This window comes from Miniopterus natalensis, chromosome 9 (genome assembly GCF_054644295.1).
Source record: "Miniopterus natalensis isolate mMinNat1 chromosome 9, mMinNat1.hap1, whole genome shotgun sequence".
Classification (NCBI taxonomy): Eukaryota; Metazoa; Chordata; class Mammalia; order Chiroptera; family Miniopteridae; genus Miniopterus; species Miniopterus natalensis.
This window is the reverse complement of record NC_142089.1, coordinates 2,844,204-2,975,748: the sequence shown is the minus strand read 5'-3', so window position 1 is coordinate 2,975,748 and position 131,545 is coordinate 2,844,204. Positions and strand designations below refer to the sequence as shown.

Here is a 131,545-nt window from a genome sequence, read left to right as displayed (position 1 = left end):
GTGACAGTTTTCACCTGTAGGCAGGTAATTCACAGCCCAAATTCCCGTCGCCCGTTTGCTAACCCCCGCCTGGATGCTTGGGCGGCTCTCGGCGACTCTCCGCCTCCCCGCCTGGGATCCTGCTCTCTGCCCTGCCCCCTCCTCGGGTAAGTCCCCATGGATTCCTGCAGCCAAGCGCCCCACTCCTTTGCTCCCCGGCTGCTCTGGTTCAGGCCGCCCCGCCTCCAGCTTTCTAACCCGGTCTCGCCGCTGCTTCTATCACACCTGCTGTCTGCCAGTCCCACTCCTGAAGCCAGCCCCCCTCTCGGCGTGTTCCCGCTGTGCATCGCCTACCTCTCCCTCCCACGCTGTTCCCCCTCCACGGCCCCACTCTCCTGCCCCTGACCCTGCTCGGGCCCGTCCTCTGCCTGCAGGGCTCCCTCCCCAGCTCCCAGCTCCACACTCGCAGCTTCCGCGGCAGCCCACGCTTAGACCACTCCGAAACTCTCCTCAAACCTTAACAATTTTCTACCTGGGATACGTACGGGACCTGGAATCAGAAAAAAAGTTAAATCAGCCTATCTGGGTGGTTGATGGCAGAAGAGAGTCGTCACATCCATTCCCGAGGGTCTGGGAGGGAGGGGGAGGGGTGCTTAGCTCAGAGCCGCCCTCCAGTAAGCCCAGCGTTTCTTCCGAGTGTCATGTGTGATCTTGCAAATTTGTGCAAGGTTTTCATTTGATTTCATAACACGTATCTATTTTAGCAAAAAAAAAAAAAAAAAAATTCACATAATTTGCTAAATTGTCCCCCAAAACTTTCAAGTAAAGCCATCACTCCAATAACTTATCAACTCCGCCCACCAATGGGTGCGTTTCTGAGGCACCCAGGCAGGGAGACATCGCCTTAGCCAGTCAAGCTGAGCAACTTGCCTTTTTGAACCTACATCCCATCCTGTAAAATGGGCTGACAGTCCTTACTGGTTGTTCTTATGAAGAGTAAATGGGGGCCACCGTGAGAGCGCTGCGAACCGCACCTGCTGCGGGATCGGCAGCACCGTCGCCGGATGTTTTATTTCCACGGGCGCTGCAGAGTGTCCCGGCCGTTGGTCTTAGCACTCCGGCGTGTTGCGGTTGGGTTACGGGAGGGGGGGCCACACCATGAAGATCCCGTGGCCCCTGGGCCACCAGCTACGCCGGTCACTTCTGGGACATGGCAGAAGAGGCCGATCCCAGCAGAGCAGAGTCAGACAGCCGCCCTGCGCCCCCCCCCCCCGTGGGCCGCAGGATCCGCATTGTGTGCTGTTCCCCGTGTGTCCCCCACCTGGACACTCGCCTCAGGGGCCAGCTGAGCGGGGTCCCAGGGGCCCAAGGTGCAGGGGCAAGGGGCCAGGAGACCGGTTGGGGGTCTGGCCAGAGCAGCCCCAGGTGGCTGACCCAAATCTAGCACAGTTCCACCCATTCCGGGCTGGTGTCCGAGCTACCTTCGGGGCGACTGCTCCCACAAGGCTCCCGGGCAGGGTGACGGTAAAAGTATTTAACGTCTAAGGTGGCGCAGACGCTGACCGACTGGAACGGACGCCGGCGGGCGGTAAACTGGGAACAGCGGGAAACCAAGGGGATGGCCAAGGCGAGGGGACGCGCTTTAAAGCAGGGCTCTGACCCTATTCCAAACGGCCCCACAGGCGCTTGACTGGATTCAAGACCCATTAACGTTACTGCAAGAAATTTCAATTGTACAATTGTTCATGGAAGAAAAATAAGATGTTTCTTTAACTGTTTTAACTTTTGTCAGTTTTTTAACGTTACAGTTTTTTACTTTTAGTACCTAGTTGAGTTTCTGATCTTTCGAGAAGCCCTGGCTGTCAAGAACTTGAAGAGGCCCTCCCTACAAAGCCCTGGCCGTTACTGCTTATGGCCATTTCAAGCATAAAACCTGATACTAAAAAGTTATAGTCACAGAAGAAAGCTAAGATTTTGAAAATATCTTATTTGGGAATTTTGGATAAGCTCAATATGTAATACTGTCTCTAATACTTTCACTTTATGTTTCAAATCATAATTATACAATATATAGAAAACATAATTAATTATTGTTTTTAACCAAAACACATACGAATGTCCCTAAACCTGCCCCCCACCCCCAGTTTACCCAAGTGGGACATACCAACTGTGTCATTTTCTCTGTGGACCAGGACAGAAGACAGGTTCCAGGGCACCTTTCCAGTCACCCGTAAGTCCCAGTGCCGGCTGCCTCCTCTAAGCCAGCCTCCAGCGCAGAGCCTTGTAAAAGGCAAGAAAGAGAAGCAGTGTGGGGGCAGGTGGGTGAGTGAGCAGACCTGCCGGAGGCCCTGAGAGCAGCGGGGAGGTGACTGCTCCAGCCGGAGCACCCGCCAGCCGCAGGGTGTGAGGAAAACACCGCGTGCGCCCCCGCCGCCTGAGCCGCGCCCTCCGGCCTGGTGCCTGATGCGAGGGTCCCACAGGGCTCACCGCTCGGAACTTGGAGCTCGCACAGGCCTGGGAAAGATCTTGTCCCAACTCCAGCCTCCCCGAGACACCAGCCATCTACCTTTCCCTTCCTTGTTCCCTGGCCCTTAGGAAAAATATAGATATTGTTGAGCGTGTTCAGACACTTTTATCAAAGTTCGTCTGAATCTCCACTCTTCTGCTCCTTTTACCTGTAAACTCCCACACTCAGCAATGCCTCAGGGGTATACTTTACACACACGAGTGGAATTATCCCCAAGAATAGCCTCGCTTTTTTAATATAGGAAATAAGAACACGTACTATTTGTAAAGTTAATTTATTGATGGATTGATTTGAGAGAGAAACATCGATTTGCTGTTCCACCTACTTATGCATTGTTGGCAGATTCTTTTTTTTTTTTAATGTTCTTATTATTTCAGAGAAAGGAAGAGAGAGGGAGAGAGAGAGAGAGAAACATCAATGATGAGAGTCATTGATCGGCTGCCTCCTGCACGCCCCCTGCTGGGGATCGAGCCCACAACCCGGGCATGTGCCCTGACCGGGAATCGAACCTCAACCTCCTGGATCCTAGTCGATGCTCAACCACTGAGCCACCCGGCCGGGGCAGACCATGTACTACTTGAACATGAGACTGGTTGTTTAGTCTATTCGCCTCACCGAGTGGACACCTGGAGCCTGATTAATCTGACCACTTTTATCCCAACATCAAAGTAATCGGCCCTCTTGGTCTCTCTCTCCTCCAAAATGAGAAAGGGAGGGCGGAGCGTGAATTTCAGGAGAGACCCACCCGGTGAAGTTTCCAAACATCACATTTTGCAGTTTCAAAGTCGAGCCAGGAGGGGGCACAGAGGCCTTCTGCTTGTCAGCTGACGGAAGGGGAGAGTTTGGGAAGCGGAGGGCGGGCTCCTCCCTCCGCCCATCGGCTGACACACAGGTCACGTTGTGAGTCTGATTTCATCCTGGGACCGCAGCAGTTTTGTCATAAAGTTAGCTATCTTTATTTATTTTTATTTTTTTAATATATCTTTATTGATTTCAGAGAGAGGAAAGGAGAGGGAGAGAGAGAGATAGAAACATCAATGATGAGAGAGTCACTGATCGGCTGCAGCCCGCAACCTGGGCATGTGCCCTGACCGGGAATCGAACCCTGATCGCCTGGATCCTAGGTCGACGCTCAACCGCTGAGCCACGGCCGGCCGGGCTAAAGTTGGCTATCTTAACGAAATCCCCTTTGCCGCCCAAGGAGGTCAGCCGCGTCCGAGCATCTCCTCTCCCTGGGCAAAGCGGAGCCTGTGACAGCGAAGTGTCCCCAGTGCCCGGTGATGGCCGCAGCTGAAAGGACACCCTCAACCGGGCCCTCAGGGAGGGAGGCGGTGGACAAACGCAGGGACTGGCTGTTCACTGTAAACCGTGTGCTCTGGGTAAGTATATCTGCCTCGAGTCACTAGAAGAACTGGAGACTCAATAATTGATGACTAAAGGGACCGACTGTGGCTTAAAACTGAGGTTCTAAGGTGACACAGAGCCCTGGGACACACGGGAAAATGCTGTTCAGACAAGTCCATGTAGGAGCCCTCATGCCGGGCCGCTCAGTGTCACTATACTATCATTGCACGTGTCTGAAAGGTGAGAGTGAGCCCTCGAAGTAGCCAGAGGTCTCACACAGTAAAGCTTGAGTGAGACGACGCAGTGTAGTAAATCAGGGGTATGGTAAAGTACTCGTCGTTCCAGTATGGCCTGCTTTTACACCCCAGTTTCCTTCTGAGTTCAGCACCATATATATTACATCTCATTTGTCTTCCCCATAGCCCTGGAAAATAAGTAATATGTATTGTTTATATCTGATAAGGAGACCGCGGTGCCAAAGCAACTTCCTCTCCGGGGCCCAGGATTAGAGATGGTCTTACCCTGCCAGAGGTTTCGGCCAGCCTGGCTGGGATGGGGGCAGGGTCATTCCCTGGGTAGCCAAGGGGGTCCTGACATCACTCCCATCGCTGCTATCAAATCTCTTTCAGCGCTACTCTGGCGGGGAGGCTCAGTTGGTTGGAGTGTTGTCCCGAACCCCAAAAGGTTGCAGGTTCGATTCCCGGCGGGGCGCCTACCTGGATCGCAGGCTCCATCCTGACCCGGGCGTGTATGCGAGGCACCCAGTTGATCTCTCTCCCTCTGAGACTCTCTCCCTTCCTCTCTCTAAACATATCCTCGGGCGAAAATTAAAAAAAAAAAAATTGTTTCAGAACTTCACTTAAGTTTCAGATCCAGGCTCCAAATGTTCATTCTGTTACTTAGAAATGGTTTCTGGAGCCATGGCCAGCAGCTAAATCCTTTGTCTCAGCTCAGACAGCAGAAATGGAATTCAGGCTTTCTGTTGTCTAATCTAACACCCTGTCCACCACCTTGCGGATGGGTCAGATAGACCCTTTACTTTCTCTCTCTTTTAATTTAAAGGTTTTAATTTCCTGTTTAAGATATTTTTCCCCCCTGCGGTAGCCTCTTCAAAAGGAATTTAGAGGCGGGTAGCTATCGCTCTTAGATATAAAAGCTGCTTCTGGGGATCGAGCCCACGACCCAGGCACATGCCTTGACCAGGAATCGAACCGTGACCTCCTGGCTTATAGATCAATGCTCAACCACTGAGCCACACCCGCTGGGCTGCTTTGTTGTTTTCTTTTTTATTACACATAACTTACTTCTGCAAAGCTTTTATTAAAAAATATTTTTTTTTTTTCTGATTACAAAAGCAATACATGTGCGTTGGACAAAGCCAAAGTCCACCATAGTCCACACCTACCAAATCGAGGTTATATTTCAATGCATATGAGGTGTTTGAAAAAAATCAAAGCTGGGGTTAGCCTGTATAGAAAGTAGTTGGCAACTTCCTTTTTCACCTTAAAATGTCTTGGAAATCTTCAAGATAAGCTTTCTTTAAAAAAAAAAAAAATCTCCTTTAGCCCCCCAGGCGTCGCTCAGCAGTTGAGCATCAACCTAGGAGCCAGGAGATCGAGGTTTGATTCCTGGTCGGGGCACAGGCTCGGGTTTCGGGCTCGATCCCCAGTTGGGGGCGTGCAGGAGGCAGCTGATCCATGACTCTCATAATTGATGTTTCTCTTTCTCTCCCTTTCCCTTCCTATCTCTGAAATCAGTAAAGATCTATTTTTTTTTTAAATCACCTTTAATTATGTTATTTATATAGCCCAAAATTTACCTGTTCCATTCAATGATTTTTGTAAGCTGACGCAATATCACCATGACCCAGCTTTAGAACATTTCCCTCATCCCCAAACATTCCCTGGCACCTGGAAATGTGCCTTTTTAAAGGATGCGCTTTTGTGGATAATTACGATCCCAGAGAACAAGCCCCAGAAATGTCCACCCTGCTAGCTCTCATTTCCTGCTGGCAGGCAAGGCGAAAATGGCAAAAGCCCATCAGCAAATGTTGGAAGAAAACACCACGAGCTGATCGACAGCTGTTTGCTCAAAATAGTTTATTCATCCGCTCCAGCACTACAGAGTAGCAGCCAAGTGCCAGCCATTGCTTAGGTCTGCAGCGATACAGCGACAAGGCAATCGCTGTCTTCTCCTGGAACAAACTGGGTTTCAATGCTGGGTTCGATTGTATCCAACCTAATTTAAGTTTCAATACTCAAAGGTTTTGACTGGTAAGTGCTCCAGGTGGGAATGCTGTTTGGACTTCCACTTCTAGAAGCCGAGAGAGAGATACAGGGACCAGATTTACTTTCCCACCTGAAATAGCCACGTGAGAGACCAAAAAAATGTGAAATGATGTGTTCTCAATACAGTGGACATCAAGCCACCATTTGGCTTCATCCAAGTTGCCAGTAAAACTGCTGAACAAGGCAGAGAGCGCTTTATTTTTTTTAAATGTCTTTATTGATTTCAGAGAGAGGAAGGGAGAGGGAGAGAGAGATGGAAACATCAATGATGAGAGTTATTGATCGGCTGCCTCCTGCATGCCTCCTGCTGGGGATCGAGTCCACAACCTGGGCATGTGCCCTGACCGGAAATCGAACAGCGATCTCCTGGCTCCTAGGTTGATGCTCAACTGCTGAGCCACGCCGGCCAAGAGCACTTGAGTGCAATCTGGATAGATCTCCTCCCTGTACACTTGGCGCCTCAGTCATCATGCTTGGGGGAAAGGACAATTCTGAGATTAAAATCACATCGGATAGAAGCAGTGGTAGGTTACACATTGCCCCCAAAAAGATTAGTCCACTTGAAGATGAAAATAGCAGAAGTTACCTAAAATTGGTCAAAGATAAAAGAATTTTTTTAAAAACGGAGTAACAGTTACACAGGGCTGTTACTATTCAACGCAGGCGCGAGGCCAACAGCGCCCTCTGCGCCTGGGAGCCTGTCAGACACGCAGAAACCCTCCGGCCCTCACAGACCTGAAGATTCACAACACGCATTTCAACAAGACCCGCAAGTGTTTGCTATACAAACTCCAGATTGACCAGCACTGATGTCTGGGAAATAATTTCCCTGGTCGTGTTTCCTTTTGCATGACAAAAAGGGCAGTGAAACCCGCCCGCCGTATTTCACTAGTTCATGATTAGAATGAAATGGGAAATCCAATCCAAATATGTTAGGTGCCCGTGAAATATCAGACTTCCTGATAAACGGTGAGTTACGTACAAGTCCCAGGCACACCACAAGTCTTTCTGGACTGAAAATGCTTAACAGCAAAAAGACTGCCCCCGTTATTAGAAATCCTAAAGCCAAGGCCTTTTTATTTTAAAAAATGTCAAAGACATAAACTTTATTTTTTAAATCCTCACTTGAGGATATTTTTTCCATTGCTTTTCAGAGGGAGTAGAAGGGAGAGGGAGAGAGAGACAGCGATTCTCTGTTCCCCTTAATAATGCATCCCTGGCTGATTGAACCTGAACCCAGGACCTTGTCCTCAAGGGGCGGCACTAACCAACCGAGCAGCCAGGCCAGGCCAGGGAATAGCTTTTAATTATCTTTTTAAATCGAAATCCGTTATCCTTCAGTCTACAACGATTCAAGACAGCAGTTTCAGGAAAGCAGCATAGTGGACAGTTCCTGTTGACCATGTCCCTCCTCTGGCCAAAGCGACGAGCTGGACGCCGGGAAGCTGCAGGAAGCCACGCCTGGGGCTCCCGCCCGGCCCTGGTTTCCCGGACGCCGCTGCCGGGCCAACCTCGGCCCAGCTGGACAGGCAGAGCCGGTTCTCTTGAGCTGCGCTCGGGAGCGGACCGGGCGCGATCAGCGCGGCCCTGCGGCGCCCCAGCCGCCAAGGCGGTCCCGGGGGAACAGGAGCCTGCGGTAGCCGAGGCGCCCGGGTTCGAGCCTCGGAGGCGCAAGGTCTGGGGCCGCCACCGGGCCTCCCGCCAGAGAGGTGCCCGCAGCCAAGGCCGCCTAAAGCCCCCGCGGGCCCGGGCGCGGCGCCGAGCAGCAGCCGGGAGTGATGCTCCCGCCTCTCGCTCCCGGGATAACGCTGCTGGACCCGAAGCCCAGCTGCCGCTGAGGTCGCCTAGCAACCAGGAGCCCAGAGCGCGGGCGCCAGTCATTGGCCAGCGCGCGTCACGTGAGCGGGCGCGCCCGCCCTCTGGGAGGTTACGCCGCACGCACACGCTGCCGCGCAGGCGCGTTTCCACCCTGTTCTCCGCGGCGGTGGAGAGGGTCCTGGGGGCGCATCACGGAGACTCCGCCTCGCATCGCCCCACATCCCGGCCAACGGGGCGCGACCGGGCAGAGGCGAGCCGGGCAGTTGGGACGTTTCCGTGCCAGCCGTAGGGAAGCGACGCGACGGAAGCGCAGTTGCGTGCGTGAGGCCGGTCCGGTCGCGCAGGCGCGTTTCCTGAAGCGGAGGCTCGTCCGAGGCGGCGTCCGCCTCCCGGAACCGAGTTCTGACCCAGAGGTTCTGACCCGGCAAACGGCTGGGGTGGCGAGAAGCGCCCTGACAGATGCGGGTGGGGAGTCAGGGACGTTAAGGGTGTCGAGTCGGGCGGCGGGTCGGAGAGGGGCTGCCCTGGGGCCCACGGGGCGAGCGCGGGGGGCGGGGCGCAGCGGGCGCCTTGTGGACTTGGCTCTGGGACAAGTCGAGCTCCCGCTGGGGACTTAGGGGGGTGACTCCTGCAGCGCCTCCCGAGGGGGGCAGAGCCGGGCCCTGCGCGCGTCCGTGCACGACATCCAGGCCCCAGCCGCACCCCCGGGTGCGTGAGGCCCGGCCCAGGAAAGGCCGCGTGAGCACGGGACTTGGGGACGTGGCCGCGTGGCCCAGCGCCTCTCTTTTTTAAAACCTTCCCGGGAGGGAGGTTGTCGGCGACGCCGCCCCTCCCTCCTAACCGGCTTCCCGCCGGCGGGCGGAGTTCAAGTCCCGCGTCGGCGGGGGAACACTGGCGCATGCGCGGTAGCCATCCTAGGTGGCTCTGCTGGGCCCACATTCAGCGCATCCGCCTTCGAAATGGGCTCAGAATCTGCCCGCTTCTCGCTGCTGCGCGGCTGCCACCCCGGTCACAGCCTCTGCACGTGTCATGCATGACCCGTGATGTTCCACCCGGGTGGTTGCAGCCACCCTCGAGCCTGTCCGCTCTTGCCCTCCTTAGGTCAGCCCGATCTCCGAAGGCGCACGTGGCCTCATCCCACTTCTCTGCCCAGCGCCCTCCCGTGGCTTCTTCCTCTCTTAGTCGGTAAAAGCCAAGGCCCGCGCACACAGTCGAGTCCCATGGGCTCCTAGCCACTCGCCCATCGATCTCTCTCTCGAAAGGGGGTGAGTATGCTTCCCCATGTAGGCCTTGGCACTTGCTGTGTGCCTGCGCCAGGTGTGCTTTTCTTATGCCGACCTGGCATTCCTTCACTTCATTCGTCTGCTGCCATGTCACCTTTTAAGACAGACTTTCCCTGACCACCCTTGTGTCAAGTGGCAACCGCTGCCAGCACCCGTTTCCCACCGCCGCCCCTCCCCAGCTCCCTCTCAGTTGCTGGCTTCCCGCCGGTAACACTTATCAACATCTGACACGTTTTATATGTTGTTTTCTATGTCCGCCAGCCCTACTAGAACGTGATACGCTCCACGTGGATAGGAATTTTGTCTAGTTCCCTGCTGTACCACTAGTGCCTAGAACCACGTCTGGCACGCAGTAGGTGTTCGTCGTTGAAGAAGTGAATAAATGGTCTGTGCCCATGCACAGGCCAAAGTTGTTCCAAGCGGCTGATATTCAACATACCCACAATATTGTCATGATTTTGACATTGGCAGTGCCCACTCTCAGGATGCCTTGTATCCACTCTGTATCTTGAAAGCTGGCTCTGTACTCTTAGCCATGACTGAGATTCCTCCGCACTGTGGTGTGCTGTTCCAAGGACAAAGGCATTCAAGTTTTTCATGAAAAACCAGGAGTTTCTTGAAGAGAAAGAATAGAAAAGAGCAATTTAACTACTAAGGTGGGTATGGAACTAGGTATATATCTAGGATAGATAAATTAAGCTCTGCTCAGATGTCAACAGAGCAGGTGAAGGAGGCTTGTGTCAATCCAGAAGGTTCTTGGGAAAATTTACCTTCGCTGCCAAGTTCCTTTAAGCCTAAAAATCTACAGCTGATGACTAATCCTTTATTCCATATTAAAACGCAAATACCCTAAGAGAGAGGATATTGAATTTCAGCAGTCATTAGTACCTTTGTGTGAATTACTCCGGAATCTTTCTTGAAGGCAGGTTTGGAAAAGGCAAGGGGAGAAAGGAGGAGCTAAGGAACAAGGGGAAGAAAAGTTCCAGAGCCAAGGAAGGAGCATAAAGCTGAGCTTGCCAAGGACAAACTTTGGCCTGTTTTATAGTTTCGCTCAGGGCTGTCTCTGGTAATCAAAGTACAGCAGGTCCTCAAACAATGAGGTTTCAATATGATGTTGATGAGAGAAAAAAATTGAACCCCAGTTGGGGCCACTGTCCGTGGAGTTTGCATATTCTCCTGGTGTCTGCGTGGGTTTTCTTGGGGGACTTCGGTTCCCTCCCACATCTCAAAAAGGGGCATGGAGGTGAATGTCTAAATGGTTCCCACCTGAGTGCGAGTGTGCCCTACGGTGGAAGGTGGTTCGCACCTGAGCTTCTGGGATAGGCTCTGGCCACCCACAACCCTGAACTAAAATAAGTGGGTTGGAAAATAATTATGTTACTTGTTTTTATTAATTTTTCTTCAGTGTTTAATATTAGAGGTCTTTGGGGTCTTTATTTAGATGTTTGGTGATGTTTTTGTGGCCAGAATTGAACCCTTGTTTGTGTCAGCCTACGGATAAATTGGTGTCATTATATCTTGTTTGGCTTGAAGTCACCGTTTCCAAGAACCTGTTGACAATGTTAGGTGAGGCCTTGCTGTACATATGATCTCTAGCTCCAGATTCTCAGTAGGCAAATCATGGCACTTAAAATTATAGCTATAATTACCTGAAATGTTTTGATAACCCAGTGGGGACAAGGTACATTGGAAACGAAGAGGAAGGGCTGACCTAGAATGTAGTGGGACTGAAAGGCTATCAGATTTTTGGAAAGATAAGCAGGAAAGGGCGGAGGCATTGCATTATACATATGCACATGATCCTGGCCGGAGAAATAGGAAACCGAATGAAAAGAGTTTTTGTGTGGAGGTAAAATGAGTAAAATGGAGCACTATGTGCTCTCAGTTGACATGCCAGGAACAAAAAGGTGAGACAGGTTTCTTTGAGCAAGCAGCAAGGGATGGTGAGGGAAAATACTAAAGACCAATATATTTTTTAAAAGACCAATATATATACATGCTTTTAAAAAAGTAACAGGTCACCAATATCAGACAAGTACCTCCACGTTTGAAGAATTTGGTTCTTCATTGTAGGAGTTTTTGTAATCAATCAGGGCGGACGCCTTTGTTGATTTGTTATTTCTGGTAGAAAAGAATGAGGCAAGAGCCTGGAGGGAGGCAACAGCTTTGCTGGAGGTGACCATACGGTGATGAAAGTTGGGGTTGTGTCGCACAGGGAGCTGTTTCCACACATAGTGTGCAAGCAGGGCATGTGTGCCCTGGGTAAAGGTGGGAAAGAGATGTTTTCACTCCTTTAGTTTCTTCTGGTTTGGAGAATCTGCCTCTCACCAGCTGTGTGAACTTCAGCAAGTTTAAAACCCCCACATGTCTGTTTCCCTATCCATGAAATGGGAGTGAAGACTAGTAGTTCCTGTTGCTGAGGTCTTTTATTATTATTATTATTATTATTATGCTCACTGAGGTCTTTTATTATGTTTTTATTGATTTGAGAGAGAGGAAGGGAGAGGAAGAGAGAAACAGTGATGTGCTTTTGGTGTCATACCTAAGAAGGCTTTGCCTAACTCAAGGTTACAAAGATTTACTTCTGTATTTTCTTCTAAGAGTTGTATAGTTTTAGCTCTTACAGTTAAGTCTGTGATCCATTTGGAGTTCATTTTATACATGGTATGAGGCAGGGATCCAACTTCATTCTTTGCGTGTGGAGATCCAGTTGTCCCAACAAGAGACTATTCTTCCCCCATTACGTTGTCTTGGTACCCTTGTCAAATTAATTAACTATAAATGTGAGCGTTTATTTCTGGACAGCGTGAAACTTTTAAAACATTTATACTTGCAAGGGATGGGGGAGGGAGAATTAGTGATTAGGGGGGCTTCAGAGGTACTGGGAATGTTCTGTTTCATGAACTGAGTGTGTTTAGTTTATGAAAACTCACGATATACTTAAAATAATGGACTTTTCTTTTTGTATATTATACTGCAATAAAAAATTATGTCTTTTTTAAGGAGTTTATTGGCTGTTCCTTTATTCAGTGTACCAGTTACTGTTGCTTTGTAACAAACCTTACTCATGTAAAATAATCATTTTATTGTACTCACAGATTCTGTGGGTCAGGAATTCAAAAAGAGTACAATGGGAACGGTTCCATGATGTCTCGGCCTCACCTGGGAAGACTCAAAGGCTAGAGATGACTCAACATCTGGGGTTGAAATCAGTTGCAAGTATCTTCATTCATGTGCCTGGTGGGTTTTCCTGGTAATTGGCTTTGATCTCAGCTGCTTTGTTGCTTGGAACATCCTACACATGTTGTCTCCCTACCTGGGGTTGGGCTTCCTTACAGTATGGCTGCTGGGTTCCAAGGGCAAGTGCCCCGAAAGAACCAGGCAGCAGCTATATTGGCTTTTATGGCCTAGCTTCAGAAGTCACACAATGACTTATGCCAGAGTCAGTCTGCCACGATTCAAATGGAGGGACACACACCCCATTTCTCTCTTTTTAATCCTCGCCTGAGGACATTTTTCCAGTTGCTTTTCAGAGAGAGCAGAAGGGAGAGAGACATCTATGTGAGAGACACATCGACTGGTTGCCTCCCACACTGGCCCCAACAGGGGCCAGGGATAGAGCCTGTATGTGGCCTTGGCCAGAATTGAACCTGGGACCCTCCAATCTGCGGGCTGCCACTCTAACCACAGCCAGACCAGCCAGGGCACACCTCATCTCTTGATGGGAGGAATGTCACAATATCATTGTAGGAAGGCCATGTAGATTAGAATACTGTCATGGCCGTCTTTGGAAAATAAAACCTGTCACACCTGGACACCTGAGCACTACTAGAAAAAAAATATAACAGAAAAATTAATTCATGATTCCAGCTCCAACTGAAACCCTGACACCACCTGGCAATCCTACATCATTTCTCTGCTGAACTTGCTTCAACTTGGCAATGGTTATTTCAAACCTCCTCTGCTGAGGTAGGCACGACATACGTCACCTAACACTCATTCCTAACCCTGTCCCTGTCCACGTCAGGGAGGTGAGAAAAGCTAAACACTCACTTTCCTGGCCTTTCTTGCATCTGTGTGTCATGGTTCTGGCCAATGAGATGAAGCAGAAACCTACGGGGGCACTTCTGGGCAAGCTCTTGCCTTGAACAAGAAAATGATGCACGAAGTGGAGGCAGCCAGCCATACTGTGACCCTCTGGGAAAGGCCCCCTGCTCTCTACCTCCTGCCTTTATTCTCTGCAGATGATCCCTCCTCCTTTTCAGAGCAAAGTCTTCAGCTGGTCATTCTCTTTCTTGTCACCAAACCTCCTAGTTACCTGCTTGCATGCCATCCTGCTTCCTCCTTGCCTTCCATTACAATAGAAGAGGGGTCCCTACTCCATGGGTGGGGGGGCCAATAGGGAGATGCCAATCTTGCATCCATTTCACCTTCTTTCTGGTTTGGTTTTCTGATAGCCTTATGTTCTGACTTTCTATCACTCACTAGCTATGTGGCCTTAAAGAGGCCATTAAAGTAGTAAATATTTGTATCCCGTGGGTTCTAAACCCAACACAGGCCCTGCCAGGGCTAGGAAAGAGACAGCCCAAGTAGAGAGAAAACCACAAGGCAGGGGATGGAGACTTGGAGGAACCGAATTCACAGTGAGGCTGGGGGGCAGGGCTTGGTTTTAACCCTAAATCATCGGGACAGGAAGTGAATCTCTCTGAGCCTCAATCTCTACTTCCAAAAATACGTTTTAGAACTCCTGTACTTGCCTCCAAGCTCCTTATGGGCAAAAGAACTGTGTTTTTACGCATCTTTGTATCCACGTGGTAGGTGCGTAATAAATGCCTGTTGGATGAATAAATGATCCTAGGGAGTCTCCACAGACTTCAGTTATTTTTTATTTATTCATTTATTTTTGTTTAAAATGTTACAGATGTCCCTTTTTCTCCCCAATGGCCCATTCCGCCCTGTCCCACCCCTCTCCCCAGTCTCTCTCCACACAGTGTCCGTGTCCTTGGGTTGTGCATATATGTGTGTGAGTTCTTTGGTTAATCTCTCACCCTCCACCCACCCAGACTTCAGTTATTAAATCAATCAGGGGATGGGAAAGAAGCGATGGCCGAAGGCGTTAGAGGTTTCGATGATACTGAGTACCACAGAGGGAATGTGACCTCCCCAAAGTCAGAGTAATTGGTAGAGCTGGACAAGGGCAAGCTGTAACTGAAGAGAGGTCTTTCAGTTACACTCTTTGGAAGCACACCTAAGATCTTTGCAAATCATCTTATGGGGACAAAATGCCTAAAGTCAAAAGGAGCCGGGAAGCTCCCCCAGATGGCTGGGAGTTGGTCGAGTCAACACTGGATGAATTAGATCAAAAGATGAGAGAAGCTGAAACAGAACCTCATGAGGGAAAGACGGAAGTGGAATCTGTGGCCTATCTTCAGGATCCACCACCAGAAAAACCGCTATATCTCTCACCTCTTCTATAAGGGGAAAGCCATAAGCAGAGAACTTATATGAATATTGTATTAAAGAAGGCTATGCAGAGAAACACCTGATTGCTAAATGGAAAAAGCAGGGTTATGAGAACTTATGCTGCCTGCGGTGCATTCAGACACGGGACACCAGTTTCGGGATGAACTGCATTTGCCGGGTCCCCAAAAGCAAGCTGGAAGTAGGCCGGATCATTGAGTGCACACACTGCCGCTGCCAGGGCTGCTCTGGCCGAGGCCCTCACGCCCTGACCCCTCTCCACCCAGGAGTCCACAGGTTTCTGCCTGTCCTGCCGGCCCCTTTCCTGACAGCAGCTCTTCTCGCAGAGCAATGCCCCAGGACTGAGCTGGGGCATGGTCTCTACATGTGAAGGCTTTGGTGTTCATCAGCTGTGATTTGTAGAAATAAAACTCTTAAACCTTAAAAAAAAATAAAAATAAAAAAATAAATTGCCCGGCCAGATGTGGCTCAGCAGTTGAGCATCAACCTAGGAGCCAGGAGATAGCGGTTCGATTCCCAGTCAGGGCACAGTCCGGGGTTGCCGGCTTGATCCCCAGTCAGGGGTGTGCAGGAGGCAGCCGATCAATGACTCATCATTGATGTTTCTCTCTCTCTCCTCCTCCCTTCCTCTCTCTGAAATCAATAAAGATACATTTTAAAAATAATAAAAGATAAATTTATTAAAAAATAAGATATAAAATAAGTCAGTTAATACTCTTCTCATTCCTCTCCTCCCTCCCCTTTTCTCGCCCACCCTCCCACTCCTCTCCCCTCCTCCCCCCTCCTCCCCTCCCCCTTCCCCACACCCCTCCCGAGGCCCCGCCCCCTGCCGCGCCCCGCCCCTCCGCGGCGTCGCGAAGGCGGAGCGGGCGGGCGGGCTTTACGGCAGCCGCGTTGCGGCGGCGCGGGGCGGGGCGCCGGCGCGCTTGGCAGGCGGCGGGCGGGCGCGCGGGCGCGCAGACGGCGGCGCAGGCGGGTGGCGGCGGCCGTGCTCCCGGCGAGGGCGGGCGGAAGGGAGGCGCCGCGCGCGTGGGAGCGGGGGACGGAGCCAGCGGTCGAGCCGGCGGCCCGCGCCGTCCGCCCGCAGCGCCAGCCAGGCCCCCCGCCGCCCGCAGCCCCGCCGAGCCGAGCCGGGGCGGGCCCGGGCCATGCTGCTCACCGTGTACTGTGTGCGGAGGGACCTCTCCGAGGTGACCTTTTCCCTCCAGGTCGACGCCGACTTCGAGCTGCACAACTTCCGCGCGCTGTGCGAGGTGGAGTCGGGCATCCCCGCGGCCGAGAGCCAGGTACGCCGGGCGCCGGGCCTCCGCGGGCCGCGCGCCCTCCGCCGCCGCAGGTGGCGCCCCGGCGGGGGCGGGGGCGGGGGCCGCGCGCTCCTGCGCCGGGGGGGGGGAGAGGGTGCGGGGCGGGGGGGAGGGTGCCGGGCGGGGGCGGGGAACCCGAGCTCGGGCGCCCCCGCCGCAGCCCGGGGCGCGTGGGCGGGGGGGGGGCCCGCCCTTCCTCCCGGGGAGTGCCCGGCTCGGGGCGTCGCCGGGGACCCCAGCCGCAGCCCCGGGTGTGCACGAGCGCGCACGGCCTGCTCCCCAACCAGAAAGACCAGTTGGCCCCGCGGGGGGACGGCCACCTGCGCGCGGGGAGCGGGCTCCCCTGCCCGGACCCGCGCCGGGAAGGAGTGAGGCTTGACACGTGCGGTTCCCTTTCCCCTCCCGCTTCGGTGTCTAGTTAAATTCTTCAAATAAAAAAACAGCAAAAAACACAAAACCAGTTATTACTGCAATTCAGACTGTTTTCTGTGGTTTCTTTCCGGGTAGTAGGCCAGTCCCCTCTTAAGGGCATCATTGAGAGGTTGGGTCAGTTCAAAGCTCAGTGTTTTATGAGGATATTGGCTTTAAAAAAAAAAAAGGCCCACCATGTTTTCAGTGTGATTTGCTTGTCTCAGTTCCCTACCCTGCTGGGTAGAAGTTCAACTGCCCTTACATTTTAAATAAGTTCAATCATTTATTCTCATAAATACTTTGGGACTGCCCCCCCCCAAAAAAAAAACCAGAATGGTGACAATAGCGCTGCGGCCTTCACCCTAACATTGAAATCCTGACTTGGTATGCAGATCTTGGAGGGCATCCTTTAAATGTTAAGAAAATTAAAAGAAGTTCTGGAAGGCCCCAGAAGGTAAATCTCGTCGATTTCCTACTGCAGTTATGAAATAGTTCCAAAAACTATTGCCCAACTACAGCTTGCCCTGCCTTGTGTTACGGCAAACACACGGGTTAATGTTTCCTTTAGAAGCGAGTATGATTCCTTTCCACTCTGTGAACTTTAGAACTTTGGCATAAAGCTGAATATCAAAGAGAATTTGTTTCAAGGCACTGTGTCACTCAGATAAATGCGCAGTCTGGCGAAAGCTGCAAAGAAATTGGTAAGGGGGTTTGGTTTGGTTTGATTTTTTTGCAACTCTCTAAGGAGCTGATCCACAGAAACTCAGGACCCAGCCGGTTAATGAACCCCTCCGGTGGAGAGCTAGGAGAGGACACTGTAAATAGGGAGGGAAAATTGACTCCTCCAGTTTTGAAGGTGGTTTTTCCCATTGGTCCTCTCCCTCTGGCTGTTGCAGAACCCTGGTTATAATCACCGGCTGGTAGGAGAAATAAAAGTTAAAAGGTAAACTGATTTTGTTGTTCTCTGGAAGAAGACAGATGTAACAAAAAAGTTTTTAAGTTAAAGAGGGTTTCCGACTGCAAATCAGTTAATTGTATGGGCAAAGCAGGCACTGTTTTCTGCCGCCTTAGAAGGTTGGGACACCCTGCCAGACTAGTAGGCTGCTTCCTCGCCCGGCCGGCGGTTGGCACTGACTTCCTTCCCAAGCCGCATTAGCATATGGCAACCTGGGCTCCACTAGCCTTAAGCCTGAATTACAGAGCTGTAAACAACTCCTGTTTTTCAAGTTTGTTCTGTTCGCTCCATTGTAACCTAACACAGTGTCTATTTTAAGATGTCTGGTGGTCGGTAGTCTTTCAGTTGCTAGCCCATCGGGCAGGAACAGGATCCGCCCTAGACACTTGAGTCATTTCCTTTCACCAAATCATAATAGTAAACACCATTATGGGTTTTGCCCACAAATAGATCATCTACTTGAGGTGCCCGTGGCTTTACCTCCCGGAGTTCTCCCGTGTCACTCACCTCCCTTCTGCCCTCCTACTTCTGGTCTCCCTACCTCCCTCCTCTTACCTTCGCCTTCTGCTTCTAAAGGGAATATATGTGGGGGTTTTTATGTTCTTGGCTGTTTCCTATCTCTGTGTGTCCAGACACTGGACTCCAAACTTTTTCAGTCATTGAATCCCTCTGAGTAAAATGTTTTGAAACGTGCATCTTTGTGATGTCTATAAAATAAGTTATACACACAAACTAACGTTACGTGTTATTATACGTGTGCGTGTATGTTGCGTATATATGATAACTATAAACATCAGTTATGTACACGTTAAGTAATAGCATGTATACATTATAAACAGCACAGGAGCATTTAAGAAAGGAAAATAAATGGAAATTCTAATGTTTTTGTGTTTTCTCTCTACATCCTTAAAGTATTGCCTTGCATCAAGGATCACTGGCTTAGAATTCAGTCTTTCGCAGCGGAAGCGAACACTTGGAAAAGGTGTTCATTTTTAACATCTCTGGTCTGATTATAGTAGTTTATAACGCGGTGATAACAAATTTAGAATAGAAACCATCTCTACTTGTACATGTGACTAAGGCTGGGCGTGTTCCATCTCTTAAAACAAGTGTGGGCTTGGAAGCCAGGCAGGGCTCCGTTCGATGCTTTGATGCAGGCGGGGCGGGGCTGACTTCAAACGTTATCAGAACTTAGCTTCGCGTGAAAGTGTCTGTATTTTTGAAACGTTGTTATAATTTACCCCGTAGGTGGCCTGTGGTAAGGAGGGTGCAGAATGCATAGCGATTCTCAAGTGAAAGACATTTAAATGCCAAATAATAGCAGTAACTGTATGATCCTGGAAGTGCAGCTCTGCACACAGCACGAGTTGTGGTTTGTAAAACACTATTTTAAACCAGTAGAAACTGAAATTTTCTATTGTAGCTGGTTTTGGTATGTTTATTTTTGCATGTAATTTTTGTGAATTTTTTTTCTGATAATATGTAGTCATTATAGAGTACTTGTAACATAAAGAGCAGAATTATTACCTCATTAATGCAGATATGACTGCAGGTTGCTTTTTAGTGTATTTTATTTTTTATAATCACTTCTGTTTAAAATTATCTTTTAAACAGATGGCCTGCACTGTATAAACAGCTTCAGCCAACACTACATTGTCGGCATTGTCCCATGTATTATAAATCCTTCAAATTTATCATTGTAATTGCCAAAGGATATACCATCATATAGATATACTACAGTTTATTTAGCAGTGTCTCTATTGCTGGGTATTTGAATTGGGGAAAATTGGAAGCAGTTATGAGTAACATTTCCATGGATATCTACGTACTTAAGGCTTTGTCTTCATTTCTGATTATTTTCTCAGGATAAATTCTTACGGAGCTGTCAAGTCTTTTGAAAGACTTTTAGTAACTCTTGCCAGGGTATCTTCCAGAAGTGTTGTAAAAGTCAGGCTACTACCTGGGATAGCACGTGTAGATCCTTGGCATGTGGTGGGTTTTCAATTCATGGTACTATTGAACTATTATGAGGCCGTTCAGGTCTGATTCCAAGGGTTTTGTGGCCAGTTTATGGTCCTTAATGCTAGAAATAGTGTTGCGACTTCTGTTGATTGAAGACGCTCATTCAGAGACCAGAAAACATTTGACATCACTCTTAAAGGTCTCCGGGTTGTGTGAATTAGTTTATTGTTAAATGTTGATTAAGAGTAGAATGCAGTCTCTAGGGTGCCTCCCGGAGTGAGCAGTGAGCGCCAGGGGCGGTGCCTCTTCTGCAGGTGAGACCTGTGGCTGTGGGAATCGTCTGTCCTGTTGTTTGTCCTTATAACTGTCAGAACTTGGATTTTGAGCTTTGCAGCCTTGCAGTTGGGTGTTCTGAATGGTGGAAGGCATCACCAACGCCATCATCAGTTCATTGTGCTTTGAAACCCTGGTCTGATAGATACTCATATTAAGTTAGATACTCGTCAAGTTAGACTCTGTCGACTGATTGTGTATCTCTGAATATACTGATTGTTGAACTGAGCCTGGAAAACTAAGGAGTAGGCCTTGGATCGCCGGTCCCTTCACTGTGGCTTCACAGTGTTTCCGCCACCTTGTGAGGGCGGCCTGCATGGGGCCACTCTGGGCACACCCCTTCTAACTGCATCCCTCAGCCAGGGCCCTTGTCATTTCACACTTAGGGTGGCTTTTCCAAGCAATCCTACAAGTTATAAAATGGCTCTCGGGTTGTATTGCAGATGACCTGCGTTGATTGTGGTGTGTTTTGACTGAGATACGCACTTAAATAAGGGAGTGTGAATAGGTTGGTAGTGACCGTTGAGATCTGTTGTAACATGTTTTAAGTTTGCAGGTGAGGGAAAGAAATAATGTTATTCTAGTCACGTGTAGAACTTACAAAAACTATAACTGGACCTACAAACTCTGCAAATCCATTTTTTGCTTGTCTCCAGAGCTTTTTTATTTTGGGGGGAACTAAATTCAGTTTCCCGTTGGTTCTGTTCCTCATTTCAGTGCAGATATGACAGGTTTTTTTTTCTAAGTGCAGTTTGAATCCCGTATTATTCAGGTTCCGTGTCAGGCAGCCAGTCTTGACTGTGCGGGTTGAGGACATGCGAGGAAACGTCCTAAGATGGCAGGTAGCGTGGCAGAGGGACCCGGGGGAAGTGCTGTAGTGATGATCTGGCCCCACCGCTCACTTAATACACGGGAGATGGGAGGCCTGGACCAGCTGAGTGCGGGGCCCTGGGCAGCGCCAGGACGGAACTCGGGTTCCTCGCTTTGCACGTGGCTGGTGAAAACAGAATCCTTGGGAAGAAACCCTTTCACCGCCTGGTTTCTCCTGAAGGCCCCTCTGGAGGAGGCAGGAGGTGTGCAGTCCTCGGTGGGGAAGTGTACCGCGCCCTCCCGTGTTCCTGGCTCCGGGGCACATGGTTCCACCGTGTTTATGCTCTTGGGCTTCCTTCAGTGTTTGCATGTCATACGAATATGTTTTTAAATTTTACTTGTTGTTTTTTTGGGTGGGGGGGGGAGGTGGTGTCCCCTTTATTGATGAGTCATTGGTTGGCTCTCGTATGTGCCCTGACCGGGGATTGAACCCGCAGTCTTGGTGTATCTGGACGATGCTCTGACACTGAGCTACCTAACATATTTATTAGTAGTACATCTCTGTTCCTTTTTCCATCTGTGTTTAATTGTTCTTTTCGGAATGCCTTCCACTTTTATCTCCCACTCATAAACCTGAGTGATCAAATGTTAGGGACGGTAAAAGAAAGAGTGCAGGGAGGGTGGCATTTGGGAACCTTTTAGACTTGCTCACGTGCACGGTCGTTTTGGAAATGGGCACCTTGGCCCTGGTCGGGTGGCTCGGTTGGTTGAGCATCACCCTGCGCACCAAAAGGTTACAGTTTGATTCCTGGTTGGAACACAAATGAGAGGCCACCGATCAGTGTTCCTCTCTCACGTCAGTGTTTCTTGCCCTCTCTCCCTCTTACTCCCCCCTTACTCCCTGAAATCAATGAATGTATCCTGTGTGAGGATTAAAAAAATAAAGGACGTGATGTGATGTGATGTACAGTGTGGTAACTAAAGTTAATACTGTCTCATATTAGAAAGTTGCTAAGATAGTAAGTTTTAAAAGTTCTTATCAAAGGAAAAAAATTTTGTAGCTGTGAGGTGGTGGATGTTAACTTATTGTGGTAATCGTTTTGCAAAGTGTACATACCATGTCGGGCATCTAAAACTGATGCAGGTTTTCATCTCAACTCTGTCTCCCTAAGACCGGGGGAGGGGGCTTGGACGCATTCTCTAGTAGTATTGTAGTTTGCATACCCAGAGTAAATCATTCCCATTTCCCTGTCTGCTCGAAATTATGTCTGAAGTTATACCCACTACTTCCATAGGCTCATTTGTCCTTTTGTTCAACAGATAGTTGGGCATTATTTGCCTGACAGGCCCTGTTCTGAGGCAAGCCAAGCACAGTCTTTGTCCTCAGGTAGCTTACACTTCAGTGGGGGCGGGAGGAGAAGGTCTCTGAAGAGGTCGTGTTTGATCAGAGACCTAAAAATCATGGGAAAGGACATTCCTCAGGTAGGGAGAGGAGCACATGGAACAGCCCTGAGAGGACGTCGTTATTTGAGAAACAGCGATCGTGGTGTGAGAGCTGGTCAGAGAGGAGCCAGGGGCCAGTTGTTTGGGCCAAGCGGTGATGAGAGGGACTGTTATTCCGTGTGAGATGGGACACCGTTGGCGGGTTCCTCGCAGGAAGTGACATTATCTGATGGAGAGGAAACCTGGTCTCTCTTGTCGGCCCCACGGTACCTCTCAGTGCTCTGTCCTATGATCTCTTTCTGGTTGTAGATTGTCTACGCTGAAAGGCCTCTCACGGACAACCACAGGTCACTGGCTTCCTACGGCCTGAAGGACGGAGATGTTGTGATCTTACGACAGAAGGAGAATGCAGACCCTCGACCCGCAGCGCAGTTTCCAAGTAAGACCTCAGAACAGGCTGGCCCGACCCCGACCCCGACCCCGACGCGGCACGAGCAGGCAGCATGGTGTCCTGGTTCAGAGCCTAGGGTTAGCTTTGGATTCAGACAACTAGGGCACAGACCCTGACTCCGCCCTCTCGTCAGCTCCTAGAGCGACGTGGGGATAGTGGTGTAAACCTCCCACACAGAATAGGCCCTCGGTAAGTGTCAGCTTCCGTCGTCCTCAGTGACGAGTTCTTCCCTGGGGGGGCTTTGAGGGTCCACGTGCCTGATTTCCGGCCATGCGCTGCGTTGCGTCTGGAGTTCAGTGGCAGGTCCTTGCAGATGGCCAGGTACTGGCACCAAGTTTCACGTTATCTCTAAACTCAGACGTAGGGGAAGAGAGTCCTCTTTACAATTTACTGTCATTAACAGACACTGATTTTAATGTTTTCCGAGTTTCATAGTTGATAAGGGAGGGCACAGGAGTTAAAACTTGGAGCTTTTCCCACTACTGAGGTTTATGAACATTAAGCAGCTAGACCCCTAACCTGTGGTCCTTTCTCACCACCTCCATTAATCATGTAAAAAGAAAGTGTCATCTATCATAGATGCTCCATCCAGAGTGGGTGTTTATGACCTGGAATCTGGGTTAGGATTTAGGGGTTTTCTTTGTCCCCTAAGTAGGCAGAATTGTGTGGGTGTGGGCATTGGATGGGACAGGTTCCTAGCTTGCTTAAGATACGATCTGCAGAAGTTTCTGAGGTTTGATGTGGAGACACGTGATGGAATGTATTTGCTTTTCTCCAGTCCCTATCATGTCCTGAGAGGTTTCCATAAACAGTGGTCAGTTTCCAGGTGACTTGGTTTTAAAACTTATGGTCCCAGCTGACAGGTGTCCAGGCCATGCTGTCTCTAGCCTAGGACACAGCGCCTCCATTCAGCCTGGGCTGGATGAGATGGGGTGGGGCTCCTCCCAGGTGCGGTTACGTTACTCCCTGGGGGCCACTGTTCGACTTCGGATACGCCAGCCAATCCAAACCAAACCTTCCCTTGATTAATTCAGTGAGATTGTTCTGGAAATGTAACTGGTGTTTTTTTCCTGTATTGCCCCACATGGGCAAGAGGGCCAGTAGGAGCGGGAGAGACTGGGATCTGGTTTATGGTGTAAACGATTTTTTAGAATCATTCTGAAGCAAACGGATGCTCAAGATGAGTGTACAGGGCTGGGGGTGAAGGTTCTCAGCCCACAGAGAAGGCCTGCCCATGTCTTCTATTGGAGAGTCTCCCTCACGAAGATCGTGCCACTCACTCCACCCTTTCGTTGGTCGGAAGCTCGCACGTGCTCTCACTGCCACCGCTGGCCGAGCCTCCCCTCGGAGGGAAACCTTACTGCTGAGGGAGGCGTTCTCTCCTGTTTGAGCTCCAGAGGCTTTAGGACAGCCCCGGGCTTGGGACACGCGTGACCATGGAGTACACTTGGGGATTTGTTCCGTCCTAGCCCCTGGTTCTGGCTCTGCTTCTCTCCTTCCATTTAAAAATAAAACTTTTTCATAATAGCTTTATTGAGAGCATCCACACACCACACAGTTCACTCACTTCAAGGATGCCGTTGGATGGGTTCTAGTGTTTTCAGAGTTGTGGCGCCATTGCCACAGTCAGTTCAGTACGTTCACCGCGGAGACACCTGCCCCCGCCTCCCGGCCCCACACCCACCATCCTGCTGTCTGTATTTTCCTCATTCCAGACATTTCATACAAACGGAATCCTATGCTGTTTGGGTCCGTTGTGTGAGGCTCCCTTCCATTTAACAAGGCCAGCTCAGCCTGGAGTCGCGGCCTTGGGGTGCTCAGCAGCGCGGCCTGGGCGAGTTATTTGTCCTGTTTTCTCTCCTGCAAACTGATTGCACCTGCTGGCTCCCCAGGGCTGGGGGACAGTTAGCATGATGCTCAAAGGAAGTGTAAATTCGAGGGGCTGACATGTGCAGCGCAGACTTGTGGAATTAACACCAAATGCTGACACTGTACACTGATGCGCCGTGTTCTCTACCCGGGCGTCAGGCTCTGAAGCGGGTGTCAGCGCAGACCAGGGCTTTTCTTATAGCTACATTTGAGACTAGCTTTAATTTTTTAAACAAAAATAAATACAAATATCTATAATGTTTTATAAGCCAAAAGTTTGGTGTTACTTCCATAGTCTGTTCTCCAAACTCCCATGTTCGTATTTTTTCCAGCCTGTTCACCCTCAGGCTACGTCTTTATATTCAAAGCCAGCATGAGCACCTCGAGCGAGGGAGGGCCTTAGGATGTCTGCGATCACCCCTTACTTACTGCTGTTACGTGCCATGTATGAGCACATGTTCTGCTGTTTCCTTCAGATGCTTGTCTTTACGGATCATTTGAAGTAAACAACTCATTTTCTCCAACAGACTTGCCCCGAATAGACTTCCGTAGCATAGCTGTGCCTGGCACGTCCAGCTCCCGGCAGCGGCAGCCACCAGGAGCCCAGCAGTCCCGTTCATCACCCGGAGATCTGGCCTCATCTCCGCAGGGCTTGGACAACCCGGCCCTGCTCCGAGACATGTTGCTGGCCAACCCCCATGAGCTGTCTTTGCTGAAGGAGCGCAACCCTCCCCTGGCCGACGCGCTGCTCAGCGGAGATCTTGGTAAGTGAGATACGAAAGGCCAGCCAGTGGGCCTGGGATGAGGTGGCTGTCTCACAGCAACACGGAAAAATTCAGCAGCTGGTGTGCTCAGCCCTGCGCTGCGTGAGTTGTTGAACATGCTGGTTGGTCTGTGAGAGGGGAGTCAGTGCTTATGTCAAAGACTGAGTGAGAGACAGAGCGACAGAACCTTCGGGCTGCGTGGAGCTCTGAAGCCCCACTAAGCCAGCCCCTTCCCTTTACCCTTTTTTCTAATAATTTCAGCAGCACATAACCCAGGTACTGGTACTTAACCTGTCTAGTTAGACCTTTAGTTAAAGAGAGCACCTAAACCTGTTGGTGCTGTTGGTTCCAGGAAACAGGCCCAGCGCCTTCAGCCTGGAGGGCGAAATGGGACCCCTTCCTGTCGCCCACCCCACGTTTAGCAGGAGGGGCTGTTACCAACAGTTTTTTTGGAGCTTTGAGCCATTTTTTTTTTTTTTTTTAACAGAACATTTATCTCTAGTTATCTTTATGAATGTTTTCTCCAGTTTTACTCGGGTTTATATGAAACTGTACTAATGAAACTTTAAAACATAACAGGTACTTAATAACTTACTTTTCAATAACCGTTTTGTGAATTGAGGTGATATTTACCTGCGGAGAAATTGGCAGGTTTTGTACGTACAGCTCGTCGGGTTTTGGGTAACTCGTGTATCCACCACCCCGAGGCCTGGACCATCTCCAGGAAGCTCCGTCCTGCTCTCCCAGGCAGTCTCTCCCCTCACATGCTACACTGTTCTGGGCATCGCTGTAGGTTAGTTCTGCCCACTTGGATCTTCCTGTAAATGGAGTCACTCAGCATGTCCTCACGTCAGGCCTCTGTCACTCGGTGATTTTAGATTTATCTGTGTGTGTCAGTTCATGTGACCATCGTCTTGGTTTCCTTAATTTCTTACGCAGCATATAGAATTGTCAAAGACGTGGTGATGGCACATTTAAGTTTTGCACATTTAAATGCACCTCCGTTTAAGAAACAGCAGAATAAAGGTCGTTCCTGTAACACCTCCTCAGCCTTTCCTCTCACTTATCTCCCCACCCGGTCCCCACCGGGACTGTAGACGGGCTGCCGGCAGTTTGCATTTAGTCTGTCTCCTTCAAGGCAGTGTTACAAAGGAAGTGGAACGGGGAGAGGAAGGGGGGATTGGTGGTGCTCTGTTTTTTTCTAGGCAGTAGAAGAAATGACACGGGCCGCGAGGAGGGGAGGAGTGGGGCCCCTCCCTGCCACGCAGACAGCGTTCCCAGGATTTAAATTGAGATTGAGGTAGTTTCTCTAAGGAGAAACAATGGGATGGGTAACTTCTCACAAGACTGAATGACTTTCCAGCTATCTTTCTATACAGAGCTCAGGTGGAGAGGGAGTCTTGCCTCAGAGACTAGAAAGTAAATGTAACTGCTCATTTCATTTTTAGGCATTTGGTATAATTCTGCACCTGAAAACTGTAATTCTGTTAACCAGTGACACCCCAATAGGCTCCATTAAGGGGGGAAGGAAAAAGAAATGACAAAGATGAATTTTTAGGCATCTTTTCTGCGTCTCAGTTATATTTTGAGAAACTTACTGGGGTAGAAAAGCACTGATAAGGTCGGAAACGCAGCGGTACTAAGATCTCCCTCCTCTTGTAGAGAAGTTTTCTAGGGTCCTGGTGGAGCAGCAGCAGGACCGAGCCCGGAGAGAGCAAGAAAGGATCCGCCTCTTTTCTGCTGACCCCTTTGATCTTGAAGCTCAGGCAAAAATAGAAGAAGACATAAGGTAACGATGCCTTCACCTAACCAGCAAGGGTCAGAGCGGGACCTCCCAGGCCACAGCCTGGCTGTGTTAGTCGGGCATCTGCATTGGGGCAGGTTCCTTGTTTTGCATCTCAGATAGTCACTCCAGCCCTTGGTTCTCTCTCCCATTTCCTCAACACTGCAAAGGTACCCAGGACCTAACTTAATGCATTTTCTCTTCTAAAATGTTAACAAAGACTCCCTGGCTGGCCCACCATGTGTCATTAAGGCCACTGTAGGTAGGCGACCCCAGGACTAAGCAGAGCCCCCAACTTGGTGGGACTGCTGGGCTGGCTGCACAGGCTGGTTGGAATCTCTCCCAGACACAATGCAGGAGCCCTGGCTAAACCCCAGGCTTGAGAGTGAGTGGATGAGGCGAGAGCTCCGTATGAACAGAACCTATGGTCCTAAGTCTTTTTCCTTCCTCAGTCCTTGTTCTGGCCTCAGTGGTAAACTGACCGCCTGACACGTTTCCAGCTCGTTCTTCGATGCTGCATTCTCAACTGAGGCTGTGTTAAAGTCACAGAAACCTTTAAAAATGCCGATGCTTGGGCTCTACGCCCAAATGTGATGAAGTGGAATCTTGGGGGGGGGGTAAGCTGGTACAATGATGCCAATGGCAGCCTTGGTCACATTACTAGTCACAGCCAGATGCTGTTCGGTCAGGCCCTTTGAAGAAAAAACAGTTGCCGCCCACCTCCCCACAACACCGCCCCTCTTTGTGGCTCATTGTAACGGTCTTAGATTCAGTGTTTGTGGCTCATTGTGACAGTTGTAGCGTAAGACCAGAATCGTATCGGTACTGCTATTAGGGGCGTTATCATCTTTGGTTGCTCACATGAAGCCTAAGTTGATCATTGTATTATACTCTCAGTTTGGAGTCAGATACTGGTTTTTGTCTTTTTTCTGACTACACTTGACTCTTCCCAGAGAAATGGGAAGATGCCTGTGCTCTGAACCAGACTGCATTTCAGCTGTAAGGAGCCTCAGAATTCTCAGGAATATGTTCACCCAGGAAGAGGAGGTGGGGGGGGCTTGGTGCGCATCGCAGCCAGACTGTGGCGCTGAGCTGTTGGAAGAGCAGAAGGGAAATGAGGCAGAGCCATGTGGCTCGTGTTTCCTCCCAGGGCGTGTTCAGGAAGTGGGGAGCACATGCATCTGTCCAAGAGAAGACCCAGCGCCTGTAAGGAAACTACACAGGGCCCAGAATCTCCAGAGTAGCTGCTACCGTCTCAGCAGACTTTTCCAAAACTTAACCTTGGTCAGAGTCATTGCAGTGTTGGGAGTGCACAGTGCATAAGTGGTTTTAGGTTATTTCTAAGTTTAATAATGTGTATCGGAGACATGCTGTGTAACTATCGAGTGCCTGTTGAAGTTTTCTTTGGTGTGCTGCCCCACGATTGCACAGAGTGTGTGCACTGAGGTGTAGCTTCATGTTTGCCTGACCGAGTTAGAGCAGCGAGCCTTTGATATCCAGAGGTCTGTATTTTAGTGCAGAGTGGCTGGTAAAACCTTGAATTCAGTTGAGCTCTAGAGTATTACAACATGGACAGTGTAGAGCAGGGCTCAGCAAACTTCTCCCGTTGAGGCCAGCGAGTAAGAAGTCCAGGCTTTGCAGATGCGCACTGTCCTGTGACTGGCATCAGCTCTGCAGGGATAAAAAGGGCTGTGACCATGTGCACGTGAACGGGGGGGGGCGGGGGGGGGGCACAAAGGTTTATTTACACAGCCAGGCAATGGGCTATCCTCTTCTAACCCCAGTTGACTGTGTAATCTGTCCAAACTTTGACCTTGTTTTGTTCCTTTCTCAGCCTGCAGGTAAGTGGCCTCGCCCCTGCCCCCATTTCCATTAGGGGTGGCCGTGTGTGGTGATTTGTAAAGGGGGTTGGGAGTAGAGACAGTAGATGCTGGAGTCAGCTGGCATGAAGGAGTTACTTGGTGGCCAGGTGAACAGGGACTTGTGTGTGTGTGTAGGTTTCTAAGTGATAGCCAGGTGGGTAGAAGGGTATTTTTTTAGTGTTTTTAACGCCTGCTCTTACATCGGATTGAATAACGATGCTTTCTACCTCTCAGCAATCCTGTAATAGAATTATCCTCATTTACAGATTAGAAAACCCGATCTCAGAGGTTAAGCAGCAGATGCAACACAAGCAGTTAAGACATCTGTAGTATATTTGCAATTTTTATTGCATTGGACATAGGAAATCCAGATACCCAGTGAATCCCGTTAAAATGGGAGCATTCATGAAACTAGCCACCTCTGGGATAAGAAGGACTGTGACCTTTACTCTCCAGGTGTTTCTCTTCCTGTTCCTGAGCTTGCAAAGGACACAAACAGGCATTTTCGTGAGGGTGATGTGTGTGCCTTTAAATTTGTGCTGACTGTGCATCTCACTGCCTCCTGCTGAGTCGCAGACCACATGGCAGAGGCCAGTCTCGATGGCAGTGGCCCAGCTGCTGCAGTTCGGGGGGGAGAGGCTACAGACCTGATTTAATCTGTGACTCAAACAGCTCTCTCTGTGGAAGTGCCTTCAGTGTCCCTGGCTTTGGTTCCTTGCAGGCAGCAGAACATTGAGGAGAACATGACGATTGCTATGGAAGAGGCCCCGGAGAGTTTCGGCCAAGTCGTGATGCTTTATATTAACTGCAAAGTGAATGGACATCCCGTGAAAGCCTTTGTTGACTCAGGTGATGTCTCTGTCCTATCTGTGTCTCTCCATCCAACGTTCTGACCTGGCGGGAGGAGGGGTGGCCTGGTGTCGTTAAAGGTGGCACCGTCCTTCGTACCACTGGACCACTGACAAGAAGGCCCGGGGTTGTGGTGTCACTTGCCAGTCTTTTCCTGTCTGTGATGGGTTCGTGTCTTCACCAGCATTGCATCTGCGGTGCCTCCTTTACTTCCTGCTCCCCTTGTCTGGCGTCCTAAATTTTAGGGTTGCTCTGAAGAGTTGGGGAGCCATTGGGTTTAGAACAAGGGGCTGCCGAAAGGAGCTGTGTGGAGTATAGGTCTGACCAGTATGTCCACCTGGATACAGGGCATGGTTCCTGCCCTGAAAGAACGTCCAGCCAGGTAGGGGGTGGGGAGTCTTGCACTGGAGGAGTCAGATACCCCTCTGCTGTCACCTTATGCCTTAGTAGGGCCGCACATGGGCAGCACCATGTGGTGGGACAGTGGTCTCCTGTCTTAATTCTGGGCAGGGCTTCCCAGCGTGGTCAGAGCTCCTGCTCACATAGCTCTCCATTTGTTCGTCCAGCAGTACTGAGCGCACCTGGGTTTCAGGTATTGGTAAGAGTCTGAACTGAGGTGCAGACATTCCCAGGGGAGTAACTGCCGAGTATTCAAGTTTTTAAAGTGGTTGTTGAGGGCTGCAGGCAGGGCCTTGTGCCAAGTGCTTCATAGGGCTCTATGAGCGGGAGGGCCATAGGAGACCCTAATACAACACTCAGCGTTGGCCCAGCCCTTGCTGTGTGCCGAGCACTGTGCTAATTCCTGCTGAGTTAACTCAGGTGCTTAATTATATGTCATCTTACCTTTACTTAGCCCTCAGCATGTCCTCCATGAACTGTGTTCTGTTATCCCCATTGATAGATGAGGAAACTTAGGCAGAGAGAGGAGAGGTCACCCTTCCAGGTACACAGAGTCCGTGAGCAGCTGTCTGCTTGATGCCAGAACAGAACCACTGTGCAGAAACCAGGTGCAGGTTGGACGAACACAGACACGGCATCGTCACTCCGACTGGGATGGTCCAGAGGAAGTGTCTCCACAGCAGAGGAGTGGGGCTTGGAGCTGAGGCTCGAGGAGAGCAGGAAAGGGACCCTTCTGGGGCTGCTTCCTGTACGTCAGTAACTGACTTTTGTGGAGTGACGTGGGGAGGGTGGAAGGAGAAAGGAAATTGCTTCCCAGGTTCCCTTTTCCTTCATTGTCCCTGGGCCTTCTGGAATCTCACCGCCTCAGGTGCCAGGACCTCCAGTGCCCATAGAGGGGAAGGCACCTCATGAGTAGCAGGAACAGGATGTGTTGGGGTCGAGTCTGAGGCAACATCGTGGGGGAAGGACAGCCAGTGGTGGGGAGGTGGCCTCGAGCTGGGCCTTGACGCATGAGCGGAATTAGAGGTGAAAGTGGGCAGGGGAACACTGTGCGGGAGGGTCAGGGTGAGTAAGGGGCAGAGGGAACGCGTTCCCCCTGGTAAGGGAGGGCTCAGAGCATTTGGAGCACAAGGCTGGTGTCTGTGTGTTGAGGCTGCCACAGCAGGACATGGCGTTCTGGTGGCTTAGAACAACCAGTTACCTTATGGCGTGGAGGCTGGGAGATGCGTGTCTGGTGGCAGCCTGAGTCCTAGTCTGTAGGTGGCCGTCACTGCAGGGCGGCGGCCTCGCTGCAGCCTCTGGGGAGGGAAGGCGGTCTGTCGGAGCAGACGGTGGGGGTTCACTTCCAGTTTTTTGAGAGGGTGTATATTTTTCAACTGGTAAATTACAGTGTCCCAAAGTTTGGCGTAGAAATAACCTGGTGAGATGTTTAGAGACACTGTGAGAACAGATATTTAAACAGTACTCTTTCCTTCCACGTCAGGTTTGTACGCTATGTTTCAGGTTACACTCGAACTGAAAGTTGAACTGCGGCTTCCTGCTCGGTGGGAGCCGTGTTGCACAGGCAGAGCCTGGGGTGTCCGCGTTCTGCCTCCTTAGTGCTGCGCTTGAATCGCACCACGGTTTGGGTTTTGTCTTTATTATCTGATATCTCCCTCCACCTCCAGGTGCCCAGATGACCATTATGAGCCAAGCTTGTGCAGAAAGGTGTAACATAATGAGGCTGGTGGACCGTCGGTGGGCAGGGATCGCCAAAGGAGTGGGCACCCAGAAGATTATCGGAAGGGTGCATCTAGGTGAGCGAAGGGCACTGGGAATCTCTGTAGGGTGGGGGATTTAAACTGTTTTCTCTTGGGCAGGTACACCCGATCCAGCAAGCCTTAACCCGGGAAATTTAAACTCCACATTGAAGTCATAGTATGTGCAGGTTTTAGTGGTGACGGAAACATCAGTCCCCTGCCTACTTCTGTGCCCTGCTCCTCAGAGGCCATTCCTTTCAGCTCTGTTAGACTTCCTTGGCGCTCGCCTCCACGCTTCTGAATAACGCGCATGGTGCTGTTCACTGGTTTGAGGATATGAGGACTGTTGAGAGCGTAGCTGTCATACTGAAAATCATCGCTCTTCCTTTTCTCGGAATGAGTAATTGTCTTTTTTTGGTCATTGGGTGTTTTGTGTGTCACTCCTCCCACGCGGACCTGGCTGTGTAAATGTCCTTGCTGCATTTCTTCTCAGTGAAGGTGCTTCTCCTGAGCCTGGGCTGTTAGAGCTGCTTCGCTCAGAGCTGCTGGTTGGGAGTCTCCCTTGACCGGGTCCCGGGGGTTCCTTTTTCCTTGGTCTGACGTCAGACATGTGAAGCCCGTGTGTTCCTCTTTATTTTGCTCCTCAGTTGACCGGAGCACGTCTTCCAGTAACTTGCTGAGAAAAGTGCATGGAAGTAAATTGAGTCCTTAATATCAGAACGTGTCTTTTTCCCTACATTCCTCCAGTCTGATGAAGCTGGAAGTCATTTTCCTTCACAATTTTTACAGTTTTGCTGTGGAAAAGCTGGCTGCTGTTCTGACCCTTGACCCTTTGTGTGCACGATTTCTGTTTCTGAGGGTTGTAGGATCTTTTCTTTGACTTCGGTGCTTTGAAATTTTACAGTGATGCGCCTGGGTGTGGCGCTCTCCACACCCAGGTGCCTTTGGGTCTGGGAAGCGGTTGGGAGGACGGTCCCTGCAGTGTCGGTCGTCAGGCGGACCGTCTCCTGTCCTGGGCTTGTCCTCCCCTTTCTTTCGTTGTGTCCTGGGGTTTATTTGCCAAGATTTCCTCAACTTTGCCTTCCGGCCTTTCTGTTATGGTTTTGTATTTTTGTCTCCCGAGTTAGATGACTTTCTCAAATGTCTGGTGATCCATGGCCCCTGCTTATGTTGAGAGCGGGACGCCAGACGGCTATTTGGAAGGTTCCCAGGTGGGCAGCCGTGGCGATTGTGGGTGATCTGGAAGCTGAGCCTCAGTAAGCTTTCACTTTGCCCCTTGGTTCGTTAAGGCTTGTGTTGTGTCCTGTCTTTCCCGTGCCCACCTCTGTTGCGACAGCCTCTGTTGAGTAGAGGGAGGGACTCGCCTGATGGAGCAGAGTGAGGAGAGGACCCAGGATCTGACGGTGCCTGCACAGGCCTCCAGCCAGCCTTCCTGCTCTGGGCCTCCCTCCACCCCGGTTCTCAGGGCGCTTGTTCAGCCCGTCCGTCAGCCCCTGGGGAGCTCTGTCGGTGGGGTTGCTGCTTAGTTTTCCTTACTGTCATCTTTCTAGTTGCAAAATTGTGTCTCCCTTGTCTCATCATTTTTGGCCTTAGTGGTTTTGTGCGTGCGCATTGTAGACAATTTCAAGTGTAGAAATGTGGAAAGAAGCTAATACCTTAAATATGTTGGGTAAGAACCAGCCATTGATAGCATTTGGACACACCTCTTTTTACTTGTAAAAGGTGGTCCCATGATGTATAGAGTTTTATACTCTGCTTTAAGAAAAATTAACATTCATACTGTTTTCTAATGTCACTATACATTTCATAAGCATCGTTTAAGTAAATGGGTAGCAGTGTGTTGTGCAGGTTTAGTGGTCAACTCTGGGGATATATCCCCCCCGGTATTTTGTCATCGTAACGTGGGGGTGGGTTGCTGTGTTCTGTGTCCACTGATTTTTTCCATCAGGATTCCTGTGAGTCCTGAATCAGAGGTTTAAGACCCTTGATATGCTGACCGGTTTCTCCAGCTCTGAGTGTCTGTCCCCTCAGTGTCTGTACAGTCAGGTATTGCCAGTTCTTACTCCTTTAATGCGCAGATAAAGCAGCCTCTTACTATAAGTTACTGTTCTTTCATTGCAAGTAAAGTTTTTCTCACCTGTTTTCTCCTTCCTTTCATATTTCTTTTATAATATATGTGTCTGTGTGCGAGTCTCCTTAACTTTATTGATTTTTATAGGATAGGGTCCCTTAAATACCTCACTCATATACTTTCCTATACACAGTAGGACGCAGATTGAATAGCAGTACCACAAATTAGTTGCTTCAGTGTCTGAGGTGAATTTTACATAGGTTCTTCACATCACACACAAAAGTCAGTTCAAGGTTGATTAAAGACCTGGATATGAAGGCAAAGTCCCAGCTTCTACTTATTTATTTACTTACTTATTTTTAAATATATCTTTATTGATTTCAGAGAGAGGAAAGGAAAGGGAGAGAGAGATAGAAACATCAATGATGAGAGAGTCATTGACCGGCTGCTTCCTGCACACACCGACTGGGGATCGAGCCCGCAACCCAGGCATGTCCCCTGACCCAGAATCGAACCCTGATCACCTGGATCCTAGGTCAACGCTCAACCGCTGAGCCACTCCCAGCCCGGCAAAGTCCTAGCTTTTAGAAGAAAGTACAGGAGGATATCTTGCATGGGGGAGGGGTTCTTTCAAGGGTAGGAAGTTATTTGATCAGTTCAGCCACATTGAGATTTAGAACCTTTTGTCAAAAGATGTCATAAAAAAGTGAAAAAACACAAGGAAAGGGCTTTAGTAACGCGTATACCGATGAAGGACTCGGATTCAGAACATGCGGTGCTCTGTGTTTGTATAGCCTCCAACTCCATAAGAAAGCAGTATAAAAATTAAGTACTTTCAGAGGAAACCCAAAGGGCTAGTATCTGAGAAGTTGCTTCATCTCGTTAACCAGGGGGGTACAAATTTAGTGCCAGATTAGCGAGAGTTTAAATCTAACCGTGCTGAGCGCTGGTGAGGGTGAGGAGCAGTGGGAGCTTTTGTGCCCTGTAGAGAACAGGTCAGCGTCACCAAGCAGAGTTGAACCTGATGTCCCCAGAACCCTGTAGCTCCCCTTCCTAGACTGCACCTTAGAGGAGCTCATGGCCCACCAGGACGAGGGCAGGAGTGTGCAAGGCAGCGCTGTGACAGCGGGAACCCGAAGCAGCCCAGGGCGCCTGCAGCCTGGGCCGGGGGCATGGATCCTGTGTTAGATGTTACAGAGCGAGGGCCATGTCCGGCAAGGACAGTCACGTGCATCTACGGGGATGAAGTATCTCAAAACGTTTCATGAGTGAAGGGCAAGTTGTAGTTCAGAAACAAAACTAAACACCAGGTTGCTTAGAGATCCTACAAAGTTGGTGGGAGTGATGAACACAGAACCCAGACAGCTGGGAGGGTGGGAGGCAGCAGAGGCTAAGTGATCAGTGGGACACACGGAGGCCTCTTAGTTTTCTGTTTCTTAGCCTGGGGAAGAGACGTGGGTGTTGGTCTTACCATGCTTCATGCTGTACCTGTGGTTCATACACTCCTGTGTATAAGGTACAGTTAGTAATAACAGCGTAAGTGTCTCAGTCTTAACTACTAAGTACGGGGAGTAATCAGTGGAAGGGTTAAGGCAGGAGGCTCCAGACAGGCACAGGCCGTGATGTGGCCTCTGATGTGGCAAAGAAACTTGGTCACAACAGGCCACGAACAATGTACTCTTTGGGGGCTAATGTAAAAGGTTTAGAGTGCACAGATTTTCGTAAGGGGATGAGAAACGGGCTTATTGGAGGGGTTGGGCCTTCTTTATGTTTAATCCACTGTAGCAGCTGGTGCCTTCATCAGCTTTTAACCTGATGATTAGTTTAACTGGCCTTCCTTTTTGTGCTCCCCTCTCTGCGAGCTTTGCCTTGTCTAGACTGAGAAGTAAGGCAGAGAAGGGGGTACACTTCCACGGCAAACACCAGCAGCCTGTCCTCTTCCTGTGCTTCAGCTCAGGTGCAGATTGAAGGCGACTTCCTGGCCTGTTCCTTCTCTATACTCGAGGAGCAGCCCATGGACATGCTCCTGGGACTGGACATGCTGAAGCGGCACCAGGTACTGAGCTCCCCTTGTGCTTGCACGGGCCTTGTATGTGTGAGGTGGCTGTCATCGCGTCGTTTCCCTTGGCTGCGTGCCCTGGAAAACCAAGCAGCACGGCTCCTTAAGCCTGGAAGATGCTGACTTCATTGATGGGGGTGTCATTCAGGGTTTAAACCATGTGTGTGAAGAAATAGAATCTTCTGTGAACTCTCTCTGCGTCTAATTATGTATTTATTTGTTTTTGGTTAATCCTAACCCGAGGATATTTTTTCCATTGATTTTTAGAGAGAGTGGAAGGGAGGGGGAGGTGGGAGAGAGAAACACTGATGTGAGAGGGGCACATTCATTGGTTGCGTCCCGCACATGCCCTACTATTCCGGGGACAAGCCTACACCCAAGGTACGTGCCCTTTGACTGGGAACTGAACCCAAGACCCTTTGGTCCTCGGGCGGACGCTCTAACCACTGAGAACACCAGCCAGGGCTTTCTGAACTTTAATTCTTTCCATCTGTTTTGAGATTAAAATGGCCAACGCTTCCCTTGTGTAATTCTCAGTTTCTGGTTAGAATGCAGGTGAGTTTTGGTGGGTTGGTAGGAAAGTGTGGATGGCACAGGGATGACTACGCCATGTGAGTTGAGCGCGTCCTTAGTATGGTCGGACTGCTTGGGCAAGAGGGTGTCGGGGTGGGGGGTTTGTGCGTAAGGTGCTGGGAATGGAAATGTCTGTGTGGTGCTGGGGCCGGGGTGTCTGTGTGGTGCTGGGAGTGGTAACTAGGTTCATCGGCAGTGATGTTTGTATTTCTATTCCGAAGCCTAATAATTTGTTCAAAGATGAACAACTCTCCGTGAAGAAGCAGTCCGTGTCCACTGGGTGGTCAAGTCATTGACGACAAGGTTGCATATCCAGCCAGGATTGTGATGTCACTAATACTCTTTCAGATTTTTTAGTATTAAGTTGTCTATAAAACATGGATTGCAGTGGTGCTCTAGGGTGCAGAAATTTGAGTAGAAGGAAGGGGTGGGTGCGTGTGCAGATAAAGCCTGTTTCATGGTCACGGTCCCCTCGTTTTCCTTGTCATGGTACAGACCAGGAGCCTCTGGCTTCGTAGGTGTAACATGTGTATGTGTCACTGTCTTATGTTAATTAATTACAAAAATACCTGGAAGAGTGTGAAATAAAGACTAGTTTGTAGTGGTTGCCTTGCTTTGTACCACCTTTGAGACCATTAGTACAGAGTTTAAGTATAAGCTGTACTTACACAGAAAATGAAAAGCCATGTGTAGAATGTGTCGATGCTTTGTCTCGGTTTTATGAGAAAAGACCACTTACGTTTGTGGAAGGTGGGCCCTGAACGTGCCTGGCATTTCCCCAAGGTTAGCATGACAAACGGGTATTACATTTAAACTTAGAAATGAACATATGTGGTGTTAGACAAATAAGTGTGAGCTACCTTATGAGATGATTACTCTGTAAAATTTAAATATTAAGCAAATTCTAAATTAGCTTTCTCACCTGGGTTAAAGTGGCTTTGAGCTGTCTGTGTCACTCTGTGGTGGAGTTTTAAATTCAGGGTCACAGTTTCTCTGCGTGATGTTTTGTCTGCTCTCATCAGTCCTTGGTTTCTTCCTCCGAAGTGTTCCATTGACCTCAAGAAAAATGTGCTTGTGATCGGCACCACCGGCTCCCAGACCAGCTTCCTCCCCGAGGGAGAGCTCCCGGAGTGCGCCCGCCTGGCATACGGGGCCGGGCGGGAGGAGGTGCGGCCGGAGGAGATAGCAGACCGGGAATTGGCAGAAGCCCTTCAAAAATCCGTCCAGGATGCAGGTACTCGCAGTGGCCGGGCTCGTGGATGGTAACTCTCATGATTGCGGGTGAGCAGGGAAGTTCAGGCTTTAGAGGGTGGGGCCTTTTCTAGTTTGTGGTCAGTCTCGTCCTGTCAGACGTGTTCCTGTCCTCTTACTGCCTCCTGTCTCAGCGCAGCAGAGGAAACTTGGTGTTGTAGCTCATCAGGAACGGCGATCCACGCCGTGTGCAGGACCGGTCGGGAGTGACTGGCTCAGGCACATTTGTAGGCCTCCTGAAATTTTTGTATTTTTTTCCTGAACAAAATAACAGCAAGCAGACACTTCCTTTTGCATTCAGCAGTATTTCCCCGAACATTTCTTTTCCTTTTCGGAGGCCCGTTTATTTTGTGGAGCAGCACTGTCCCCACGACTGAGCAGCCCTAACCTTTTATATCTGGAAGTGCTGCCACCAAAGGCAGAGGCCCCGGCAATGAGAAGGTAATTGGGCATCGGTCAGCATACAATGCTATTATGTCACCATGCTATTAATGAGGTCACGGTGGCGAGTCATTGGGCCAATTAGAACCGTGTATGAGCTGTTACATGAACCACCTACTACTTTTATTTTTTCCTAAGTCTGATGGTTTCCATCTAAAGTCCAAGCCAAGTTGCTGGGTGACATGGAGGGACATGGTTTTGCTGGAATCTACTCCACGGGTGGTTTTCCCCACTCTGTCACAGAACGGTGAGGAGAATTAACCCGTTATTTTGAAGTCCTGAGCTGTCACTGTTCATCAGTGGCTCCTGTCACTTGTTGCCTTTCCCAATCTGGTGAAGTATATCAGAGCTACAGCTTCCGGGACTAGCTTTCTTCTAGAGACAAAAAAGATCAGCACTTTGAAAACAAGCAGCCAGAGTCCTCCAGCATTTGTTCTGGAGACGGCGGGGGGGGCAGGTGGAGTCCTGGGCTGGCCTGGCTCAGCCTGCACCACCTCTGCAGCCCAGGCTACAGGCCAGCTGCAGGGGCAAGCTTGAGTGCGGTTGGCATACCTGCTTAGAAGGACCTGTGTTTTCTTAATTTGTCAGCTTAGTCGTCATACTTCATGTTAATAAAGTGGGATATATTTTCACCTAGTGGAACTCTCTTTCTCCCCCCCACGGTCTTGGTGCTTTTACTTATGAAGCACCAGCTGGTGGTAGCAAGGCTGTCCAAACTAGTAACAGTCACTCTTAGGGTAATTACCTTTCCTTAGAAAGTTTAGGAGATTAGAGTAGAAACGGCAAGTGTCTTCAGGTGTAGTGGGAGAGACGCACCCATTTTCAAAGATTGAAAGAAAATGCCCCCCCCCCCCCCCCCCCCCCACGTAACCTTCTGTTCTGCTGTGTACCGACTTGTGGTGTCCGTCCTGTGAAGAACGAGCTGACCCCACAGCGCCAGGCCCTGTTGTCTGGAACATCGAATTCCCAGTATCATCATCGTCAAAGCTCTGGACGTATAGATGAAAGTATTTTTGCTAAAAACTTCTCTTGGTGGCTACTCTCTACCAAATTGTCTTTATCTTTTCTGTCAATTGAAAAATAATTCAGAATAGGAACTGGATCTAATATGTTTTCTAAAAACTGATTAAAATGTAACAAAGTTAAGCCAGAATAGACAATTGGGTTTGGTGTGTATTCTAAAAAATGACTGTTATGTGTGTCCACTTACCTCTGCTCCATAAGGTGTCCATGTCACGTGATCTGTCTACGGGCCGACTTTTCCCACCTGTCTCTTGTGTTTGCCCGTGAATTTTCTGTGTGTAAAATTAATTTCTTTCCAAGTTCTATTAAAAATCTATTGAAGTTGACACATTACTTTCTGTATCGTGAGAGAATTAAAGCAACCAGCAAATCTTTCGATGTCCAAACTACAGAGACATTCCCCAGCCTCGACCCCGCCAGCTCCTGATGTCAAGGATGGCAGAGGAGTGGAGACTGTAACCCGCATGCTGTGTGGTTTGCATTGTTAACCCGAGTTTGCTTGTCTGTTTCCTAATTCAAACAGAGCGTCCGAAGCCATGATGCATGTAGTGTGTGTGTACTGCAGCTGGAGTGGGCCCCAACCAGGTATTTATAGACTCCGCTAAGCCTCCATCCCGCCGTCCTCTGTGGTCTGTATCTGCAGCGGTTTCGGAACTTAGCGTCTGCCATGTACATTCCACCTGTTTAATCTGGTTACAACCAGCCTGTATGTGTGTTTGTGTGTTAGCTACTCACCTAAGCATAATTTCCTATTTAAAATTTCATTGATTATTAGAACAGTCCAAGGGGGAAACCCAGTGGAAACAGGGTCTGTCTGACCACTGGGAATGTCGGATCAGAGTGGCAGCATCACGGCCCTTCGTTGTTGGGTGACCAGGCTGCCGGGGGTTTCATAAGCCCCTTTCTCCTGAAAAACAGAACATTGTTTTTTCACACAACTATCTGAGCTAGAGGGCAGAAGTGTTCCTTCCGTGGAAGAAATAGAAGCAGCCGGGCAACGAGTCCAGCGCACAGTCACCAGTGGAGGTGGGACTGGAGTTCTGTTCTCCTGGGAGCAGGTGCTGACACTCGGCTTCTGCCCCTTCCCTGGCCTGACCGGTTTCCCTTCTGCCTGTCCCCTGCCGTGTGACTACAGTCGGTCAGCCTAGGACTGGATAGGGGCTTGCAGGCTGGTTGTAATTGGATACGTAGGACTTAATTTTCTTTCTTTTTCTTGTAAGGATGGGTTGAGAGCAGGCATAGTTTACCCTTAATACCCATCATCCTCGCTTCCTGCCTGAGGCACTGACCCAGTCCTCCCTACGGTTAGGACTTAGGCCAGTGACACTGACCATCTCAGCTATAAGACTGCTGCTCTCCTAATGAGTACAGAATGCGTCAGGCGTGTGCACCTTGACACCCCGCCCAGTTGTTCCAACGTCATACCAGTTCCCAGAAGGCCATTCATTCTGCCCCCCCCCCCCCATGCTGTCAACGTGGATATTTAACTACAGGACATCTCTTCCGTTCACATTAACTCAGAATTTAATCTTTTTCAGGGTCAGCCTTAGAGATTGACAAGTAAAACTAATAACTATGTTTTTAGGCTCCAGTGGATGTGGTTGGCACTAAGATAAATGCTGTTTTCCTGTTTATCCCCAAACTATAAGTAAGGTCATTTCATAAGAAGTCAGTGACCCCCTGACACAGTGCTTCACCTTCTCACACTGTTAACCAGCCAGTGTTGGGTTAGGATGATCTGGAGCCAATTGAGCTGTAGCTGCTTTGCTTTATGAATTCTTTATTTATTTCATTACTGATTTCAAAGAGGGATGAAGAGAGAGAGAGAAACATCAATGATGAGAGAGTCATTGATCAGCTGCCTCCTGCACGCCCCCTGTTGGAGATCGAGCCCACAACCCGGGCATGTGCCCTGACCAGGAATGAAACCCTTGACCACCTGGTTCATAGGTCAACGCTCAACCACTGAGCCATGCCAGCCGGGCACTTCATGACTTCTTAAGTCAAGATCAGGCCCCCACATTGGATGCTAACTCTTAGCATGAAATGCTTGAGCTGCATCTGCCCTCATAGATCGTATTGTGAGGTCATTTCTGTTACCAGCCTTTGACTTTTAAAGATCTTACAACAATTGCATAGAGGTCAGTTTTTAACTGGATCGGTGGGAGAGTTGGACCTGATGTTTGGTGACATCATGATGTTTACACTGAGGTAACATTTAACCCTGAGTCTGTGTGACTGTTCAGGAAGTGGCGCAGGATCTAAGTCGTCATTTCCAGTTGAAAAATGCTTCCCCTCCACTTCCTGAGCTACCCCAGCCCCTCTCCCCTGCCCTAAATACGTCAGTGTTCCTGCTTAGTTGTACTATGTGCCTGTGATAAAGTAACCAATGGTCTTTTTAAAAATTGCATCATTGGGTAAGATGATGGTTGGGACTTGATCTGTTTGACTGTTAGCTTTACTTTTGTTCTCCGAGTCAGTGCTCTCATAGTTCTGTCATTTGGGGGAGGTTTGGATAGAAATAAATAGAATGCAGACTTCCCTGTCTTCTGGGGATCCCCTGGCATTGCAGTCTTTCTCGTTACCCTTTCTGCTGTCCCAGTGAGGCCTGGGTTCAGACTCCTCCAATAACCAGTGTTCACGTCGGAACCACTGAAGTGCGCTGGCAGGAGAGTCACGAGTCAGACAGCTTCAGGGTTTGTCATGCGCTTGGGACTCCTGGAGGAGCTTCCTAGAGATGCAGGTTCCTAGGTCTACGCCCAAGGGTAGCATCGCAGAGTCTGCTTCCTTAGCAAACATCGCAGCAATTTTCGGACAAGTGGTAGAACAGAACACACTGTGAAAAGTATTCCAGGGTCTGAACTCGCTGAGAACAAAGGTACCTAAATGTCCTTCAGTCTTGAGCACAAAGCAGCCATCGTGTGGGTGTCTTTGATGATACTTAAAGTATTGAATTACAGCGGGCATGCTTTCTTAAGAACACGCCTACCGCTTATTTTGATGCCGTGATGTTAAGTTGTCGACCGCAGTGGGAATGGTTCTCGTGTAAGTCTGTGAATATAAGCAGACCGAGTGTAAGGACCTGATTTTGCTCTGTCCTGTTTAGATTTGTGTCCTCTGATATCCTAGTGGCCTTTGTGACCTGCTGACCTCTTTCCCTTTCCCTTTTGTTCCACGTAGAGAAAAGCAGTGAAGAAACTACCTCACTGGGAATGTCATCGTTACCAGCTTCAGATGGATGCAACCGTCCGGCCCGTCCTCCGGGACAGAGTCCTGAGATCGGCAGTCCCGCGGGTCTTGCTCACTCTGTCTCTGCTTCAGTCTGCCCTATGGAGCCCGGTGACCCTGAAGCCGTGAAGGCTTCCACTGCGTTCCGGACCACCTCCGAACGGAAAGAGCATCTTCCTCTCCAGGATCCCCCCAACTGCGCTTCTCCAGCAGCCAGCGCTCCTGCTGACCATGGTCGCACTATGCCTTCGCAGAACTCACCCCAGGAGGCCACTGTCACAGATGATCTGGAGACACCAGCTGCTGGGAGAAGCACCCAGGGCCTCGATGCTCATCTCCTCAGTAGACAGGAAGTGTCTGTCACCACGCCTGGGATGCAGGAACCACAGACGTCTCTAAGGGAGAGGGGTTGGCATCCAGAACATCCGAATCTGAGTCAGAATGGCCTGCACGAGGAACCGGGGAATGGGCAGCAGGAGGCTGTACAGCAGGATGTGCCACGTGACCAAGAGCATCCCCGTGACAGGGAGGGCCTTGAACTTCTCAGAGAAAGGCCACAGAATCCACCAGAAAGTGCTGGTGTGGAGGCTGCGATAAGAGGAGATGGGGTGCAGCAGAATGTGGGCCCTCCAGGTGCACAGAACAGTCCTCCCTCGGGGGGCTTTGCCTGCTCAAACTCAAACTCAGAAACACTGATGGAGGTCGACATGGCTGAGCAGCCCCTCCCTGCTGAGCCTGGTTTGGCAGGCAGGCAGCTTGCCAGCATCCAGGACACGGGCACATCTGACCTCCCCTTAGACAATCCCCTGATGGAAGTAGAAACATCAAAATGCAGCCCTACATCTGAAATTCTTAGTAGTTCGATGTCCACTCAGAATTTACAACTCCGGGAAAGTAGTGTGGAAATACCCGGAACAGATAGAGATCGTGGGGCTCGCTCCTCCTCTGTAGGTCTCTGTGGCAGGTGTCAGCCCTCCGTGGACTCAACGGAGGGGTCTCGCTCGTCGATCACAGCAGCCCTGAAGGAACTTCAAGGCCTTTTGGTCACTAGTAGCAAACCAGCTTCAGAAAATGCATCTGAAGAAGCCCCCTGTCAGTCAGAAACAGAAACTGAGGGCCAGGCAGGCTTTGGGGTCCTTTCTGAGAGGTGGATCCAGAGTGAGCAGCATTCCCAAGTCTCCTTTCAACAGACCACATCCGTGTCGGTGAAGACAGACAAACAAGCAGGTGCTTCAGCTGGCATGGGCGCAGGAGGCAGAGAAAATACCAACTTCAGGGGTCTAGCTGGTGGCCTGGTAACTGGTGGGGAAGGTGTCCCCAAGTCTAGGGAACCAGTAAATGAGAGCAGTCCCACCAGTCTGGCCTCAGCTGAGACATCCGGTCAGCTGCACTGCGCCATAGGTGTGGACGTCTCACCCAAACACTCAGACAGCGAGGGCGATGCTCCCAGTCCGAACTCAGAGCAACCTAAGTCCTTGTTATCAGGTTCCATATCAGTTCAAGATCTGGGTCGAGCCGCACAGAACCCAGGGACAGATGGGCCCAATACTACAGGAAACATCTGTCCTGAGGCCCCAGGGCCAGCTGTTGAATTTGAGCCACGTACCAGCTGTCCGCCACCAAGTCCCTTGGTTCTTCCTCCGTCACTTTTCCCCACTGCAGATGTCGACCGGCTTCTCCGCGCCGGCTTTACTTTGCAGGAAGCTCTAGGGGCTCTGCAGCAGGTTGGTGGGAATGCAGACCTCGCCCTTCTTATCCTGCTAGCAAAGAACATTGTAGTTCCTACGTAACCGGAAAGGGGCTGGACCGCGCTCATTCCCTTAAAGCGAAGCTCTATACACACACTCACCACTCACACCACACATACACGTACCCCACACATATACACACCATTCACACACCACATACACACACCACGCATACCACACACACCACACATATACCACTCACACACCACATAACACACACACCCCCACATCCACCACACACACACCCACACCCACACACATCCACCACCCCCCACACACACACACCCACACACATCCACCACCCCCCCTCACACACACACCCACACATGCGCGCACCACACACACCACATGCCGTCTGTGTAGAAACCTGCAAGCAGAATGTTGAGCCAGATTTTTTTTAAAGATTTTTTTCAGCCAAAGTAATTTATGATCTCTTGTCTGATGAATTTGTCTATTTGTTAAAATTTGGGCCTTTTTAAATGTCATGGCAGTATATGCATACGAAGCTTTTTATTCTCACTGAGATGATGTATTCTGGAATAAAATCGGTGGCTTTGTGTATAACGCACCATTTTAGAATGAGAGTGAATGCCGGGAGGAGCAGGAGCCCTGAGAAGTCCACCACCGTGCGGCTAAGAGGAGGCTGAGCTCACACCCGCTGTGTCTGCCTCAGGCCAGGCGGGGCTTGTCGGTTCCACCGTCCGTCTGCAGGCTTCTGACCACAGGGCTTGGTTCGGGATTGTGCCCAGTGCCGTGTGTGGATTCATCAGTTGCCCCATGAGAATGGAAGAGTAGCTGAGTGGTACCTCCTGGCACGGTTCATCACCGCACGCATGGTTAGGACTTGACCTTCTAGAGGGACGAGTTGGGAGGGTGTAAGGCACAGCCGCTGCGTGGATGCCACGTGCCTCGGGCAGGGTATTGGGGGATTAACATCTGCGTGAAACATAGTGCTACCCAGGTGAGGACGACAACCCTGGAGTTCCATTTGCAAACATCTCAGCGATGTTTCAGGAGCTGTGAGTGGGGACGGGCTCGACACCAGGAGTCGCTCAAGGTGGGTTTGTGAGCACCTAGCGGATCCCACCTTGGCCCTCAGTGACTAGCGATGGCTGAGGTTCGGCCGATGGCCTAGAGTTGGGCCACTGGGCTGGTTTCCGGCTGCATGTTCCCTCTCTAAGCTCGTCCTCTCCTGCAAGTTCTGGAGCTTTCGCTCAAGCTGTGATCTGAGCGAAATTCTGATGGGTGAGCCGGGTCACTGGTTGCTCCTGGTGCTTGGCGTGGTCAGTCTGCGGGTGCGTATTCTCCCTGAGGTGGGGATCAATGGCGAGCGAGTTTCAGACTCGGGTGACCCTGGTCGTGTGTCCAACCCTGTCAGGCATTCCTCCTGTTGTCACATCTGTGTTTGCCATGTCGGGTGAGTGGGCATGATATGTGATGTACTTATGGGGGCCTTTTTCTCTGAGGACGAGTCCTTGGGAGTTGCTATCCTGTGGGCCCCACTGTGCAATGACCCTGCCAGGAGGAAACCCACTTTCGTGTCCCCAGGAGGAAACTGAAGTCATGGTTTTACTGAAGAGTTTTGAGGGTGACAGTTCCCAGGTCTAGGGTCAGAGTTCGCAGTGTGTCCAGGACAGAGCCTTTGAAATGGTGATTTGTGGACTTAGCGTTAAATGATTTTGTCTGAAGTCTGACTCTGAAAGGTTATTCTTTCCGTCAAAATTTGAGCCTTTTGGCACAGTCAGAATGGAGGCTCACATCTCAGGAGTTTTTGACATTTTGATTTGGGGCTACTTAGAGACGTTTCTCTTCTGCCCCATTCCACCTTCTTTCTCTTGGCTGTGTGTGTGTGTGCGCGCGCACGCGTTTGGGGACTTTGGTAACATGATGGGACGTCGCCTAGACCCATCACGATCCCCCAGAGTCAGGAAACGGACAGAGTTGCAGTCGGTGGTTCTCAGGAGGGTGCTCAGGTCGGCAGGTTAGCCAGCTAGCTGTCTCTGAAGTGTCCTTTTGGACAGTCGCGTGCTGCAGACCCTCCCACCTGCCCTGCACCAAAGACGTAGCTGCGCTGGGAAACGGCCTGTGGGATTCCCGTCCGTGGGCTCAGCTGCAGCTGGAATGAAGTCGTCGGTGCCGTGATTGGAGCAGAATCGGGGACCGTGCAGTGGGTCCCTGTGTTTGCTTTGTGAGTGGTGACCGGGAATCTATTGTAAGCTTATAAATCTTCAGGGCCGCAGACTGGGGTGGGTGTGGGTGGAGGAACATGTCAGGGACGAGAGACTCTGCCACAAGGCCTTGGGTGGGAAGATGGGCCTCGAGGTGTTCCGGGAGCAGGTGACACGCACCACTCGGGCTCAGCCCCTGGCTTTTCACAGTGGGGGGGGGGGGATCAGTCCAGAGAAGGATTCACTGCAGTAGTGTATGGGCGTATATTTATTTTTAGGAGAAAACTGACCAGGCCCGTAGGTGTACATGTATTCTTGTTATGAATACTTTGAATGAGCTTAACCCAAATGTCCTTGACCTTCCTCATTTATTTTCCAGTGTGTGATTGCTTCTTGTTTTTAAGATCTTGTTCCCTGTCCATCGTTTGTATGGAAGTAGAGTTGTTAATACTGGGAGAGTTTTGGGTCATTTGTAAATTCAGCGGCTCCAGGCACAAGGGGATTAAGAAGCTGGATGCCAGTGAGCTGTCAGTTTTTACTCAAAGCGCAGAGATTCGAGATTAGCTTCTCGGAGAATAGAAGAGTCATTGCGAGACCTGGTCACCAGCAGAAGTGGTAGCGGCCAGCCTGACCGGAGACGGCCACTTTGCTGGACATCTCCTTTGCTAGGACCTCTGATGCACAGCTCTCTGGTTGGCACTCACCCCCACGGTGCTCTCGGTCTGTTCACCAAAGAGGAGGGGATCTTTATCTGTTAGTCTGCTGGTTTCTGTGGGTAAAAATGTGCTTCATACCCAGACACCTGTGTGTCTAGGTTACAGATTTTGCCCATTGAAGGTGACAAGAATGATTTCCACTTGTACCTGTTTAGGCCTCCAGACATCAGCCAGTAAGTAGCCTTCATCCCACAGTTTGGGCTTTAGCCATAAACGTATAAAGATCACCAGTTGCTTGGCAAAGGGAACTGGGCAGATGGCGTGTGTTGAAGCTATTTTCCCGAGCAGCCTACCGGACCCAAAACACTTCTCAGCCAGGGGGCTGCATAAAAACGGGAAGATGCACGAGGCTTTGTGTCACCAGGTTCGTGGTGACGAGTGGAATCTGCCTGTTCCTCCCTTAGCACTTCTGTCTCCAGTAAAAGCCATAAAAATGTAGTTGGTTTAACCACCAGCTCCTGTGTACATGTGTGATTGCCGAGTGTCCTACAGTTAACTCTACGCAGGTTGAAAAGCAAACAGTTTCCGTATCTGCGGACAGAGCCTTCACTCCCCGGGCCTTTATCCCGCCGTGTATGAGAGCCCGGCGGACGCCCGGCCTGGAGAACCCAGTGCTTCCTGATTCCTCCTGTGCCTGCCTGGCACCTGCCGCAGGGTGAGCGGGCGCTGGCTGTTCCATGTTGCAACATTGTTGCCGCTGGGGAGGAACATCCTGAGACGCAGCCGCCCGGGGCACAAACACCAAAACGCCGAGTTTCTCCTTTGAATTTGGTGACAGTGCTCGGTGGCTGCACTGGAAAGAGTCTCCTGTCTTAGCAGATAAATGTCACCTTTCATGGTAGGAGTTCATAAAATGAAAACAGCTTTTCCATGGAAAGATCTTAAAGTGCGGGGTCCTCCCAAACTCAAGCACGTCCTTCACTAGAAATGTGTAAAATCGTTGCTCGAGTTCTGTGCCTCGGCCCCTCAGCAGGTGTCACTAGTTTGTTGAGTAAACTGAAGAACTTGGGGCTGAGCCTGTGATGTGCTGGATCATCTCTTGTGCCTTAGTTTCTCCAAGTAGCGGAGGCATCTAGTTTTGGTGGGAAATGAAAGTGGCAGTGTGGGGGGCGGGGCATCGGAAGCCCGCCCCCCCCCCCCAAACATGGAGGGCGGGCAGAGCGGTCCCCAGGCTCACCTTCAGTGTCTGTTCAGAATTACACCCCCCCCATCATTTGGTAGAACTACTCGAAGAGACAAGGTGTTGAGAAGTCAGTGGGGGTGGGCAGGGCAGAGGTACGAGTAGATGGAAGGTGACCCTTCCACGCGGGGCGGAGACGGACTGTGCTGCTGCGGCCACCCAGGACCCTGACCCTCGGGCCAGCAGGACTTGGGGTTCTGCAGGGCTCGCTGTTCTGAAGCAGCCGAGTGCAAGACCTGAAAATGGGGACCTAGAGCAGAAAAGGCAGCAGGCGGGGTGTGGGGCTGGGTGATGCAAACTCTTCTACAGGACAGCTCCGTCCAAAGGACATCCTTCAATCCCCTACTGAGAGTGTCATCACCTGCCGTGATCCTGAGGCACACGGAGAATTCCTGGACGTTACTAGTGACTTCAGGGGTTTACAAGGAGTTATGCTTTGGGGACTGGTAACCTAGACCCTCTGGGGGCTCCGAGGTGAGTGGATATACCAGGTACCTTTTAGGACACGGTCTTGTGGAATGGAATCTGCAGAGGGGATGGTCCAAGGGTGTAGAAGTTAGAGAAGATCTCTTTTACCTAAAAAAGCTAAGCAAACTACAAAAGACCTGGAATGGGGGCGTGGAATCCAGGATTAGAGTAACTTACAGAGCTGTGTCCCTTTGGGTTTGTACCAGAAGGTATTCAGCAGCCGACCTGAGCACGGGTCATGCCGGGATGGTTTTTCCGGGAAATGACGCCGTTCAGGGGTTGGTTCTACCCACAACCTTGAGGGAGCGCGTCTGTGGCTTCAAGAAAGGCAGATCTCTGATAGCTCCCTGCAGGGGGCAGGCAGACCGGCGCATCCCTAAATTCCTGTGTTCCGGGACCACCTGATGCCGACCAGGGGTTGGTTCCCTTCCCTGGCGGCTCCGCGGCTGAGTCTGTGCCGCCGTCTGTGGCCTTGCCCTCCGAGTGGTTGCATTTCCACCCTGTTCTTGCAGCCATGCTGACGACGTCCTCGGAGCAGCTCCGCACCCCACCACGTTTACCCCTTTCACTGTGCACCTGCGGCGATGGAAGTTAATTTGCTCATTTTAACTCAAATCTCGTCTTCAAGGGCAAGTTGGGCCTGTGGCCTTTGCACTCAAGGTTTGTTACCAGTTCTCTAGCCATATCGGGTGAATCTCAGCCAATAGCCACGGCTCTTTCCCCCCATTTTTTCCTGCAGTCGCTCATGTCTGCTTTCCTGACTTGTCTCGACGCTTCACCGGTAGCTCAGCCTCTCCCATAGTGCTTTGGTTTCAAGAGTTGGGAAACCGAGAACCTACAGGAACCAACCTCAGGAATCCCAGAGTCGGTTGCTCTGTGCCGTTGGTTTGGGGCTGGACGTAGGACCGGTCGTCAGCTGAGCGTGAGCCAGGTGCTTTGGGGTTTGAGTTTGTGTCACGTAATGAAATGTAAGTCAGCCCTAGATAATCAATAAAACATTATTTTTCTTTTTCTAATAGGAACTTTCTGAAGAAAAGCAATGTGTAAAACATTTGATATTTAAGACAATAAAGTTTTTATCCTAAGACTCTTGTTTGATCAATTTCTTTAACTCAAGGTGGTTAATTTGTGCCCCCGTCTCTATCTCCCTGCCCCTTAGAGTACTTCTACCCGGGCTCTGACTGGCCACGTGCCTGAACCCCAGAAGAAACGGGTGTGTCTGCCTGGCCGGTGTGCGCCGTGGTTGAGTGTGAGCCCATCAACCAGGAGATGAGGGTTCGATTCCCAGTTGGGCACATGCCCGGGTTGTGGGCCTGAGCCCTGGTCGGAGGCGTGTTCTCTCCCTCTCCCTTCCTCTCTCTGAAATCAATAAAGACATTAAAAAAAAATGTGTATCTTCAAGCCATTAAAGGAACTGCAGGCGACTGCTGCAGGGGGCTAGCTACCTGCGGGTGCAGGTGTGCACTTGGTGGCCCCCACAGGCAGTTGGTGCACAGGAATAGAAACACTAGCTGTGCAGCTGGGCAGGTTGTCTCACCCTTCTGTGCCTCAGTTTCCTCACCTGTAAAATGGGGACTATTGGGGGTTACAGGGATCGATACATGTAAAGTCCATGGGAAATCACTGGCACGTGGTAGGTGCTCATTAGATACCAGCAGGTGTTTGTTGCATTGCTGGAGAGATTTGAGAACGCTGAAGGGACTCTCCGGAAGTTGGGCCTTTCTAGCAGTCTGGTGCTTGGGAGGGCGGACTCTGCCCCTTGTAGCCAGTCATGAAGGGTCCCAGGCTTCCAGGGCCCCCCCCCCTTTAGTGTGTGCCTTCCAGGGTTATGTGGGGCATTAGGGTGCAGCTGACACACCAAGGAAAGAGCGTGAGGGTTGCTCCTGGAAGTTTCTATACCAGGCCTGGAGGTGCTGGTCACTTCTCGACCCACCTCCCCCTGGCCGGAACGTGCTCCCGTGACCCTACCCAACTGCCAGGGAGGCCGTGAGGTCTGATCTCGCCCTGCCCGGCAAGATGAGTACAGCTTGGTGGCCGGCTAGCAGCCCCTCACCTTCACCTCCCGCGAGGAGAGGGCCCCGCAGCCCACCCAGGCCCTCAGCTGACCCCAGCCAGCATCCCCCAAGGTGCCTGCTGTCTCCTTCAGGTCCTGGTTGTGACTTTTTAGTCTGCACACAACCGGAGCTACGTTACCTGCTCCCACCCACATACAAGTGTTGGCACAGGGACAGAATAACTGCAGCGGAAATGTTACAGAAGTGCTAAGTTGTCACCTGGGACCGCCTCCCGTTCGCAGCTGTTAGCGTCGTGAGGGACGAGCCTCGCACACCAGTCCCTATCTGTGGGTCTGTCCCTTAGAAAGTTAGCACTAGGATCAGATCAGCCGTGGCCTTGGAGGCCTGAGAAGAGGGAGGATGTCATTCCAGACGCTGTGACAACCGGAAGCTGTCGGAGGCCTTTCAGCCAGGAGGTTGGAGGATTATCCCAGTTTTCACCAGCCCGTCTTGCCAGCTGGACGGTCATGAGGAAGGAACTGGATGTTCAACATTTTAAAAGTAAAATCGCCTGGATGGAAGCTGCCTTGCCTCGGTTTACTCAGCCCTAGCGCTGTAGATTGCGCTGGTAGGGGCCCGAGGTAAGGTGGGGGGGCCTGGACCTCTGCTGTTAGGTACAACCAGCCCCTCCTGCCTCCGTCTCTCAGACAGGGACCAGCTTCCCCAGCCCGACAGACGAGGAAATACTCCCTCCTCTGGAAACACAGACACGGGGCATCCCCCCAAAATGCATACACACTTCAGCAGCTGACAGCTCAGTTTTGAAAATAAAATGTATTTTAATAAACACTGCCTTTATAATGATAAAAAAATGTGTGTGTGCATTTTGGGGGGGACATCCTGTATATTTGCCTTGAGCTGGGGGGAAAGTCCCTTAAACCATTCCCCACTTTTTCACAGTCCTGTCCAATGACCTTTTAAGGATGTGACAGGGTGAGGTGCCAGATTGTTTTTCTATCTGTTTCCTCTCTGAGGCATAACATCTTTGGAAAGAAGAAGACCGGTGGGCCGGGCCGTGGTTTCTCTCTGGTCCTGCCTCTGTCCCCAGCTGCTTCCATCATCCGACGCGTCGAGCCTTGGAGGCTTCTGTGAGGACAAAGTTAAATGGGGGGCAGCGGATGGACAACAAAGTCATTTTTCCTGTGTCACTGATTTGGAAACTAAAACAGTGATTTGCTCGAGGCCCTGACATGAGTCAGTCGAGGCTTTTGACTCCTGACGCCTCAGAGTCCCGTGCCCTTTTCATGTGATCAGCCAAGTCTTGTGCAATAAACGACTGGGCTTCAATTTCGCGTTTAAGTGGCTCCCAATAACAGGACTGATAGGCGTCCTGGTTCGGGGGTGTTTTTTATTTTTATTTTTATGGGTTCCCTTGTTTTTGACAGGCAAGGTGGATTCCGCATTTGCGCTCTAGGCGTGGGACAGTTGTCAGCCCGCGAGCACCCGCCCGTGGCCGCCTCCCCTTTCCTGCAGAGTGTCATGAGACTAAAATGTGCGTCGCCTCCCGCCCACGCTCATGCCCGCGCCCACCTTAGGAATCCGGGAGGCTGTGGGGCCAGGTGCTCCTCCTGAATGTTGTAAGGAGCTGAATGTGACTATACCCGGTGTGTGCAGGGGAGAGCAAGAAGGCAGAAACGCCACCACCCTCTCACATCCCGGGGACACAGCCAACCGGTACGAAAGCCCGTCGAAGCTGTCACATGCCCACTCGCGTGACAGGAAGGTGGTGCCCAGCCGAGGCCTTGCTGCTCAGCAGCAGAGTCACAAAGCCAGGTGGTTCCACTGTGGGTCGAGGGGACTCTCCCGAGCCGGGGCTGCATCCGACAGGTGGGGCCTAGGCACCCAGCGTGGGTGCAGCGGGAAGGGAGCGCGGCCGAGCCCGGGACTGGCCCCGCCAGCCGCCTGCCGCCTGCCTGCCAGACACCTCCAGACGCCCGCCGGCTCACTGTCCCCCTGCAAAGTAACCTGTCCTCTGCTCTCAGCCTTTCTCCACCTGCGCAGTCACTGCAGCCTCGGTCCCCACCTGTCCTTCTGCCCCTGCCCAGCTCCGCGAGGCTGCCTCTTATCCCTCTAAACTCGGTACTATCGAGAAAATGCCCTGCGCTCAGAGACTTTGCTTCTTTCCCTAAAGGGTTAGACTAAAGGGGTCACCTCCTGGAATAATTCGAAGAAATGAAAGGGGATCCTTAGCTCAGAAAAGGGTACAAATGGTTTCTGGGCCCCACCTTTTGCTGCGTGATTTTGGGCAAGTTACCCACACCCCTCAATTTATTTATTTATTTTTTTTTAATGAGATTTATTCTTTTTTTTTTTTTAATATATTTTTATTGATTACAGAGAGAGGAAAGGAGAGGGAGAGAGAGAGACAGAAACATCAATGATGAGTCATTGATCCAGCCCACAACTCGGCATGTGCCCTGACCGGGAATCAAACCCCAATCGCCTGGATCCTAGGTCGACGCTCAACCGCTGAGCCACGCCCAGCAGGGCTCAATTTGTTTTTTTTAACTGGAGGCTTTTTATTTTTTAATTTATTTTTATTATTACTTTTTAAATCTCACCCGAGGATATTTTTTCCATTGCTTTTCAGAGAGAGTGGAAGGGAGGGAGAGAGAGAGAGAAACATTGATGTGAGAGAGACATCCAGGGCCGGGGATGGAGCCTGCAACTGAGATTCACAGCCTTGGCTGGAATCAAATCCTTGACCCTTCAGTCTGCAGGCTGACGCTCTTACCACTGAACCACACTGGCCAGGGCTTATTTTAATAGTTTATATATTGATTTCAGAGAGAGGAAGGGAGAGGGAGAGAGAAACAGCAATGAGGAGGGGGAATCATCGACCGGCTGCCTCCTGCACGCTCCCTGCTGGGGATCGAGCCTGAAACCCAGGCATGTGCCCTGGACGGGGCTCGAACCTCAGTCTTGGGGATCACAGGTCCATGCTCCACCGCTGAGCCACGCCGGCCGGGCCTGGCCCTCAGTGTCCCCTGTACAGGAATGTTGCGAGGACCCACGAGACCAATGTAAAGCACTTAGTTGGGTGCGTGGCGCGGGCCGGTGTCCAACATGTCCCCGCCGCCCTCATTCCCGTGGACAGCTCTTGCCCTCGATCCCGAGGGGGTGGCAGCAGGCCCGGCTTCCCAAGTACCTGCTGTCCCCCCTTTTCCTGACACATACTCTTGTCCCCGGTTCAGTTCAGCAAAAGAGAACAAAACAACGGCCGCCTCGGGTCTCTCCTGGGGAAATGGGGGGGGGGTCCCTGTAGCATGAGCTGTGGCTCAGTGTTTGGGGAGCGGAGGCTGAGAATCAGGGTGTCATAAGAGTAAAAATGGGGGTGATCATGCTGCATACCTGAAACTAATGTTATTCCAATTACATCCCAGTTTTTTTTAAGTGGAAGAAAAGTGTGAACTGACATTTAAAAAGAGTAATAAGCGGGGACTAAAGGGCGTACTGGGAATTTGTTTATTTGGGACCAAAGGGTCTGTGAGCCCAGGGGAGGCTGTGGATTCCCCAAGCAGGTGGCTTTAAGAGACGGTGAATTTGGAGAAGGGGGGGCTGGGGGGGCAGTAAGGGGCACTTTTGTGGGGTTCAGGGCTGAGGGGTTCCAGGTAGCTGAAGGTGGGGCCTGGGGTTGGTGGGTCAGTGGGGGTCCCGGGGTCTTGGGGTCAGTGGGAGTCTTGGGGTCCCCAGGGTCTGTGGGCTGAGGGGGGTCTTGGGGTCCCTGGGGTCAGTGAGGTTCCCGGGTTCTAGGCGTCAGTGAGGGTTCTGGGGTCTTGGGGTCAGTGAGGGTCCTGGGGTTTCAGGGTTTGGGGATCCCGGGGTCAGTGAGTGGCCTGGGGTCTCCAGGGTCTGGGGGTCCTGGGGTTTCGGGGTCAGTAAGGGTCTTGGGGTCAGTGAGGGTCCTGGGGTCTCCAGGGTCTGGGGGTCCCAGGGTCTCTAGGGTCTGGGGGGGCCTTGGGGTCCCTGGGGCCTGTGGGCTGGGTGGGGGTCTCGGGTACCGGGGTCTGGGGGTGTTGGGCCCTGGGGCCTGGGGGTGTCGAGCCCCGGGGTCTGGGGGTCTCAGGTCCCGGGGTCTGGGGTCTCGGGTCCGGGATCTGGGGGTGTCGAGCCCCGGGGTCTGGGGGTGTCGGGACCCGGGATCTGGGGGTCTCGGGTCCGGGATCTGGGGGTCTCGGGCCCCGGGGTCTGGGGGTGTCGAGCCCCGGGGTCTGGGGGTGTCGGGCCCCGGGGTCCGGGGGTGTCGGGGTCCGGGGTCCGGGGGTGTCGGGTCCGGGGTCTGGGGGTGTCGAGCCCCGGGGTCTGGGGGTGTCGGGCCCCGGGGTCTGGGGGTGTCGAGCCCCGGGGTCCGGGGGTGTCGGGTCCGGGGTCCGGGGGTGTCGAGCCCCGGGGTCCGGGGGTGTCGGGTCCGGGGTCCGGGGGTGTCGGGCCCGGGGTCTGGGGGTGTCGAGCCCCGGCGTCTGGGGGTGTCGGGCCCCGGGGTCTGGGGGTGTCGGGCCCCGGGGTCTGGGGGTGTCGGGCCCCGGCGTCTGGGGGTGTCGGGCCCCGGGGTCTGGGGGTGTCGAGCCCCGGGGTCTGGGGGTGTCGGGTCCGGGGTCTGGGGGTGTCGAGCCCCGGGGTCCGGGGGTGTCGGGTCCGGGGTCCGGGGGTGTCGGGTCCGGGGTCCGGGGGTGTCGAGCCCCGGGGTCCGGGGGTGTCGGGCCCGGGGTCTGGGGGTGTCGGGCCCGGGGTCTGGGGGTGTCGGGCCCCGGCGTCTGGGGGTGTCGGGGCCCGGCGTCTGGGGGTGTCGGGCCCGGGGTCTGGGGGTGTCGAGCCCCGGCGTCTGGGGCCCCGCCCCGGGATCCGGGGCCCCGCCCCGCCCCGCCCCGCCCCCTGACGTCAGTTCCGCCGCCGCGCAGCCTCCGTCCGGGGCGCTGGAGCCGGGGCCGCGCTGGGCCCGCGGGCGGAGCGAGGGCCGGGGCGCGGCGAGGGCCGGGGCGCGGGGCGCGGCCCCCCCGGCACGACGGAGCCCCCGCACGGCCGCGCGCAGCGGTTGGCGGCGGCCCCGGGTCCCCGGCGCGGGCGGCGGCGGCGGGGCGGCGACATGGAGCCGCGGGAGGTGAAGGACCGGATCCTGGAGAACATCTCGCTGTCGGTGAAGAAGGTGAGCCCCGCGCCCCCCGCGCCCCCCCCGCCCCCCGCGCCCCCCCCCGCCCCCCGGGCCCGCGGTCACCGGCGGGGGCACCGCCCCGCCCGCCCCGGAGGGAGCCCGGCCGGTGTCCGGGGGGGGCACGTGGGCGCCGCGGCCTCCGAGCCGCTTTCAGAGGACTCGGCGGAGGTCGGGGGCCCCACGGCCCCGGGGGGCCCCCCAAGGTGCAGGAAGGCTCGGGAGGCCCCGGCCCGCAGCACCCCGGGCGCCCCGCCTCCCGGCCCGGGCGCGTCCCCCAGGGCCCAGGGCAGGGCCGACCCCCGCGCCCAGGCCCACAGCCCGGGGTCCCTGCCTCCAGGGGACACTGCCTGTGGGGGACCCTGCCTGTGGGGGACCCTGCCTCTGGGTGACCCTGCCTCTGGGGGACACTGCCTGTGGGGGACACTGCCTGTGGGGGACACTGCCTGTGGGGGACCCTGCCTGTGGGGGACACTGCCTGTGGGGGACACTGCCTGTGGGGGACCCTGCCTGTGGGGGACACTGCCTGTGGGGGACACTGCCTGTGGGGGACCCTGCCTGTGGGGGACACTGCCTGTGGGGGACACTGCCTGTGGGGGACCCTGCCTGTGGGTGACCCTGCCTCTGGGTGACCCTGCCTGTGGGGGACACTGCCTGTGGGTGACACTGCCTCTGGGTGACCCTGCCTGTGGGGGACCCTGCCTGTGGGGGACCCTGCCTGTGGGGGACCCTGCCTCTGGGTGACCCTGCCTCTGGGGGACACTGCCTGTGGGGGACACTGCCTGTGGGTGACCCTGCCTGTGGGGGACCCTGCCTGTGGGTGACACTGCCTGTGGGGGACCCTGCCTGTGGGGGACCCTGCCTGTGGGTGACACTGCCTCTGGGTGACCCTGCCTGTGGGGGACACTGCCTGTGGGTGACACTGCCTGTGGGGGACACTGCCTGTGGGTGACCCTGCCTCCAGGGTCCCTGCCTCCAGGGTCCCTGCCTCCGGGTGACACTGCCTGTGGGGGACCCTGCCTGTGGGTGACACTGCCTGTGGGGGTCCCTGCCTCCGGGTGACACTGCCTCTGGGGGACACTGCCTGTGGGTCACCCTGCCTCCGGGGTCCCTGCCTCCCGGGACACTGCCTCTGGGGGACACTGCCTCTGGGGGATCCTGTCTCTGGGGGACACTGCCCCGCGCCCCAGGGAGCCCCCTGAAGGGTCCTGCTCGAGGGTGGCAGCTGGGTGAGAGCCTGAGCACCTGGGGGTTGCATGCTGGGTGGTGACTCCCAGGACCTGGTGACACACAGGCGCGCCTGCGTGGGGCTCCCAGCCGTAGAGAGCAGGTCCCGCGTCCAGGTAGAAAAAAATATTACCTGTTAAGGGGTACGCAGCTGCAGGCCAGGAGGCCAGCTTGTCTGAAAAGGGGTCCCGTCGGAAGGTAGAGTTTGTAGTCGCCAAAAACCAGACTAGAATCGACAGTGACTTCAGGATGTTGTTGGATCCCCCCCAATGTGAATGCCTCGGTCACCTGATGGTCTCAGCAACTTGGGAGTGGGGGTGACCTGGGGTTGGGGGTCGGCTCATCAGTTTATTTCGTCACTTCAACAAACCAAAATGAGGAAAATCAATGAAGCCAACCGTTATATTGAACTCACTCCCCCCCCCTTAAATTCCTCTGAAGTAACACAGCCAAGCAGTTCACCTTCCACGGAGATCAGCGCGGCTTAAACGCAAGTCGATTCAAAATGCGCTTGCAAAACGCCCCCCTAAAAACAGGGCTAACGCTGACGGATGGTTGCAGACACCCAGCCAAACGCAAGTTTTGTGCGTTTCGGTTTTTCCTGGGCCCGCTCACGCCGTGGGGCGCCGTTCTTGCCTGCTCAGGGAATCGCCGCGAAGACGCGCTGCACCTTTCGGTGGTGGCTTCAGGTGTTTTCTCTTCGGGTTTCCAGCAAATAAGTGGGGAAAGCCCGGGGTTGAAAGGCGGTGGATGCGGGCACTGTCGTCGGTGGACACACGGGGCGTTTGAAGGCAGGGACCCCCTGTGTGACTCGGGGGGTGCCTGCTTGTCGGAGCCCTGGTCACTGGCTGGGTTTGCACAGCGTGTTTTATTGAGCTGTGAGCACGCAGGAGATGCGAGTCGCTCGCCGGAAACCAGAAACCCGTCACCGGGTGCCCGGCGAGGGAAGGCCTGACCCACCAGCACCCTGGGCGAGGGTGTGGACTCTGGGGGCCCGCTGCCTGGGCCGACTCCTGCCCTGCCGGCGAATAGCCCTGTAATCTTGGGTAGTTCCCTCGCCCCTCCACGCCTCGGTTTCCCCATCTCTACAGCAGGGCTAAAATTAGGGCTGTTTTGCCCTGGCCGGCGTGGGTCAGTGGTTAGCGCATCGGCCTGCGGACCAAAGGGTCGAGGGTTTGGTTTCCGGTCAAGGGCACACGCCTGGGCTGCGGGTTTGCCCCCCGCCCCCGTCGGGGTGCGTGCGGGAGGCAGCTTGTCTATCACACCCGGGTTTCTCTCCCTCCCTCCCTCCTTCCCGCCCGCCCTCCCTCCCAATCTCTCTGAAAAGCAATGGGGGAAAATGTCCTCAGGTGGGGATTAAAAAAAAAAAAAAAAATCTAAAAACCCCCCCTCTATAGTTCTAAAGATCGATGAAAACAAAATATTTATTTAAAAAAAAATTGGGGTTGTTTTGAAGAGTTCGGGAGGGTTTGTGTGTAGAGTGTTCAGCGCGGTGCTTGACCCCGTCTCGGTAAGTCGTCCTCGGCTGTTGCGGCCGCGGTGACGAAGCGCCGTCGGGGCTTATGAACGACGTGCTCCGTGTGTCGCAGTTCCCCGCTTCTAGGCTGCGGGCGGCTGATTTCTCCCCGTGTTCTCGTGTGGGGAGGGGTGTGGGAAGTCCCCCGGGTTTCTTCTATAAGGGCCCCCACCCTCATGACCTGAACGCGTCCCTGAGGCCCGACTCCTAATACCGGCACGTTGGGGGTGGGGATCTCAGCCCGGGAACCCGGGCGGACACACAGGGTCAGTCTGGAGCATAAGTGGTTGTTGGTTTCTGTTGGTTTGTCACGGAGCCAGCTGCTCACTTTTACAAGATCTGAAGATGGCCGGGTGCCTCGCCACCTAAAGGTGGCGATACAGCCCCGTCGGGGCTCGTCGCTTGCTTCCTTTGCCCGCTGTGTCTCAGAGAACTGTCCTCGGGGTCTTGCACCATGAGGTGCGCCTGGTTTCCTGAACCGGAATCTGTTTCTCGTAGGAATCGGTTGGTTCGGTGGCGGCGGCGGGCGTTGCGGGCTAGCGGTCTTGGGGGCAGATCTGCCCTGGAACGCCATTGCCATGTAAATGTGTCGCCCGGCCCTGGGAGAGTGGCTTCCCCTTTTCCTTCCATCCGACCTCTAGCCAACTGGCCTCACTGGTCCTTGTTGCATGAAGAAAATGAGATGTGTATTCCTGCAGGAAAGTGGAAAAGGCCCGTTGTGTGTTGCTGCGTGTGGAGAGGGTAGGTCGGCACTTAGGGGAGTGGAGCGTGCCTGCTCTCCTCACACCCGGCGGGCTCTCACCGCGGGAACGCGTTCGCACACGCAGCGCCTCGATCCAGACACAGAACACGGCCCTGGCCCGGCGGCTCGGCGGGGCAGAGAGTCGTCCTGTGCACCAGAAGGCTGCGGGTTCGATTCCCAGTCCCGGCACATACCTAGATTGCAGGTTCAACCCCTGGTCAGGGCGCGTGCAGGAGGCAGCCGATCAATGATTCCCTCTCACGTGGGATGTCTTTCTCTCGCTCTCTCGCTCTCCCCCTTCCTCTCTCTAAAAAAATCAATAAAAAAACAAATCCTCTGGTGAAGATTGAAAAAAATACAAAACAAACAAAACCCAGAAGGTAACCACCATCCCAGAAGCCCCCCCTCGGTTCCCCTCCCAGCCACCACACCCCTAAGTGTCACCCATGTCCCCAAGCACTGTTGCCAAGTCCAGCTCTTTGCAGAGCTAGATTCCGTGTTGACCAAGGTGCCGCTCCGGGGAGGTGATCCGGCCGCTGTCCCACCTGGACCGGGGGAGGCTGGGTCCTGATGTGAAGGCAGGATTCCCGGGGTCAGAGAGCGAGAAGAATGGAGCAGTTAGCGCAGGTCAGTGAAAACGGTCACAGCGAAGGCAAGCGGCCTGTGTTCTCGAAGGGGAGAGGGAAGCAGGAACCGCCCAGGGGCCGTGATAAAGCTTCCGTTGCTGATTTGCTCACGGTTCAGGAGAGGTGCCCAAGCCAGGCCGTTGGCATTGTGCATTGGCACATGGTCCTAACAAGGAGCTTCCTCTCCGGGGGCGGGCAGGTGGCAGTTTCCATGGGAGTTTAGTTTGGTTGAGGAGCGTGTCTGTCGCATGTAGGCACCGTGTGAGCAAAGGCTTGTCCCGCAAGGAGGAGCCTCTGCCCCCCCCCCCCGCCACAGTTTGTGTATTGGTTGGAGAGAGGATTTTATTTTAGTTACTATTTATTTATTTAAAATATGATTTTATTGATTTCGGAGAGAGGAAGGGAGAGGGAGAGAGAGATGGAAACATCAATGATGAGAGAGAGAGACGTTGGTCGGCTGCCTCCTGCCGCCCCCCCTTCTGGGGACGGAGCCCAAAACCCAGGTATGTGCCCCGACCGGGAGTCAAACCTCGACCTCCCCGTTCATGGGTCGACGCCCAGCCTCTGAGCCACACCGGCCGGGTCGGAGGGAGAATTTTAAAAATCACAGAGGCAAGGAGAAGCCCTCGGAGGCGGAGGGCTTGACTGAGTCTTGACAAATCGGTAGAATTCAGGAAAGAGAAGAAGCCGGCCCTCACGATAGAAGGAACAGCCTCAGCATCCCCAGGCGGGGGGGGGGGGGGGTCCAGGCGGTCTTCCCAGGACAGCGAGGGGACAGACAGGCTCAGGGGCGCCGAGGGTTCTGCGGGGTGTAGCCGGACGGTGCTCCCCGGAAGCTGCGCGGCCTAGTGGGCGCAAACCCGGGCTCCCCGGGCGCACGGCCCGGCTCCGGAATGGATTCTGGGTTGTCCCTGACCGCGTCGGCCCCGGCAGGTGGACCTCAGGTCGCCTCGGCTGTCAGAACTCACTGGTGGTGGCGTCACGAGAATGAAATGACAATACCTGGCACATGACAAGGCCTGCAGGTGTCTGTGTGAACTCTGTGTTCCCTCTTGTGCTGTTTCCAAGCAAAGTCTGAACACTACACGTTTCTATTTCTTCAAGCTCAGGGTTTGTTAAGTTTCTTTTTTTTAATTTTGTTATGTTTTTATTGATTAGAGAGAGAGGAAGGGAGAGAGAGAGAGAGAGAGAAACATCAATGAGAGAGAAACGTCATCGATCGGGTGCCTCCTGCACGCCCCCTGCTGGGGCTCGAACCCACAACCCCGGGCATCTGCCCTGACAGAGAATTGAACCGGTGACCTCTTGGTTCCTGGGTCAACACTCAACCACTGAGCCGCACAGGCCAGGCTGTCAAGCTTCTTTAAAGGCCAGGCGGTAAATACTTTCAGCACCCACGGCCCTTGTCCACACTGCTCAGCTCTGCCCTGACCGGTAGAGCCGCCTCGGGCAGCCCACGCGGGCCTGCGAGTGGCTGTGTTCCAGGAAACCTCCATTTACAACAGTCAGACCTCGGTTCCCGGGCCTCTCCCGTCACCCCACAGCCCGTTCGTGCCGACAGCTGTCTGATGGGTCCCTCGTCTCTCGGGCCACAGCAGAGGGATGATGCGTGAGTGTGAGTCAGTTCACCGCTGAACCTCACTCTGCTAATATCTCAGGATGTTGTGCTGTGAATATTTGCGTGGTGGTTTTTTCTTTTTTCTTTTATTGCTGCTTGTTATTGTTGTTATTAAATTTTCACTTTTTACAGATGTTCTAGGTCGTTCTAGAACGTCTGTTTCCTTCGGTTACATTTTCATTTACATTGCCTGCCCTTTTTGTTGTTAAAGTGTTTATTTATAGCCCTGGCTGGTTTGGCTCAGTGGTTAGAGCGTCGGCCTGCAGACTGAAGCAATGGAAAAAACATCCTCAATTGAGGATTGAAAAAAGAAAGAAAGTAATATCTACAGACACTTTATAGACGGAAGGCAAAGGGCCGGGTTGCTTCTCACTTCCTCTGCCCGGCCTGCGCCCTGCCGTGGGCATTGGCCATTTCTCTGCGCCTCTCCTCACTCGCTGCTCAGAGGCTGTCTAGGGAGGGACCTGAGGGACCAAAGGCCCCAACCAGGCAGCACAGCCGTGTTCCCCCGGCCCCATGAGCGACCCCACCCAGGCCCCACTCAGATACCCGTGGGGCCCTGCCCAGTCCATCTGAAGATGGTTCTCCTTTCACAAAATGCTTCTCCAGCTTTAGGTTTCTGTTTGGAGCCTTGTGACACTGTAACCCTGCCCCTCTGTGTCCGTGACCTGCCTCCTGCGTTGGGCCCATCCAGAGCAACAGGCCCTGTCTGGTGACGGACTGGAGGCCGGGCAGAAACTCTTCCGCACTGGGGGTCAGGCACGGACAGATGGCCACCCGGCGGCGGCAGGCCCTGTCATCGGGGTGGGCTACAGCCGTCTCCCTGTGGTCACGCTGTGGTCACAGTTCCCACCCAGAGTTTCAGGTGGAGCAGGGATGAGCCCCACAGGTGCCCCCGGAAACTCGTCCAGCTGGAGCCCGTTGTGAAAAGACTTCGCCAGCAAAACTGAAAATGTGTCGCTGGCTGACAGAAGCGTCAGGTGTGGAAACCAGTCTAACAAATGTCGAGTAAGGGGCGGCAAGGCGAGGGCGTGATTTTTCATGGAAAGAAAGGAGCTGCTGTTGGGAGTGTGGGCACTGTGGGAAGGAGGAGGTTGACGTGTGGACGTGCTGGGGGGCTCTGGGGGGGGTCGTTCTCCCCTCTCGAGTCTTGGGTGCTCATCTCAGGCGTCAGGATTCACCACCGCGGCAAGGTACTGGGGCCGCTGCGGCTGGCGGTGCCCCCGTGCCTGGGGAAGGCAGTGGGGCTTCCCCCCGAGGATGGAAAGCTCCCCCGGGTGGCCTCGCTGCTGCCCAACCCCAGGTGCAGTGTGGAGTGACCACCTCTGGACCCAGAGCCCTCCTTGGTTTGGGTGACCTTTCCTTTCCAGCTCCATTCTCCTCCTCATTGCTGCTCACTTAAGGTGTGAATGTCCTAGAACGACCTAGAACGTCCTAGAACATCCTAGAACTGTCTGAGGCAGGAGAGCAAGGGCCGGAGCTGAAAGGGCAAGTCATTGATCTGTGGGGTTATTAGAACCTCCCGGGGTCCTGGGGGCGGCTCCTCTATCTTGCTGGCAAAGCAGGTGGCCCGGCCACACACTTTCCCCCCCATTTCATGTGCTTGTAATTTGTCTTTCTGTCCCTTTGCTCCGGAGTGTTCACAGACATTGTAGAGATACGTAAGGAAGAAAGTATTCGTTTCCTATCATCTCCCTTCCTCCCTGGGTCGCTGTACTTAGGAGTTGGAACCAAGAGAGTCTAAGAAACCCAGTAATGTGTGGGAACAAGGAAAGGACCGTTGTAGCGTTGAAATCCACAAAAACCTCAAAACTCGGTTTCTGTAAGTCGTCGGCTTCTGTGTACACTTTCACCATAAGTCCTTGGTTTTGGGTCTTGGACCCCTGGGGCAGGAAGTGTCCACACTCACCCCGAGGAGAGGGAGTCGTTACACCAGCAGAGTCCTTACCTTTGACCTGCTGCTTGCACACCTGCTGTTTGTGCCCATGTCCCTGGCCAGGCTCGCAGCACCCTTCCAGGTGGGTCGCGGTCCCTGTTTAGCACACGAGGGGGACAAGCTCTGGAGAAGTAACTCGCGCAAGGGCGGAGCCGGACCTGAACCATGCTCCTGGCTCTTGTCCCTCTGCTTCTCTGACCCTTGTCCAGCTCCATGATGTCTGTCCTGAAATTGTAACAGATCCTCCCTCCCCATGGGCCAATCTTGTGGGCCAGGCCTCCGCAAAACCACCTGTTTACTGAACAAACATTTGCTGAGTGACCGCGACCCGCTGAGTCTCTTCTAGCCCCGGAATCAGCGGCGCGCACGGGCCCCGGGCCCCGCCTGCCGGGGCTTAGGCTCCAGGCGCAGTGGCGGGCGTTGGGCAGGGCTCGGTGGGGTAGGGGTGACCCCGGGCCGCCCAGTGTCCGGTCTGAGTTTGTAACCCGGGGAGTTCTCCTCAAGCTTCCTGGCTACACACATGTTCAGGCCGTGATGGAGGCGGGGATCCCCCGGTGGCCCCCCACCTGCTGTGATTCAGGCCAGGACTCGCTGGCCGTTTCCTCAGCAGCGGGGTGGTGGCGGGTGGGGGAAGCACGCCTGTGGTCACGCAGTGGGTGCAGCAGGAAAGGGGAAGCGAAAGACGGAGGCGCCCAGGCTTCGGAAGACTCATGAAAATGAGGCCTCGAAACCCCCAACCCCACCCCACCCCCACCTGCCGGTGCCAGCCCAACGCTGAGGGGGGGCCCTCAGAAGGCAGTGCGGGGTTCCCGCCCGCTCCTGCTTCCCCCAGCGGCCGGAGCGCGGGGTAGAATCGTGCGCATATGTGCGTGTTTGCGTGTGCACGTGTGTGAGTGTGCACGTGTTCTTCCAGGCCGGTCCCTGGTGTTTGCCTCTTGGCAGAGCCTCCTTCCATGTCCCTCCCCCTCGGAAAGGAGCCCAGGCCCCCGGCTGAGTTCAGAGGCGGAGCGGCCCTGGAACCTGGGGCCCGGATGCTCCCCTTCTGGGAAGGAGAAGCATCGAAACTACGGTGTCAGAGGACCCGAGAGAGCTGTGCCCAAACCAGGCCAGTCCCCGTCCGCTAGCATTGTCCCAGTGCCCCCAGGAAAGCATAGAAAAATGAAACCCAAGTACCCGCCTTTCCCAGCCTTCCCCCTGCATGTCTGTCCCCAGAGCTGCCGGCAAAATGGGAGGCTGCGGGCTCTCCGGCCACAGGGCTGGTGCACAGGGATTGGGAGGCGGGGAAAGCTGGATGCTTGAGTGAATTTGGTGGCAAATGAGTGGTTAAGAAGCACGGATGTTGCCCAGCTTGCTCGAGGAACAGTGTGGCCCATGGTAAACAAACAGCACACGCTTTATGACGGCTCTACGTGCGGGGGTGCCAGCCAGTCCCAGGAAGCCACCCAGCCTGGGCACGAGTCCATCTGGGCAGGGGCACTGGCTGAAGGACAGTGCTTTTCATGACCACTGAGAAAACCATGGTCATTTCTGAATGGCTGGATCTCCGACTGGTTCTCACGCGGTGCGATTTCTGGGTTCTCTGGTTCTGTCATTTACCATAATTGAGGTCACTGGAAGTGAAGTATCTTCCAGGCTAAGGTGGGTAGGTGGGGTCTCAGGGGTTTTAAAATGAAGAGCGTAAGTCAGAAGAACTGTGGTTGCCCGGGCTAGTGGAGCAGGGACCCTCGCAGGCCAAGGCCTCTGTTGACACTCTCACGTCCAGGGAGGAAGCAACTAGGACGTTCTGGCACCGTCCCTCACCCCCAGCTCCCATATACAGAGACTTGGGAATGGCCCAAGGCCCCCGCTGCTCTGCCCTCCTCAGTAAGATGCTGGAATGAGCACTTTCCAGATGGTTCCAGCAGGTGCCTGGCCTCCGCTTTATCCCCAGGTGGGACGGAAGCAGAGGGGCTCCAGGGACAGCTACCTCTGTGGGATCTGGGCAACACCTGGCCAAGACGCTGTAGTAAATAGAAGGACCAGTGGACAAAGCCGGGGGGGTGAGAAGTATCTTCACCTCCCTGGGCCCCCGTCTCCCCACCTACAAAATGTGGGTTCTGGCTCAGGGATTTTTTGTGATTTTCGGTGCATTCAGAAGTCAAAGCCTCATTCACTGATAGTCGGCCTCCCGCTCGCACGCCCCTGGCTCGGCATCCTGACCGAACGAGGGGCCTCGGGGAATTCGGCCTCGCAGCTAAGTGGTTCCCGAGGGCGCTTCTGCCCTGAGATCCTGAAATCCTTCAGCCTGGACGGCACCCGGCCTGGGCTTAGGCTCTGGGGAGACTCTGCCCAGAAACGCTGATGGTGTTGCTCCTAGGTCTGGGATCGTGTAAAAGAGGCACATTGCTCTTGGAGGCGTCGCCCGAAGACAACGCCGACCGGCCTTGCTTACTTATGTGCTCACTCGTTTCAGTTGATTTGGTGGCTCCTGGAGGGGACATTGGGTAGCTCTAACCACACCAGCCCTTCTGCAGCTGCCGCTGACAGGGAGAAGCCCTCTTGGGGTCCCTCTCCCTGGGGGATCCCAGGCATCAGGGTTTGGGGACATTGCAGCCCCAAAGGTAATAAGTAGACAGTGCTTGAGCTGGGCCTTTCCCCCGGGTCTGCCATGGGAAGAAGGGGAATGTCTGTGGGGCCCAGAGGGGCAGTTGCACCGCCTGGCGCCACAAGACCCGCCGTCCCTGGCCCACCGCACACTTGCAACAGCCACCAGTGAGAGGCATCCGGGGAGTAGGTGGCCTCGAGGGTCCTGCAGCTCAGGGTGGCTCCGAGTTTGAGCCGAGCTCATGTAACAAGCCATCGTGGATTTAATTTTTTTCATATATATTTTTTTAATATGTGTTTACTGATTTCAGAGAGAGGAAGGGAGAGTGAGAGTGAGATAGAAACATTGATATGAGAGAGAAACGCCACTGAGCCACGCTGGCCCAGCATGGATTTAATTTTTAAAAGTGATTTCCGGCGAGGCGGCAGCCCACCGTCCCTTCATTTGGGGTCTTTTCTGCTTTTGAATTTCTACCTCCTAGACTTGGACTGTTCTAAACTTTCTGTTTTGTTTTGTTTTAAATATGTTTTTATTGAGCCCTGTTGGGCATGACTGAGCCTAGGATCCAGGAGATCGCAGTTCGATTCCCGGTCAGGGCACAGGCCCGGGTTGCGGGCTCAATCCCAGTGGGGGGCGTGCAGGAGGCAGCTGATCAATGACTCTCTCACCATTGATGTTTCTCTCTCTCTCCCTCTCCCTTCCTCTTTCTGAAATCAATAAAGATATATTTTAAATATATATATGTGTGTGTTTATTGGTTTGAGAGAGAGAGGAAGGGAGAGGGAGAGAGAGAGAAACACCGATCGGCTGTCTCCTGCTTGCCCCCTACCAGGGATCGAGCCCCGCACCCCAGACATGTGCCCTGACTGGGAATTGAACCTGCGACCTTCTGGTGCGCAGGACGAAGCCCAACCAACCGAGCCACACCAGCCAGGACTAAGCTTTCTGTTGTTTGAATCACCCGATCGCATGGAGCCACTAGGGAGGCTGCTGGTCCCTGTGACCTCCCCGGGCAGCGGCGGAGAGCTGGGCTCCTCCTGAGTCGAGAGGAGGAGGTTTCTCGTGCTCTGTGTGCTGAGCAGGGGTTGGGGGGCTCGGGTGGAGGGGTCCCGCACTGAGCCCCGCAGTGACAGCCCGTGTCTGTCGGGCCCTGCAGGCTCTCCTGTTGGGGCAGAGTTCTCGTCCCGCCCTGTGAGGACGAGGGGGACCCCCACGCGCAGCCTGTGAGTCGGCAGCAGAGTGGGATTCCCGGTCTCCCGTCCGGGATCTTCCTGGGCAGCCCCACGGCCTCTGTAGCCCGGACTGACCAGGGAGAGAGAAAGTAGGGCACCTGGCACTGTCGTCTTTTCCTGCGGCCACGTACACTTTCACAGATTCCGTCGAGTTATCTGTTAGGGACGGGTCCTGGAAGGATTTCTTGGTGCCAGCCACACAACTAGAAGTCGATTTGTGGCTGGTTGTCCGTAAGAGACACGCAGGAGAGGCCGGTGGTGGCAGCTTGGAGCAGGGAGTGGGACTCACCCTGATTAAAATGCTCTGAGTCAGGCCCTTCTGGCCCGATGGAGTTGCCACCCACACCTCCCCGCCGCGGGGCCTGGCACTGTCTCGTGATGCCCGGGCGGCCCAGCGTGCTCCGTGGGGAGCACCGCCCTCCCGCCGTCGGGCGTTTGGGGCGGCTGCGCCCAGCCCTTCCCGGCCTGGGTCCCGAGCGCACCCAGAGGTCGGGAGCGGGGACCCAGGAGCAGCCGGGCCAGCCCAGGGTGTGGTCTGAGAACAGGCCCAAGTTAGGAAACCACGGCTTTAAAAAAAAAAAAAATTGCTTTAAATCTTCGTCTTTCTCAGCTGACCTTGCTGATTTTAAGGATTCCTCTGATGAGAATTTTCCAGCCCCTCACCATCAAGCACACCAGCCCTCCTGCGTCTGGCCCGTCTGTGGCCACCTCGGGGCAGAGGGTCCCGTCCTCTCTCCTGCCCCAGGGCTTGAATTTTTTTTGCTCTGCCCCCATTTTCTTGCCACCCTTTTGGCAAAACTGGCCAGAGGGTTTTTCTGCATTTCTCTCCCCCTTTTCCTTCCCCCTCCGCCCCTCCCTCCCTGCCCTCTCCCCCTCTCTCCTAACCAAAAATAGGCTACTTTAAAGTGTGCGGGAGCCCCGTGGGCCGTCCTACCATCTCGAGGACCTCGTGTCCGCTAAACCCTCACCCCTCCGCTGTTCTGAAGCAGATCCCAGGCACCCGTACAATTTTCAGCAGACGCTGCTCAAAATGAGGATTTTTCCCCCTCACGTAACCCAACGCCACAGTCACACCTCTAAAAATACTAGCTTTTCCTCAATACCATCAAATACCTGCTGAGTGTTCAAGTCCCAGTTGCCTCATCGATCTCGCTTTAAAATACCTTGTTTGCGCCTGGCCACACGTGGCTCAGGGGTTGAGCATCGACCTAGGATCCAGGCGATCGGGGTTCGATTCCGGTCAGGGCACATGCCTGGGTTACGGTCTCGATCCCCAGTCGGGGGCGTGCAGGAGGCAGCCGATCAATGACTCTCATCATTGATGTTTCTCTCTCTCTCTCTCTCTCTCCTTCTCCCTTCCTGTCTCTGAAATTGATAAAGATATATTAAAAATAAAATAACCTCGTTTGCTGGAAGCAGGATCCGCGTGAGCGCTGACCCTCCTTGGTGAACTCCTGCCGGGCTCTGTCCCTACCCCTCTGCTCCAATCGCTCTTTATTTTATTTTATTTTATTTTTTTATAAGAGAACATTTATTTGGTAAAATTTCAGAGGTGGAAGAAGTAATTCCTAGAAGAAGTGGGCTTAGGCAACAAGTTGTCAAGGTGAAGGAAGGGCCTAGGAGCTTGGGAGTGAGGAAGGTAATGCCAGGGTGCCTGGGGCAGGGTGGGGGGTGCGTGGGGGGGGAGGCTAAGACCAAGGCGAGGGCTGCTCCTGGTGGGAGAGCTCCAGTCGCTTTCCTCAGGGTTCCCAGCACCTCCCTCTGCGTGGGAATGTGACCCCATGCACCGATGGCTCCCACCCTTTGCAAACTTTCCTCACTGGAGAAAGTTCGGGGGTGCATGCTGGCCGGATTCCCCGCCCGCTTCTCCGGCTGGGCCTCCTCAGGCTAAAGCAGCCGCCCTTGGCCCTGGCTGCACTTTAGAGTTACCTGGGAGCATTGAAAAGAAATGTGGGGCCCTGGCCGGTTTGGCTCCATGGTTAGAGTGTCGGCCCGGGCACTGAAGGGTCCTGGGTTCGATTCTGGACAAGGGCACGTACCTCTCGGTCGCAGCCTCGGTCGGGCACGTGCGGGAGGCAGCCACTCGGTGTGTCTCTCTCACGTCGATGTTTCTCTCTCTCTTCCCCTCCTCCCTCCCTTCCACTCTCTAAAAATCAATGGAAAAAATACCCTCAGGCAAGGATTGATGACAACAGAGATCAGGCTCTGCCATTTACCAGCTCTGTCACCTATTTCGTGGGCGCCCTGTGATGGTTAGATTAAGTAGCATTTGCCAAGCGAGTCGTCGTGGCTGCTAAGGGTTATCGAGGGTGTGCGGGGTCATGCTCTTGGCTGTGGCGTGAGGAGCATCTGAACCCTCAGCGCCACCTGCGGGGAGGGTACCTTTCCTAAGCCCACTGTACAGGTGAGGGGACCGAGTTTAGAGGGGTCAGCCGACTTGGCCGGGGTCACACAGTGAGTGAGAGGCAGAGCCCACCTTCAAGTCCAAGCTGCCTGACCCCAGAATCCACACCCCTAACCACCCTGCGGCCTTCCTGGAGCACCCAGCGAGCACCCAGCGGATGATGGCCCTGATTCTAGCTCCCCCAGGAGAGCGAGTTGTAGTCGAGGCCGGCGACTGAGCGTCCGGCCCGCCTGACGTTCGCTGTCCCTCCACTGCTTCTGTGGCCTGGGAGCCCTCGTTCATTCAGCACTTGGTTACCCCCCCTTCCCGCTCCCCGCTTTTTCAGAGCCCCCCCTCCTCCCCCCCGGCCTAACGGGCAGGAAGCGGCTCCCTGCTGAGTTCCTCTGCTCTTTACGTTTCTGTCGCGCGCTGGACGCAGGACTCGGGCTGTCCCCAGAGCTCCAAGCTCTGCCACCGGCCCGTCGCCACTCCCAGCCCTCCTCCTGCTCCTCCCGAGAATGGGCTGACCTGCAGCTTTGGTTCAGACCCCCCTTTTCCCCTGAGAAAGTGGACAGTCCTCCTCAACCTGCCATGAGAATGGTTAGAGAACAGGTTTTGGGCCTGGCCCGTGTGGCTCAGCAGTTGAGTGTTGACCGATACACCGGGAGCCGCAGGTTCGATTCCCGGTCAGGGCACGTGCTGGGCTGCAGGCTCGATCCCCAGCCGGGGGCGTGCAGGAGGCAGCCGCTCATTGTTGATGTTTCTCTCTTGCCCTCTCCTCTCTCTCTAAAAATCAATAAAAACATTTTTTTAAAAAAAGCTAAAATACTTTAAAAAAGAGAACAGGCTCTGGAACCACCTGCTGGTGCGCGAGTGACCAGATCGGTCCTTGAGAGCAGGGCACACCGTGCTGTTCCCTTGGCACCCGAGCTCACGCTTGGCCAGGCGCTGTGTCGTTAGTTTGACGAAGACTGTGGGCTCCTTGTTCCCGATCGTCTCGGTTAACGTTTACTGAGCACTGCTGCTTGCCGCTTGCGGGGACCTGCGCTAAGCCTTTTAACACCTGCTGCCCTTTGCCCCTCGAGCCCAGCAGGTGCAGGGGGACGTCCTGCCCCGATGCCATGCTCTGTATCTGCTCCGTCCAACACAGTATCCACCAGCCCCGCACCACGTGGTCTCTGAGCATTTGAACTGTGGCTGGTGCAACTGAAGAACTGAGTTTTAATTTTAATTCGTTTAAATTTAAATAGTTCCATAAAACTAGTGGCTACTGTATGGAGAGCTCCTTTTAACTCATTTTACAGGAGAGGGTTAGAGAGTTAATCCATTTTAAAAATGGGGGTCAGGGGGTTGAGTAAAGGTACTCGAGTCTAGTAGCAGAGCCAGGCTTTGCACCCTGGGTTCCTGCCCAGGGCCCCCTCCTCACCCCCACGTTACACCCCCCTTTCTATTAGACTTTTTGCAGAAATGGTTTCCCAGTTGCAGACTGTTCCCTGATTCATGACACCGCGTGTGTGCGTGTGTGTGCTTGTGTGTGTGCACAACCCACCTTGAGAAAAATGCGTAAGGCCTGTGTAAAGAAAGCTGGAAAACTTACCCAAGGACAGAGAAGAAAACCTGATAAACGGTGGGAAGAATCCGCATTCCAAGACAGGAAGGCTCCGTGTTGCAAAAGCACCGTTTCTCCCCCGTGTCACCTCCGGATTCAGCATGATTCTCCTGTAGCCAGCAGGGAACTGTGATGAAAGTCGATTCTAAAGACTGTGCCAGGAGAGTCAAACCAGTTTTGAAAATGAGTAGTTGGGGGTGGGGTGGACTTGTTCTGCACATATCAAAACAATTAACACAGTGAAAATACTTAAAAGTGGGGGGTTGCCACAGGCGTGGGCAGCGGCCAGTTAGACAGTCGCCTAGAAGGCTGGCATGTTAACCACAGGTCAGTAGGGGAGCGTTAACGAACGCAGAAAATGGGCTCTCCACCCAAAAAACAATAAAGCTGGGTCCTGATGTGATATATAAAGATCTAAGCATAGAAGATAAAACCGGAAAAGTCCTAAAACTATAGAGGAATAAAGGTACTTTTGTAATATGAGCCTGGGGGAGGGGACTTTACGTAAAGGAAAACACCGGCAGACTTGGCAGCATCAAGCAATAAAAATTTCTCAGTAGGAAAAGAGAAACACCAACAGCAAAGTGTAAAGGTCAGCTGACACTGCGGGGGGGGGGGGCGACAAATAAAAATAAAAACAATCAACAGGGCTAAATTCGTAACAAATGAAGAGCTGCAAAGACCCGAAAAGACCAGCAGGCGAGAGGGACCCGAGGGGCTGGGAGCGGGCAGGCCTCGGACCGGGATACGGAGGGCTAGTAAAGGCGTTCAGCCGCCTCGGCGAGCGGAGAGGTACAGCTTAAACAGTCAAGTACTGTTTCCACCAGCTGGACTGGCAAAAATTAGACTAATGATGTCCTGCGGCGGCCGGCGGGGTGGGAGTGTTTCGGGACGGCCCCAGCAGGTTCCAGCCGAATCGTAGATACGTCTGTTCCTCAGTTCCGTGGTCCGCTCGCCCCCAGAAATCCCCACACGGGGATCCACCCTTGCTCGCGGCAGTATCTTGCGTAATGTCAAAGAACTGGAGACAGTCACCGTATCTAACAGTTGTTAAAGCACGATACCTCTATTTTATTTTATTTATTTTTATTTATTTTATTTTTAAATGTTTTTATTGATTTCGGGGGGGGGGAGAGAGAAACATCAATGATGAGAGTCATTGATCGGCTGCCTTCTGCTCGCCCCCTTGAGCCCAGTCCAACCCGAGCACGTGCCCTGAGCGGGAATCAAACCCTGACGTCCAGGTTCACAGGTCGAAGCTCAACCGCTGAGCCACACCAGCTGGGCTGGTACCTCATACTTTAGAATACAGCGTGGCTATGAGAAAGATTATAGTTGCCCGGCCGGCGTGGCTCAGCGGTTGAGCATCAACCTATGATTCAGGAGATCGCAATTCGATTCCCGGTCAGGGCACAGGCCCGGGTTGCGGGCTCGATCCCCAGCAGGGGCGCGCAGGAGGCAGCCGATCAATGACTCTCATCACTGATGTTTCTCTCTCTCTCTCCCTCTCCCTTCCTCTCTCAAATCAATAAAGACATATAAAAAAAAAAAAAAAAAAAGATTATAGTGGCTCTGGCCAGTGTGACTCAGTTGGTTGAGAATTGTCCCATAGACTGAAAGTGTCGCTGGTTCAGTCCCTGGTTGGGGTGGGTGCAGGAGGCAGCTGATCGAAGTTTCTCTCTCTCTCCCCCCCTTCGTCCCTTCCTCCCTCTCCCTTCCTCGCTCTCTAAAATAAAATAAAATAAAATAAAATAAAATAAAATAAAATAAAATAAAAAGAATATAGTGGATCTGTCTGTAATGCTAGGGGAATGTCCATCTGATGTATTGTTAAGGAAATGCAACTTCTAGAACAGTGAGTAGAGCATGTCACTTTTTAAGTCTGCGTTTGCAGGAAGAGAGTAGGGAGGGTGCACACACACACACACACACACACACGAGCTGTTGACAGTGGGGAGCTGGGAGCAGGAGGTTTTTATATTTATAGCCACTTCCATGCCACTTGCATTTTTATGAGCAAATATTGTTTCTGGAATTTTTTTATTTTATTTTTTTTTACTGTGAAGAGAACTTTATTAGAATAAATAAAACAAGCTGAGCTCTGCTGGGACACAGAGGTCATACTAATGTGTGAGCCAGCGAGGCTTTTCTTGCATTAGTAGGAAAGATAATAATCTGAAAATCACTAGCATCTGGGGTTGGCTTGATTTAAAATGCACATGGATATGAAGAAGGCCCCGGGACATCTCTGCATTTACAGTGTGCCTACAATAGTCAGTGGAAGGGCCCTTGCTGCTCCCGAAGTCCCGCTGGGGCCGGCGCTGGATCCTCGAGCCTCCATCAGAGCAGAGACGCGGTTCTCACCATCGGTCCTAGTCCCCCCTCCACGGGGAGCCCGGGAGCAGACAGGCCCCTCTGACAGCAGCCGCCTCCAGCCCAGCCCTGCAGCAGCTGGCTCAGGAAAAAAATTTTTTAAGGTATCTTTTTAAAAAAATATATGTTTTTATTGATTTTAGAGAGAGGAAAGGAGAGGGAGAGAGAGAGAAACATCGATCGGCTGCCTCCTGTACCCCCCCTACTGGGGATCAAGCCCAAAACCTGGGCGTGTGCCCTGACCGGGAATCGAACCCCGATCTCCTGGCTCCTGGGTCGACGCTCGGTCGCTGAGCCACGCCGGCCAGGTCTGGCTGGGCCCAGCTGGGCTTTTGAAACGTATCTTGACCTAGGAAAGGAGTCTGGTTCCAGGTCCCACCCCCTCACTTGGCTAAAATTCCAGGGAAGAGCTTGACTTCTACTGGCATCAGCCGCCTTCTCTGTTTTAAAATAAATAAAAGTTTAAAGCATTTCCAATCTTTCAAGTGCGGAGGGCGTGACTGCTTTCCTCGTGAGGGGAGTGAACAGGCTGCTTCGCTTTCTGCGGAGGGGAGTCCCTGGGTCTCTGAAGGTCCTTCTGGCTCTAACGTCGAAGCTGCTCTGGTCTTAGATTTTCTTGGATTTTGAAATTTTTAGAAAAAACAGCCCCGGACAGGGGCGCTGAGGGTCTCGGTAGGAACGGGCACAGGAAGCGTGTAGCCGCGGCGCGGGCAGCCGTGGGTTGTCCCGGGCGCCGCCCTCCCGCCTGGCGACCCTTCCCCCCGGGCTGCTTTGCCGCCTCTCCAAGGCCGGGCCCCCCGAGGGCCCGAGGTGCGCCCCTGGCCCGCAGGCCCCCGCCTCGCCCCGGCCGCGGAGAAGAGGCTATTTCTGTGCGGGGCTGAGCCGTTGGCCTCGCTCCACGAGCGCGTGCTCCGTGGTGTGGCTGATGTGTCCCGCCTGCTGCCACCGCCTCCGCCACGGCCTCAGCAGACACTTGAGAGCACGTTGGTCGGGCGCCCAGAGCTTCGACCTGAGACGAGCGCACGGGGCGGGAGCCCTGCCGTTGTTTCCTCCCCACTCCGGCCACTGGAAGGGCAACAGCTGACCGGGGTGTGGCTAAAATGAAGGAGCAAAAACTCCCCCTCCGGCCTTGGCCGGTGTTGCTCGGTGGCTAGAGCATCGGCCTGAGCCTCAAAGGGTCACGGGTTCGATTCCCAGTCAGGGCACGTACCTGGGTTGCGGGTTCGGTCCTTGGCCCCGGTCGGGGCACATGCGGGAGGCAACCAATCCATGTGTCTCTCTCACCATCGCTTCTCCCCCACCCTTTTACTCTAGAAATCAATGGGAAAAAAATATTCTCCGGTGAGGATTAACAAAAAGGCCTGTCCAAGGCTTTACTTGACAGGGGCTGGCCTCCTAACTGGTTGCAGAGAACCCAGCCCAGGTGCCTGGGCTTTCTTTGCCTTAACTGTGCTGCTCGGGCCGCCCCCGCCTTCACGGGCGGGTGGATGTGCTCAGAGCCGCGCTTCATCTCGCCTGCTGTCCAGGCCTCTTATCAGCCCAGCCTGAGAGCTTGGTTGAGGGCTGGACGTGAGCCTGGCATGTGCCCAGGTCCATATCCAGCCTTGTCAGGTCCCTCAGGCAGATCCAGTGTCTCATGTCAGCCTCTGGCAAGAAGATGACACAGCAGGTGCCCCAGCCATCAGCCCTCAGCTTGTGCAGAGGGGCAGCTTGAAGCTGGGCCACTGTGTGGCACAGTCCAGGGGCGGGCACATGTACACTGGGCACCGGGGTTCACTGATGTGGATAACAGTCCAGGTGGCACCCCCGAGCTGTATAGCTCAGTGACCCTGGCTCGAAGCCCAGTGCCACCTGAGAGCCACACATGGACACTGACTACCTTGCCAGTTGTCATTGTGCAAAGCACTTCACGGTGCCTGTCGGAGCCTGGCCTGTAAGGACGCAGCCTTCGGTGTCTGGGCCCCACAGTGCAGGACGAGCAGCGGTGCCGCACTTGGAGGGGCCTCCTCTGTCGGTCACCACGGAGGCGGCTTTTGACCATTTTTCTGAGCAACTGCCTCCTTCTGGGGCTCCCGTAGGCCTTCTCTTCTCCGTGGCTAACCTGGGTCCCCCCCCACCACAGTTGCAGAGCTACTTTGCTGCCTGTGAAGATGAGACCCCCGCCATCCGGAACCACGACAAGGTCCTGCAGCGCCTGTGCGAGCACCTGGACCATGCCCTGCTGTACGGGTAAGTCGCGATCGCTCCCGGAGGAGACAGCGGGCCACCTCAGGGCATGGCCACGGCCACGGCCTCACGTGGTTCCACAGAGAAGCCCCTAGCCTTCCCGCCTTCTGCTTCTCCTTGCCCTTGGCAGAGAGAGGCCTGTCTCGCTCAGGGGGGCTGCAGGCTGTCTGTAGTTACCTGGGTAAATGATCTGAGCAGGCATGAGGCACACTGGTGGGAGGCACACTGTTGCCGGTGGGTCCCGCTGGGAGGGCATTGCTTTCGGCCATGAGCTCACTTCCGACACGGCTGGTGGACCAGCCGCCGCCTGCGCCTTCCCGGGGGAGCCTTGCGTGGACGCAGCAGCGCCTGTCCCGTTTTCTCAGGCTGCAGGACCTCTCGTCTGGCTACTGGGTGCTCGTGGTGCACTTCACCCGGAGAGAGGCCGTCAAGCAGATCGAGGTGCTGCAGCACGTGGCCACCAACCTGGGGCGCAGTGAGTAGAGCCATGTGGACACCAGGGAGGGCCAGCTCCGCCCTCCCCACGGGTGGCTCGGGTCTCAGGTGTGGCCTCCCGGTCAGCCTCGGGAGGCTCATTGCTTTGTGATGTCCAGGGGCAGTGGGGCACTCAAATGCCAGTGCCCTCCACGAGGCCCCTCTCCTCCCCGCACAGGGCAGTTTGTGGGAGCATCGTGGGGGAGTGAAGGAGAGTGAGATGCTGAAGAGAGTCAGGCTCCGGGCAAATCCCAGCCTGAGCGCGGAATGAGCCTCGCCTCCCACTGAGTAAGGACCAGTGTTGGCCTGCAGGGTCCCGCAGGGCCCTGGCATTAATCAGCCCACCGGACTCTGAAGTCTGCCTCTTTCCATTTTCACTTTTATTTTTATTATTTTATTTTTTTTAACTTTTTTTTTTTAATATATCTTTATTGATTTCAGAGAGAGGAAAGGAGAGGGAGAGAGAGAAACATCAATGATGAGAGTCATTGATTGGCTGCCTCCTGCAGGCCCCAGACTGGGGATCAAGGCCGCAACCTGGGCATGTGCCCTGACTGAGAATCAAACCCTGATCGCCTGGATCCTAGGTCGATGCTCAACCGCTGAGCCACGCCCGGCCGGGCTCCATTTTCATTTTTAAAAAAACATGAGCTGGAAGGACCAGCTTTTTTTATTTTTTAAATATATATTTTTATTGGTTTTTAGAGAGAGAGGAAGAGAAAGGGAGAGAGAGATAGAAACATCGATGGCAGAGAATCAGCATCGATCGGCTGCCCCCGCACGCCCCCAACTGGGGATCGAGCCCACAGCCCAGGCATGTGCCCTGACCGGGAATCGAACCATGACCTCTTGGTTCCTGGGCTGACGCTCAACCACTGAGCCACACCGCCGGGTGCGATCTGCCTTCTTTATCGGAGCTTCCTGGGCAGCCACAGGCTAGGGGCTGACCGGGAAAATCAAGATTTGGGGGTGATAGCACTCCAGTTGGAGGAAGGCTGTTGGGGTGCGTGGTCCCCTCAGCTGCTCTTTCCTTCCTTTCTGCCCTCGCGTGGCCAAAACGCCGCGCCCTGACGGACCTTCCTCCCGCTCGTCCCGCCTTCGTCTGCAGGCCGGGCCTGGCTGTACCTGGCCCTCAACGAGAACTCCCTGGAGAGCTACCTGCGGCTGTTCCAGGAGAACCTGGGGCTGCTGCACAAGTACTACGTCAAGTGAGTGTCCGGTCTGCCCCGTGCAGCCCAGAGCTGCCCTTGAGCCTCGTGCCAGACTCTTGTCACACGCAGACACCACGGTGTGTCACTTCAGACGCCCGGCCTGGCACCGCATGCGAGGACATGTCAGTGGCGGCCAAGGGCCGTTGGGGCCTGGCCTGGGACGACCTTTGCCCGGAGCACTGGTCCCCAGCTGGGCTCATGTTCACGGGTTGGTGCTCTGCCGCCACCCGGTCCACTCCCCAGGCATCAGACCTGACTAGAACCCGCAGCCCCTGCCGGGGTGGCCGCAGGATGGAGCATTAATAGCAGCCGCTTCAAGCCCGGTGGGCCTCATGCCGCAGGCCGCGTGTCTGAAGACACTGGCGCTAACGTGCCGTGTGGCTCCAGGCGCCGCAGGGGAATGCTGGGAAGGGGTGGGTGGCGGCTGCCTCGAGCCGGGTGCCCTCGGGGAGAGGGGATGTCACATGTCCCATTTCAACACAGTTGGCCAAGCTGGAAACCAGACCCAGAGCCACCACCGCCCCCTCTGTCTCACAGGAATGCCCTGGTCTGCAGCCACGATCACCTGACCCTCTTCCTGACCCTGGTGTCTGGGCTCGAGTTCATTCGCTTCGACCTGGACCTGGTGAGACACCACGGCCCTCGCTGCTCTCGGGGCAGAGGCCCGGTCGGGGTGGGCATGTGGTGCCATTTTTCGGGTTCCTCTCGGGAGCCCACTGGGTGTGATGGGACTGAGCGAGGCCTTGTGTGTGCCAGCGAGCCCGGGGCCTGGGTTGAGCAGCAGGAGCGAGTGGCAGGGGGATCCCGGCGAAAGGCCAGGGTCCTGGTTCAGCCGACTGCTCCCTCCCTCTGTCCCAACTTGGAGAAAAGACACACGGCTGGAGCATGTTAGCTGAAAGCCTCTCCTCGAGGTTTAGGACAGGAGCGTTTGAGGGGCACGAGGCAGATTGGCCCCTGAGCCTCCTGGGCCCCTGGAACTGTCCCTGGCTGCGTGCTCCCCAGCCTCCCTCCTCACATCATGTGTCCTCACTGCCACACTCTGGAGAGTAGGCGCCGGCCAGAACCAGCCGAAGGGGCCCGGGCGCCTCTCGCACTCGGGCTCATCGAGATGGAGGCAGCTGCCCATCCTAATCGAGTCCCTTTCCTGGGTCCCTGTCCCATCAGCACAGACCGGCAGGAACTTAGCTACTGAGGAGCAGGAATTAGGGGAAATGAGCAGCTCGAGTAGTAAGAGGTCAGGGAAGGGCCAGAGGCGTAGCTGGGTTACGCCATCTCTGTCGGCCTCAAGTCCAGCTTTAAGCGCCACCCCCATTCACATTACTCTTTTTTTGAAAAAACAATGTTTTTATTGATTTTTAGAGAAAGAAACATCAACGCCCCCTCCTGGGGATCGAGCCCCAAACCCAGGCAGGTACCCTGACGGGGAATCGAACTGGCGACCTCTCGGTGCACGGAGAATGCTCGACCACTGAGCCACACCAGCCAGGGCCACATTACTCTCTTTAGCAGCTTGTTTATGAATTTAGTACCTTAAGCCCATTGGTTTCCAGAGAAAAATTAGCACAGGGGAGGGTGTGACAGGCAGGGTGCACTCCCAGCCAGGGCCTCCGCCACCCTAACCTGCCTTCCCCCTCTCTCCTCAGGACGCCCCTTACTTAGACTTGGCTCCCTACATGCCCGACTACTACAAACCCCAGTACCTACTGGACTTTGAAGACCGCCTTCCCTGCTCGGCCCACGGCTCAGACAGCCTGTCCCTCAACTCCTTCAACTCCGTCACCTCCACCAACCTGGAGTGGGACGACAGTGCCATCGCCCCCTCGAGCGAGGGTAGGTGGCCCCAGGGCAGAAAGGAGCCGGGCCTCTTCGGGGAAACTGATTCTAGAGCCACCTGGCTGGGTGGCATCTCTATTGGCCAGTGCTCGTCCAGTGGTTGAAATGAAAGGGGCAGCCAGTTTCCTCCGAGTCCCTGTGATAGCTGGAAAACTGACTCTGGAGACAAAAAGCCAAACCATCTGGTGTCAGACACTTTTCCAGAAGGCCGCAGCCCCATGCCCGGGGCAGTCTTCTTTTCATTTTTTTAAATATATCTTTATTGATTTCAGAGAGAGGAAAGGAGAGGGAGAGAGAAACATCAGTGATGAGAGAGAGTCATCAATTGGCTGCCTCCTGCAGGCCCCACACTGGGGATCGAGCCCACAACCCGGGCATGTGCCCTGACTGGGAATCGAACCTCGACCTCCTGGATTTTAGGTCAACGCTCGGCCCCTGAGCCACACCGGGCCTGGCCCCGGGGCAGTTTTTTTAGTGAGGTGGGATTTGCTAGTGTGGCCCGGAGGGGTGACCGTCACCTGCCCCGGGGAGGTTGTCTTACCCTAGATCCTAGGCAGAAAGAAGCTAAGGAACCCCCAGGAAGAGATGAAAGGCCGACAGACGCAAAGTTTAGGGGTAACCTGCCACCGCTTCCCCGGATTCCATTCAGTTTCTGGGTCTCTCCTGCACCTGCTAGTGTGTCCACGACGACTGCATTCGTCCCACGTGGGAGACCGGATGTCTTCATCCCTGCTCCCCACTTTCCCCCCAGGGAAGGGGGTCCCAGCCCCTGGGGCTCCCTAGACCTGCACCAGCACTGAGACCTGACCTTTGTCTTTATTTCTAACTGTGCCCGGGCCGCGTCCCAGGAAGGGGCCAGTTACCAGCAGACTTGCTGTTGGCAAGACTTGCACTGCTCCCTGCGCAGGCGGCGGAAGGGCTGGGCTCCCGGCTGCCTCGGAGGAGCCGGAGGGACGGGCCTCACGGGGCAGCCCCCTCATCTCAGCTGTGGGGGCAGAGGGAAGGGAGGCACGGACAGGAAGGGTCGGGAGCAGCTGGGCCCAAGTTCACCAGAGCCCGGTCCTCTGCCCACCGGATGTCTCCCTAGCGGGTCAGAGGCGCTGGGCCAGTTGTTAGATAAAATGTAGAAAGTTTCATTTTTTTCCTGTCCTGTGTCCTCCCCTGTCCCCCACCCTCCCTGTGCGTCCACTGCCCGTGTCTAATCTTCAGTTTTGTCCCCATTTCTGTAGATTATGATTTTGGAGATGTGTTTCCTGCAGCGCCGTCCATACCCAGCACAGACTGGGAAGGTGGGCCCGGGTCCCTCTTACCCCCTTTCCCTGTTCTGGCCACGTTGCCGAGCTTGCTGCATGACTGAGAATCAGCTCGCTGTTTAAAATCACGTTGATGCTATAACCACCCGGTGATCACACTAAGCCAGGCCTGGGGTTCTGACAGATGGAATTCTGCGGGAGGGGAGCTGACCTCCAGCCCTGGGCGGATTCCTTCCCCTCCGCCGGGCAGGATCCTGCTCCTAGGCAGTGGCCTTGTGGAGTCGCGAAGTGACTGCTTCTCAGGGACACAGGTTAACATAAACTCGGGCCACCCTCCCACCGTGTCCACTAGGTGGCAGTAATGCTCAGGCGTTCTCCTGCCCGCGACCCCGCTTCTGGGCTTGTGAAAATTCATGAAGCCGTTCCGTGCGTTCTCACGATTACTCAGAGCCCGGGGCGTGTTTCCGAGACCGTTAATGCCTCCTGCGTAAATCTGAGGTCTGGAGGCCATGACCAGACCCCTGTGTTAAAGACTCTGTTGCCCTGTGGGCCACTTCCACCCAGGGTGCGGGGCAGCCTCTGAAGGGGGAGGGACAGGTGCTCTCCCCGCTGCTGCCCCTTGTTGCTAGAGCCATGATCTCTGAATAGTGGACGGCAGATGATCTTTTCCCGAGTAGCGTGCATACGAGTCACTCAAGTTCGAGGGAAATAAGCGGGAACTGGGGAAAATAAATTATGTCATCTGGGCAAGAGCGTAGCATCAGAGAGCCCCACATCTTAGTTGAGATCAGCTCAGAGTCCAGAATTCCATCTTAACACCGTTTATCCTGAGCCTCTCTTCTCGCGGTGGACGTGCTGGGCACTGACGTCTCCCCCTCTCGTTCTAACAACTAACCCCCTCCTGACCCAGCTACTTGTTGCCTGTTGCAGTTGCTTGACAAGCAGGGCCTGACCTCCCTCTGCAGCCCTGCAGGGCTCCCTGTGGCCTGAGAACTAACAACAGCCCAGCCATGCTGCTTGCTGGGGCCGGGCTCCCGGGCAGGGTGAGAGTCACCCCAGCGGTAGTCTCCCGATTCTGAGTTCCTCCAGCCCCAGGAAGCCCCCAGCCTGCTCTGGCCGCCTGCCTGCCAGACCTGGCGGGAAGCAGGACTCTGGGGCACCTGCACACTCTGGGCTCCGAGATGGGGACATGGGAGGCTGTTCCACGGTCCTTGGCTCATTACAGGACTGGTGGGCACCCCAGCCTTGACACGCGCCACATCCGTGGCGTGCTCGCTCCCCTCTCGGACTCCTCCCACAAGCAACCGCGGGTCTCCAGGGGCAGGGACAAGACTTTACAGGAACCTTCTCTGAGACCAAAGGGCCGGGCTTTCTGCATCTGAGAACCAGGGCTCTGTGGCCCCAGAACGTCAGGAGAAGATCTCGCCTATGCTAGTGTTTTTCCGGCAGGGCTGACATGGCTTTTAGCTCCCTTCTTTGCTCTTATATTAAACGACAGTGTGCTTTTTTAAAAATGCGGATGACATGCTGTGTGAGCAGACAGCTGCCAGCGGCCTCCAAGATCCACTAGGCAGCCGGTGGCTGCTGGGCCTCCCGGGTGGGGCCGAGGGTGGGAAGCATGCTGGTCTGTCTCCCGGGCAACTGATGGCCAGTAAGGTGGCATACGGTGGCTAATGGAGCGTGAACGGGCGTGTCCCCTGCCACTAACCCTCACCTAGGCTGTTCCGCCAGCCGGGCCGCAGTTCTCTGCTCGGGCAGCTCCCATCTGCCACCAGATAAATGTCCCGTGTGCTTTTCCTGCTGGTGCGCCCCCCTCTCCGTGTCCTGCCCCAGGGCCCTGGGGCGGATGGCTGGGGTAGGCCAGCTCCGCTCTGGGGGGGCAGCTGTGTCCCCTGCCCGTCCCCCCCCCCCCAGGTGAAGCCATGGGTGAGAGTGGACCAGTGTGCACACTGAGGCTCGAATGGAATTGAGTCCTCAGCGCCCCCCTTAAAGGGGCACCTGGTCCTCCCCCCTGGAGTGTGCTGGTGGGTCATCAGGGAGAAGCAGCCACTGAAGGGCCCGCGAGGCATCTGTTGGGGGGCAGCCGCTCGACACACCCTTCTCGCCCCCTTCACTTCTCATTCACTCTCCGGCGCTCCGGCCCCTTCCCCGTGCCCCTCACCCCTGGGGCTCCCTCTCCTCTCAGCCTCTGCCCCCCACTCTGCACCCCTTACTTTCTCTGATCTCTGTTCTTCCTTTTCTACCTGCCTCTGTGGGGGACCCTTCAGAGGACTTTGGGTATCTCAGCCCTGCCAGTGCCTTGGGGTGCTAAAGGGGCTGCTAGGTACCCCTCTTCTAACGTCCTCTGGTGGAGGCTCTGAGGCTGACCTGCGAGGCATGCGGCCCATCTCCCCTTCGGCATCGAGGTCACCGACCTCCAGGGGCTTCAGCCTGGAGCTCTTAACTCAGATTTGGCGCAGTTGCTGCAGCTCCCCAGGGCTCCTGGTGGTGGTGGTGATGGTGGTGATGGTGGGGGTGATGGTCCTTCCTAGTTGCTCTGAAGCACAAACCCCATGTCCTGTTGGGTCTGGGCTTCTCCTCTTGGGACAGGGCCACCCCATCAGGTTTCCCTGGGGGGAAGTCACCTGCCCTCCTCAGGAGATGGACATGCTTTGGGGTCCTGGGGTCCCCCGATGGCATCCGACGGCTGTGTCCTGTTTCCAGACGGAGACCTCACGGACACTGTCAGTGGCCCCCGCTCCACTGCCTCCGACCTGACCAGCGGCAAAGCTTCCGCCAAGAGTCCCACCCAGCGCCACAACCCCTTCAACGAGGACCAGGCAGAGGCCGTCTCGTCCTCCGACACCACCCCCGTGCACACCACCTCCCAGGAGAAGGAGCCGCGCACCCCGGAGCCGCCAGACGCGGGCACAGAGCTCGAGGTCATCAGGTCAGCGGGGAGGGCGGGGGCAGCACCCTGGCGACCACTGTCCACTCCTGGCAGCAGCTTTTAGTCCACGCAGGCAGCTGGGCATCTTCCCGGAGACAAAGTGCCCCCTCCCTTCCTTGGTACCTCTGTTCTGTGGCGCTCTGGTGTCAGTTTCTCCCCATCACTTCTGTCGCAGGGTCACCAAGAAGAAGAAAGCTGGCAAGAAGAAAAAGACCAGGCCCGAGGAGGAAGCAAACCCGCCTCACCCGGCCTCCGCCCAGCGCGTCATCGGCGCCAGGAGGGGCGACGGCGACAGCCCGGTCAGCAGCCCAGGCCGCGGGCAGGGCTCGCCCGACACCGCCTTCGCTCCCCCCCAGGAGAAGGGGGCGGGGCCCGGCAGCACCCCCGAGAGCAGCGAGCCCTCGGAGCCCTGCCACACAGGCCTGCTCATCCCCGAGATGAAGGACACCTCCATGGAGCGCCTGGGGCAGCCCCTGAGCAAGGTCATCGAGCAGCTCCACGGGCAGCTGGACCCTCGCACCTGGGGCGCCCACGCCGAGCCCCCCGACCAGCCCTTTCGGACGGGCTCTCCGGGGGACGCCCCGGAGAGGCCGCCGTTTTGTGACTTTAGTGAGGGGCTTCCCGCCCCAATGGACTTCTACCGCTTTACCGTCGAGAGTCCAGGTGCTGGTGCGTCAGGTGGCGGCAACCATGACCCTGCAGGGCCTGGCCAACCGCTGCATGTTCCTGGTAGCCCTGCGGCTGCTGGCCCGGAAGAGGAGGGAGGAGGGGGAGAGGACCGGGCGCCTCCTCCCCTAGGGGACACCCTGGGGGAGGCTCAGGAGCCCCAGGCCCAGGAGGCTCTCTGCCAGCCGAAGAGAGACCAGCCCAGCCCGTGTCTGAGCAGCAACGAGGACTCCGGGGTGGAGGAGGGGCAGGGGAGCCCTTCTGAGATGTGCCACTCGGCCGAGTTCAGGTGAGCGAGGCTGCGGGTGCCGCCCTGGGGACACCCCCAGTCCCTGAAGCAGGGGCACCAGCTGTCTGTCCTACAAATAAACTGAGCGTAACTCCCGGGAGACCTGGCCTGGGCTGGGGGAGGAAGGGCTGTGATCTTCCCCTTCCTCGTTTTGGCTCCTGGTTGGGAGCTGAGCCAGGACGACTGCTGGTCTGGTGCCTGCACCGCCCCTGGGGTCCTGCACCGCCTCCGGGCGTGTCTCCTCCCTGTGCCTGTTTCACCCCTCCCGCCCCGGGCCCAGCCTGACGCCCCGACGGCGCCACACTTGTCCTTCGCAGAGTAGACAACAATCACCTACTCCTGCTGATGATCCACGTGTTTCGAGAAAACGAAGAGCAGCTCTTCAAAGTACGTCCTGGGGACTCAGGAGCTAAGGAGCACCGGCACCGCCGGGCGGGACGGGACCAGACGGAGGCACACTGCCCGGGGCGCGGCCCCCCAGCCTGACCTGTCTCTGCTTTGGCCACAGATGATCCGGATGAGCACGGGGCACATGGAGGGCACCCTGCAGCTGCTGTACGTGCTGCTCACGGACTGCTACGTCTACCTGCTCCGCAAAGGTGCCTGCCACCCCCTCCCCCCGCGTCCCTGCACCCCCGTGTCTCAGCCCTGGCGCGTGTTGATGTGAATGGGCTCCACGGAGGTGCTGCTGTGGGCCCAGCAGCCACAGGACACGAGCCGGGGCCCCCTCCGTGCGCACCTGTGTCACCCTCCATCATTTCAGACCACAGGGCACCGGGAGGGGCCAGGTCTTAGAAAACGGGGCCAGCGAGGGAATAGAGACCACTGTGGGTCATACGCTTTGGGGTCTCTCTCAGGGGCCACAGAGAAGCCATACCTGGTGGAGGAGGCCATTTCCTACAATGAACTCGACTACGTGTCGGTGAGTTCAGCTCTGCAACGGGTTTGCTGCGAGGGCCCCGCCCTGCGGCAGAGCGAGGCAGGTCCCTGCCTCAGCCTCGGGCTCAGTCCCCTGCCTCAGCCCTAAGGACAGGCGCCAGCTCCTCTCTCAGAGCAACTTCTGTTCATGGCGCCGGGGATAAGAGCCGGGCTTGAGGATGCCCTTTCGTCCATCCCTCCCTCACCTCGGGGCCACCCCGGGGTTCACCTCCTCCCTCCCCAGCCGGCCCTCAATCTGGCCATGGCCACCTCTTCTGCTAGGCCGTGGCCAAGCCCCAGGTGCATGTGCCGTGTGGTTTCTGTAGGTGGGCCTGGACCAGCAGACAGTGAGGCTGGTGTGCACCAACCGCAGGAAGCAGTTTCTGCTGGACACGGCTGACGTGGCCCTGGCTGAGTGAGTGACACTTCCTGCTGGGCCCTGAACCCCCCCTCCCCGCCCTTGGGCTGGAGGGTGGGAAGAGGCCTATGGAGAAGTGGAGACCAGAGCTATGGTCCTCTGGGCCCTGCAGTCTGGTCGGAGAGGCAGGGAAGTGAACACATACGCTGATGTTAGCTCGTGGTCAGCCCAGGGGACTACAGAGGAAGGGGGCTGGCATGAGGTCCCAGCAGGAGGGAAGCCCAGCCTTGCTGCTGGACCGCGACATGCCCCCCAGACGTCCACACGGACATTGCGTGTAACAAGATCATACTCTTGGAGTCCAGCCGCATCCCCTTGCCCAGTCTTCCCTCGCTGTCAAAACCCAAGGCCCCTTGGCCACTGGGAATGGTTAAGCCTCGTTCAAGTCACCGTTAGATGACTGGACTGTTGTCACATCACTGCCCCACCCGCCGCCCTGAGCCCTGGGACCCCCCAGGTCCCTCCCCCACATTTCTGTGACCCCGGCAGGCCAGGAGCCCTCGGCAGTAAGCCTCGCCTGTTTGAGGGGCGGGGGCTCCCAGGCCTCTGCAGCAGACCCCGCTCCCTGTGCAGGTTCTTCTTGGCGTCTTTGAAGTCGGCCATGATCAAAGGCTGTCGGGAGCCACCCTACCCCAGCATCCTGACCGACGCCACCATGGAGAAGCTGGCACTGGCCAAATTCGTGGCCCAGGAATCTAAGTGTGAGGTAAGAACCTGGGGGCTGCAGTGTTGTTCCTGAGACACCAGCCCTGGTACAAACAGAGGTACAAATAGAGGTCTTTGGCATTTCTCTGTCACCCCTCCCCACTTGGATTGTGTCCTTGCTTTCTCCGTGGCCCCTTCTGGTGCTGGCCCAGACCTGACCGCTCTGTCCGCTGTCCCCTCCCCAGGCGACCGCTGTGACCGTGCGCTTCTACGGGCTTGTGCACTGGGAGGACCCCACGGACGAGTCCCTGGGCCCTGTCCCCTGCCACTGCTCACCCCCCGAGGGTGCCATCACCAAAGAAGGCATGCTGCACTACAAGGCGGGCACCTCCTACCTGGGCAAGGAGCACTGGAAGACCTGCTTCGTGGTCCTCAGGTGGGAGCCCCCTCGGGCAGCTCCGGCCTCAGGCTCGGCCTGGGGTTGCTGGCTGTCAGGTCCCCAGCAGGGAGCTGTTTGCAAGGGAGTCGCTGAAGAGAAAGGCCTAAGGGGGGCGGCTCCCTCCTCCACAGGGCTTTGCAGGAGACATCCCAGGATATCAGAGCTTCTCTGTAAAGCCAGCCATCTTTGGGGCCCACCCAGGGGCTCCCATCCCATGCCACCCAAAGAAGCCCACCTAAAATACATCAGGCAGAGACCTGCACGGGGCTGCGCCGAGCTGACCCCAGGGGTGCTGAGGGAGCAGCACTCCTTGCTGGCCCCTGCAGGTCTTTCTTCACCAGCCCTGCCACAGCAGACAGGCCCCCCCACCTCTTTGGCCTCTGGGGTTCAAAGCTCCAGCTTGTGGGGAGTCCCAGGGGTCTGGGCTCCACCTGGCCCCCAGTTCCTGGGACAGGCCTCACCCCTGCCATATTGTGCCCCTGCAGCAACGGGATCCTCTACCAGTATCCCGACCGCACCGATGTCACCCCCCTGCTCTCTGTGAACATGGGGTAAGTGTCTCGGGCAACGGGGCTGGGTAGATGTTGGGGTCAGGCATCGATGCCTGAAGGTCAGGGCTCTGGCTGAGCCTGGGGCTCGGGCTTCTGTTACCCTGGCTTGGGCTGGCTCTCCCTCTTGTCAGCTCAGCCCGGCCCCTTGTCTCCTGAGAGCTAGAGGGGTCCCGACTACCTTCTGGTGTCCTCCAGCCCTGGGACTGGAGCAGGCTCTGTGTCCATGCACCTTGAGCCACACCCAGGGGCCACCCCGTGCCAACCCCGCCTCCTCGCTCCCGTTTCACCCCTCCTCCTCTGGCCCAGGGGGGAGCAATGCGGTGGCTGTCGGAGGTCCAACACCACGGATCGGCCCCACGCCTTCCAGGTCATCCTCTCCGACCGGCCCTGCCTGGAGCTGAGTGCGGACAGCGAGCCGGAGATGGCCGACTGGATGCAGCACCTCTGCCAGGCCGTATCCAAAGGGGTAAACTGCGCCTGCCTCCCCCGTTCACCGGGCCTCCCCACATCCCGGGTCCCTCCCCGAGCCCACACCCGTCACGGAGCCACCTGTGAGGAATAAGGCAGGGGACCTCCAGGCGACAGCCCAGGAGCAGACCCTGGAGCTCTCGCTGTCACTCTGTCCCCACCTATGATCCTGAGGTGGGCGGAGCCTGTCTGACTTCTGGAGGGAGGGGCATAGGGCCGGCGGGGCCTCTGGATGGAGGGGTCTGGTGCAGACTTCCCTCCCCTCTGCCCATGCCCTTCAGGTCATCCCCCAGGGGGTGACTCCCAGCCCCTGCATCCCCTGCTGCCTGGTGATCACTGACGACCGCCTCTTCACGTGCCACGAGGATTGCCAGACCAGCTTCTTCCGCTCCCTGGGCACAGCCGCGCTGGCCGACATCAGCGCCGTGTCCCTGGAGCCCGGCAGGGAGTTCTGTGTCTTGGTGAGCCGGGTCGGGGGGATGGAGGCAGGCCCTTCAGGAGGATCCCTGTGTCCGCTCACCTGGGCCCGCTCTCCCCAGGAGTTCTCCCAGGACAGCCAGCAGCCCGTCGCACCCTGGGTCATCTACTTGAGCTGCACATCTGAACTGGACCGATTCCTGTCTGCACTGAACTCTGGGTGGAGAACCATCTACCAGGTACCCAGCTGCCCGGGGCCCAGCGGAGCGGAGCCATCCCCTAAGGAAACGGAGATTGAGGCAGGAAGCGGGCTGGGGCAGCACCGTATCTGTGGCACCGGGACAGACACGGACATTAGGTCCAAAGGGCAGCCTGACTCCTAGTGAGTCTGAGACTAAGCTGAGAGTGGAACCCAGAAAACGCCGTCCCTGACCTTATCGTTTCCAATCAAAAAGCACGAACTAAGTGCCCGTGGTGGGGCTGAGGCAGAGGCCGGTCCAGGTAGGCGGGATCCTTTCAGGTGGCAGCCAGCCGGAGTGCAGGGCTGGCCATGTGGGGCCCCCCCAAGGAGGAGGCTCGGGCGCCGTCACCTTGTCTCGGTTGAGCCCCTCCGTGGGCAGGAGGATCCAGCAGGGTGGAGACTCCAGCAGGCTCCCGGGCAGGGGCTCCGCGGCCTCACACTCCCTGCCCCCCCACAGGTGGACCTCCCCCACAAGGCCATCCAGGAAGCCTCCCACAAGAAGCTCGAGGACGCCCTGAGCCTCATCCACAGCACGTGGCAGCGCAGCGACAGCCTGTGCCGCGGCAGAGCCTCCCGGGACCCCTGGTGCTGAGGCAGAGCTGGCTGCTGTCCTGGCGTCCTGGCGTCCCGGGGGGTAGGACAGGGAGGCGCACCGAGCACGCAGTCATCGCTGTGTCGCCGTGCTGCTCAGGGCCGGGCCCCCCCCCGTTCCACAGCCCACCACCACCCCGGGCGCAGAACCAGTGAGCGGGCTGGAGGCAGGGCCTTTCCCTCCGAGGGATCCAGAGTGGGTGCTTAGCACCTTGGGCATGCTGCCCAGCAGGTGGGCACTGGGAAGTGCTGGGGCAGGGGGTCCGAGCCCTATGGGCTCTAGTTGCACAGCCCCCTCCCGGGGCCACGGCCTCAGTCCACGCCATCTCTTCAGGATGGCAATGAGGGTAATGTGGACTCCGAGGGGAGCGAAGGACGGAGAAGGCAGGAGTCCCCTCTTCCTCTCCTGGGCCAGGCCCGGGCAGAGGCTCAGGACTCCCTCCCCGGGGCCCTGAGTGCCTGGCCTGGCTGCACAGGGAGGGAAGCTGGACCACTGAGGTCATAGTGCACGTCTCCTCACTAGCTCCATCCCCGCGCACTGCTGCCTGCCTTCCGGGGCTGGCGCCGGGCCTGGACTGGCCCCCCCTGGCTGCCAGGAGGCCCTGCATGTCCACGGTCCCCTACCCCCACCTCTCCCTGAACCTGGCAGTGTCATGGACCCAGGAACCAGGCTGTGTCCTTGCACCCAAAGCAAAGGGAAGGGAGGAGGGCTTGGAAAGGAGCAGAGCCCACTAGCCTGGTGTTCACGTTGGAGCCTCCTGACTGTCCCCTGCTTGGCTAGAGCCAGGCCCTTCCCAAGAGCTTTGTCAAGGGCCCTCTGGGGGAAGGAGTCAGGTGGTCTGGGGTTTGTTTTTTAAAATAAAATAGATACGTTATATTGCCAAGACTTGTCACTGGTCCTTTTTGACCAGGGTGGAGGTGGGGGCCCTCCAGTCCCTCCTCTCAGGCCCCTGGGCTCTGTTCTTCATTCCACACGTTCCCTCAGCTGTCCATGCCGACACGGGAACCGGACCCCCTGCCGCTCCAGGGCACTCACACCTGGAGGAGCCCAGGCCTGGGAGTTTCTTGGCCTGAACTTTGCCCTCCCTCCTGTTTCCTACAGTGGCCAGGGGTGGGGCAACTCCAGTCCTGGGGCATGTCTCCATTATCTCCAGTCTCCACTACCTGGCGGGCACTCCTGCCTCCCATTCTCCCCAGCTCCAGGAGTAAATGCCAGCCACTCTGGATAAACCCAGTTCCCAAGGCCTCTTGTTGTGCCACTGCCCCAGGGGCTGGCTAGAGGATGCCAAGCCCACCAGGCTGGGGGAGCCATTCAGCACTGCAACCTCCAGGGCCCCACGCCTGGGAGGAAAGGAGTAGACTCTGGAAGGGCTGGGTGTGGAGGCTACCTAGGTGGGTTCCAGGCAGGGTGGCTCTGCCCCTGGTTTTGATTGGGCCTAAGGTGGTGTAGGGTGGCCCTGGCAGGAAAGAGCTGCTCTGGGGGCACAGGCCAACGTGGGCAGGGTGGTACTGGCCCCTGGCCTGAGCAGCCTGGCACCTGGGAGCAGTGTGCAGGGGTGTAAGGTCCCTTCTCACCAGGCACAAAGGGCCACTTTCATGCCAGGGGGCTCTTCTCCGGGAAGCCACACCCAGGAGGTGCTGCCGCCTGGAGGAGGGTAGTCCTGAGGGAAAAGCCCTTACAAGATAATCGACCAAAGCCACTGGTCGAGCCTTGAGGGGCCTTATTTTTCCATCTCCACACCCCCAGGGGCCCCAGGCAGGGGGAATGTGGGCCACCTTTTATTGGGTGCTCTTCATACATCTCTAATCCCCCAAAGAAGCTCTGACATGGGTACGGATATCCCCGATTTACAAACGGAGAGACTGAGGCTCAGAGAGGAAGTAATTGGCCCAGGCCACATACTGGCACAGCCTGGGAGTCAAGGCCAGTCCTCCACCTGTGCTCTCACTGACAATGGGACCATAGACCCTGGGAGCCAGACTGGAAGACCGAGGCCAGGAAGGGGGACGTCACACAGCAGCAGGCATGGGAGTGGGGCAGTTGCTGAGTTGCCCAGGACGGCAGTTGCCCCATGCCCAGGGCTCTGAGCTGCAGCAGGACTGGCGAAGCCAAAGGTGGGGCAGAAGCACCAGCCCTTTGCCCCAGGACCAGAGGAGGGCTGGAGGACGACTGGGCTGATTGGCACCTTCTTCCCGCCCCCAATCTCTAGCTGTTCCAGGTGCCCTTTACCCCAGATCCCAGGGTCTAGGCCCGCCCCCGCCGGGAGGTGTGGACAACACGGGCAGCTGCGATTGGTCAGAGCCCCCAGGGGTGTGCCCCAGGCGCCGGCAGCCCAGGCCCTGGGCAAAGCAGGTGGACTCCAGGGATAGATCAGGAACCGCCTGGCAGCTGCAGGCCTGTCCCGCCAGACCCCTGCCCTGCAGACATGGTCTCAGGCCCCCTCGATCCCTAGCCCTGTGACCCTTCAGAGGTGCAGGCAGCCTAAGCGCCACCACCCCAGGGCCTGTGCCATGCCCCTGACCAGGGCACAGCCCTCTGCTGGCACAGAGGACACAGAAACGGTGTCGCCGGCTGTGGACCTGGTGCTGGGCGCCTCGGCCTGTTGCCTGGCCTGCATCTTCACCAACCCCCTGGAGGTGGTGAAGACACGGCTGCAGCTGCAGGGGGAGCTGCAGGCCCCCGGCACCTACCCCCGGCCCTACCGGGGCTTCGTGGCCTCGGTCGCCGCTGTGGCCAGAGCAGATGGGCTGTCTGGGCTGCAGAAGGGGCTGGCCGCCAGCCTCCTCTACCAGGGCCTCATGAACAGCGTCCGCTTCTACTGCTACAGCCTGGCGTGCCAGGCTGGCCTCACCCAGCAGCCAGGGGGCACCGTGGTCGCAGGTGCGGTGGCTGGCGCCCTGGGAGCCTTCGTGGGGAGCCCTGCTTACCTGGTGAGTGCCTTGCCTCCACCCTCCGCCATCCCGAGGCCCAGCTCCCTCCGGGACTCAGGCTTCCCTGGCTGGCCTCAGCGGATAGGTGGGGTGGGGCAGGCTGGCTGGGGCGCTCCCTGGAACATCCCTGCCTAGGCTTGCTCTCTGCCCCAGGGCAGCAGGACCTTACCTAGTCCTCCGTCCCCTAGGGTCCCCACCCTGCAGATCCTGAGCCAGGGTAGGGGCAGAGGTAGCAGGAGGTGTGCTGGGGGTAAGCAGGAGGTGGGCACTTGTGTGGCTGGTACAGGAACAAAGCTCCATGGAGCCAGGGCCCCGGCACGGGACTGGATGTGGTTCCACTGTCATCTCCCTCAGTCCTCACAACAGCGTTTGTTTATTTGTTTATTTAATTTTTCCATCACCTTTTACCCCCTCTATGCCCTCTTCCATCTCTACCCCTGCCCCCAAGAAAGGTAAGCAGATGAAGGTTAAGTAATTTTCCCAAGGTCACAGATGGTGCAGACCCAGGCCACCGCTGGAGACCCACCCATCCCTGCTTCACGTGCCCCCTAAGCGGCAGGTGTGGGCTCGTGGAGGTCCAGGTGCCGGGTGGGGCTGCCCCCTGGAACATCCCTGCCCAGCCCTGCAGTCTGCCCCAGGGCGTAGGGAAGGGTGCCCTCCACGCACAAAGCTCAGCCAGGCTTCCCCCAAGGCCCTGGCCCTCAGCTCTCCGTCACCTCTTCTCTCACAGGTCAAAACGCAGCTGCAGGCCCAGACGGTGGCCGCAATAGCCGTGGGGCACCAGCACCACCACCAAGTAAGACTGTCACTCCCCAGAGCTCCCTGGGCTGGGTGGGCTCCTGGTGGGCAGGGACTGCCCAGTGACCCTGTGCCCTCTCCCCACAGAGCTTACTGGGCGCCATGGAGACCATCTGGCGGCAGCAGGGCTTGGCAGGTCTGTGGCGGGGTGTGGGCGGGGCTGTGCCCCGAGTCATGGTTGGCTCAGCTGCCCAGCTTGCCACCTTTGCCTCTGCCAAGGACTGGGTGCAGGAGCGACAGGTAAGGGGCCAGGGACACCTGCACTCACCCACACAGACACACAGGAGAGAGGAGGGCCACCTGCCTCCTTCCTCCCCATCTTTCTGGGCCCGAATCATGCCTCGACCTCTCCAGCTGGACCTTTGCACAGGGAGTCCCAGGGGGTGGTGACAGACACCTGGGCCCAGCAGGAATGGGGGCCAACAGTGAATCCTGAAGCTGGGAGGAACTAGTGGGGGAGATATGGGGTGGGGGATGGCTGGAGGGGCCTTGTCTTCTCCCCTTCCCCCAGCTCTTCCAGCACCCAGGTGGTGGCAGGGTGGGTGGAAGGCAGTTGCAGGGGTCAGCAGCCTGCACCATCCTCACAGTGGCTCCCGGAGGACAGCTGGCTGGTGGCCCTGGCCGGAGGCATGATCAGCAGTGTAGCTGTGGTTGCAGTCATGACCCCCTTCGATGTGGTCAGCACTCGGCTGTACAATCAGCCCGTGGATGGAGCTGGCAGGGTGAGCGGGGACAGGTGGTGAGGGTGTGGGGAGCTGGAGAGCACCCTTCCCAGCACACACATGCACGCACACATGGACACACACAGACACACACATAGCCAGACACACACGCAGACAGACACACACGACATACATGCAAATGCATGAATTCAGCTTGTGTGCTGAGCACCATGTCCCAGGCACGTGCTGCACAGTTTCGCATCTAGATTTCATCCCATCCTCATAACCACCTTTGTTTTCCTGCTGAGGAAACTGAGGCTCGGAGATATCAAGTGAGTTGCCTGAGGTCACCCAGCTGGTATGTAGAGGAACGTGCTTGGAGCCCAGGGCTGCGCCCGCGGCCTTGCAGACATGTGCCTGCCATCATGAACCTGGTGCAGCTGTGCCCAGCACATAGGTGCCCTCCACAGGCTGAGGGGCAAAATCCACTGCATGCCACTAGCCAAACAGAGCCCCTAACATGGGGCTGTGGCCGTCTGAAGGAAGAGACCCTTTTTTTTTTTTAATACATCTTTATTGATTTCAGAGAGAGGAAAGCAGAGGGAGAGGGAGAGAGAGAAACATCAATGATGAGAGTCATTGATCGGCTGCCTCCTGCACGCCCCCGACTGGGCATCGAGCCGGCAACCCAGGCATGTGCCCTGACCGGGAATCTAACCCTGATCAACCGCTGAGCCACGCCCGGCCGGGTGAGACCCCTTTTTAATTTCACAACCTAAAGGGCCATCTTTCTGTAGTTTGCCAGGCTTGGGGGTGCCTTTTCTGAGGTGCCACAGAAGCCCTTACACACAGACGCACCCTGTTGTGCCAGCCAGGGCCCCTATAGTGACACCCCCGTGTCTGTCCCCAGGGCCAGCTATACAGGGGCCTGGCTGACTGCCTGGTGAAGATCTGGCGGCAGGAGGGCCCCCCTGCGCTCTACAAGGGCCTGGGCCCCGCCTACCTGCGCCTGGGCCCGCACACCATCCTCAGCATGCTCTTCTGGGACGAGCTGCGGAAACTGGCCAGATAGGGCTGGCGCCAGGGCACCTGGGCCACGTCCCTCACCTCCCCTGCATCCTGACACAGCCTGTTGCCCCGCTCCAGCCAGGACTGGCCACCTCGGAGCGAGCCACAGGCCCCGGCTCCGCCGCAGGTCTGGGGAGAGTGTGGGTAGCTCTGGTCAACCCAGCCTGTGACCCCACCACCCGGCTCCGAGTCACCACCCACTCTGTTTTCCAGAAAGCTCTCTCCCTTCTCTACTTGGGGTGGCTTGTCCCAGCGCCCTCCTCACGGTTATAACGACAGTTCTGGAGCCTCACCACAAGTGGGGCCACCTACCTGCGTCAGCTCGCTTCCTCCTGGAACAACAGTGTGAGCCCATAAAACCCTCTTTCCCCAGCAAGGAAGCCGAGGAAGCCGAGGAAGCCGAGGCTCAGAGGGTGAGACCCTTGGATCAGACCACTCAGCTCCGAATGGCAGAGCTGGGATGGAGCGCAGCCCTGCCAGGCCCAGAGCTGTGCCCTTGGCAAGGACCAGGACCAGGGGGCGGCGTGTCCCCGAGGGATCACTGCATACACAAGGAGACCCCGGGTGCCCCCAAGGCGTGTCACCATCTTTGGGGGTCAGCCAGGGCAGCGGGAACAAAGCGCCTCAGCGCAGGTGGCTGTAACAGCCGACGGGTTCCTCAGTCTGGAAGCCAGATGCCCCAGAGGAAGGGGTCAGCAGGGCTGGTTTCTTCCGAGGCCTCTCTCCTTGGCGTGTAGGTGGCTGACCTCCGTGTGTCCTTCCCTTTGCGCGTGTCTTATGAGGACACCAGTCATGACGGATTAGGACCCCCCTAGTGACCTCATGGTAACCTAATCAGCTCCGTAAAGACCCTGTCGCCAACCACAGTCCCGTTCTGAGGTGCCGGGAGCTAGGACCTCATTATATGAATTGGGGTGGGGAAGACAAAGTTCAGCCTGTCACATCCACGAAGGGCTTTCACTGAGGCCCCCCCAAACCCCAGCACCCAGCACTGTGTGAGGCCCCTGCCCCGGGTGCCCAGCACTATGGCATCTGCACAGACCCCATGACAACACCGAAAGGCAGCCCTCGAGATGCCCAATGTTCAGACGAGGAGACTGAGGCCAGGGCAGGCGAGTGACTTGCCCGAGCTGAGTAGCAGAGCTGGGCATCCCAGTCCCGCCCTTCCCCCAGGCTGCAGCCACACTCCCCGCACCGGTGTGTCCCTAAGGCCGGCACTGACCTTTGTGCCACAGAGGTGGACACCCAAGTCCCTGGAAGGGGGAGAACTGGCCGGGGTCAAACGGCCTGAACTACCTTCCCTGCCAACACCCGTGTCTTGGGAAAGCTGCTCCCCAGGGGCTCTCCTACCAACACTCCAAACCAATAAAGTTTTCTATTTTCTTTACTTCAACGACTCCCCTCTGCCGGCAGCCTCGGACTCCCCCACCCTGAACCCCCGCTTGGCTACTTCAGTCTGGGAAAGGAGGGTCCCAAAGAACTGGGGGGTGCCCCCCCACCTCACCGGGCCCAGGGGGGCCTGCCACCCAGTGGACACGGAGCCAGGGTGGGCGGCGGGCGGCAGAGCCGGATCCCAGCCTCAGGCGGTGGGGGGACCACCGGCTCCCTCCAGACTTGGGGCTGAGAGCAGAGCCTGAGCTCAGGAACGTTGGGGGATGGAGGCCCGTTTCCAGATTTGGGGCTGAAAGGACACAGCCCCGACCTCAGGCTGGGGGACAACAGATGGCTGAGGACAGACGAGGGCTGGGGCTTCAGGAAGCCCCCGTGTGGGAAGCCCGAGGGGAGGGTGAGAAAGGGGGCACCTGGCTCGAGCAGGGGCAGAGACGGAGACCAAGCCCAGAGATGCCCCTTCACCCCGCGCCCCCCGCATGGGGAGCAGCTGGTCGCCCCTGAACCCTGCAGGCCCCTGGCTCCCCTCCCCTCCCGGCCCTCCCGCCGCGGGCCTTTGACCCCTCCCGCCCCCTCCCCCTCCCCCTCTCCTCCCCGACACCTTTGCCCCCTGACGTCAGTCTCCCCTGCGGACCTGGCCCGGGCTGGGGCAGGATCTGGCTGCCATGCTCTTCCTGCCGTCCCTCCCCTCCTGGCTCCCTGGCCTCTCCTCCCTCGAGTGGGGCTCTGGCCTCCTCCTCAACTCCCTCCTGGAAGGTGAGCTCCTCCTCCCTGCCCCTCGGGGCCTGCTCCCGGCAGTTCAGGGGGGCCCCACCCCGGTCTCCGGCACCTAGGCTGCCCTCCCCCCCGCCTAGCCGCCTGCTTTCCCTCCCACCCCTCAGGCCTCATTGGGGCCTGCGGAGTCTCCATCCTGAACAGCCTCCTGAGGGTTTACTTCTTCGTGGGCTGTGCCAAGTGAGTGCCCACCCCCAGCCCCTATGGCCCCTGGGCCCCCAGCTGTGACTCTGGGCTTTGAGGGAGGACTGAGGGCAAGAGACCATCTGTCCTGCCAGGGAGCGTGGCTGGGGGCCCCGGGACCCCACCCAGGGCCCAGGCCGGTGGGGCTGCCCCTCTGCCTACGCCCACTCTGCCCCCACAGCAACCCAGAGCGGCGGCTGGAAAAGGAGCGGCTGCAGGCCCCTTGGGCCCCCCTGGAGACCGTGCACCTGGTTGGGCTGGCCCTGATCCTGACCGTCGTGGGGACCCGGGTGGCCTCCCTGGTGGTGCTGGAGTTCTCCCTCAGGGCCATCTCCGCGCTGCTTTCCCAGGGCAAGGTGAGGCCACAGGGAGGCGGTGGGTGCAAACTGCCCGCCCTGGGCCCCGGCTTCCACCCCGGAACACGGGAAGCTGGGCCCACGGGAAGCATCTCCGCTCCTCACCAGCCCCTCTGTAAGACTGAGTCTAGAGAACAGATTGTTTCCTCGGGCTGTGACCCCCAAGGCCAAGTCTCCACCCAGAGTGAACACAAGCCCAGCCCACAAAGAGCTTCCCACGGGCTAGATCCTTTGAATACGTCCTCCCATTGTCCTCAACCACAGGGGTAAAGATCTGTGTGATCCCCATTTCCCAGATGGGTAAACTGAGGCTCGGAGCAGGGAAGCGGCTTGTCTGTGGTCACCCCGCAGGAAGTAGCCAGGCTTTGGACCCAGGTGCCCCGGGCTCTGAGCCACCCCCGCCCTTCATTAAGCACACGGGTTCCAAGTAATAACCATGATTGAAATGAAGCGGAAAGAAACCATCCCAGTCGGGCTGGAGGTGAAGGCAACGTCCCGTCTTTGGGGATGATCCTCAGGGCTCCCTTGGGCCCCGGCCGCCTGCAGACCGAAGCCTTTGTGCTTTGACAGCCCCCGGTGCCCCGTGGTGAGGGGCGACCTGAGCCCCACCATCGCTGCCCTTCTGCCGTCTCCCTCGCCAGGGCTCCGGGGGCGCCGAGGGGCTGCAGCTGCCCCTGCTGTGCCAGTTCTCGCTGGGCTGCGGGCTGACCTGCGGCCTGAGCTTCCTGCAGGAGGGCGCTGCCCACCGCACCCTGAACCTGCTGCTGAGCCTCGGGCTGGCCGCGCTGCTGAGCAGGGCCGCCCGGCGCCTGCGCCACCACGTCTGCCGCCTCTACGAGCTGCACGGCGGCCAGCACCGCTGCGGGGTCTGCCTGGGGCTGCAGACGGGCGCGCCCGGCCTGCTCCGGCTGCTGGGCCGCGCCCTGGTCGTGGCCTTCGCCGTGGGCGACCTGGCGGCCGTGGCCCTCATCAACCAGGACTTCCTGACCTCCTCGGAGGCCGTGCGCTTCTGGACGCCGCTCACCATCTGCTACACCCTGCTGGTCATCTACATGCAAGGTGAGGGCCACGGGGGGTCCAGGCGTTGGCATCCTGCTGTCTGATGGGCCCCGTGCCATTCCACGTCCCCGGGAGGCCGACAGGCTAGCCCCAGCCCTCGCCATCCCAGAGCCGGAGCGCTGGGCCTGGTGGCAGAGGCCAGATGGCGGGGCAGCTCGGAGAAGGGTGCGGCGGGCGGGGGGTCCCTGAGGAGACGGTGCTGGACTTGGACCTGGAAGGGTAGCAGGAGCCCCTGAGAGAGGAGAGGGGGGACATGACCTGTACGCCAAAGCTCAGGGGTGAGAGCGAGCCTGGCGGCCTCAAACAACTCAGAAAAGCTGAGTGTAGCTTTCAACCCAGGAGAGTCTAAGGAGCTGAGGCTGATGAGGCTCATAGGGGCCTGATGGAGCCCTTGCGGGCCAGGCTGGGCATTCCAACAAAAGCCATTGCAGGGGTTTAAGTGGGGAGAGTGGCCCGGTCAGATCTGGGCTCTAGGAAGAGCCTCCTGGCTGCAGAGAGGGTGGCAGGAAAAGGAAGGGTCGGCAGGCCGAGAGAGCAGCACGTGCAAAGGCCCTGGGGCAGGAATGAGCTTGGCGTGCTCGCTGAACAGCAAGGACACCGGGATGGCCGGTGGTCTGGGCAAAGGGGAAACAAGTCAGGGACGAGAGGAGGTTGGGAGCAGGCACCGGTCAAATAGAGCAGAGCCTCGTGTCAAGGTGAGGAGCTTGCAGCTTATTTCAAACGCGGTGGGAAGTGCTAATGGATTATAGCAAAGGGGAGATTTCCTCTCACTGGTGAGTGAGGTCCCGAGCTGCTGAGTAGACACTTGAGTTACAGGGTCAAGAACAGAAGCCAGGAGACCCGTAAGGAGGTTGCTGGGACCAGGGTGGGGCAGTGGAGCGTCCAGATGTGCTTGGGTGGGCATCTGTGTGGCAGGAAGAGTTGACAGGCTTAGTAATGGGCCAGACATAGAGCTGCAGGAGGGGAGTCGGGCAACTCCTGCTGCTGGAGGCTGGCTGCTCTGTCCTGACCACGGGAGGAGCACGCTAGTCTGAGGCCTGCAGTGGGCAGCGAGGCCTGGGAGGCACAAGGGCCGGTGTTCCGGGGGCATGGAGAGTGGGGGTGGGCCCGGGAGCAAGGGAGAGGGGCTACAAGGGGAGGGGAAGGCTCCGCCTGGGGAGGGCAGCTGGGGGGGGGAGGTCCAGCCCTGAGCCAGCCGAGCCTCAGTTTGGGGCATCGGTTGGGGCAGGCATGAGGTGACAGGCGGTGTGCGCCCCACAGAGGAGCAGCGGCAGCACCCTGGCCTGCAGAGCCCGGTCCGGACGGTGCTGGTGCGCATGAGCGGCCTCTGCGTGCTGCTGCTGACCGTGGGCCGCTGGCTGGACCTCCTGGGTGTCTTCATCTCCCTGCTGGGCGAGCTCTGGTGCCTGCTGGGCGCCCGCACCCTGCTTGACCTTTGCCAGTTACAGGTGGGCAGCTCCCGCCCCCGGTGCATCCCCCAGACAGCCCTGGGAGCAGCCTCTCCTGGGGTGGGGGTGTTAACCTTTGACCTGTGCCCCAGAGGCCCTGAATGGGAGGAAGGTCTCAGATAAATGGAGGCCCGAAGTCCCCTCATGGGCGGGGGGCTGGGGGGTATCTGCCATTCTTTCCTCTCCCCGTCCCCTCAGGACTTTCCATCCCCGAAGCCTTCAGTGTCGGCTCCAAGCCAGCCCGAGCCCTCAGCACCTGCCCCGACCCAGGGGACGGCCGCCTCCTGACCCACCCCACGGAGGACTCTGTCTCGGGCCCACCCAGGCTCACCTGCAGGCCTGACGCCAGCAGGGTGCCTGGAGGCAGGCTGGCAGGGTTGGCCCCGCCCGGAACTCAAGGTGGGCACTGGAGCCCCCTGAGACGGAGGGGAGGGTTTGGGTTAGGGCCCTCAGAAGTGGGGGCACCTGGAGACCATTGGGTGGGCAGTGGACACACAGCCCCCTAGACCTGCCTTCAGAGGATGGAGATGGGGCAGAAGTGCATCTCTGGATGGCTTCCCTCCGCCGGCCTCCCTGTTCTCTTCAAGATAATAAAGACATTTTTCTTATCCTGTGCTCAGAATCATGGCCACATAGAGAGCAAGAGGTTTTTCTGAGGCCGCACAGCTCCTCCGGCCGGGGCAGGCTCCTGGGATGTGTCAGGAGTTTACTACTGAGGGGGCTGCGGAGGTGGTGGGAGGCAGTGGGATGGACACGGAATCCAGCACCCACTCCTGTCCCACCCGAGGCTGAGATACAGCTGAAGGGTCACAGTGCTGAAAAAGCCTCTGTAGGTGCTCCTGGGTTCCCACCCTGACCCTGGCTTGTCTAAGACCATGAGGATGCTTCCTGTCTCAGCTCCATTCCTCCCATGTCCTCTGCAGGCCCTGCTCGGGGAGGCCACAGAGTGGACGGAAGAAGGTTGGGTGCCAGCTCCTCTGCTGTGCTGCTGTGTACCCTCGGGTAGGCTGCTGGCCCTCTCTGAGCCTGTCAGAACAGCTATCACGGGCTGGGTGCTCACCGTGTGCTTGGCACCGTGCTGAGCATTTTTATGATTTCATTTCATTCTGACGTCAGCCCCAAGACGTTGGTACTGTTATCCATTTTTACAGATTCAGAAACTGAGGCTCAGAGAGGTTAAGTAACTTTCTCAAGGGTGCACAGCTAGTTAGTGGCAAAGCCATAGTTTGAGTCCAGCTGGCCTACCCCCCAGAGCTCAAGTGCTTTGCATGCTTCCTGCTACCCTCTTCCTATTGAAGAACTGGGGCCAGGAGAGCCAACAGGTGGGCATGAAAAACATGGCGGGTCCATTCCCGGCAGGCTCTGCAGTGTGGTTCTGGCCACCTTTTGTCCAGGGCAGCCTGAGGCTCCGTCACAGTCGTGTTCTCCTGGCCCAGACGCCCAGCCCCACAGGGTAGCTTGGTTCCCTGGGGACTGAGCTGGGGCCCTTTCCCAGCAGGGGCCCCATGGGGGAAAGGAGACGGCCAGGGGGCTGCTAAGGTTTTGTGAGGGTCGTGTGTTGGAGTGGCAGGGGAGGCACCAGGGAGGAAGCGACGGCTGGAAAGGGTTCTTGGAGGCTTGTAGGCTTCTATGGGTCTCGCTTCTCAGTAGAGGCCGCCATGGTCACCCAAAGGCCCCCCTGGAGCAGACAGTCTGGCCTAGGATTTTTCACTCCCCACCTCAAGTGAAGGCTGGCCCCAAGGCAGGCTGGCTCCAAGGCTGGGTGGGGTGGTTCCCACTGACTCCTCCAGGAGTGGCCACCCAGGTGACAGCTTGAGCCCCACCTGTGATCTACCCCTAAGAGGGGCCTGTCGGCCCCAGAGTAGCTGAGGTGGGAGACAAGCCTGTGGGTCCCCCCACCCCCAGTATAGGACCCAGCCCCCTCTGCCTGGGAGTGTGCTCGGCTCCCTCCGGGCAGGAAACCTGCCCCAGTCTAGGAGGAAATGGCTCAGTTAGGGGGGCCCAGGGCCAGCTCCTTGCCAGACCCAGACTGGGCACCAGGTTTCAACCGTTCTGATGTTTTTGCTGGAAGCTTCCCCAGCCTCCTGGCCCCCATGTAGCCCTAGCACCCAGTGGGGACAGGGCTGGGAGGGACTAGACTCAGCAGCCCTTTCCTTTTTATGGGCACAGGGACCGTTTTCCAAACAAAAATGGGGGCATGTGGGCGGGAATAGGACTCTTTTCTTATCTACGAAATTATTTTTGTGAAAAGTCCAACAAGGGAATAAACATTAGGTCCCTCTAAGTGAGGCATTTAGCAAACCTCCATGCCAAACAAAGAGCAATGGGCCCGAAGTCCAGCGGGCAGAGGAGATGCAAAAGGTATGGCCTGGAGCTGGGACTTGACTCCACAGAGACCATGAGCGCCCTGGGCCTGGGCCCTGGGCCCTGACCCGCATCCTGCTGAAGAGGTGGGAGACCAGAGTGCCCAGTCCCTGCTAAGAGGACATGATGGGAACCTCAGTGGCAGCTGGGATTGGGGTGAACCGGCCACCTCCCTCCTGAGCCCCCCACTTCTGGCTTTTCTTAGCTATGGCATTGTCCCTCTGGGTGTCCCGTGTTTCTTTCTCCATTCACTTATTCGAGAGTAATTACTGAATATCCAGTAAGGGGGTGGAGTGCCAGGGGTCTACTGAGCTAGGGAGGGCATTTTTGTTGTTTACAGCTGCGTAACAAATGACCCCAAAAACCTAGCAGCTTAAAATAACAGACATGTATCGTCTCACTTTCTGTGTGGGTTGGGAATCTGCTTGCAGCTTGGCTGGGTCCTCTGGCTTAGGGGTCTCTCAAGATGGCTTAGGACCCAAGTCGAGATATTGGCCAAGGCTATGATGTCATCCTAAGGCTCGACCGGGGAAGGATCCAGTTGCAAGCTCACTCCCATGGTTGTCGGCAGGATTCACTTTCTCCTGGGCTGTTGGGCCGAGGGCCTGAGTTCCTCTGGGGCTGTTGGCCAGGGGTCTCCCTTGGTTCTCTGCCACATGAGCCTCTCTGTAGGGCAGCTCACAGCATGACTGTTTCTGCTGTGTTCTGTTGGTTAGAAACAAGTTACCCTTGAGAGGAGGGGATGATTGGAGGGTGTGGCAGAAGGCGGGGGTCCCTGGGAGCCACCTTAGAAGCTGCCTTCTACAGGGGGCTTCACTGAGGAGCCCCGAATGGACGGAGGGAGCGAGCCAAGCAAAGAGCTGAGAGAAGAACCTCCCCGGCTGAGAGAACAGCACAGGCAAAGGCCCTGGGGCGGGAACAAGCTGGGGGGGGCGTGAGGAAAGGCAGGACACGGGGAGGCTGGAGCACCGCAGAGAGGGCGGAGTGTCCGTGAGGTCACAGAGGCGGCAGGGCCAGATTGCTCAGGGCCACGGTGGGGGTTGGATCTCCCCCGCCAGCAGCTGGTGACGGGCGGCCAGCTGAGGGCTTGCGCAGGAGGTGACATAACCTGACTTACATTTTTGAGGAATTCCTCTCCTTGCAGATTTTAGGACAGACAGTGTAGAAACAGCAGTCCAGTCTGGAAACATTTGGAATAACCCGGGTGAGATGATGGGGGCTTGGACCACGGTGGTAGCCGTGGAGGGAGGTGGCCCTAAGGGGTTGGATTCTGGGCATATTTGTGGAGTTTATTGATAGGATTTCCTAATCGATTAGGTTTGGGCCTGAGAGAAAGAGCAGAATCCAGGGGGCTCTTTGGTTTTTTACCTGAATGAGCAGGTGAATGACATAGGAGGCTCCGGGGGCCGAGCGGGTTTGTCGCACACAGGCGGGGGCCACGTCGATGGACGGTCCAGGTGTGGGAGGCGTGTGACGTGGTCTGGGGTCAGGGAGGCCTCTCTGGGAAAGGCCTGAAGGTTGAGGGGCAGTTCCCAGGCCAACGGGGTGGAGGGGAAGCCCAGGCAGGTTTTAAGGCCCCCGAGTGGCCTGAGGGACTGAGGGTCAGTGCGGCTGGAGCAGAGGGTGAAGGGTCACCGCGGAGGACCTGGCCAGGGCCCTGGGAGGAGTTGGCCTCCCTCCAAGCTAGAGCCGTCGGAGCCACAGACAGGCCGGGGCGTGCTGCTTTGCTGAGGTGGTCCGGCCGGTGTGGAGAATGGATGGTAAGGGGTAAGGCAGGGCCAGCCCAATTTTAAGGGCCCCCTTTGGGAGAAAGAACACAATTCATGTGAAGTGGATATTGCCGAGAATGAGAGGGACACGCCCAGCAGATCACAGGAGCCCTGGGGATGTGGGTCCATTCTTCGGACATGTCTCTGGGCAGTTTTCCAGGAACGCTTCATGGAAAATGCCAAATGCGACCTGGCTGTCCCACACCCCCCACCCCAGAACACTGCCTGACTCCAGCAGCCCCAGCCCTCACCGTGCGGGGCCAGCGCGAGGACCAAGCCGAAGTTTCATTAACTCACGGGAAGCCCACCTCTGGCTGAGAGAAGTGGCAGGCCAGCTGGGGGCCCTGGCAGGGTCTAGGCCATGTTATACTTTAGTAAGGGGGCATCTCAGGGATTGGGGGGGCTGGAATAGTGGAGGTTCCCAATGGGGTGGGAGTTTAGGGAGCGAGAGGGGATCAGTGAGGGAACTGGGGCTCAGCCTTGGCAAACAGCCAAGGGCTTGGGGCAAGCTCAGGGACCCTCCAAAGTGAGTGACACCAGGATTTCCTCTGCACCCAGAAGGGGCTCAGATGTCCAAGGCCCGGGGCCAGGAGGCCCACTGAGCCTCAAATAAGACCCACCCCCCAGTTCCTTTACAGGCTTCTCATGTGATTGGTATATCAGCTGCTTAAGACCTGCTCTTGCATTTTGTAGGAATTACTGAGCCCCTACTACATGCTGAGCACTGTGCTGGGTGCTGGGGACTTGAAAAGTAATAAGTTATAGCCCTGTCCCCATTCTGTAGGGAAAGCAAATCCGTACAACTCCGCAGACTTGGGGCATATCCATGGGGTGCAAATAACTCCTAAGCCTACCTAGAGCAATCAGGGCAGGCTTCTCAAAGGTGGTGACAAAGGTGCAGAGTTTGCCAGGAGAAGGGGATGCTCCAGACCCATGGAGTCTCACTAGTCTTCATTATGATTCCTCTTTAAGCAAAAGAAATACACTTTCCACTAGTTGCAGGGGAAAAGCAAGGAAACAGAGAATGCACTGGCTCCAGGCATCCAAGGGAGGAGTTCAGGCATGGCTGAATCCAGCAGCTTCAGTGATAAAGTCAGTTAATCTCTCCTCTTCCGTCCTCCGTGTGCGTCCAAGAGTTGGCAAAAATGGTACCAAGCTTGCATCCTGACAGCCTGGAAAAATATTGCTCCTTTCCAAATTCTCCCAGCCGGGCACTGAGAGTGGGGGTGAGGTTCCCCAAAGAGAAATTGGATGCTGCTATCAGAATTCGGGAAAGTGATGCCGGCTGGCAGAAGCCGTGATATCCCTTAGATTCTCTAGCAGGACCAAGTCTCTTCCTGACCTTCAGCACTTTGTCCATCTCTCCGTAATATCCCGAAATCTCTCTTTTCTATATGATGGGTGAAGGGAGAGGCACACACCCCTGAACACCTAACAAGCACTGGGCATATTTATCTACATTCATCCCACCAAATCCTCACAGGGAGGCGCTGATACCCCCCAGGTTAGGAGAGGAAACTGAGGCTCAGAGAGAGGTGACTTGCCCACGGTAACAGCTGGCACATGGCAGAGCTGAATTCACTCCAGATACTGATGTTACTCATGTCTGGGCTTGCCCCGCCCCTGCCCCTGCTGCAGCATGTGGGAGGGGGCTCCCACTTCTCTGTACGGATGCACCCCTAGCACAAGGCCCCCCACACAGTAGGTGCTTAAATAAGTGTTGAACTGACCTGACTCCAAGCAAGCAGAGCCAGGGCTGGAGGCCCAGGGTGGGGAGGCTTCTGAGGATGTTTGCTAACAAGCGGGCATCCCCTCCACCCCCGACCTGGATGTAGGACTTCCTGCAGCTGCACATCTGAGCAGCCCCAGGCCGGCTGGACAGTCCTGCTCCGACCCGGCCCAGGCAGAGCCCGTCAAGGGGGAGGAGAGGGCAGCTGGACAGATGCTTCCCTTCCTTGAGGTCTCTGGGCCCCCGGGGACTTCAGCTCGGGGGAGGGGGCGGAGGAGGAAGGGGACCTTGGCCCTGTCCTCAGATCTGGCTGCAGAGCCTACGGACCATGTGAGCGGAGAGCTTGGGACACCAGATGAGGGTGGTGTGAGAACAGCCCGTGCTAAAATTGATTTAAAATATATATATATCTTGCCCGGCTGGGCATGGCTCAGCGGTTGAGCGTCAACCTAGGATCCAGGCAATCAGGGTTCGATTCCCGGTCAGGGCACATGCCCGGGTTGTGGGCGGCAGCCGATCAATGACTCTCTCATCATTGATGTTTCCAGCTCTCTCTCTCCTTTCCTCTCTCTGGAATCAATAAAGATATATAAAAAAAATAAAAATAAAAAAATAAAAAATATATATCTTTATTGATTTCAGAGAGAGGAAGGGAGAGGGAGAGAGAAACATCAATGATGAGAGTCATTGATCGGCTGCCTCCTGCACGCCCCCTGCTGGGGATCAAGCCCGAAACCCGGGCATGTGCCCCGACCGGGAATCGAACCTGGACCTCCTGGATCCTAGGTGGATGCTCAAAGGCCCAGCCGCACTGGCCGGGCACTCCCACTCACTTTGAGAGGGGCACCTACCGTGGGGGAGGCCCCGTGCCCAGCAGTTCTGCCGAGAGCCTTCACGTGTTGCAGGGGAGGGAGTGGAGCCTTGGAGCGGGAAGGAACTTCGCCAAGGTCACAACCAGCACCAGAGAGCTGGGAGTTCAGCCTAAGTCTGACCTCAAAGCCGGTGTTTTCCCTACTGCCTCCTCCCCGTCCTTCTCGTGACTCCTCATCTCGGTTTAAATGTCACCCCTCCCGGCAGAGAGGCTGCTCCACCCTCACCCGCACCGAGTCCACGCCTCCAGAGCCCACCTCACCTTGGTAATTGATTTGTATTACGTGTCGGTCGCCCCCACCTCCCTGTAAGCCGCACAGGGACAGGGACTGATTGCATCTCACCTGAGTCCCGTGAACTCCTCCACCCGTGCCCAGCACATAGTAGGAGCACATAGTAGGTGCCCATAGCAGGCACCCGATCAATGTTTGTTGCATCAAAGCCCTTCCCCTACTGTCACCAGCAGTGCCGTGCTCCCCGGCAGACTGGACAGCAGCCAGTGTCACCCCAGCTTTGGATCTTGCCCCTGAACCTCTCTCCTACCCCTCCCCGGCCACCCAGGGTCTCAGCTGCCTGGACCCTACTGGAAGGTTGAGCCCCTTGCCCAGCTGCTTGGAAGGAAGCTGGGCTGAGGCTGACCGGGAGGGGGCGGGCTCTGGGCTCCTGGACAAAGGGCGTGTGTTCTCATCAAGCCACTTCCTGGGCTTCCGTGGCAGGAAGCTTGGCACCTGCAGAGGTGACACTGACACCCAGGGCGGTGCCCGAGATCCTTGGCCCGGACGCTCCTCAACACCTGGGAGCAGCGGCAGAGTGAGACAGGTGGCCCGGGGTGCTGGGTGGCAGGTAAGCCGTGGGAGCTGGACCCCCTGTGACTTTTCCCCTCCCCAGCCAGTCTTAGCCCAGAGCCGGTGTGAGGACGCTGGGGTCCCGGAGTCTATGGACCTTGGACAGGCCCGCAAATCAACCCTGAGGTGCCTTATGGTCCCACCCTGGGGTGCACTGAGATGGCTTGGGGGACATTGTGGGGTGAAGGAAGCAGCTGCACTTTTCTGTTTTAAATAAGCTTTGGGGTCACACAGCACTTGAAAAGGGGGTTCTACAGCCAAAAGTGTCCCAAAACCCCCAGTGTCACCTTCCCCCTGCAGTCATTCCTGTCTCCGGTGCTCAGCGGTGCCCACCTTCTCCTGGGGGAGGTAGAGGGAGGTCTTGCTCCACAGCGGGGGGCACTGTCACCCAGCGAGGAATGAGCCGACCAGGGGCACATGCAGCCTGAGCGCGGCTCCCCCTCTGCCTCGAGAACTCCGGTGGCCCCTCAGCCCCTGGGACCAGCGGAGCAGTGCACCCAGGGGCTACCGGTCTGGGTTTGAACCCAGCTCTGCCGCTTGCCCCTTGTGTGCCTTGAGCCTCTCTGGGCCTCAGTTTCTTCATCTGTGAGCCGGAATAATCAGTCCCGCCGCACGGGGCTCTCCTGGGGATCAGATGGACGGGGGCCTGCCGGCCAGACACTGGCTGAGAGGAGCCCTAAGAGCCACAGCTCCTGTCGCTGCTGTTGCGACTGCAGGGGGCTGTGTTAGGGGAGCCCGATGGTTCCTCCTTGAGTCCGCCTGCCCGGCAGGAATTCGCCGGCAGGAAGGAAAACCGCTAACACGGAACTGGCCGAAAGGGGGACGGGAGCTTACGCTCTAAAAACCTGACTCCCCGGAGGTGTGGGGGCTACAGAGTCCATCGGGCAAAATCCCAAGACCCCGTGGGTTGTGGGTCCGGGGTCTTGCTGGGAGCTGATTGGTCAGAGGCGAGGTCAGGGGACTAGATCATTTCTTCCGGCCTTGAGGACAGTTCTGACATCTTTCCCCAAGTTTCTCTGTCTGGTCTCCTGGGGAAGTAGCCAGGGGGTCGGTCCACCTTGGGGCTCAGGAGCAGAAACATAACTGAGGTCAAGAAGTTGTCTTTAGCCCTGGCGAAGTCCCAGGTTCGATTATGGCCAAGGGCAGGTACCTCGGTTGCAGGCTGGATCCCCAGCTCCAGTTGGGGTGTATGCTGGAGGCAGCCAATTGATGTGTCTCTCTCACATCAATGTTTCTCTCCCTCTCTCTCTCCCTTCCACTCTCTCTGAAAAGCAACAGAAACAATATCCTCAGGTGAGAATTAAAAAAATAAAAAGTTGTCTTTATCCTGCAGAGGTCCTGCCTGTGACCCTTAGTCAGGTCCTGGCCACTGTCTTCTGCTGCCTTGGGGGTTGGTGATTATGGGGGGATAGAGCGAGCTAGGCCTCTGAGGGGTGTATATATATAGAGAGAGAAGGGGGGGATGATTTCTAGAGCTAGCGCTTAAAACTAAATTTGTCAAAGTCATAGGGCCCTCACTTTCAGCTGTGAGGGTCAAATGAAAAAAAAGACAAAAGGGGGGGATTGGGGGTGGAGGAGCATGGGACAGTGTTCTAAGCACCCCCTTTACAACCCCCGTGAGTGTGAGCCCCTCAAGAGCAGCCAGAGAGCCACCCTGGCCGGGGGGACTGTAGCTTCAGGCCCGCGGAGCGTGCCAGGCCCTGCCTGGCCTCCCTCCAGATGGCGCTGCGTCCGGCGCTCCTCTGGCCTCAGCCACTGTGGCTTTAATCAAAGAACAATCTGTTTGCCTCTGAATTAGACCCAGATTCCTTTTCCCAGCAGCGTTCCCGAGGCCTCCAGGGACTCAGGCCGCCCATCCCGGCTCCATCTCCGGCCCCCCCACCCCACCCCGGGCCCCAGGCTCAGCTTCCCTCCCCACTCCATTATCTGCCCACTCCAGTTTGGGGGGAGGGTGTGCGGGAGGTGGGAGGGGGTCCAGGGCAGGTGATGCCATTGCCAACTGGGCCCTGTATACCGGGCCTCTTAGAGGGGCCTGTGCCCGGGACCCTGGGACCCACCTGCAGAGGGCTTAAGGGTCCAGACAGGTGGTGACAGCTCAGGACAGCAAATCCAGGTGACCTGCTTTCCTGGGGCGCCCTCTAAGAAAAGCCCCAGGCCCAGCATATAGTGACCACCTTCTCTGTTCTCACTGTCATTAGCACCTCTGATCCGCAGGCTGCCCCTGAGGGGAAGGCAGCCACACCCCGGGTTTACAGACAGAGAAACTGGGGCTGGGGGGGAGATGGAGTGACTGGGGGGGGGTCCCCGGGGTTAGCCAATGGCCGTGGAACCCAGATCCACCTGACTCTCAGCACCTGGGAGATTCCAGGCCAAGCTGAGCTGTAAGCTCTACCCCCCACCCCCCACCCCCCAGGACAGGGCAGGTAGGGCCCCCAGCCCTAGTGGTCTAGGGGAGGGGCGCGTAAAGGCCACTCAGGGTGCACAAAGGGCCCGGGGTGGGCAGCGGGGGGGGGGGCCTCCCACCCTGCAGGCCTCGGCCCCGGGAAGGGAGGAGGGGTCGAGGGAACAAAGGGAAGGGGAGAGGGCGGCGGGGGCGCGGCCGGCCAGGTGGGGGGGCAGGTGGGGCGGCTTCCGCGCGGCGGGGATCCCGGGCCCCCTCCCCCGAGCCTCACCTTTTATGGTCAGGCGGCCGGGCGGCGGGCGGAGGGAGCCGGGGGCGGGGAGCCGGGGGCGGGGAGCCGGGGGGCGGGGAGCCGGGGGCGGGGAGCCGGGGGCGGGGAGCCGGGGGGCGGGGAGCCCGGGCGGGAGGCGCGCGCTCCTGGGCGCTGCTCGCTCGGCGTCGGACCGGAGCCGGCGGGGCGCGGGCGGCCCAGGTAAGCGGGACGGCGGGGGGGGCGGGGGTCGGTCCTTCTGTCCCTCCGCCCTGCCCCGGCCACGCACAGGTGACCCCCGGCCCGCAGCCGGGACCCAGCCCTCGCCGGGAGGGGCGCGCGGAACGGGGGCGGGGGCTGTCCTGCCGCCTCGGTGCCCCGGTCCCCGTCCCGGTCCCCGTCCCGGGGGAGGCCGTGTCCCGCCCCGGGGCCGGCGCCGGGGGCAGCGGTGGGCCGGGCGGAAGCTCCCGCACAAAGAGGACCGCGTCCCGCACATGGATCGAATTAAAGCCCCCGGCGGCGCCCCATGGTGACCCGCCCCCCCCCCCCCCCCCGCCTGGGCTGCTCCCGGGGCGCGTCGGGTTTCCGCAGCTCCGGGGACCCCCGGGCCCTTCTCGCAGCCAGGCCGGGCGAGGGGAGGGGAGGGGGGCAGGGGGGGGGCGTCAGGACCGCCCCGCTTTGGGCCGGGCCGGGCCGGCAGGGGTGCGCCTGGGCGAGCCCCAAGGTGTGTGCCTGTCGGCCCGGGTGCGCCTCCAGCCCGGACCCGGGGACCCCGGGAAGGGGCTGGGCAGCGCCTAGACGGAGGCGAAGCCTTGGCCCCCCCAGCCCCCCAGGAGCCCAGCCCCAGGGCCCCTCCTCCACCGCCGGGGCTCAATAGCCAGCGGTCCTTCTCTGCGCCCTAAGTCCGGTACCAAGACCCTGAGACCCGCTGGCCTCCTGCCTTCCCGGCCACTCCTTAGGGCAGACCTCACGAGCCTCACTTTTTAAAAAACCTGGAGGCCCAGAGAGGTTCAGGGACCTGCTCAGGGTCACCCAGCAGGAAAGAGGTGGGGCCTCGAGGGAACCCAGCTCTGTGGGACTCGTCCTCCCCCTTTCTGGGGGTGGGAGAGAGGGAGGGGGAACCCCTACCCAAGGCTGCGAGGACCCCTGCAGGGGGGTGAGGGGGTGCAGTCCCACCCCCACCTCCAGCTAAGTGTCTGAACCAAGCATAGGCTGCTTTATCCGAGTCTCAAAGAACAAAGCGAAGAGGGGGTCCCAGGGTGTGGGGAGGGGGTCAGCAGTCGGACGGGGGAGCTGGGCGGGAGCACTACCTGGAGGCCCTGCCCTGGGCTGCAGCTCGAACCCCGGCTGGGTGGGTGGCTGCCTGGCTGGCGGGATCTCAGCCTCCTTCCTTCCTCTTGACAGGAAATGACTTTCCTTCCCTTTGTTCCCACTTTCTCCGCTTACCCAACTGGCTCTCAGATGCTCCCTCTGGGGGAGGAGGGGGGAGGGTCCCCTGGGCGGGGCGGGCTGGGACCTGCCCACAGGGAGCTTTCTCCCACGTCCGGGGCTCCAGGGTGCCCTGGGGGCAGTGGGACCGGAGGGAAGGGAGTCTCCTTCTCCCCGCTGTGGCCTCGCTCACCCAACTGCCCAGGCTTCGGAAGTCCCCGGCTGGGCCCCTTCCCCTGGGGCCTGAAGTCCCTGCAGAAACCGCAGGGAGTGTGTGTGTGTGTGTGGGGGGGGGTGCCCAGCTGTGAACATCTGGCCTCCGCATTGGGGCGTTTGCCTTGGATGTTTTCCGAGAAACCAGCAGATCCAGCTTCCTGGGGTTGAGCGGGGGTCAGAGCAGGGTGGGAAGGAAGCAGACGGGCATCCACAGCCGTCTCTGGGGACAGCCCAGGAGGCACTGACCGCAAGGTCATTGGTCCGGATTGGGCCATTCTGGGGTGAGAACAGGCCTGAGATTTTGGGGGCCCCCGTGCCGTCCAGAGAAGAAGTGGTTCTTGGGTCCAAGGACACCCTGTGAACCCACGGCAGATGGTACTCGGTTAGAACTCCGAGCCCGCCCTGGATGGCCTGGGAAAGTCGCTTAACCTTTGGGGCCTCCCTGGCCCGGCTGGGGGGGCAGGACGGGCTGTGAGAGCCGGTGAGCTGAGGCACGGAGAGCACTGGGCACCGTGGCTGGCACGCAGCGAGCGCTTTATCAGCCAGTGCCCTTATTGTCGCTTCTTGTATTTAAATCTCAGATGCTCTCTGAAAATTGTTTATAAAAATAGTGAAACTTGTAGCAAAGTACAAAACCAGAGACTGTGACAGCCAATATAAGCAGATACGCTTCCAGACACCAGGGACAAAGCAAGAAACAAAGGGCTTTAAAGAACTTTGAAGCTTTCTTCAGATAGTGGTTTCTTTTTTGGAACAGATATTTTATTATCAGGCTGAGCGACACGTTTTAACCAAAATATAAACCAATTTAAGAGGCATTTACAAGCCTATGGTGTTGTTTCTGTTATTATTAGTCTCTCAGTCACCAAGATTGCCCACAGTGGCCGGATGGACTTTATATGGAGGGAAGCCTTTGGGTGGCCACTTGGTCTCCAAGTCCACCCTTAGAGTCCCTCAAGGGGCTCACCCCCCACCTGCCCAGCCCCACTTCTCGAGGTTCACTCTCTGGGTCCCTATTTTGTCTCCTCCCCACAAACCTGTGGGCTGGGCTTTGGGCCCGTGTCAGGGTGACCCAGCCGGAGAGAGATAGAAAAGGGGCACGTTTCCCTTGCTGCGTGCCAAGTGCTGGGAGCTGGACTCGGGTGACACAGGAGTCACAGACACAGCCTGTGGCATGCACGGTCATTTATGGGGGGGGCAGACGGTGACAGCGAGCCAGCATGCCTGTGAAGGGCTCTTGTCGCCCTGTGGAAGCAGACAGCTGCCCCAGGGGGGAGGTAACCTTTGAGCTGGGCCTGTGAGGAAACCTGCAGTTCACCCTGTGGTGGGGCCGGAGAGGAAAGCAGGAGGTGGGAGAGACTCCCAGGCGGAAAAGGGAGAAAGAGTCCAGGAAGGGTGAGAGGCCCGGGGGGTCGAAAAGAGGTTGAGGCCAGGGGAACTGGGGACTTGGTCTTCAGGGTAGTAGGGAGCCATGGGAGTCTCATGAGTAGAGGAGAAGCAGTCAGCCTTACACTGTAGAAAGATCGCTCCAGGGACAGGGTCGGAGGCAGGGTTGGAGCCCGTTGGGGCGCCCGCAGGAACCAGGGCTGCAGTTTCGGAAATGGGACCGCGTGAGCGATTCCAGCAATAGCATCAAGATTTGATTGGATACGGAGCCCGTGGTGGAGAAGAAAGTGCTGGCCTGGGGCTGGGCCGGAGGGGGCAGCAGAAACGAGTAGCCAAGAGCGTGGGCTCTGGGTTCGAACCCCAGCTCTGCTGCTGCAGGACCCTTTGTCTGAGTTTCCTCTGCTGCACCATGGGGAGGGTGGGGAGGGCCTCGGCGCTGAGAGGGCTCCTGAGGTAAGGGCGGGCGGGAGTGCCTTGGGTCCTGGGAAGCGCAGGCTCTGACGGGTCCCTCCCCGCTGCCCCCTAGAGGCAGCCCTGACGCTCTGACCCGTCCGCCTGGGTCCACCGGCCCACGGAGGAGCTGGTCGCCTCTCCTGAGAGAATCGGATCCTGGTGAAGGAGGTAACTTGGGTGTGACCCTGGGTGGGGCCGGCAGTCAGCTTGCTCAGGGAGGGGGGAGCTGGAGGTGCTGCTCTCCCCTCACACTTCTCAGTGGAGGAAAATTAATCATTTGCGAGGTGAGCAGGACGGGGTTGCCCTTTGCTCCCCCAGGTGTGCAGGCTCAGGGGAGGGGCAGTCAGCACTGTTGGGTCCCACCCTGTAGCCAAGTCACCTGGTAAAGCACCTGCCTTCCTTCAAAGGACATCCCCAGCCCCTTGCTTAGCCTGCTGGGTCTCTGGCTTGGTGGGGTGGCCGGTGGTGGGGCGGCCACTCTGTCTTATTAGGAGGGACAAGGCTCCACGGCCCAGGGGAGGGGTCTGTGTCCAGGTGAAGTGCACCCTGTGCCCTGCACCTTCCTGAGCCCTCGGTCCACTCTGCCCCCAGCCCCCCCAGGAACCGAGGCAATGGCCTCAAAGCCTGAGAAGCGAGTCGCCTCATCCGTCTTCATCACCCTGGCACCCCCACGTCGGGGCGAGGCTGTCGCCGAGGAAGTGAGGCGGGTGGCCTGTGAGGCCTGGCCTGGCCGCCCCTGGGAATCTCCTGCCCCCACGAAGGCACCTGGAGCTGGCCCAGCGGGGAGGCCCAGTCCCTGGACACCCTCCTCGAGAGCTGCAGCCACAGGGCCAGCTGGCCCCTCTCAGCTGTCCAATGGAGGTAAGAGGGTGAGGACGGGGCAGGAGACCGGGTCAGAGGCACACTGAGGTGGGGGGGGAGGCTCTGAGATCATTCATTGGTTCATTCATCCATCGAGCACCTACAATGTGCCAGGCAGACTCTGGAACCCATCTGCCTGGGTTTGAATCCTGGCTTCTCCACTTCTTGAGATGTGATGATGTTGGCAAGCCACTTAATCTCTCTGCCTCAGTTTCCCAATCTGTAAAATAAGGATGGTAGTACCTTTGCCGAAGGGTTGCTGTGAGGATGAGATGAGTTAATATATATGTTTAGCCCAGCACCTGTCACATAGAAAGTGTTAAATATGTCACCTGCTGTTATTATTCTGGGTCAGACACTGGGGACATGAACACAGAGATGTTTTCAGCCTGTTTGAAATGTACGTCCTCGTGGGGGAAACAGAGATAATAAAATATAGAATAAAATGTCGGGAAGACGCAGGTGCTGTAAAGGAGTCGAGCACGGGGAAGAGGTGAGGAGGTGCAGGCTTTTATGGGGCGGTCAGAATGGCATCTCCAAGGAGGTGTGTTCAGCTAAGACCTGAATGACGGGGTGGGGCTGGTGGGGGTGGGGGTGGCTTGGAGGACTGTGGGAATGGCAAGTGCAAAGGCCCTGAGGCAGGAACGAATTTAGCAGGTAGAAGGACCCGAACAGCGAAGCTGTTCTCTCTGGGGCTCTGCTGTTCTCTCGCCGTGTGTTCTTAGGCTGTTTTCTCACTTAGTGTCCTCTGGCAAATGAAAATGTGGTCGTGTGTGTGATGCATCCGTTGCAGAACGGATGTTTCAGAAATGACTGCTCTTTCACCTTGCACTGGGTCTGAGCTGGCCCTGCTGCCTTGCTGGCAAGAGCCCTACAACCCCCTATCGCTGCGACTTCCACGGGAAGTCTCAGCTGTTGGGCAGCAGCAGTGACCGAGGACAAGCCAGGGACCCGAAGCAGCGGACAGCTCGCTGTCAGGGCACCGGCTGGATCAAGGAGGCACCGAGGCGCCAAGGGTGAGAGGCCCCTCAGGATGGCAGCCGAGCCCCTCAGAATCCCCGAGGGGCCTGGTCGGGTATCCTGCTGGCCGAGGGCAGCCCTGTGTGGCATCACCATGGAAACCACCTAGAGACTAACAGGAAATGCCAGTTAGCGGAGACCAGGAAGGGCGGGGGAAGGGACCCCACGCGCGTACACAAGGGAGCGCGTGGACATTCACACAGCGTGAGTCTCCGTTATGACGCAACTGCCCACATTGATCTTTCCGCCCTAACGGCACGTCCTAAACCACACCTTGTCCAGCTGCTTTTCCAAGTAGCAGAGCTGGGATCTTGGTGACTCAGGTTCACACGTCAGGATGAGCGGTCCGGTGGGAAAAATGCATGTCCCTTGCCTGGCCAGTGTGACCAGTGGTTGAGCGTCAACCCGTGAACCAAGAGGCCACCGGTTCAATTCCCGGTCAGGGCATGTGCCCAGGTTGCAGGTTCGATCCCCAGTAGGGGGCATATTGGAGGCAGCCGATCAATGACTCTCTCATCAATGTTTCTCTCTCCCTCTCTGTCTAAAAATCAATAAAAAAAGTATTCCCTTCTGGGTAGGAGAGGAAGATCATTAAATGTCATTTAGATGCCAAATTTTCCTGGACATTTCCCTGGGTTACGGGGATTATAGGCCGAAGATCAGGGAGTGTGATAAAGCCCGACCTTCCCCGAGACAGGTGGCTTCACAGTGACTGCTCAGCCATCTCTTTGCCGGGTGGGTGAACGTGGGGTTCAGCCTCGCTGGAGCGAGGTCAGTTCTGTGAGCAGCTTGGTCCTGAGTCCCATCTGACTACAGAACACAAAAGTGGACCCTAGGGCCCTGCCAGCTGCCTAAAGCCACCCCTACAGCGGGCTGTCACCTGATGCCTCTGCTGGCACTGTCCCCTCGGGAATCCACCCACAGTTCTTCAGCCCTTCATCCTGGCACCGGTCCCCACCTTTCCCGCACTCCTCCCCCTCCCGGCGCTAGACACTCACCCGGCCCCGCTGATCCCTTGTTCATAAGTCAGTTTTCCTCTTGGCTGCTCCCCCCTCCTGCCCTCGGCCCCCTTTCCACACTCCTGCCCCTGCTCTGAGCCCCTCTCCTGAATTCCCGCTCCGGCCGGCACCTCCCGCCCTCCCTGGCCTGTTGTCTAGAACCTGAGGCAGGTCCCGGGAGAGGCCTCAGCGTTCCTGCTGTGTCTCCTGATCCGGCTCCTGACTCACGCCGGCTCCTCCGGACTGTGGTTCTCACCCTTTGGCGACATCAGCACTCCCGGGGGCCTGTTCAAACACAGCTGGCCTCACCCTGGGTGTTTCTGATTCAGCAGGGCTGCGATGGGGCCCAAGAATTTACATTTCCTACGTGTTTCCAGGTAACGTGGATGCTGTGGTCTGGGGGCCACACTTTGAGAACTATTTAGTCCACAGGCGTGAAGCAGGTGGGACTTCTCACAGGGCAGCCCTTGAGACAGCGGTGTGGGGAGACTTTCAGAAGATGTCAGTTCTGGGAACTTCCCCCTAAGCTGCTGGTCAGGAGCCCCCTGCCTCTGAACAAGTCCCCAGGTGAGACCGTGGTGCTGTGCTCCCAGGGCTGGGACAAGCTCCCTATTTGTGCAGCACCCCCAGCCCTGGGACAAAAGAGAGAGAGCATTGTCCACATCGAACGGACGAGAAACCTGAATCCCAGAGAGGTGCCCCAGTGAGTTAGCAGAGAATGGGACAGGAGCCCAGGTCTTTGCAGGGCAGGGCCCTGGGCGCTTTCCGTCCGTTTCCGTGAGTGTCTCGGGCAGGGCTCAGGTCTGCCCGACCTCACTGGAGCTGGCCTGCCTTGTGCCTGGGTCACAGGAGGTGGGCGGAGTGCCTCCGGGTCCTTTCTCAAAGACATTATTTATTTTAGAGAGAGGAAGGTGGAGGGAAGGGGAGAGAGAGAGAGAGAGAGGGAGGGAAACATCGATTGGTTGACTCTACAACCCAACCGGGGATAGAACCTGCAGCCTGGGTATGTGCCCTGACTCGGGATTGAACTCGCCACCTTTTGGTGTACCTTCTGGTGTACAGGAGGACATGCCACCCCGCCAGGGCCCGGGGCACTATTCATAGTGCTCACCCTGTAGGTGCAGGGACAGGACTTTCATGGGCGCGTTCAACAGCCCCACATTACAGCTTCTCTCCTGCCCCCCAGGCCCCTCTCCGGGCAGCAGGGAGGAGGGGGTTGCTGGATGGGAGGGGCCTGGGGCTGAGGCAGGAGCTCGGTGACCCGCCAGCCCACCTCCTCCCTCCCTGCCAGGAGCTCGGGAAAGGCTGTGGGCAAGGACTGGCAGAAAGGCCTGATGTCACTCCTGTCCTGCGTATGTGTGTTTGCTGTTGGACTGGTGTGTGTGTGTGTGTGTGTTTAATGAGACTTTCAAACATACACAGAAGTAGAGAGAACAGTACAAGGAACCAGGTGCGCTCTACGCCCAGTTTCAACAGTTACTAAGGCCTTGCCACATTTGTTACATTGTTACATGAATCCCTCTCTCCTTCCCCTCCCCCCTTTCCCTCTTCTCCCCTCCCCTCCCCTGAAGTATTTTCAAGGAAATGCCAGTAGCCAGCTCATTTCAGGCCCCGTTCTTGAGGGTGCATCTCTAAATATGGTCTCTCTCTCTCGCGCTTTTTTAAACATAACCGCAAAGCCAAACAAAATCAACAAGAATGCCTTCTGATTATCTAGTACGCAATCCCTAATGAATTTACGCCGAATTGTCATAAAAATGCCCTATAGCTGTTGGATCGTAGTGGAATGAATGGGTCACGCTATGTCTTGCCTTTCTCTAGAGCTGTGTATAGATCACCCAGTAGGATTTTTAGCGCTGTGAGAATTAAATGAGATGATTCATGGTTCGAATCAGGATCCAATGCGGTCGGCACCAGCGCTGTCCAGTCAGCACGTATCGTGAGGCCCACATGCAAGCCTCGTGTGAAGCTTAATAATTTCTAGGATCCACACTGAAAAACGTAAAAGGAATTAAGTGACACTACTTTTCGTAGTATATGTTCTGCAACCCAGTATATAAAACGGTCATTTCAGCCTGTGGCCGTTATAAAGGTGGCGATGAGGCATTTTACGTTCCTCTCTCCGTCCCGAGTCTTCCCGCCGTCTCTGGGCTTTTCGGGCGCTCCATAGCCACCTGGTGGCAACTGCATAGGACAACTGGACAAATACAAACATTATATGTGGTCGTTTTTCCCAAAGCCTCTTAATCCCGAGGAAGCCCCTCCCTTTTCTCTGCCCGCCACTGACTTGCTGGGACCATGCTGATGGTCTCTTGGCCTCTTTGTGGTCTCAGCCAACGGGCTCCTGGCTCCGTGCTTATTGCGGGTGGGGGTGAAGCCTAGAGCCCCCCGGGGTTGTTCGGTTTTGGTTTACGTTTCGCTCGTTTCGCTGAGAGCACTCGGAGGCGGTGCCTGTCGCTCACCACAGCGAGATGTGAGCCCGAAGACACCCCCCAGGTCCACTGAGGTAGACGGTAGCTGCAGGCGGTGGCCCCTGACCCCTCCTTTGGAGAGGTCTACACCCACCTGCCCGACAGTCCTTACCTGTAATGAGGTGGTGGCTCCCACGCCTGCACCTCCTGGGGGGCTTCGTAAAGTCTGGGCGGCACCCCGGGGCTTCTGATTCTGCGGGTCTGGGGCAGGCCTGGGTGCTGCAGGCCCAGGAGCCGCACAGAACCACAACCTCAGGTTTGGTTTTGCTCGTATCCCCCCCAGGGCCTTCTAGCGGGATTCCTGGCCCGCTAGCGCCCAGATTGTGGGGGGCGGGAGGCGGCTTTGACGGCTGCTGTTTTCTGACCTGTGCCAAGTGCCACCCACTGTGCTGAGCCCTTACCTGCATCATCTCAGGATTTTCACAACAACCAAGGCAGCTGATACCATCTTCCAGCTGCGCAAACTGAGACTCAGAGACCAAGCCTCTTGCCTGAGGACACATCAGATGGCGTCAGGGGCAGTCTGTGCCGGGCCCCAGGCCTGGGTGACTGGACCTGAGCCCGTGGCCACCAGGCTGTGCAGTGCCCCCTTCCGTTGCAGGAGGCTCCCATTCTCACGGTACCCTGGATGGCGCGGACGCCCTCCCGGACCTGGACCTCCTCCCGCCTCCACCGCCCCCACCCGCGTACCCGCCTCCGCCCGATGAGGAGCCCCCTGCCCCAATGGGGGCGACGCTCGTGTCCGACTTAGAGCAGCTACACCTGCCCCCGCCCCCGCCCCCGCCGCCCCAGGTACCGCGGGCCCCTCGGTCCTCGATGGAGCCCCGTGGGCCGGGGGAGGGAAGAGTCTGAGTTTTCTGGGCCTTTGGGGTTTTAAGCCTGGAGGTTGTTTGGTCCGTGTCCCTGCTTGAGTACTGTCCCTCTGAAGCTCTTTGAGGCTGGTGAAAATCGATGGCGCACCCCCTCCCCCCCATCAGGCACCCCCTTCAGCTCGTAGAAGACATTTCCCTGGGTCTAATCCTGTGCCCTTAATTGAGGCCACTGTAGAAATGGAAGGGACTCCGGGCCTAGGAAAATCCTGCTTCCAGGAGCTTCCTTGTCAGTAGAAGGAAAGAGCTTTGACTGGCCAAGGGCACCCAGAAAGGAACTAGAGGCCCGGGCTCCGGCCGCCGCTGTAACCTTCCTGCTGAGTGACCTTAGCTGGGTCACTTGCTTCTCTGTGGGGCCAAGTGCCCAGTGCCACCAGATGAGAAGTGGAGCTGACAGGGCTATGTGGGGTCCCCACGGGGTGACTGCTCTCCTACCCCCCACCTCCCGTGTCCCCACAGTCCCTGGTGGAGGGGCCTCCGTTCCAGCCTGGGCCCAGTCATCTCAGGCCTGCAGAGGAGGAGCTGCCGCCTCCCCCAGACGAGCCTGTGGGCTTCCCGGAGAGAGAGGCGTCCACAGGTATGGGCACAGGGCTGGGGGGATTCTGGGTGGCCCCCGGAGCCCTCAAGGGGCTGGCGTGAGCTTCCAGGTGGGAACTAGGACAGCAGGGACCACCACTGTCTTCCCAGCTCACGTCAGCTTCTTATTACCTTCACTGTTTTTCCTTTAGCACCAAAATCCACTTAAAATTGATCACTGAATTTGCTGATAGCGAAAAATACCTTGAATTTTTTTCACTACTTAATTTTTTGAATCCCTAAGAGCCTCACATCGTATAAAGCGTGAACGGTGCACAGTGCGGTCCTCCCCCTGCCCACCCCGTCTCACCGTTTCCTTCAGGCAGCCTCTGTTGCCAGCGTCCCGTCCCCCTCCCCGATATCTCTTACGCATAGGGAGGCACGTACAAATAAACACGCGCCCACTTCCCCCGCAGCAGGAGCAAGCCCCGCTGTCCTGCGCTCTTCCCTTCGCGCGCCGCAGAGCTCACGCACATCAGAGCGGCGCGGCTCCTTGTTTCCACGGCCGCGCAGTGTCCGCGGCACAGCCCCGGCCGCACCCACCCCGTCGCCCGTGGGCCCGTGCTCGGGCGGCTCCTTGCTGGGACAGACAGGCCGAGATGAACTGTCTCGCCCGTGGGCCGTTTCGCCTGCGTGCAAGTTGGTGAGAGAAATTCCCAGAAGAGGAAACGCTGTGGCCAGAGCGTGGGTGCATCTGTAGCTCGGATGCTTTTGCCAAATCGCCCTTCGCGATGGGCCCGATCCAGACTCCCGCCGGCGGGGTCTGTGTGACCTGCCCGCAGCCCCTCCTGCACCCTGTTAGTTCATTTTATAAACAGTATCAAGTTTGTATCATGCAGCAAAGGCCTTGGCTCCTCCGAGGTGGTAACATAGTTCTCCCCTGGCTCGCAACAGTGCCCTTAGGTTTCCGCTTCCACATCTTCGATACATTTGTAACGATCTGGGTGTAAGGTGTCATGAGGGAGGAGGCCTCCCCCCACTTCCATTTTTTGGAGATCAGAACCCAGTTGTCCTGACACTGCCTCCCCTGTCAAAGGCCATTCACAGGGCTTTTTTTTTTTAATCTGAATTTAGGTGATAGGAACATTTTTTTTTAAAATATATTTTTATTGATTTCAGAGAGAGAGGAAGGGAGAGGGAGGGAAAGATAGAAACATCAGTGAGCGAGAAACATCAATTGCACACCCCCTCCTGGGGATGGAGTCCGCACCCCAGGCATGTGCCCTGACTGGAAATCGAACCTGCGACCTCTTGGTTCCTGGGTGGGTGCTCAACCAGTGAGCCACACCAGCTGGGCCACATTGCTTTTTGTTGGTCCTCTTGACCCTCCCCAGGAGACGAGGTCACACTACGACCCCCGGGGGTTCGAGGCAGAGACCTGGCACTGGGCATGTTCTGGGGGGTGACCAGGGACAGTATTCCCAGGCTGGGCAGGTCATGGCCTGTGTCCCTTCTTCCCCAGACGTCTGCGCCTTCTGCCACAAGACGGTGTCCCCCCGAGAGCTGGCCGTGGAAGCCATGAAGAGGCAATACCACGCCCAGTGCTTCACCTGCCGCACCTGCCGTCGCCAGCTGGCCGGGCAGAGCTTCTACCAGAAGGACGGGAGGCCCCTCTGCGAGCCCTGCTACCAGGTAACCCCCAAGTGGGCACTTGGGGAATGTTCTATTATTTCATTCCCCACAACAACCCTGGGAGGTGGGCACTGCTGACCCATCTCACAGATGAGGAAGCTGAGGCTCAGAGTGGGGAGGAGCTCAGCCAAGGTGTATTCCTTTCCTGTGACAGCTGTAACTCTACCCCAAACTTGGTGGCGCCAAGCAGCACACATTTACCCTCAGAGTTGTGGAGGCCAGAAGTTGAAAATCAGTTTTACTGAGTCAAAATCAAAGTGTTGAGCTCCACCCCCGCCCCCGACCTGTACTCCAGGGGACAATCCGTGTTCTTGCCCTTTCCAGGGTCGAGCTCTGTGTTCCTTGCCTTCCTCTGTCCAGTTTCAAAGCCGTCGGGGCTGCATCTCCCTCATTTCAGTGTCATATTTTCTCCTGTGTCTGGTCTCCCTCTGCCTCCCTCCCTCAGGGACACTTACAATGGCATTTAGGGCCCACCTGGAAATGCAGGATACTCTCCCCATCTCCATGTCCTTAACTCCATCACACTACCATTTGGGGTAGTCACAGGCTCCAGGGTTAGGACCCCTGGGGTAGCCACTCACCTTTCATACAAGGTGGTGGAGCTGGGGTTCCATCCCGGGCCATCTGGTTCTGGGGCACGCCTGTCACCTAGAGTCTCGAGGTGCTGACTAATGGTCTAAAGGGGAGTCTGTGTCCCCCCTGGGTACCCCACGCAGTCTGGGGGCACCAGTTTGGGTGTCCAGGCATTGCGGTTGCTGGCTCTGAGATGGTGTGTGGTGGCGTTTTTCGGCATGGTGTACGGACCACCCACGGACGCACCACCTGGACGGACGTAGGCCTCACCTTGTCCTCTTGAATGGGTAGCACCGGGTAATCTGCATTCTAACAAGTCTCTCGGGTGATTCTGGTGTGCACTGAAGTTTGAAAAGCACTGATTTGAGGACTGAGAATTAGGATTTGGGACTAGCTAGAGAATTCAGAACGATCTGATCCCAGGAGCGAGGCACTGGAGGAGAGAGAGGCCAGGCTGCCCACCCCGCTCTGACCCATCAGTGTGACAGTGGGGGACGTCCTACCCTCCCCCCTCGGTGTGGAGCCCGGTAGGGCTGAGGCACTGAGGGGAAGCTAGGGCAGCGGGGAGGGGCTTCCGGCTGGAAGCAGCCAGGAGGGATTTGAGCAGTGCCATGGGGAGAGAAGGGCTGCCCCAAGACGGGAGGGAAGGGGAAATGGTCTCCCTTCCCTCTAAAAAAACCACTACACCTGTCAGGTGAAGTCAGTGAAATCAGGTTGAAATGAACAGGAACACAGGAAGGGGAAGAGAGATGTCTAGGAGGAAAGATGACATTAGGGGGAGCTTGTTGCTCTGCCTCAGTAACCCCCCCCCGTCACCCCTCCTCACCCAGTGGATTTGAGGCAGTTTATAAGATGTTAAAGTTGCACATGTAAAAATCTGTTGAGAGGGTAGATCTCATGTTGTGCTCTTACCACATAAAAAAATATTTTTTAAAAAGAATGCATATAATACTATGAAATGTAAACTAAATCAGAACAGAGGAAAATCAAAGTAGAAAGTGAGATGAGACCGAAGGGAAAGTGAGTTCCCCAAAATATATGAATAAAAGACCCCTACAGTTGTTCCTAAAAGTGGAGCATGGAATTTGACTCTGAGCTTCCAAGTGGCCAAATGGAAAAGGGAAAGAGTTTCAAGGGTTATTGTCCATAAGATAAAAAGCACACCAGTTTCTCTAGGACTTCCTCTTCATGACCTGGAGATTTAAGAGAAATTTCTTCCATAGGCCCTAGTGCACACTGGCCTCGAGCATTTTCTAGTAACAAAGCACAGTCATCACTTTGTGGACAGATTCCTCATTGTAGGCCAAGGACACAAGGCCAAGCTGGATCTATCTTAAGTAACAGCGGAGGCTTGGGGGCAGTAGTTACAGGCCCATTGCATGAATTGGAGCTCCTTTCCCCTATCCCTGGCCTCCTGGCCCCTTCTGAGCTGGTCAGAAGCCCCTTGTGGCATAGATTGGGCACACAGGTGGGATGGCTCTGAGACAGTGGCCCTCTGTCCCAGGACACCCTGGAGAAGTGTGGCAAGTGTGGCGAGGTGGTCCGAGAACACATCATCAGGGCCCTGGGCCGGGCCTTCCACCCAACCTGTTTCACTTGCGTGACCTGCGCCCGGTGCATCGGAGATGAGAGCTTTGCCCTCGACAGCCAGAATGAAGTGTACTGCCTGGATGACTTCTATAAGTATGAGGGAGCTCCGGGATGGGGGGGGGGGAGGTTTGGGGGTGACAAGGGCAGAATTGAGGAGCTGAGCCTGGGTCCTGGGTCCTGGGTTGGAGCTGAGCCTGGGTCCTGAGTTGTGGGGAGGAGCTGAGCTGGGTCCTGGGGAGCTGAGCCTGGGTCCTGGGGGGCAGGGCAGAGCTTTCCTGCAGAAACCAGGCCTTCCTGTTCCACATACCCTCTATCTGACCATGCACATGCTTGCAGCTAACTTTTTGAGCACCTGTACTGTGCCAGGCACTCCACTCGGATTAGGCCCGTTCATCCTCAAAACTAATTTAGTAGTAAATTGAGAATAGAAAACTTAATTGAATCTGTTTTACCAAATGTGGAAACTGAGGCACGAAGCAGATTAGTACCCAGGGTCTCCCCGCTGCTAAGTCTGGAAGCTGCAACTCAAACTCCCCGTCAACCTGAAGTTGGGGCCTTGCTCTCAACTCCCAGACCACAGTGCCTCCCCTCAGAACTGGAGCCAAAGGAGCAGTAGGGACAGGGATATCCGAGAGGCTCCCCAAAGGGAGAGACAGCTGTGCCTGTTAAAAAGAAAGGAGAGCCGCCCGGCCAGCGTGGCTCAGCGGTTGAGCATCCACCTAGGATCCAGGAGATCTCGGTTTGATTCCGGGTCAGGGCACATGCCCGGGTTGCGGGCTCGATCCCCAGCAGGGGGCGCGCAGGAGGCAGCCGATCAATGACTCTCATCATTGATGTTTCTCTCTCTCTCCCTCTCCCTTCCTCTCTCTGAAATCAATAAAGATATATTCTTTAGGAAAATAAAAACATTTTTAAAGAAAGAAAGGAGAGAGGGAGAAAAAGCAGTGACCTGTGATATAAGACTAATGAAACGGCCCTGCGCCCCCCCCCCCCCCCCCCCCCCGTCCCATTACACAGGCTCCCCATCCGGGAAGAAACAGGCACCTCCAGGCGGGGCCCCAGGTGCAGTCCCAGAGCCCCGGGTCTGAAACAGCTCGGGGAGCCGAGTCAGAGCCAGCCCCGCAGCCACGGCTACTTGCTGCGGCTGTCGCGGGACCGCCTCCCGAGCGCGCGCCCCTGTCCCCGCAGGAAATTCGCCCCGGTGTGCAGCATCTGCGAGAACCCCATCATCCCCCGCGACGGGAAGGATGCCTTCAAAATCGAGTGCATGGGAAGGAACTTCCACGAGAACTGCTACAGGTGCGAGGTGAGTGCAGCGGCGGCCGGGTGACGCCTGCGGGGCGCGTTCGGTCCCCCGCCCGAGCCCCGCCTGCTGGCGCGGGGCCCTGGGCCGGGTGGGGGCTCGGCGGTCAGATGGCCCGCTGCCCACTGGCAGGCGCAGATGAAAACGGAAAGGTTTACAAACAGGGCGTATTAGCCAGAATGGAAGTTAAACCTGCTCTCAGCCAGATGCGGGATAGTGGGGAGGCTGGTGGTGACGTCACTGGTGATACCAAGCAACGCCGCTAGGGCGCGCGCTCCGTTTCTCGGTTCTGCCTCTTTTACGCGCTCGCCTCGCTTCCTCTTCCGGTGGGCTCAGCATCCCCCGTGGGCGGCGGGATGCAGTGCGCGGCCGCCTTCGCGCCAGGTGCGTGGCCGCCTTCGCGCCAGGTGCGCATCCTTTCAACGTGGAAACCACATCCAGGGAAATCCCGCTCAGCCCCAAGGGGGCCTCTGATTGGCCCAGTGTGGGTCACGTGCTCATTCTGGACCAATCGCTGGCCAGGGGCTGGGATAAGCCACCCCCGGGGGCCAGGGAGGCAGAAAGAACCACATGAAACAGGAGTGGGCACGACGGATGGAGGGACGGAGCGCTGGGCAGACAGACCAACCGACGGACGCCGCAACTGTCCTTTCCTGGCGCTGGGAAAGAGCTGGTATAAATCAGATTTGGAGACTGAAAAGGCAGTGATGGAGTCTAACCAGGGCGGGGGACTCAAAGGCGCTCTTCTGGAGGAAGTGACGCTCACCCCCGGGCCTTGCAGGATGAGTAGGAGTTTGGGAGATATTGGCAAGAGCAAGCATGAAGTAATCCGAGGAAGCGGAAGCTCCTAGGTGTGTCTGGAGTGTTGAGTGTGGGAGGGTGTTGGTCAGAGAGAAGGAAAGGGCCCAAGGGAAGGAGTCTGGGCCTGGGGCTGCAGGGACAGGGGAGGCTGCGATGGGGAGGCTGGTTAGAAGCTGGTGCAGTTGTCCCAGCAAGAAATGCCCAGGGAGTCACACAGGTCCCTGCACTCAGAAACTTTGAGATTCTGCTGTTACCACCTGGAAATTATTCATTTTTGAACAAGGGGATCTGAATTTTTATTTTGACCCGGATCCTGCAAATTAATCCCATTGGGGAGGCTCTAAGAGTCCTCCCCTACCTCTTCCACGGTCACCTCCGTGTCACTGATGTGTCTGTCTGCTCTGGTGATGGTGACAAAGGGAGCAACTTGTACGGGTGTCACCCAAGTGGGGACTCCCAGAGCAAACATCAGCCAGTGAGTAATTCTAAACGTTTGTTCACACAGATACAGGGAACCAAGAGGCTGTTTCCGCAGAGTGTGACAGGGAGCTGGTCAGAGTTGACAGATTGTGCCATAATTATGTTGTCTTTGTTGGTTAGAGTCCAAAGTCGGACTGATAACGCATCTTGAAAGAACAATGACAGAAATCAAGTGCTGTTATCACCGCCGTAGCCCTCATTAGGTTCCGTGGGAATCAGCATTTCCCTGGGCCTGGTAAGCGAGCAGATGACCCCTCCCTCCCTGGGCGTCCTCGGTCAGCTTGGCCAAGGCCGCCCTGAGCTTTCCCGGGGTTGCCGCAGCAAGTCAGGGTTTGGACTCCAGCAGTTACCTGTCAGGTGGCAAGGCTCAGACCACAGCGGCCTGGAGCTGACCTGGGTGCTGTTTCTCTAGGAAGGGGGATGGGTTTCAGGGTGCCACCCACCCCCCCCAGTCATTTCTGTTCATTGTGGTCTGGGTTGTTTATTACCATTGCTGGAAGGGTAACAATACTTTTTTGTTTTGTTTGTGTGGTTTTTTTATTGTTGTTAAAAGTATTACCAACGTCCCCTTTCGCCTCTTTGACCCCCTCCTTAGACCTGGTTCGTGTTTTTTAATTTGTATAAAGCCTCCACGTACATTGCCTTAGTTAATCCTATGACGAACTTGCGAGATGGGAGTTACTATCTCCATTTTCGATGAGGAAACAGGCTGAGAAAAATGGTTCCCGCCCTTGTCCATCTGGGCCGGGTCCATCCAGCTTTCTGCCACCCTACAGCTCCGTCCCAGACCGTGTGACTCGGTCATAGTTGAGATGTTTCCTCACTTGATTCTAATTTAGAAGAAGTCACATGCGTCTCTTCAGGACTGCACGTTTGGCACCTGATGCTCTCAGAATGCCAACCGAGTGGCAGGTGGGAGTGACAGTCCTTAAGGGACTGGAGGTGCAGTTGCTGCAAAGAGATGCACGAGGGCGCCCCCTGCTGGCCTTGCTGGATCAGAATGGCACCCTTGTGTCTGCGGGGACACAGCACCCCTAAACTGATTAATGCGGCTTTCAGAGGACGCCGGCCAAGCCCTGAACCGGATCTCCTCTGGGCATGGATTGTCTCCATCATCACTCCCCAGCATGTGCCCTGGGGAAGCTCAGATGAGCTGCACGGGCTTGCGGCACAGTGGTGAACTTGGCAGGTCGGCCTCCAGATCCCCGGCCTCCTTGTTCTGAAGTCCTTTGGTGATTTGAAAACTTGGGATTTTAAAGTTAGTGCCAGTGTTGAAGCTGTGCGGGAAGTGGGGGTGGTAAAGACCTCTGGACCCCGAGTCTGGAGACCTGGGACCGGTTTCCCCACCTGTGAGATGAAGGCCCAGGCTGGATTCAGGTACGCATTCGGTAGATATTTATTCCCACCCACGGCGCAACAGGCTCTGGTCTGGGTGGGATCCGGCAGGAAATGGGGTCACCACCTTGCAGAGGTTACATCCTACAGGGCCGCTGGGCTGTTGCTAAACCTCTTGCAACTCTTTCCGTGGTCCCTCAGGCGACATCTCCCAGTGTCCTTGGCCCTCCCCTCAGCTGACTGCTCTCATCACTCGCAGTCCCTGTGGATGAAAGCCCCACCCCGAGCCTTGTCTCACCTGATAGACACATGGCCCAGGAGGAGCCACCGTTCTCACCCTCAGGGCGTCCTTTGCCCTGTTCCTTTCATCAGCAGGCCCTAGGTGAGCCCCAGCCAGGCAGCCTCTGTGCTGCTCTCAGGCCTGCTCTCCACCCTCCTGTCCCTTGTCCCTGCAGGACTGCAGGATCCTCCTGTCTGTGGAGCCCACGGACCAAGGCTGCTACCCGCTGAACGACCGTCTGTTCTGCAAGCCGTGCCACGTGAAGCGGAGTGCTGCGGGGTGCTGCTGAGGGCCCCCGCCGGGCCGGGTCCCTCCCCGACTCGGTTTCCCTTTCTGACCCGCTCTCGCACACTTCCCTTCCGAGCCACAACGGGGACCAGCCCATGACATCCGGGCCACAGGGGCTGAGCCACCCGGCCCCCACCTCCTCCCAGCTCAGCGGTGGGCAGCTGGCAGTCAGTGCCCCTCAGACATTTGCCTCTTTCCTCCATCCTCTGGGCACTGGACGTCTCCACACCGTGAGCATCACACCCAGGTGCCCGTGTCCCAGGCTCTGGCCCCTCTTGCGCACTGGCCTTGATCCCCAATCCCAGGGGTGCATTGGGGCGAGTCTCTAGGTGGCGCCCTGGTTCCCCAGCAACGACACTAGCTGTCCCGTGAGGGTGCTGAGATCAGCTCTGGCTTGCAGGACTGAGCTGTTTGAGTAAAACTCCAAGGCCCCTTAAAAAGCTCTTTTTAAAAAACTTACATGAGGAGAAACATTCAATTTTGGGGGCAGGATGTGTCTTCATAGGAAATGCCTCCCATTTGTTCATACATGTACAAGAATGTGACCTGGTGCTGGCACGGCCACGGACTTCTCACCAGGGGAACACGGGGCCCAGGCCCAGCTGCGAACCTGGGACAGGGCAGGGGGAAAGGGTGAGATGCTGACACCCAAGGGCATCGGCCGCCCCTCCGCCCTGCCCCTGGTGCTCCTGTGTGCGAGCCAGCTGACATTGACCGGGGAACAGGGTGCAGGTGCCCTGGGTGCTCCTCCTGCAGCCTCGACTGGGGCCAAGCGCACCCCCCCTCACCCACACTCCTTCAGGACAGTGCCAGAGGTGTCCCTTCAGCCCCTTGGTCACTGCCCACATCCCACCCGGACACCCCCGCCCATGCTGCCCTGTGGCCGCTGCCTCTTCAGGGCCACGCCTAGAAGATTCTTTTTCCTTTTTAAGGAAAATCACGTGTATTGCTTCGTAACTTCTAAGGCATTTTTCTGCAGGGCATGAACAAATTAAGTTGTGCTTTCCTCCGGGGTCTCGCTGATGCACCACAGGCTCCTGTGAGGGTGCCTCGGGCTCCGATCCGGAGGCCTTGTCTGTAGAGCCCCTTAGGGGCTTCGGCGCAGGGCACAGCTTCCTGCCAGCAGCTTAGAGGCTCGAGCCCCAAGCTCCAGGCCTCCGCCTGTCACCTCCACAATCGTCATAATCAAGGGCTTCACGTTCTCTCCTTTCCTTAATATTTTCTTTAAATCAACATACTTTTTTTTACTCCCGACTTTAGTCTTGTGCTAAATAATGTATCCATACAGTCACACGCTGATGTGCTAGTTATATTTTCTCCTATTACACAGGAAAATAAATGCACGACTATTAGAAGTCCCTCTGTGTTGCATCTAAGACTTCACCTAGCTAGACACGAACCTTCGGTAGTAGCCCTGGAAAAATGTTCGCTGGGCGTCCGCTCGCGGTGGCACGAATGTCCGCAAAGTGTACCCCCCTCCCCGCAAAGTGGGGCTCAGTTCAGCAGATCAGGGGACTCATGCCCAGCAATGGAGACTTGCAGCAGCCACCTCCGAGCGTGCTGCTCCTGGACATGGGCCGCCGGGAAAGGGGTTGGCTGGCTGCGAGGTGTCCAGAGTGGAGTCTTTGCTGTGGGAAGCCATCGAAGGCCACCAAATCTTTTAGCCGAGTCAACACCCACCCTCAGGATGTGCACGGACAGAACCACCCTCACCCACCCACACCGGGGCTTGCTCAGTGGGTACAGCTCCCGAGAGGAGGGTGCATGGCAGGAAAGAGCACTGGACTTGGGGGGCAGGCAACTCAGGTCTCAGACCTGGCACTGCCACTCAGTAATGTGAACTAGCTATTAATCCTCTGAGCCTTGATTTTTCTCATCTGTAAGATGGGCACAACTTTAATATCTACCATATAAGGTTGCTGTGCTGGACAGAAAGGCGGGCTTTGGGGTGGAACGGGGACTTGTTTAATGAGCACAGAGTTGTTCCAGTTTGCAAAATATAAAGTTTGGAGATGAACGGGGAAATGGGTGCACAATAGTGTGAATCTACTTAATGCCATTTTAAAATGGTTACGATGGTACATTTTGTTATGTCTATTTTACCACAGTTAAATACAGAGATACAGGTTTAATGCTCAGAGGCAGAGAGGGGCTGATAGGGGTGTACGCGTCCTGAGGGGGCACGGGTCCCCCCATTGCCTTGTGCAAACCCAGCAAGGCGCTGCTGGCTGGCCTGAGCTCCGGGGCACAGCCAGTAGAGGGCAGCATGGGCTCGCGAACGGGCCTGGGGCCGGGGCAGCCGCGTTCTCAGGCCTCCCCTGGGCCCTCGGCTTCCCCAGATGCGGACGGGAGTCCTTCCTCCCGCCTCCTGTGCCCGGTGCGTGGGGATGAGAGAAAGCAAGCTGGAAAACAGGCCCTGCTGCCACTGGAACGCACCTTCGCCGAGGGAGATCCGCGTCAGGAGACAGTTCCTCACCCGCCCGCACATCTTACCTGCTGGGGGGGCCCAACCTGGGAGCCCCCATGCTGCCTGCAAGCCAGTGCCTGGGAACCTGGGCTGGGTAAGCACAGACTCAGGACAAGGCCTGTGGGGCTGCTGGGTGCCCAGAGCTTTTCTGCTTGTCACCCCTCCCCAGGGCCCCCTTACCTGAGACCACACCCAGGTGATCGAAGGTGTGAACTCTGCCCAGCCTGTGACAGCCCCTCCAGGGCAAGTGAATGCCGCTCCCTACACTGCTAGGAACACAAATGGTGGAAAGGAGGAAGAATTTAATGGAGAGGAGACGGAGGCAGGTGAGGGAGTGAGGAGAAGGCTGGGCCGAGAGGAAAGCATCCCAGAGACCACAGGACATTGTCAAAGAAATGGTTTTACCAATTTAAAATACACCTCTCAG

At 56.2% G+C, this 131,545-nt stretch overlaps 5 protein-coding genes and 1 pseudogene across 7 annotated transcripts; all 6 read left to right on the top strand.

The window, feature by feature from the left end:
- Positions 1–14,521: 14,521 nt before the first annotated feature.
- Positions 14,522–15,028, top strand: LOC107531543 (protein BUD31 homolog pseudogene; annotated as a pseudogene).
- Positions 15,029–15,835: 807 nt separating this feature from the next.
- Positions 15,836–44,292, top strand: LOC107531544 (regulatory solute carrier protein family 1 member 1-like). Of its 2 annotated transcripts, XM_087820087.1 has the most exons (9): positions 15,836–16,006; positions 22,248–22,377; positions 24,786–25,022; positions 26,685–26,811; positions 29,389–29,516; positions 31,583–31,711; positions 35,678–35,781; positions 37,402–37,591; positions 42,253–44,292. In XM_087820087.1, the coding sequence occupies exons 1-9, from the start codon at positions 15,869–15,871 to the stop codon at positions 44,088–44,090; spliced, it is 3,021 nt and encodes a 1,006-aa protein (XP_087676213.1). In that variant the 5' UTR covers positions 15,836–15,868; the 3' UTR covers positions 44,091–44,292. The 2 variants fall into 2 exon arrangements, with proteins under 2 accessions (XP_087676213.1, XP_087676214.1); XM_087820088.1 differs by lacking the exons at positions 15,836–16,006; positions 22,248–22,377; positions 24,786–25,022; ... (2 more) ...; positions 31,583–31,711; positions 35,678–35,781 and adding an exon at positions 39,596–39,657 and having other exon boundaries at positions 37,520–37,591; positions 42,253–44,287.
- An 11,416-nt stretch (positions 44,293–55,708) lies between these two features.
- On the top strand, positions 55,709–90,079 carry PLEKHM2 (pleckstrin homology and RUN domain containing M2). 2 transcript variants are annotated; one of them, XM_087820085.1, is made up of 20 exons: positions 55,709–55,777; positions 75,749–75,855; positions 76,218–76,327; positions 77,435–77,534; positions 78,075–78,162; positions 79,181–79,367; positions 80,600–80,659; positions 83,327–83,552; positions 83,728–84,507; positions 84,825–84,894; positions 85,016–85,106; positions 85,365–85,429; positions 85,752–85,840; positions 86,417–86,549; positions 86,734–86,924; positions 87,413–87,478; positions 87,785–87,944; positions 88,228–88,407; positions 88,486–88,602; positions 89,062–90,079. In XM_087820085.1, exons 1-20 carry the CDS (start codon positions 55,718–55,720, stop codon positions 89,194–89,196), a joined length of 3,015 nt encoding a protein of 1,004 aa, XP_087676211.1. In that variant the 5' UTR covers positions 55,709–55,717; the 3' UTR covers positions 89,197–90,079. The 2 variants fall into 2 exon arrangements, with proteins under 2 accessions (XP_087676211.1, XP_087676212.1); XM_087820086.1 differs by lacking the exon at positions 80,600–80,659.
- Positions 90,080–91,256: 1,177 nt separating this feature from the next.
- Positions 91,257–95,035, top strand: SLC25A34 (solute carrier family 25 member 34). The gene is made up of 5 exons (XM_016205648.2): positions 91,257–92,126; positions 92,857–92,922; positions 93,012–93,164; positions 93,512–93,646; positions 94,497–95,035. The coding sequence occupies exons 1-5, from the start codon at positions 91,707–91,709 to the stop codon at positions 94,656–94,658; spliced, it is 936 nt and encodes a 311-aa protein (XP_016061134.2). The 5' UTR covers positions 91,257–91,706; the 3' UTR covers positions 94,659–95,035.
- A 1,673-nt stretch (positions 95,036–96,708) lies between these two features.
- Positions 96,709–100,151, top strand: TMEM82 (transmembrane protein 82). Its single transcript, XM_087820773.1, has 6 exons — positions 96,709–96,799; positions 96,925–96,997; positions 97,182–97,356; positions 97,998–98,415; positions 99,676–99,863; positions 100,062–100,151. Exons 1-6 carry the CDS (start codon positions 96,709–96,711, stop codon positions 100,149–100,151), a joined length of 1,035 nt encoding a protein of 344 aa, XP_087676899.1.
- Positions 100,152–114,139: 13,988 nt separating this feature from the next.
- FBLIM1 (filamin binding LIM protein 1) lies at positions 114,140–130,009 on the top strand. The gene is made up of 7 exons (XM_087820084.1): positions 114,140–114,435; positions 119,526–119,716; positions 120,253–120,370; positions 121,832–122,001; positions 124,079–124,257; positions 125,353–125,470; positions 128,539–130,009. Exons 1-7 carry the CDS (start codon positions 114,186–114,188, stop codon positions 128,650–128,652), a joined length of 1,140 nt encoding a protein of 379 aa, XP_087676210.1. The 5' UTR covers positions 114,140–114,185; the 3' UTR covers positions 128,653–130,009.
- Positions 130,010–131,545: the final 1,536 nt, after the last annotated feature.

What these genes read in the sequence shown, in the direction of transcription:
- LOC107531544 (XM_087820087.1), top strand. Translation starts at nt 15,869, where the DNA reads ATGCTGCTCACCGTGTACTGTGTGCGGAGGGACCTCTCCGAGGTGACC. An exon ending in GCTGCTCAGCGGAGATCTTG is followed by an intron (nt 25,023 to 26,684) that starts GTAAGTGAGATA and finishes CTCCTCTTGTAG; the next exon opens with AGAAGTTTTCTAGGGTCCTG. An exon ending in AAAATCCGTCCAGGATGCAG is followed by an intron (nt 37,592 to 42,252) that starts GTACTCGCAGTG and finishes TGTTCCACGTAG; the next exon opens with AGAAAAGCAGTGAAGAAACT.
- PLEKHM2 (XM_087820085.1), top strand. Translation starts at nt 55,718, where the DNA reads ATGGAGCCGCGGGAGGTGAAGGACCGGATCCTGGAGAACATCTCGCTG. An exon ending in ACCTGCTTCGTGGTCCTCAG is followed by an intron (nt 86,925 to 87,412) that starts GTGGGAGCCCCC and finishes GTGCCCCTGCAG; the next exon opens with CAACGGGATCCTCTACCAGT. An exon ending in GGTGGAGAACCATCTACCAG is followed by an intron (nt 88,603 to 89,061) that starts GTACCCAGCTGC and finishes GCCCCCCCACAG; the next exon opens with GTGGACCTCCCCCACAAGGC.
- SLC25A34 (XM_016205648.2), top strand. Translation starts at nt 91,707, where the DNA reads ATGCCCCTGACCAGGGCACAGCCCTCTGCTGGCACAGAGGACACAGAA. An exon ending in GGCACCAGCACCACCACCAA is followed by an intron (nt 92,923 to 93,011) that starts GTAAGACTGTCA and finishes CTCTCCCCACAG; the next exon opens with AGCTTACTGGGCGCCATGGA. An exon ending in ACTGGGTGCAGGAGCGACAG is followed by an intron (nt 93,165 to 93,511) that starts GTAAGGGGCCAG and finishes CCATCCTCACAG; the next exon opens with TGGCTCCCGGAGGACAGCTG.
- TMEM82 (XM_087820773.1), top strand. Translation starts at nt 96,709, where the DNA reads ATGCTCTTCCTGCCGTCCCTCCCCTCCTGGCTCCCTGGCCTCTCCTCC. An exon ending in TTCTTCGTGGGCTGTGCCAA is followed by an intron (nt 96,998 to 97,181) that starts GTGAGTGCCCAC and finishes CTGCCCCCACAG; the next exon opens with CAACCCAGAGCGGCGGCTGG. An exon ending in TTGACCTTTGCCAGTTACAG is followed by an intron (nt 99,864 to 100,061) that starts GTGGGCAGCTCC and finishes CCGTCCCCTCAG; the next exon opens with GACTTTCCATCCCCGAAGCC.
- FBLIM1 (XM_087820084.1), top strand. Translation starts at nt 114,186, where the DNA reads ATGGCCTCAAAGCCTGAGAAGCGAGTCGCCTCATCCGTCTTCATCACC. An exon ending in CCCCGCCCCCGCCGCCCCAG is followed by an intron (nt 119,717 to 120,252) that starts GTACCGCGGGCC and finishes GTGTCCCCACAG; the next exon opens with TCCCTGGTGGAGGGGCCTCC. An exon ending in TCTGCGAGCCCTGCTACCAG is followed by an intron (nt 122,002 to 124,078) that starts GTAACCCCCAAG and finishes CCTCTGTCCCAG; the next exon opens with GACACCCTGGAGAAGTGTGG.